Below are 144179 nucleotides of genomic sequence, written 5' to 3'. Positions count from 1 at the left end.
ACACAGTGGAGGCAATTCACTTTTTTCCCCCTTTCAGGCCAGCTGCACTCATGTCACAAATGAGGTGGCAGAGGCCTGAGGTGGTAGATTGAAGGACTGTAGCGCTTTAGACGACAACCAGGAGATCACATTTTTTAGAATATTCTGCTGAAAACTCTCTGCTAGTAGAAAATTAGCACAGCGGCGGGGCACGAGGGGCTACAACTTATGTGCCTTATGCGCTAAAGCAGGGGTAGTCAACGGAGTGCGCTCTGGATGCTCTGGTCATCCCAAGACAGCAGCATGGTCATTACTTGAGCACTGCAGTCCAACAACATCTGAGGGGCACCAAAATGGCTACCCTGTGCTAGAGGCAGGTTGAAGACCCTGTCAGTTTCAGTTACCTCCGCTTCTCATTTTTCCATATCTTAAATTCAGCTCTCTGCCTTTCTAAAAAAATCCTCACAAAAATTCATCTACATTTTTGCAAATTCCTCCTATGTTTTGTGCTCAATTTTGACTAATGGACGTGCATTTGAAAGCAATCACCCCTAAGTTAATGCCCTTTTGTACATTATTTTCACCAATGTATTCACTGTATACACACTTTTCCTGATATATATGTTTTTGCAAACAACGTTTGGTTGAAGATCTACATCTTGAAATATGGGTAAGTACAGATTTTGAAGAGCAGCTGTGTTTTGGAATGCATATTGTTTCAGAAAATGTGAACAAAACTCACTGTCTCCGCCCCCCCCCAATCCCTAGCTAGAGGATTTTAGGGTTCTTTTATAAACAACAACAACAACAACAACTTGCAGTAGGCTGTTCCCCCCCTTTTTTTGTTTCTAGTTTGAGGAGCATTCAGTGACGGATCCCACACCTACAACTTGAAGTTCTACCACCTCAGAATTCTTATTAACTCATTCTGTTCTACAGATGAAGGGCGGAAGAACAACAACTCCAGCAACAGTCCTCAAGCTGAGTGCCATTAAGTGCTGCTGAGAGTCACCTGAATATTATTTTAGCAAATAGGTAAAAAGGTAAAGGTAAAGGACCCCTGGATGGTTAAGTCCAGTCAAAGGCAACTATGGGGTTGCGGCACTCATCTCGCTTTCAAGCCAAGGGAGCTGGTGTTTGTCCATAGACAGCTTTCTGGGTCATGTGGCCAGCATGACTAAACGGCTTCTGGCACAACGGGACACCATGACGGAAACCAGAGCGCACAGAAACACTGTTTACCCTCCCGCCGCAGCGGTACCTATTTATCTACTCGCGCTGGTGTGCTTTCGAATTGCTAGGTTGGCAGGAGCTGGGACACAGCAATGGGAGCTCACCCCATTGCGCGGATTCGAACCACCGACCTTCTGATCGGCAAGCCCAAGAGACTCATGAAGCACAGCAATAAATTAATAACACAGTCTTCTTCAGTAAAAGAATAAAAGCTTTACTGAGTTAAAACTTGTTTGCAAATAAACAGCATAGTGGACAGAAGATTCAGAGCATACACAGAGTTACAGGCTTCACTTCTGAGTCAGGCTCCAAACACATACTAACTCCACCCTAACTCATGGCTCCACAGCTCACAGGCTCCAAACTGTCTGCCTGCAAGCAGATACAATACATTTATACAGAGAATGAGTCATCCCCAAGATGCGTCACAGTGAATGAGCATGCTGAATGATTGTGCAGCTTTTCAGCATTTCACAGCATTTCTAGACTCCTTTACTGCTTTCCTTTACTGCTTCTGCTCTCAAATGCCTTTGTCACATGACAGACCACAGAGCCACCTGCGTCCCAATTGTAGCATATTTTTAAATAAGGCCATGACTGGAATTTGATCTGGGCCACCATTTGTGTGCCTTGATCCTGGCTACAAATAATGGTTTAGACCACAGATACAGCGACCTCTTGGACATTTAGGCAGCAAACGAATATTGAATGCAATTGTGCCATGCCACAAATTAAGAGATAATTAATTAGACACTTTGATGCCAAGATAGGCATTAGAACCCCAAACCTGGGAAGAAATTTAGATGTGGAGACTTTTGTAAGCATCCTTTCTTTTGATTTTTGATTTTTTAAACATTTTTTTATTTGTATAAGCAAGCACATGCCCTTCAATAGCAAACAGGAACAAAAGAAAAAGAAATCTACTTATGAAGAACCTCTTCTCCTCTTAAATAATGAAAAAAACCACAGATGTCAGTGTAATAGCTTGCCATTTATCACTTAGTGTTATAGAAAATAGCAATAAAAAAACTGGCTTTGAAACAGTAAACATCATAAAATTATCAATACATAGGTAAAATCAACAGATTTTGAAAACAAATGTCCATAATAAAATAACACGTCTTGGTAGGCTTATCTCAACATTTGTTTATTCAGTTATTCATTCATTCATTCAGACATCAATATCAGTACAATGAAGGCAGGATTGCCAGATGTCCGGATTTTTCTGGACATGTCCTCTTTTTCAAAGGTAAAATCACCATCCGGGCAGATTTTTAATATTTTACAAAATGTCCAGGTTTTAATTTTAATCTTTGGTACTATTTTTACCAGGGCTGCTCTAGGACTTAAGGCCGTGAGTTGCCATTATTAAATATTTCACTACACCTTTTATCTTTTACTGCACACACTGCTATTTTTCCCCTCCCCTCCCCTCTCTCTCTTTCTCTCTCTCTCTCTCTCTCACACACACATCCAGCCTCTACAAATCTCTCCTCTTTTTTGCTCTTTGGAATATGGCAACCCTCCCTAATATCAATAGACAGGGAGTCCCAGAGAACTGAGAAACTTAAAACATTTTGGGATATACTTTGAAGGGGAGGTGTGAAAATAGATTTCCCCTCCTGATTTTTCTAATAATTATGATTGTACTACGCATGGACCTAATAATAATAATAATAATAATAATAATAATTGTACTACGCATGGGCCAAATGTCATATGTAAGTACCCTAAAGTGCCAATCCCCCAAGGAATGAAAGAGAGATGAACCAAGGTGGTGTGTAACTATGTATCCCAACCCGGTGCCCTCCAGATGTTTAGGGTGGCAATTGCGAATTGCAAAACAGATCACCTGGAAGGCACCCAGATGTGGAAGGCAGACAAACACACAGTGGTGTCACACCGTGGGGGGGGTGCGCCCCGGGTTCCATGCCTGTGGGGGTGACAAGAAGTCACCCCCACGGGGGCTCGCGGCGGTGCAAGCAGCCATCGCATGTGGAGGGTCCTCCGTTCACGGCTGCAGCAGCGAGCAGAGGATCCCGGTGCCGGAGGCAAACCGTTAAGTACAGCGCATGTGCGGCACCACACGCATGCGCTGTACATAGTGACTCCACACATGCGCTGTATAACGGTTTGCTGCCGGTGCTGCTCCAGCACCATACGGACAGTGTCGGGATCCTCTGTCGCTGCTACAGAAGCAGAGGATCCTCTGTTTGCAGCTGCAGCCACAAGCAGAGGATCCCAGCACCATCCGTATGGTGCTGGAGCGGCGCTGGCGGCAAACCGCTATACAGCGCATGTGCGACATCGCTACGTACGGTGCATGCATCGTATGTAGTGATGCCACACATGCGCCCTACATAGTGACGCCTGCCCCGGGTGTCACGACACCTTCCTTCGCCCCTGCAAACACACACACACACACAACTAATATGAAATCTTAAACATAGTGCAGTGCTATTCCTTGTGAGAATGAACATTTTCTTCGCAGCAAAATGAAATGGTGGTGGGCTTAAGAAAGCCATTTTCTCGCATGATTCCAAGTGATTTTCTTTAACTACACAATGGTGGAGGTAGCAGACCTCTACCATGCAGTGATTTTAGACTACAGATCTGTTCTGTACCAGATGCAGCATGCAGCCTGAGTAAACCATTATCACTTTTTCTTACAATGAGACACACTTCCCCTCCCTGCTGTCCCAAAAGTCTGAGCTAAAAAGTTCTGATGAATTGGGACTATTACAATAGTAATCATAAGCCATTGAAAAAGTGAGATTAAATGTAGCAATTCTCTTTTCAACACGGAATGTGGTGAATGGCTTTTAAGTTAACAAATGCAATGCAATCTAGCCCTGGTTTAAGAGTCTAACATCTGGAGAACATTATTGCACAATCGCCATTGTTTGTCCCATGTCCCATGTGTGGTGTTGTTATGTTCTTTCTTGACGTCCTGACAATCACTGTGGTCTTGATTAAGGCTTATATTTACGTTTTTACTCATTTCGTCTCTTCTTCCTAAGCCATTTCAGTGTTACAGAATTCAGATGGAGCAAAACCCCTTGTTTCCATTTACAGACGAAACAAGACTGGATCAAAACAGAAGGTCCTCTATTAAAATATTTAATTTTAGCAAAGGAAACACGGCTCACATAACTCCCCAGAAATGACAGCTGCTCCATCAATTGAAATTATGCAATTTGCACATTTCAAAGTCAGAATATGAGGGGGAGAGTAAGCTTGCAAGGAAATCGAATCGCATACCTCTACCTATTCCTATATAATAATAATAAAATGTGTACTGATAACCTACCAGTGGTTATACTGGCAATTATATATGCACTATAATTTGGTCTTTATTGTATCTGCTGTGCTTGAAAATAACACTTTACTTACGAAGAACCTTTTTCTCCTCTTAAATAATGAAAAAAACACAGTTGTCAGCATAATATCTTGACATTTAGGATGCCAGCCTGTCTCTACTGGAGTCAGATGTGAAAATAAATAGATATTAAACTGTCAGTCAATGAAATTACAAAGTCAAGGAGAGCTCTTGCAGAGATCCTGTGTGTTCTCTTTGATGGACACAGGTGTTTGTTACAAAACCCAACAGGGCCTCCAAGTGAATCACACACCTTCTCCAGCAGTCTCGGATTAGCGACAACAGCTGGGATGAACTTGTCTGCGTCGTCCTGGGGCTTTGCAATAATCCTCGTGACCAAAAGAAAAGTAACCAAAAACACGGAGGGTTGGGGTGGGGGGGAAGCCACTCAAAGTTTTTTGGCGCGTTCTGAATCGGAAAGCTTAAATCAAGCGCCGCACACCCCCGGGGACTGTTGCAGTGCCCCTCTTAAAGAATAAAGGGTATATTCCCGCCGGCCTTCCATATTAATGCCATTCAGACGCCAGCAATCTACATCATTTATTTATTATTCATCAGGCACTTAAAGTCAATCATCTTTCACTAATAAACATTAACACTATTAAAAATTAATGATCATCTCCCAGCCTGCTGAGACAGATCCCTCTTGGCTTGTTTGATGTGTATTGGACCAAAGTATATCACATTCTTTTACAATGTTACCGTTGTCCCTGTCATCGTCGGACTGCGGCACTCCACTGCTGATGACAGCTTCACGCTCCCGCAAGATGTATTCCTATATGAGTTTGCTATAATATTGGCACCATGTTATTTATTCTCCCCCACCTCTCTCATATCTACAAAGCTCTACACCAAGTGGGAAAACTGTTCCAACCCGAGGGCCATATACGTTTCCAGGCAACTTTCCAGAGGCCGCATACAAGTGCTCAGTAGGGCCCGAGGCCCAAAGTAAGTGGAGTAATGCATGCAACTCTTATCCTTACACAGTAGGCTACTATTATGTATTCAGTGGTCCGAGCTTGAGTCTGGACTAAGGATTCTGAGCCCTTGTGCTCTGCTTCGATACATGATATCCAATCAAGTAGCATTGTAAGTGTTTGGGCAACTGGCATTGGCTCTTAAGCTCTGAATTATGATTCGCAGCTTGGGGGTTTAGAAAGCCAATCATGTTGAGAGTGGGAGTGGCCCGGGCTTTCAGAAATACATATAAGCAGTTGCTTTGCCCCTGTTGTTCTGTTCTGTTTGTTCAATAAAGGACGGATCTACACACAGGGCGCAAAAACACTATAAATAAGTCAGAAATTAAATCGTCATTACAAAAGGGAAAAAAACGCTATAGAAAATCGCTTATTTTTTTGCTCTCTGGCGCCATCTGGTGTTGCATGTTTATACCACATTCAAAACACTGTTTCTTGACTAATGTAGCTGAGTCCAAAGTCCAAAGTGATAATAGTTATCACTGTGTCTCACCTTGCAGAAACCCACGTACACTTCAGAGACATTATAGGCATGTTTAAGTCAGAGGTTCCTACACACAGAGACACACATACAGGTGCACATACAGGTGAATCACAGTTCAGGAACACATTCCAAACAGGCAAAGCACAGACCAAACCTTTCAAACACTCCAATTTCTTTTATAAGAACTATCCACTTTGTATTACATTTTCTTCATGTTATGGACATATCAAGCATTAACAACAACAAAAAGCCTGACTGGTTTCAGAATTTGCATCACCACAGCCAAAGGAGATTCTGTGTAAAAGGTGTGAAATGGACCCTTAGAATTTGGTTTAGAGTCCAATGGTATTGTTCTTCAGTTATTGGAATTGTATGTCTTTCTAGTGCCTTACTCTGCTAATGAACAAATAAAGAAGTCAGTTCTTAAATGTATCATCCCATACAATACAGTAAACCACCAACAGGCACAGCCCATTGCTTCTCTTCAGCACCATGTCATGGTATGTGGGGTTCAGTCATATAAAGACTGAAAATAAGCCAACAACCTGTAGCTTACAAACCCCTCGCCACAGCAGCAGCAGCAACAACAACAAATCAGACACCTATGTCTGAATCCCATTTACTTCTCCCCCAATATGACCCGGACCTAGTTTTCTGAAATTTGGCAGGCTTAATCCATCCTGGAAAAATGCCTATGCTTGTAAATTTCACCCACTTTGTCCAAAAGGGGAAAAGTTATAGGCATTTTTAAATTCCAACAATTGTATATAATATATGCATATGTATGCATTGATTCCCCTGCTCACCTGCCTCACACTCATTTGTACAGTAAGGCCACCATTTTCATATATATCACATGCCGCTTTTTATATTCTTCTCAAATAAATGGTCTAAGTGGAATGTGTAATAGCACCATAAATATGTTCTAAATAATTGACCAATGATCATTTCACTGTAGTAACATAATAAACCTTATTTGTAATGTCTTGCTCAGAAGTTAGCTGAACACATTTTTTTTATAAAAAAGCCAAACATAAGGGAAGATTCTAGCCAGAGGAAAGAAGAACTATCAGGATTTTTTATCCCAAATTACCTTAGCTTTCCATAAGATTAATTTGAATCCAATATGTAAAAACCAAAGTAAGATTTAAGGTTTGGTTATTGACTATGTAACAGGAACACTTGGCAGGCAATGAGATGAATAAATCATCTTGCAGCTTACAATAATATTTCTGTGCCAAATCACTTCCCATAGAAATGCAATGACTGCTAGAACTAGGAAAAAATGTGGGAAATTAATTAAAGCACCACAGTTGTCTTCCCCTCTGCTCATTCTTTACTGCTGTATCTCTCATTAAGTTGCTAGCTAGTATTTTGAGAGCACAATGATGTGATCTAAAAACATGTAGGTGCAGTGTTGGAAAAATGTTATTCATTTTGCAGCCTAGATACCATAAATTTCAAAATAATGATTAGGGGGTGAGGACTTCAGAACTGCTGGGATAATCTGGGGACTGCATCCAAAGTTCATTTCAGATCACCAGTGATTACTCTCCAGGAGCAACTCTGCTTATGGTTTTATTCAGTGATTTGTATCCTGAACAATTAAATAGGCCTATTTACTCGATATGCATGCCGAAGATGCAAATCCTCTCATTTTAAAACAGGGGTGGGTACATAGGTGCCAACTCCCTAGGACCCTGGGTGCCCGAGCACCCACAAAATTCCCCATGAAGGGGATGGGCACCCACAAATTTGCTGCATGGCCCTGAGCTGTGACTCCTGGATGGGTATCTTGTTGTTCTCCTTAGCCTACTACTCCCATTATTCCTGAACTTTCAACATGCTGGCTAGGGATGATGGGAGCTGGAGAACAACATCATTCAGAAGAGCAGTTTCCCTATTCCTGCCTGATGGGTGATGGTTTCTGACCTGTGTTGACAACATTGCTAGGATTGCTACGGAGTACAAAAAGGTGGAACCACAGCAAATGATTTAGAACACACAAAAGCAAATTCTTTCTGACACTGTAAACATATTTAGGACCTTCTTAGCAGCTAAAAAGTAACTACAGTGGTACCTCGGGTTAAGAACTTAATTTGTTCCAGAGGTCCGTTCTTAACCTGAAACTGTTCTTAACCTGAAGCACCACTTTAGCTAATGGGGCCTCCCGCTGCCGCCGCGCTGCAAAGTTCTTAACCCGAGGTACTATTTCTGGGTTAGCGGAGTCTGTAACCTGAAGCGTCTGAAACCTGAAGCATATGTAACCCAAGGTACCACTGTATGTACTTCCTGAAAGCCATTGTGGCGTAATGAATAGCGGATCAGGGTCAGACAGGGGAGATCTGGTTTCAATCACAGACAGACAGACAGACAGACAGACATGCATCCTGGATTTTAGTCTTGTGATATCTCTTCCTCTCTGACTTGTAGCACATTGTACTACTGATGTGAACTAGTTGATTAGGGTAATTCTCCCTCAGGGGGCGTCTTATACCTGGAAAAATATGGTAAATGCCTTAAATGATAATAATAACTTAATAAATACAAACACAAAAAAACCCCAAAGCGAGTGAAAATCAATCAGAAACCAACCAAAGCAGGTGTAAAATTAAATTCAAACAAACAAAAAAATCCACAATCCATCTAAACTCCATCAAAGAGGGAGTCTGACAAGTTCCAGAATCTGAGTGCTGCCATGCAGAACATTCCCTACATCCCAGCAAACACACCTTAGTAGGCAGTGGGACATGGAACATGCTTATCTGAGAAAAGACGGTCCTTCAGTTATCCTGCTCTCAAAGTTTAGGGTAGTCTTTCCCAATCTGGTAGCCTAAAGATGTTTCACAGTATTTCCCCTGACTGGCTAGGGCCCATAAGAATCGTAGTGCAAATTAAAGATTTACACGTAGCCACTTAGAAATACTAGAAAATGTTTCCAGATAACACCAATGTTTCCTGGAAAACAATCTGAAGGAAAAACATGTATTGAACTATGCCAAGTAGAGTCTCTTCAGGCATTCAGGGAATTGTGCAAACCAACATGTGACTGATATTGTGTGTGTGTGTGTGTGTGTGTGCGCGCGCGTGTGTGCGTGCGTGTGCCCGCGCACGCGCGCATGCTGACTTTGCTCTGTTTGCCTTCCCCAGATGGAAGGAGAATAGTCTGAATGGGCAGCCTGATCCACAAGTGCGTAGGACTCAAACAAACACCATGAAAGAATCTCATATTCATTTTGAAAAGGTTAGGGCCAGCTTCTTCATGCCTACTTCCCATCTCCCCCTGTACTTTCAAGACCTGTTAACTAACTTGCTTTTCCTTTCATGCATTTGTCTTTTGCATGAAAGACACTCAGGTTATTTTTATAAGGACTCAGGGATTTTTGCCATGCTATATAATGATATATAAGAGCATCATTATTCATGCCTTAAAAGAGAACAGCTAATAAAAATGTTAACAAGGTTTCCCTGATGTGGGGTTGGTTGTGTGTTTTTTTGGTGTTTTTTGTTTTGTTTTGTTTTTTTGTACTACAGTTCCATCTGCTCAAACAAATGTTCCTTTTTAAAATATGGCGTTCGTTTCCTGGATTTACCTTTGAGAAGCTTGAACATGTTGACATCATGGAAATAAGCTTTGATTTTAAAAATGGAAGAGTATGGAGAGAGAGAAAATGAGGATTTGGCATCTCTAGGCAATAAGTATCTTCCTGCAATGAAATATATCAATAATATGGCTAATGCAGAAAGATTAATAGGGTTTTTAATTTTATTCCCACCTCTGGGTGCACAACGCCATACTTATTTTATATTCATTGTATTACCCTAGGCAATTGTCCATTCCCCTCATTCTGACAGGCGATACATCCATCATTATGTCTCAAAGTGTACATGCAAAGTCAAATCTATGCCTGCACAATGTGCCACAGAAAATCAGGCCTGGAGCTCCAGGCCACACCCATTCCCCAGTCACACCTTCTCTCCCCAGGTAACACACCCAACCAGCCTTCCTTCACATCTGCCTTGAGTGTTTTGGTGTCAGGGATAGGCTGGGTGAAAAAGACTGATGGGAGCCTTCCTCCCAAGATCCTCCCAGAGAGGTCTCTGAAGAGGACACAGAAGCGTAGGAAGGTCAGGTGGTACCCGGTGCAGAAAATTTCTCCCCCACCCCCCATTAAAAAAATTTTTGCCTGCAAAAATTGTTTTACGTTATTTCATATTTTCTTACAAAGGAATGTGGATTCTGGGCCTCTGATAACAAGGAGGCGACTATGGACAGATACTTAAATCTACAGGATGGATTGTGTTTTGTGTTGTTTTATTTATATTTATTGTTTGTTTATTTCATAAAATTTATTTTTAAAAACCTGCAAAGTGGTTTACCGAAACAAAAAAACACCACTATGCCCCTGAGAGGACACCTGGAGCCTGGTGGTGGGACACTGAGGAGCAGTCAGCAGAAGGAACAACCTGGGAGCTGATAGAAGCAGGAGACTTGAGCAATCAAGAGGGCTTGGGAGACAGGTCGTCCCAGGATAGGATTAGAAGCTGAGAGTCACAGTGTGCACACAGACAGTCTCAATTCTGCTGACCCTCCTCCTTCTCTGACTTCCTGCTTGAGGAAGGTCCTGCACATTGCTGAGCAAGGTGCCAGATGGGCTCAGAGGAGGCACTCTCCCCCCTCAATGCAGCCTTCATTTGCTTGGGAGGGATCCAGAGTGAGAGGCTAGAGGGGAAGGGCATACCTAGAGCTTAGTTGCAGCTTCGTTGAGTTAAAACGAACCAGCGACATTGCTGTATTGTTGGTTTTTTCTGCTAATAAAAAGCTAATTGCGTTCCATGTCTCCCATGTGTGTGCTGACCCTGTGGCTGACCTGCCTTGTTGACAGCTCCTTGACATTTGGCCTGGCTGGAATGTGCTCAAGAACTCCAACATACCCTCCAACGTTTCTCTGATTAAAACAGGGATGTCCCATTCCATAATGATAATTTTACTATTTATATAAAGGTAAAGGGACTCCTGACCAGTAGATCCAGTCGTGGCCGACTCTGGGGTTGCGGCGCTCATCTCGCTTTATTGGCTGAGGGAGCCGGCATACAGTCTTGTGCCCAGTATGACTAAGCCACTTCTGGCGAACCAGAGCAGCGCACGGAAACGCCATTTACCTTCCCAGCAGAGCGGTACCTCTTTATCTACTTGCACTTTGACGTGCTTTCGAACTGCTAGGTTGGCAGGAGCAGGGACCGAGCAACGGGAGCTCACCCATCGTGGGGATTCGAACCGCCAACCTCCTGATCGGCAAGTCCTAGGCTCTGTGGTTTAACCCACAGTGCCACCCACGTCCCATTTACTATTTATACCCCACACTTATTGGGTTGCCCCAGCACTCTGGGCAGCTTCCTCGCCCCTGCAGCACGCTCTCTCTCTCTCTCTCTCTCTCTCTCTCACTGCTTTGTAAGGTGCTGCAGATGAGCGTTTATTCAGGGACTGATACTGCTCAAGCATGCAAGTTTTTCCAGGGTCGGCATGACACTGTGGGCCTGAAAATGCCACTGTGTATCCTCCCTTTCCCCTTTAATATGGATTTAACCTTTCCTGAAAATCCAAGGAGTTTCTTTTTTTAAAAAAAAGAACCTGTCGCCAGTTACATTTGCAATATCTAAATGACTCATTTGCAATATTCAGCCTGCATCCCAAAGCACCTTGAGACATGGATGCTGCAATCCTATGTACACCCTTACCTGGGACCATAGTGGGGCTTACAGGCATGCGTAGGATTGCACTGCAAGTGTACTTAACGGCTTTAGTATTGCTGCCGTGATCATCATGCCCACCCAGGCCAGCAGTCCTTGGTTATTTTCAGTCGTGGCTGTACCTAAACGGACTCATTTCAAATTTTCGCGATCTTGTCATGTGAAAGCGACTTGCTTAAGTGGGTTTTCCCCTCTCTCCCTCCCTCTCTGTGCAGTTACAGGCTGCTCAGACATACACCACTCAGTAGGGGTCTGTCTCTATGATTCATTGGCTCTGATTTCCTATGGTGTTTATATGATGTCTACTAACCCCATACAGTTTTGTATCCATTATGAGCAGGACAGGCAAAGGAGCTTGTCTAGAAGCCAAGCGTCTCACTAAGGACAGCTCCCCGTCTTGTCGCTTTCTCAGCAACAACAACAACATGAACAATGGTTACTTTTTGCATGCTAGCAGCATTGCACGGAGGAGAGAAATGAAAGAAACTTGTCCAAGTTAAATAAGGGAAGGTACATTGAGAACAAAGCTCCTTTAAACAAGTGGTTCGATAACTAGTTTACGGGGACCAAGGCCCATGGCTAATGAGAGAATAAAGAATTATTCTTGTCAAATGGGGAGAAGCCGGTGCCCTGGTTTGGTGCTAAATAATTGCATTAATTGTGTTTCAAACAGCCCTGCAAGTGGTCTTTTGCACTAGTAAATTCATTAGCAACGCTAATAGGCAAACCTACCATAGGAGCAAATTTAAACAATTCCAGTAGAATGGATGGCAGAAGCAGGTAAAGGCAGCACAGAACCCTGGCAGCCAAAGCCAGTTTGCAGCATAATTGAATTTATTATCTCATCAGCTTTAAGGGCTTCCTCCTTCTGGGCCTGAAACAAGAGGAGGGAAGGCCAAGGAGATTCAGTCAATTAGATTTGTGGTTATTTCCTTCCGTTTATCAAGCTGTCCGTCCTGAACCTGTGGCACAGCGGGGTAAGTTGTCAGAGCAGAAGATGCTGTGGCACAAATTCGTGCACCATGCACAAATCAGGAAAAATCTCGCAGGCATGGTCTACACTTTGAGGCAAAGTTAGCCAGGCCTCAACTCTTGAACATTTCATTGCACTGCAGTCCACCAGACTGAATCCCACCGTTGTGGTCTACTTGTTGTTGTGGTTGTTTAAATTTGTATACTGTCTTTCATCCGAAGACCCCAGGGTGGTTCGCAACAGAAAAATGCAGGATGAGAATACAAAATACATAGTAAAGCAAAACCAAAACAAAACCAATAACCCTTCTCATTTTCAATGTGTATACTGTCATTGGATACATTTTCAATGAGTATAACCAACACTGGAGAGGGTCTGATGAGCTCTCTCTCTCACACACACACACCACAACACACGACATCATCACCATTATCACGAGCAGTTAATAATTAGTAATACAGTCACTAATATTATTAGCAGTGAACCAGAATTGAGGGTTTGGTGGTTCTATGGTAGTGGTGAGGATGATAATTTAAACTCTCACCTCTACATAACACACCATGTCATCTTGATAGTTATTTAGTAAGAATTTAATAATAAATAATATTTGTTGCCAGACCGTATCATTTCAGTCTGCTGATGGGGATCTAAACATGTGGATGTTTCCACTGCGCTATGCCTATCAGACTATCACCGACACACAACTCCAAGGTTTAAAAGTTTGCACTGGCCGCCTGCATGTTACTGGCCCAAGTTCAAAGTTCTGGTTCATGGGTTAATGGGTCTGGTTCTTAAGTCTATGATTGTGTAAGGACCACCTGATAGCTTTTATTTCTGCCTGAGGTGTTTTGGGGGAGCCACTTGGTCCACCATGGCTCAGACTCACAACTTGCATCCACCAGGAGCTGTGCAGTGAGCATTGTGGGTCCAATTCTGTGGAAGCCCCTCCTGGCTGAGATCAGATAGGTCGCCTCCTGTTGAACGTCCATTGCTTGGTATGGTGAAGACTGCTATTTTAATTATTTTAGCAGGCACTTTAGGTGAGTTTTCTACTTTAATAGTTAAATTTAACTCTTTTTTATGCTTGTATCCTTGCTGTATCCTTTATACATTTCCATCATATACCACTTAGTACTGTGGTAATACAGTAAGTGGTATACAAATAAAAAAATAAAAGTCACACACACACACACATCCCTACAAATGGAAGACATCGCTGCTCATCTTCCAGGGGTGGGGAAAATGAACAGCAATGCGATGCACTGAAACACTCTCCCACTTGCCGAACGTGGTGAGTGGGGAGACATTGCAACAGCGGCAGAAGTGGTGGGGCGGACAGGATGCTGCCTATTGCACTTCCACTGCCTGAGGCAGCTGCTTCACCCTTCCACATAGGTCTGCCAGCTCTGTGTACAGGCGCAGAGGGGGGATATTACTTCAATTGCCATGCTCCTCCTGTGTAACGTTGCACTACCTGCGCACAAATGGAGCCGCACGGCAAAAACGGACTGCCTACAGCCTCCCTCCCAGCTGTAGGGCGGGCAGAGTAGGAGGAAGGAAACAGAATAATGTACAGAGGCTCCGTAGGAAAGGCGAAAAGTGCTAAAAGTAATTGGAAAAAAGCTTCACCTCTCTTACCCCCCCCAAAAAAGCTCAACTCTGCCCACCACCCCCCAAAAGCTCAGCGATTGCCGGCGAGGGAGCAGTTGATAGGCAGCCTGTTAGATGCGTGGGGCTGTTAGCTTCTGGGCAATCCTCCCCCTCAAAATTTCAAGAAGTCAGGGCAATTTCCCCCCATTTTCTTAATTTGGGGTCCCCAAAAATAGGGGGCGTCCAATACACAGAAAAATACGGTAGCTCCATTCCCTTTCTACTTTTGTTCTGAGCTCATTCTCAATCTCCTTGCCTTTTCTCTCTGCTCACGCTGAATGGCGAAAGCAATGCACAGTAGATGCTGAAAGGTTGACTCAGCTCTGAATGTCTTAGGGAGTTATGTCAGAGGCCTTTCACGCACATCACAGCTAAGCAGTTTGCTGCTGGGAGAAAGTTGAAAGAAGGCTCACAAGCAGTGCCCCTTGGCTTTTATTTCCCCGTGATCTTCTCCAGGAGAAATTGAGGTGGGGAAATAATTGGTGACAGAGGCCTCGTCGAGGATTGTTCTACCGAATGCAGGATACCCAGACAAGTCAGGTGAGATGCTGGCCTCTGCTGCTTCCTAACCTGATGAAAGGTCTCTCAGCAGCTTTTAAAAGAAAAATCCCCAGACATTGAAATACATTATTGAAACAATATTTTAATGGAGTCAAAGGTTTTCAGGGTCTCAAAGACAGATTCAGAATCCTGCCTCCATAGAAGCTGCTGTTTCCCTGGACTGTTTTTGCCAGTTCCAGCCCCCATTTCGAACTTCAAGCACTTTTGCATACAGTGGTACCTCGGGTTAAGTACTTAATTCATTCCAGAGGTCCGCACTTAACCTGAAACTGTTCTTAACCTGAAGCACCACTTTAGCTAATGGGGCCTCCTGCTGCTGCCACGCCGCTGGAGCCCAATTTCTGTTCTTATCCTGAAGCAAAGTTCTTAACCTGAAGCACTATTTCTGGGTTAGCGGAGTGTGTAACCTGAAGCGTATGTAACCTGAAGTGTATGTAACCCGAGGTACCACTGTACGAATGGAATCCCAAGTGGAGGTTTGCTGAAGAAGTCTTGCTTCTGCCTGCTCCCCTCCACCACCTTGTATCCCTTTCTGAGTTCTCACTATAAGACTACTCTCCACACAATAACACACTTTATGTGCGGCTTTCCTTGTAGCTCGTCCAGCAGCTGCAACTATTGCAGAATACAGCGGACAGAAAGCTCACAGTAACAGCTGCCTGGCTACATGTTACTCTGATGGCTGAGAGAGCTGTGCTGGTTGAACTGCTTCAAATGTATGTTGGAAATGTAAAGAGAAGAAAGGCACCTTCTACCACATGTGGTGGACATGCAAGACAACAAAAGCATTCTGGGAGATGATATATAATGAGTTGGAAAAAAATGTTTAAAATAAAGTTTGTGAGGGGGAAAGAGGCCTTTTTTATTAGGAATTTTAGGTGCAAAGATACCAGAGGAGCAGAAACGATTATGTATGCGACGACAACAGTGTGGATACAATTGGATGAGAGATGGAAAGAATATAAAGTCCCAACCAGAAACGAATGGCTGATGAAGAGGGTGGACTATGCTGAAATGGCGAAAATGACCGGGAAAATCAGAAACCAGGACGAGAAGAACCAGGAAACCAGGAAGAGAAGAACTTTAAGAAGGAATGGGGAAAAAATCACAATGTACTTAAGAGAACACGGTAAACAACTAAAAACTTTGGCAGGATTTGAGTAACGCTTGTAATGTACTAAAAACTATTTTTTCTTAAGAAGCAGTGGGAAAAGATTGAAAATGATGTCCATGGAAGCGTGGAGGGGAGTCTAAGGATTCAGGGAATCCTAAATGATGATGATGATGATGTTTAAAGTTTGAATTTAAATGTGCAATGTAAAACTCAATAAAAAAGATTATACGAGAGAGAGAGAGAGAGACAGAGAGAGAGACAGAGAGAGAGAGAGAGAGAGAGAGAGAGAGAGAGAGAGTGCTATGCTGGTTGCCAATTTGCCACTGGGGCAGATTCTAGGTGTTGATTCACAAAGCCCTAAACAACTCTGGGCCCAAAGTACCCTAAGGGCCTCCTGATCCTATATGCTCTACCTCATTCACTCAGATCCTCTGGTGGGACACTTCTGGTGGTTCCACATGCCACTGAGGTTCAGTTGGCCTTCAGTAAGGACCAACTGTCTACCAATAAAGATTCGCCAGGAACCACCCCACCTTCTTTTGAAAACTGTCTAGTTTAGGCAGGGCTTTCCAAATTGAATGACTCTTTTCAACTCAACTGTGTTTACTGATGTTTTAGTGATGATTTTGCTGATTTTATTACAATTTTAAATATAATTTTTGATATGCTTTTATGAAATTGTGGGTTATAAACAAATAAATAATAAAAAAAAAATAGGGCTTGCACTTCAGAGCATTTGAACTCAGTTTGGATAGCCAAGGCGAGGTCTAATATTAACTTGCAATTCCCATAGTGTTCAACACAGTACTTACTCCCATGGGGAAGTGTGTCTAGGGACTATAGTCAAAATCCTGAATCTGGGGGATTTACATGACCCTCGACAGCTTGCTCCCTGTCAAACATGGCCAGCCACTTTTCAAAAAAGAGAAATTTTTAGAGTTCCACATTAGCACAAGGGTGCAGTGATGAAGGGAGCTGTTGTTGAAAGTTACTTTATAATATTGTTTGTTGAGAAATCTTCCTAGCTAACACAGTATTGTGTGTTGTAAGTTCCTTTGGCCATTGCGCTGCCTTTTCACCACCTCAAGGTGAAATGCTAAGTCTGCTTATCAGGAACTCAATTCTACTTAATTTAATGGGATTTAACTACTAAGCAAATAACAAGGATTGAGGTAATGATCACTCTAAGTGGATGCAAACAGAAGTGATCATCCTTTCACCTCTTAGCTTTATCCTCATCATTAGGTTTAGTAAAAGTGAATGATCTGTGGCAGTTGTTTCACAAGTGATTGTTGCTGCAGCTATCATGTGATCAAACAATGCGTGAACTCATTCTGAATTAATAGTGATTGGCAGCTTCCCTTGCAAGGCTATGTCTGGTCTTTGTTTTTGCCAAGAGGATCCTGTTATAGGATTTTCCTTGATAGATACTCACTGAAAAGTCCAAGCCCACACATTAGATGAAATCTAATGATGCCTGTAAGCTGCATTACTCATAGTCTTCACCACTGCCAGCCTGCCAAACCATCTATTTCATCAGCATTAGGGTCTCTTTTTAGCCCAGGGTCACCAATGCAGACCAGCAAATGTCAGTGTGCCCACCATATCCTCTTATGGCGCCCACAAAAGGTCTTCGTAAATATTCCCACAAAAAAAACATGCCTGCGCCATTGTCTGGTCTCACCTCCTTTTCTGCTCTTTTAGATGCAGCAGTTGTTTTGTGTTAGGCCACCCAACCATGGCAGCCATTTTGTGACTGGCACCCACAGCACTTTCTCATAATTATTTATCAAGATTCCAAAGGTGTCCTACATAATTAGGGTTCCCTGAAGGAGCGTTCCCTGAGGTCCTGCTCTGAGGTCATTCTGGTGGTTCCCTCATTGCAAGAAGTGAGGTTACAGGGAACCAGGCAGAGGGCCTTCTCAGTAGTGGCACCTGCCCTGTGGAACACTCTCTGATCAGATGTCAAGGAAATAAACAGCTATCTGACTTTCAGAAGACATCTGAAGGCAGCCCTGTTTAGGGAAGTTGTTACGGTTTGATGTTTTATTGTATTTTTTATATTCTGTTGGGAGCTGCCCAGAGTGGATGGAGAAGCCCAGCCAGATAGGCGGGGTATAAATAAATTATTATTATTATTATTATTATTATTATTATTATTATTATTATTATTATTTGTTTTTAAAAAAAAAATAGTGTGTGTATGGTGCACAAATGTGTACTTTGTCTGAGAGCCAGTGTCAAAATCCACATGTTTCTGTGTTCCTCAGTATGCAGATGACAGCCAGCTCTACCTCTCTTTTAAATCAGAACCAGTGAAGGCAGTGAATGTCTAGTGTGAGTGCCTGGAGGCAGTTGGAGGATGGATGGCGGCTAACAGATTGAGGTTGAAGCCTGACAAGACAGAAGTACTGTTTTGGGGGGACAGGGGGCGGGCGGGTGTGGAGAACTCCCTGGTCCTGAATGGGGTAACTGTGCCCCTGAAGAACCAGGTGTGCAGCCTGGGAGTCATTTTGGACTCACAGCTGTCCATGGAGGCACAGGTCAATTCTGTGTCCAGGGTGGCTGTCTACCAGCTCCATCTGCTACGCAGGCTGAGACCCTACCTGCCCGCGGACTGTCTCACCAGAATGGTGCATGCTCTAGTTATCTCCCGCTTAGACTACTGCAATGCGCTCTATGTGGGGCTACCTTTGAAGGTGACCAAGAAACTGCAATTAATCCAGAATGCAGTGGCTAGACTGGTGACTGGGAGTGGCCACCGGGACCATATAACACCAGTCCTGAGTGATCTGCATTGCCTCCCAGTACATTTCCGAGCACAATTCAAAGTGTTGGTGCTGACCTTTAAAGCCCTAAACGGCCTTGGCCCAGGATACCTGAAGGAGTGTCTCGTTTAGCCCGGACACTGAGATCCAGCGCCAAGGGCCTTCTGGTGGTTTCCTCATTGCAAGAAGTGAGGTTACAGGGAACCAAACATAGGGCCTTCTCGGTAGTGGCGCCCACCCTGTGGAACTGCCCTCCCATCAGATGTGAAGGAAATAAGCAGCTATCCTATTTTTATTTTTTTTTTTTTTTTATAATATATTTATTAAAGTTTTCAAATAAAACATATATTAGATAAGCACTTATCATTGTCCATTTAACATCTCTCAATTGTTACATGGGACTCCCCCACACCTCCCGCATACACTTACATCATTATTAAATTAGTTTCAAACAAATTATCATTTAATTCATCTTAATTAATAATCTTAATTTGGTTTGACATATAATTCAACCTTAAATCTAATTTAATGGTAGACAATTGTCTGCACTGGCATCCAATTCAGCACTCAGCCAAATTACAATATTTTTGTAAATAAATCTTAAATTTCCTCCAGTCTTCTTCCATCCTTTCTTCTCCCTGGTCTCGAATTCTGCCGGTCATCTCGGCTAATTGCATATAGTCCATCAGTTGCATCTGCCATTCTTCCACAGTGGGTAGCTCCTGAGTTTTCCAATTCTTGGCAATTAATATTCTTGCTGCTGTTGTTGCGTACAAAAAGAATGTTCTGTCCTCTTTTAACACACTCTGGCCGACAATACCCAGGAGAAAGGCCTCTGATTTCTTAGTGAAGGTGTATTTAAACACCTTTTTTAATTCATTATATATCTTCTCCCAAAAGGCCTTCACTCTAGGGCAGGTCCACCAGAGGTGAAAAAATGTTCCTTCATTTTCCTTACATTTCCAACATTTGCTATCAGACGAATGGTATATTTTAGCCAGTTTAACAGGGGTCATGTACCATCTATACATCATTTTCATCACATTTTCCTTCAACGCATTACATGCAGTGAAGTTCAGCCCAGAGGTCCACAACCTTTCCCAATCTTCAAACATAATATTATACCCAATATCCTGCGCCCATTTTATCATTGTTGATTTTACCATTTCGTCATGTGTGTTCCATTTCAGCAGCAAGTTATACATTCTTGAAAGTACCTTAGTCTTAGGTTCTAACAGTTCAGTTTCTAACTTTGACTTTTCCACTTGGAATCCTAGCTTTTTGTCATTTTTAAACACTTCTTTAATCTGAGCATAGTGTAACCAGTCTCGCACTTTGTCTCTCATCTTTTCTAAACTCTGCAATTTCCAGTTGTCACCATCCTTTTCTATTATCTCCCAATATTTTGGCCAGTTGGCCTCCATATTGGCTCTTTTCCGAGCCTTAGCCTCCAGGGGTGACAGCCACCTCGGAGTTTTATTCTCCAGTAAGTCTTTATATTTTGTCCAGACATTAAAGACTGATTTTCTGACAATATGGTTCTTGAAGGCCTTATTTATCTTAGCTTTATCATACCATAAATATGCATGCCATCCAAACGCATTATTAAAACCTTCCAAATCCAAGACATCCGTATCTTCAAGAAGTAACCAATCTTTTAACCAGCAGAAAGCTGCAGCTTCATAATACAACTTTAAATCTGGCAGGGCAAAGCCCCCTCTTTCTTTCGCATCTGTTAATATTTTAAATTTAATTCTGGGCTTTTTGCCCTGCCAGACAAATTTAGAAATATCTTTCTGCCACTTCCGGAAGCACTCTGTCTTGTCTACAATCTGCAGTGTCTGAAACAAAAATAACATTTTTGGCAATACATTCATCTTGATGGCAGCTATTCGGCCTAACAAAGAAAGTTTTAGTCTTGACCAACTATCCAAGTCTCTCTTAATCTCTGACCAACATTTTTCATAATTATCTTTAAATAAACTCAGATTTTTTGCTGTTATGTTTACCCCTAGGTATTTAACTTTTTTAACCACATTTAGTTCTGTCTCTTTCTGAAGCTGTTCCAACTCAATATCTGTCACGTTTTTCCCCAAAACTTTAGTTTTTTGCTTATTTAACTTAAATCCTGCCACTCGACCAAAGTTTTGAATCAGTTGTAGTACTCTTTTCAAACTAGACTCCGGCTCCTGTAATGTCAGAACTAGGTCATCTGCAAAAGCTTTAAGTTTATATTGTTTCGCTCCGACCTGAATCCCTTCCACCAACCGGTCCCCCCTAATCATATTCAGGAGCACTTCCAGAACCGAAATAAACAGTAATGGGGAAATCGGGCAGCCTTGTCGTGTACCTTTTTCAATTTTAAACTCTTCTGTAACCACATTGTTAACTATCAGTTTAGCCTTTTGTTCTGAATATATTGCCTCAATCCCGTTCTCAAACCCCCGTCCCACTCCCATTTCTTTTAAATTCCCCTTCATAAATTTCCAAGAAATGTTGTCAAAGGCTTTCTCCGCGTCTATAAAAATTAAAACTGCTTTAGTGTTTATGTTTGTTTGTAAAAGTTCCAATATGTCTATGATGTTCCTTGTGTTAGTAAACATATGTCTGCCCGGGAGAAAGCCTGCCTGGTCTTTATGGATTATCTCACTTAAAACTTTCTTAAATCTTCGTGCCAAAACATCTGCAAATATTTTGTAATCCACATTTAAAAGGGAGATGGGACGGTAATTCTTGAGTTGTGTCTTTTCAGTTTCTAACTTTGGAATCAATGTGATAAATGCTTCTTTCCACGATTCAGGCGCCTTCTTCCCCTCCATTATTTCATTACTGACCTCCAACAAAGGTTGTATCAAATAATCCTTCAATGTCTTGTAGTAGTTAGAGGTCAGTCCATCTGGCCCTGGTGATTTGCCCTGTTTCAGACTCAGGATGGCCTGTTCAATCTCTTGTCGTGTTATTTTGCCATTTAAAATTGTTCTATTTTCTTCTGACAGCTTTGCTAATCCATTTCTCTCCAAAAATTGTGTAATCTCTATTTCATCTTGTGGCCCTTGAGTATATAACTTTTTAAAATACCTCTGGAAGCACTTTCTAATCTCTCCCGGGTTCTGAATGTTCCTTCCTTCAACCTCTAAGTTTGTTACTGTATTTAATCTTTGTCTCCTTTTCAACTGCCAAGCTAGCAGTTTCCCACATTTATTTGCCGATTCAAAAGTTTTTTGTTTCATTGTTTTAATCTTCCATTCTATTTCCTGATTTATCAGCTTGGAATATTGCGCCTGATAAAGTTTAATTTCTCTCAGAATCGGTTGGGACTTCGGGTTAGATCTTAACTTCTTCTCCAACTCTTTGATACTTTCCAGAATTTTATCTTTCTTTTCATTTTGCAGTCTTTTCTTTAAGGAATTCTGTTGAATCAAGAACCCTCTCATCACAGCTTTACTTGCATCCCAGATAGTTCTTTTTTCCACCGTAGTGTTCAAATTAATCTCAAAATAGTCCTTTAAGGTTTTTTGGGCCTTCTTTACAATTCTTTGATCTCTAAACAGGCCATCATTCATCTTCCATCTAAAGGAGCCGATTGGGATCAATGTCATATCCATTCTCAAGGCGTTATGGTCGGAGCATGTTTTAGGGCAGATTTCCACCTTCCTCACCTTAGGTGCCAGACTTCTAGTTATCCATATTTGGTCGATTCGTGTCCAAGTCAGTTGAGCTTCAGAAAAGAATGTTCCTTCTCTTCCCAGGGGGTTTCTAACTCTCCAGATGTCAACCCAGTCCATATTGTCAGTCATTTCAAAAAAGGTCTTAGGTAGTCTTCCCTCTTTAGTAATGTTCTGGTTCTGTGACTTATCCATATTTGTTGATACGACCCCGTTCATGTCCCCCATCATGATGACGTTGTTATAATCCAGATAATCCAGCATGATCTCGTGCAACTTCTTATAAAAATCCGATTTTCCTTCATTTGGAGCATAAATTCCTAATATCAAAATTTTTTCTCCTTGATACTGTACTTCTATTGCGAGGATTCTTCCACTTTCATCTTTAAAGAGAAATTTTGGTGAAAGGCTCTCTTTTGCATAGATCACTACACCTCTCTTTTTAACTGTATCCGATGATATAAATTCTTGACCAAGCCTTTTATTTATTAACACCTTTCTATGGAGCCTAATCACATGTGTTTCTTGTAAGCATATAATGTCCAATTGTTCCTTTTTTAGAATATGAAAAATTTTAGACCTTTTTTCGGGACTGTTACAGCCATTTATGTTCCAACTCAAAAGCTGCAGAGACATCCTGGATAGATCTGGTTATTCTTTCTGGGGTGGTACCTTGTTCTCCGGTCCTTGAGGATCCGAGGGGGCGGGCTCCCCTGGAAGTTCTGGCGCTGGCAATCCAAGTCCTTTGTGGAGGTCTTCTCCGTGTGCTCCCAAAAACTTGTCTCTATCTTCCACCGTTTTGATTTTGATCTTTCTCCCTCTGTAGGTAAAGGATAATCCTTGTGGAAACTCCCACCTGAAGATAATTGCGTTGCTTCTCAACAGTCTTGCCAATTCCGTGTAGTTAGATCTAAGGTCCAGCAACTGCTTAGGAATGTCCTTGTAGATTTCAATTCTCTTGCCCAAAATGTCTAGTGACTTTTCGTAGTGCAGGCCCAAAATCTTGTCCCTTTCCTCCTTTGATCTCAGTGTTATCAAACAATCTCTGGGCTTCTCTGTCCTTCTGACTCTGCCAAGCCTGAAAGCAGATACAATTTTAAAGTCTTTTTCCTCTAACTTCCAAAACTTGGCAAATTCCTTAGTTAGAAATTCAATAAAATTATCTTCTTCCACCTCTGGTATTGACCGTATCCTCAAGTTGGTCTCCCTGTTTCGCAGTTCTGTCATCAAAAAGTAAATCTGATGTTCTCCAACTTGTTTGCTGAGTGGTCTTACTTCTTTCTCAAGTTCTTCCAATCTTTGACTAGTATCTTCAGCCAGTTTACGATTTTCACCTACAGCCTCCTTTAATTCTCCAATAGACTGGGCATTCTGTGCAACTTGTCCAGTCAGCTTATTCAAGCTTTCTGTGTTCTGTTCAATTTTAGCTGTATGCAAATCAGCCTTCTTGTCCAGAGCCTCCAGTTTCTCCAAAATTTTCTCCAAGACAGAGCTACTTGTCCCTGAAGCCATATCTCCCAGGTGCAGCTCCTCTGTCTCACCCTCCCCTGCCTGTATTAGGGAGGCCGCCTCTATGTCTGGAGGCAAAGTGGAAGGCAAGGCCGGCACAGAAGATCTACGCTGTGAGGCTGCAGATAAAGTTAGAGTTGTTTGTTTAGTCCTTCCTCTTCTCCTTGCGCCACTCATTCCAAAGTTATCTGTAATCCAAGGTCAATCCAAGTTGTTCCCATGAGAAAGCAGAGTCCCAGATGCAATAGTCAAACAGAGGCCGGGAAAGGGAAAGTAAAACAAAGTCACTGCTGTAAGTCCAAAATCCTCTAGAGGGAGCTTAATACGTCTTCAGGGAAAAGATCAAATCCAAGTTAAACTTATAAATTTAAATCCATGTCTATCGCCTCCACAATGTATTATTTTTAGCAGAGTAAAACTTAAAGCAAAACAGTGTTTCTTACAGTGCCTTGACTGCAACAGTTTCAAAGTATCCAGTTCCAACTCAGAATGTTTCAAAATCTGAATTCAATGTATCCAAAGTTGCAAACTGGTGCTCATCCAGGCAGCTCCAGCACCAGAGATTCTTATTTATTTTATAATCCACTGGTGCCACAGAAGAAGGATATCAGTGCACCCCGAATATAACCAGCAAAAGTCAATAGCTCAAAGTCTTTCACTCAGAAAACTGCTTTAACAGGGTGCCAGCATTTAGTTAACGCATAACTTTTTGTCTCCACTCCTCCTGCTCTTTGCTTAAAGTTCAGTATAGCGGGAGATGGGCTTCCTGCTTATCCTCACTCCGTTTTCAGCCAGATTTCAACTTTTTTAAAAAAGTTTTAAAAGTTTCATAAAGTTCTCAAAAAGTTTCAGAAAGTTGACAAAAGTTTCAGAAAGTTTTCAATGTCCAAATTTACTCACGGGTTGTAGTTTCCAAAGTTCAGAAAAGTTGCAGGAAGAAAGGACAGCGCTGACCGGCAACAGCAATGCGGCTTCACTTCGCTGTTTGCGCAACGACCCACAGCGCCGCTACCCCCTCCGCGATCCGGAGCCCCTTACGGGGTCCCTTCAACGTTTTGGGGGCTGCTTCTGGCGCCCGCCGGGTCCCGAGACCACAGGCTTCTGCCACCTGTGGTTTTCCTGAATGGGTCTCCGCTTCGCCGTAGCGGACGACCCGTTTACAGCGGAGCTCCCTTCTCCTTACTCGGAGAAGGCAGCCATTACCGGTCGCGCCGCCTCCGGAAGTCGCAGCTATCCTATTTTTAAAAGACATCTGAAGGCAGCCCTGTTTAGGGAAGTTTTTAATATTTAATGCTGTATTGTTTTTAACACTCGATTGGGAGCCGCCCAGAGTGGCTGGGGAAACTCAGCCAGATGGGCGGGATATAAATAATAAATTATCATCATCATCATCATCATCATCTAAGCATCATAGAAAAGGTTCAGCATTTTTTTAAAAAGCTGCCAGTCTTTTAACTAACTGCTTAAGTGTATAAGGGATGGTAGCTCCCCCAAAACCTTTTCAAGGGTCAATACATACATCATAAGGTGCATTAATGAAACTAGCTGCGTCTGCTAAGGAGTCAAGTACATAATTCCACTGTAATTCTGAATACCAGATGGTGTAGAGAAAGCACGGGAGATCACTCATTTGTCCCTGTCTTGTTTTTGAGCTTCTCATGGGCATCTGAATGACCACTGTTGGTAACAGAATAATTGATTCGATAGATATTTGGCTGACTACACCAGGCCTTCCTACATTCTTATATTAGGTCTGTATCAGCAAGGATTTCCATTTGAACCAGCAAGACCAGTTTGGTTATGGAAAGAAACTAAGAGTGTGCCTGCGTGTGCTAACATTCTTGCTCCTTAGAACATATATCTCCAGGCAGAATCTCTGAGCACAGATAAAAATAGAGCTAACTGCATTTGCACAATGGTGCTTCTAGAAGTGTATGAAGAAGAGGCTGTGAAACCCATTTCTCTCGGTGCTCCTGTCAGGAAGTAGAGAATGTCGGAGTTTTTAACCTGATGACTAGTGGCTTACTGTCTACCTGCAAAGTGCAACTGGGAAATAAATCACCTTCCTAGCAGACAAATGCTTAGGTTAATTGGGTGATCATTGCACAAAGGATGTATAGCATCTATTACAGCCTGTGATTTTGTTTTCATCAAGGAAAGAGGCATGTCTTCTTCCCCTTTTGTCATGGTCTGCAATTAAAAAACAAAACAAAAAATGAGAGTACAATACAGTGGCACAGTTGCCCGGCGTATGATGAAATAATCCTAAAAAAGAAGCCCAATGGTTGTTTACCACATTTATTGACAATCTGCTAAAGAAAACCAGGAATCAATCTAATTACCAGAGTGCCAGTTCTGCTTGTTAACACCAGCTTTGTGACCAAATGTTATGCTACAGTTGCCACATCACACGAGGTTTTCATTACCAACATAATAGTGAACGAGATCACTTGCATGGCTGTTGACTGATCTGCCATACAAAAGAAGAACAAAGTTGCATCTATGGGAACAAGCCACAGTTTTGACGATATCACATGTGTACAAGAACGCGGCAAACAAAACCGTTCCTCTTGTTAGGGAAGAATAGCCATGGTGTTTTCCCAGCTTCTTAGAATTAGCCAATTAAAATCCCTATAATGATTTACACACCTCATCACTGAAAAGGGAAGGAACTCATCACACACCAACCTCCTCTTTACTCTTCAAAGAATAATTATTGATTACTTCCCTTGAACTGGCGCCAACTGAGGCTGAGACGTTTTATTTGGTGTTTGCTTTAGAAAAACCATCATTTCTGGAAAATCAAATAATGCTTTCAGAGAGATCCCTGTAGCAATTAGGCAATGCTGCAAAGAAGAGGGACCCGCCCACATCCCATTACAACTGGAATGGAAATATTCCACTAACAAGCATTCGCTTCCATTCTCTTCCATCACCACAACCACCCCCAAAACAGAAGCGGCAATGAAGTGAACAAGCCCCACAGATATTGTTTTCTGCTTTCTGACTTTTCATAAACACAAGTAACAGCTCTGAGGCTAGCTGCTAATATTAAAAAGAAAGAAAGAAAGAAAGAAAGAGCAGGCTTGTTTATTTTTCAATGAACCCAATGAATATTAGAGTATAAAAGTGGATTTGTTTATCATTGGCAGCATGAAGAAAAACAAGCACGCCTCATCATCTTCTCCGATGATGAATGATTTATCAGGCAGAACATGAATCTGCTCCTAACTGAGTCTATTTTCTTGTTTACGCTTGTAGAACAGATACAATTTAATGAAGAATATAAAGTACTTAAAAATCTGTCTACCATTAATAGTTTAATTAAACTGACATGTACTTCAAAAACCAGACAGATACATTAATTTGGGTTATAAAAGGGCATGGCATTATTAAAGCACAATTAAAGACAACATTCACTTACAATTAAGGCTACAACAATTTAATTATTTCACATGTGATTGGCACTCTGGACTTATTTCAACACCCTAAGGTGAGCAAGTTCTTCACGCCAGCCATAAAACTGCTGTGTATTTCTACGAAGTACAGATTGATGGGTACATGGGCCCATAGATCGAACCATATTCTGCAGCCTGTCAAAAAAATAGCCACCTTCTGAGCTCAGAAAATATGTGAAGGAGACCTGCACAGGGACTGCCAGTAGTCCTCTTCCTCAGGTAGAAGAAGTTTAAAGGAGGGCTCTGTTAAAGAAATAATATGTTACCATGTGCCCCAAACCATTTCCAGACCCTCATATTTTCCACAGACAGTTCCACATTTAAAGAAACTGTCCCAGTTTCTGATTTGATCCCGGAATATCCTGCTTTTCTTTAGGCTGTCCCTATTTTTATTGGAGAAATGTTGGAAGGTATGGTACGACGGCCCTATTTTCGTCAAGGAGATGTATGGAGTTATGCAGCCAATGAGATAAGTACAACCTTTAGAAGACATCTGAAGGCCGCCTTGGATTGGGAGGTTTTTAAATGTTTAATGTTTTCTTATGTTTTTATATATGTATATGTTGGAAGCCACCCACAGTGGCTGGGGCAACCCAGTCAGATGAGTCGGGTATAAATAATAAAATTATTGTTATTATGGAATAGGACGTCATCAGAGAAGGGGGGCTCGAGTGTTGGAGGGTATGCATTTCTCTACTAATGAAGTCATGGTGCTTAGTATGTCAACACATGATAAGGGAAGACTGGCCCCCTTTTCAGCTGTAGGAAAACCCTTCCAGTTCAGAATATCCTTGCCCATTACAAGCTGAGCCCAAGCTCCCTCCAATGTTTGGACCTAGATCAGAACTATATTGCTACCAAGCCCATCTCTCCCTCCATGCCATGCAAATATATCCTAATGAGCTTAATAAATAGGCCCAGTCTTATTCTTTGAAAACAATCTAAGCCCAAAGGGTTGAGAACATTGAAATGGGTGGAAATTTCATGATGACTCATCAGACTGGACGTAAACGGAACTAGAGAAAAACAATCTAAAGTCCTACAAAGGTACAGTGATCTATACACAATTCAAAGTGGGGGGGGGAATGAAATTGAAGGGTTAATCTCAATACTATCTGCACCTAAGCTAACTTCTGCTTTTGTGGTTAAGCAGCTAGCAAAAACCGCAATTGCAAGCTGTGAGCTACTTCCTCTTTGCAATTACTTGCGCTCTGCAAACCAGGAGCTGCGCTCTGCACATGCTCTTTGCTGCAGTAACGCAAGAGAGGAACACACAAACAAGGGAAGGAGGGGGGTTTAGATAGCCATATGCCATATAAGGAAATAAGCTTAACCTTGCCAGCTGATTGGAGAATTTGAAGAGGTGGGAAGAGATGGGCAGACTCTCAGGTATAAAAATGCTTGTTTACTTGTATCGTTGTAGCCAGTCTTTTGGGAACGATCCCCCTGGCCACCTCTGTGCACAGATTTCAATAAAACTTTTTTTCTCCAAAGAAGAATCTTTCCTGGTGCTTTTTGCTCTCTCTTCGGCCCTGGGGATGCAGGCAAACGATTCCCTGGCAAGGATAAGGCTTCAGCCTTCATTTTGGTGCGTTGGGCCGGGAAATTGCCCCACCCCAGGGGGCCGGGGAGGGCCAGGCCCGACCTCGGTGAACAGCTCCGGACCGGCGTTCGCGGCTCCAAGTGCGCACCCCTGCCTGTTCGTGGGGGGAGCCGGCCACACCGCTCCGGAGTGGAGACACCCCTGGTCGAGGGAGAAAAGAGGACGGCCGAAGGAGAGGTCCGCAGCGGAGTGCAGGTAAGCCCTAAGGGAAAGGGCGTGGTAGGAAGCCCGATCAGCTTCCTCTGGCTGTGAGCAGTAGAGTGCCGCCAGAGAAAAGGAACAAAGGAACTGGCCGTGGCAATAAGGTGCCGCCCCGCCAGACGGGAAAAGGGAAAAGGGGAAACAGAGGTGGCAGTAGAGTGCCGCCAGTAAGGTTGGGGAAAGGGGAAACAGAGGGAAAATTATTTTGGTGTGTTTTGTGTGTTGCATGTTGGAATTATATTGGGGTGTGTTTTGTATGTTGTGTGCCAGATACTCCAGTGGTTGAATTGTCAAGTGTGGGCCGGGGCTTAGCGTCCCCTTGGCCGAGCGATTGCAGGGCTGTGCATTTCTTAGCAACGCGAGTTCGCTAAGTCACAGCCTGTAGTGGTTGGTGTGTGAAAGGATCTTAAGCCCGGTTAGGAGCGGAGTATCTGAAAAAAAAAAAAGGGGTCTGGGGCAAGCTAACGTAGTCCTCTGAAATGCTTTTTAACCAACTGGAAAGCAGCTACGAAGCATGATGATTGGGTTCAAATTGAGAAGAGAGAGGATGTTGATTGGCCCACCCAAGGAACTAATTGGCCCTTGGAGGGCAGATTTAATTTGCAACTAATCAACCCACTATATCAAAATATCTTGAACGTCCACCCAGACCAGATCCCTTATATTTCTACCTGGAAAATCAATGTAGAAAATAATCCACCGTGGCTGAAAGCCTGCCGAGGCGACGCCCCACAAAATACAATTTGTGCAGTCCAACCGGCAGGGAAGTCAGAAAAGCCCCCGGTGATATCAGAGCCGGAAGGAGAAGAAGGAGAAGAGGGGGAAGTCATTAAACCGCCGCCACCCTATGCTCCACCAACTGCCCCTCTAGCGAATCCCCCAGGCCCAGGGCCCCAGGACCAGGGAGGAGCCGGCCCTCAGCCTGAACCCTCCAAGGTTGATGAATTAGAGAGCGAAGAGGAAGAGAATGATGAGGAGTTTATGAAGGGACTAATTGAGTTAGCAAAGAAAGGAAAAAAGGTGGACACAGTATCAGACATTGAGATTGCAACAGTATGTACAACCCTATGCGAAAGAAATGGATAGAAGCAGAAACCAGGGCGTCCCTCCATAAGTCCCATAAGGCACAGAAAAAGGGTGGGACTGCAATGATGCCTCTACGCAGAGTGTATGATCCATCAGCCCCCCAGGACAGGGTGGGGAAGCACCACCTTGCACTTATACAGTCCAACATGTGCCTTTTTCAAGTGCTGATGTGTGCAATTGGAGAAATTAGAACCCTACCTTTGAGGAGAACCCAGATGATATTGCCATAAAGGCTGCCTTTGTAGCTCAGGCAGCGTCCGATATTCGCCAAAAGAAAAAAATCCAGAAGCATGAGAGGTGCATCGGCCATGGGCTGGAATAGATGTTGAAAATAGCTCAAACCACTTGCAATCAGAGAGATGAGGAAGCCGAGAGAAAAAAGCAGAAGTATAAAACAAAGAAGCTGATGGCATTACAGGCAGCCACCCCCACCCCTCAGGAAAGAGGAAGTGCCCGGGGAGGAGGGCGAAGCCGTCTGGGGAGGAATCAGTGCGCCATCTGCCGACAGGAAGGGCACTGGAAGAGAGAATGCCCTATTCTATTATTAGGAAGAGATTTGTTGGTAAAGTTGCAAGCCCAAATTACTTTTAAGCCATCGGGAGAAGCCACATTGTCCACTATGTCACTTGGGGAACTGGTTGTGGAGGCACCCCTGAGGGAAGAGGAGGGACCCATCCCCGCCAGTATTCTGGAACAAGTGAACCCCGCGGTAGGGGCTGAAGGCAACCCCCCAGGAATGGCAAAGAATATCCCACCAATAATCGTGAAGCCCAAGCCGTTTGTCAATCCTGATGCAGTAAATAAGTATCCCATCCCACGAAGGGCGACTGAAGGAGTGTGGGTGCATCTAGAGCGACTGCTCCAACATAGGATCTTGAGGCAATGCCAATCACAGTGAAACACCCCTTTGTTACCAGTGAAGAAAGGAAGCAAGCTCCAGAGCCAAAGAACCGCAGGGAACTCCGTGGCTTTCTGGGATCAGCAGGGTTCTGCAGAATATGGATACCAGATTACAGCACAATTGCCAAGCCTCTGCATGAATCAACCAGAGGAACTGAGAAGGACCCCTTTGTGTGGGGAGAAGAACAACAGCAGGCTTTTAAGAACCTAAAAAGGGCATTACAGCAGGCACCAGCGCTAGGCATTCCAAATCCCGAGAAGCCGTTCTCCCTGTTTGTGGATGAGGACCAGGGAACAGCAAAGGGAGTGTTGTGTCAGAAATTGGGAAGCTGGCAGCAGCCTGTGGCATACCTGTCTGAGCGCCTGACGCCTACTGAACAAGGTTTACCGCCCTGCATGAGAGCAGTTGTGGCAGTCGCCACTTTACTAAGCAAAGCAGACAAATTCACTTTTGGCCAAGACACTGTTTGTGTGACCCCGCATGCAGTCCCAGCTCTGCTTGATATGAAGGGTACCTATTTCCTCTCCCAAGCAAAGATGAGAAAGTGCCAGATGTTACTGCTGCATCCGCGTTTGAAGTTTCAGGTTACCACCGCCCTCAACCCAGCTACCCTGTCCCCGGTAGGAGAAGGTGAGGAGCAGATGCACGAATAATATTTCAGCAGGCCTGTTAGTTCCCATTTGTTGAAGCAAACCCCCACTGGCCTTCATGGTTTGTGGATGGAAGCAGCTTTGTTAAGGCTGGACAGCGAAAAGCAGGCTATGCAGTGGTAGCCTTGGAAGACCAAGTGATCGAAGCGCAGCCACTCCCGCCTGGAACGTCGGCCCGGCTGGCATAAATAACAGCGTTCACCAGAGCCCTGACCCTAGCAAAGGGACAGAAGATAAACATTTATACTGATTCCAAGTATGCATTCCTAACCTTACATGCCCACGGGGCCTTGTGGAAAAAGAGAGGTTTGCTTACCTCCAAAGGCAGTCAGGTGGCGCACCCGCAAGCATTATTGCGCCTCCTGGATGCAGTCTGGGAGCCCAAGGCAGTGGCAGTTATCCATTGTTATGGACACAAAATTGGACTAGGAGAAGTGGCCAGAGGAAACCGACTAGCAGACAGAGTGGCCAAGGAAGCAGCCCGGGAACCAGCTCCAGCGTCAGTTATTGGAGCACTGGTCCCTGAAAGGATCTTGAACACCGCTGATAAGCCAATATACACCAAAAAGGAAAGGGACACTGTAGATGCTCAGGAGCTGACATTGTCCGAAGAAGGATGGTACCTTATTCATGATGACAGAATATGGATCCCAGAGTCCCTTTCTCGGCAGATTACTCAGAGATACCATGAGTCCACCCACATGGGACCAGATGCCACAACAAGACAGCTGAAGCAGTGCTTCTACATAGCCCACCTTTATCAACTGGCAGCCCAGATTTCCAGGAAGTGCCCGCTATGTCAAAAGAATAATCCCAGAACCGGACCCTTGGCTCCCCCGGGGATTCAGCATAGTGGAACTGCACCCATGGAAGACCTTGTTGCAGATTTCACTGAATTGCCCCGCTGTGGACTATACCGCTACCTGCTTGTGGTGGTCTGCACGTATACAGGATGGGTTGGAACCTGGCCTACCAGAACTGAAAGGGCATTTGAAGTAACCAGGTGCCTGTTATAGAAGATCATTCCCCGCTATGGACTACCTAGGTCAATAGGATCTGACAATGGACCAGCCTTTGTCCACCAGTTTTGCAATAACCCCCCATGCTAGTCAAAATGTGCAGTTTGATAATTATGTGCAGTAATTCTCCCGAGATTTTCTCTCTGTCTTAACAGGTGGACCCAGGCCCACTGCTGTTAAAGTTGCTGACCTCACCCCTTGGGTCCACCACACTTAAGTGAAGAAGGCTATTTTAGATTGGACAGTTACACCAAATCCTGATGATCCTCTGAAGCTAACCATCTCCAGAAGAGCGCCAGACAACCGCCCTGCTGGACAAGTGGATGGGAGGGACGCCCGCGGGCAGCGTCCCCAACGTAGAGACTTTTTTTTTTCCAGCAAATTCTGAGGCACCGCCAGGACTTTTGATATTGGGGCCAGAACCCTTTGATATAGTCACTCCGTGTGTCAGGCCTCTGCAAGGGTGGATATATATTCCTGTGGGTATATGTTAATATATGTAGAGGGAGAAGCCCCTTTCGGATACAGTGTGTTGGGAAGAAATCATGAGAGTATTAAGCATCCACAAGGACAGGTGGGAAAATTGGTTAAGATAATAGGCTCCTCCTCAGAGAGGTGGGACACAACCTCCCAAGAAGCAAGGCAGCTGATAGAGCACGAGTATCAGTGGGCCCTTCAGCGATAAAATAGATATGTCCCAGATAATAATGTCAGCATTTCAGCCACCATTGATCACATGGAAACAATGATAGCCAGGAACCCGCTGAAAACTACAGGAGGTGATCTATGGGGTTGGTTATATTTCTGGCTGCCTCATGGCAGTTGGCTCAGGCATATTGTGGTATTATTAGCAGGGCCGCTGTTAATCCTTCTGCTTCTTTGCCTCTGTATACCCTGCTTGGTGCAATGCTTACAAGGTGTGATGCAAAAAGAATTATGGCCCTTATTGTTCTCCCCCAGGATTATAAACCCAAGAGACCAGGACGAACCTAGAAGATAGGTTGTCCAAAAGAAGAGGAGGGAATTGAAGGGTTAATCTCAATACTATCTGCACCTAAGCTAACTTCTGCTTTTGTGGTTAAGCAGCTAGCAAAAACCGCAATTGCAAGCTGTGAGCTACTTCCTCTTTGCAATTACTTGCGCTCTGCAAACCAGGAGCTGCGCTCTGCACATGCTCTTTGCTGCAGTAACGCAAGAGAGGAACACACAAACAAGGGAAGGAGGGGGGTTTAGATAGCCATATGCCATATAAGGAAATAAGCTTAACCTTGCCAGCTGATTGGAGAATTTGAAGAGGTGGGAAGAGATGGGCAGACTCTCAGGTATAAAAATGCTTGTTTACTTGTATCGTTGTAGCCAGTCTTTTGGGAACGATCCCCCTGGCCACCTCTGTGCACAGATTTCAATAAAACTTTTTTTCTCCAAAGAAGAATCTTTCCTGGTGCTTTTTGCTCTCTCTTCGGCCCTGGGGATGCAGGCAAACGATTCCCTGGCAAGGATAAGGCTTCAGCCTTCAAAATGACAATTCTCTTTTGCCTCAGATATTTATCCTCTTTGTGTAGCACACGTATCAGTCGTAAATTGCTAGAGACACATCTCTAATCAGATGTTTTCATCTACAGAGCACTGTGATATGAAAATGCAGGTGTTTTATGAAATACCATACACAGTCAGGGGATGTGTGTTGCATCTCCATGTTTAACGATATTTTGTCTGATTAAAAAAATAAATATGAAGAGTTTACAGCAAGCTTCAAAGCGGGGTGGGATGGTGGAAATGTGGAGCTTGAAAACCTGAGGCCCATCACTGATGCAATTAAAACTGTCATTTATGAGACTATGGTTAGATCTCTTTGTTTTTTACAAATGTGACATTACAATAGAAAACTATCAGGTGCTAATTAAAGCTTGTTCACTCTACGGAGAGCCAGTGAAATGCAACTGCGGCCTTTTCCTGACACAGAACAAACCCTTAGGAGAGAATATCAGTAAAGTATATAGTCATATCATCTGCTCTGCTATTGAAATCCAGGCCTTGGCAGTAGATTGCACTGCTATTATATTCATTTGCTGGACTTCAAATACTTGGTTCATTTCTTTGTGTGCTTTTGGGGGTGAGTCAAACAGCCAGTTTGTCTTCTGAGCCCATCATTAGCAGCAGTTTGCTGCCAGAAGAAACCACTGCTTTAAAAACACACACACTCGTGTATTTCCAACATTGTTGCTTTTGTCATGTACCACTTATTACCAGAGAGCTGTTGATTTAAACAAAACAAAAACAAAAAAAACTGGCCACAATTCAGAGATTTGTGCAGGTGAGTTCTGCTCATTTTTCTTACTCTAGAGCAGCTTTTCTCCACTTTGAAGAAGAAGAAGAAGAGTTTGGACTTGATATCCCGCCTTTCACTCCCCTTAAGGAGTTTCAAAGCAGCTAACAATTTCCTTTCCCTTCCTCCCCCACAACAAACACTCTGTGAGGTGAGTGGGGCCGAGAGACTTCAAAGAAGTGTGACTGGCCCAAGGTCACCCAGCAGCTGCATGTGGAGGAGCGGAGACGCGAACCCGGTTCCCCAGATTACGAGACTACCACTCTTAACCACTACACCACACTGGCTCTCAGACGGATTCCCACTGGTCCCTAGCTAGCAGCACCGTAAGTCAAAGCTGATGGGAGTTGTAGTCCAATAACATCTGGGGATCTAAGGTGAAGAAAGGCTGCTCTAGAGGCAGATGAATGTTGCTCAGATACAACCATTGTGATCCCATGAAAATCAGCTAGGGTTTCAGTGGAACAAACCTGTTTGCTGCAAGTGACAGACCCAGAGCTTTAAAAATAGGGTTAGCCCAGGCACTTAAATGTTTGGCCCTGGTAGCTAAGATTTTACACTCTTCCTGCATTCTGTGCAGGTCTGTCTTCTGAACAGCTGACTCCAGCTCTGGCAAATTCATACTATTTTTCTAGCTGTAGCCAGAGACAGCCGACATTTTGCCCTCCAGTTGTTTTTGGACTGTAACTCCCATAATCCCTGACCACTGATCATGTTGTCTGGCACTGATCAGAGTTAGAGCCCTAAAACATTTGAAGGGTACCGCCTTGCCTACCTCCTCACTTGGACAACAAATTCCAGACGTTTCCTTCTGAGTAGAATAATGAAAATTCCCCAAGTATTGAATCGGGCATCCACTAAGGGCCAAATTAGATGTGGCAAGAAATTGATCAAATGAAATTCATGTGCATGTCTGTGTTGTGCAAACAGCAGCCTCAGCAGTGTGGGGAGCAGGGAAAGGGGAGATTAACACTTTGTCTCCCTGCCACGGTCTTGACAAAAATTACCTCTCCAAAGTTCCTGTTTGCATTCACAAGGGAAACTCAGCCATCCATTCCCAAAAGATGTGCATTAATTGCATTCACAGAATTAATATCACATCCGCTTTGGGTGAAACACTTCCAATGTCCCATTCCAAATTCATTCTCACCGATTTCTATACTTGAGAGTCATCCCCAGACTCGCAAGTGAGGGATGCTGAGGCAGTGGGGTGTTCCTGGTCAGTGATGTGCCGTCAGTGGACTAGGGGAACTGGGCTAGTTCCCTACAGGGTCCAAGAGCCCCACCACCACCTTCCAAAAGCCCATCTGGCTTTGGGAAGAGGCAGAAGGGCTCCAGGCCTGGTATCTCCTTCCCTAATACTGGAGAGCTTCTGCCTGGCTTAGGAAGGGAGATGCAATGCTCACGTGACCCACAATTGCCCTCACAAGCTGGTGCCTCTGGCCGTAACTGTTCCCCTATGAAAAATTTCACCACTGCTCCTGGTGGTGGCTGTATCTTACTTGTTGGGATAGGGATGAGATGGGGCAAGGCAGCAGCAGTGAGCTCTGTGGATCTCTGGGTCAGCAGTGGCATTCATGCTGGTGCCTTCACACCGGCAGGGTAACTGCTGTTGTAGAGATCCTCTGACCTCACCACCACCCTTTCCTTTCTCCATCCCAATGAAAACAGCATCACTGCCACCAGGAGGACGTACACAGCACGTACACACAAGCCATCACTGAGTCATTGTGCACAGCATTGCACTGTAACTTTAACATTGGCACTAAGGCTGTGGCATCCCCTGTTATTTCCAGAAACAACAGAGCATCTGCCTGTGTATGTGTATTGAGAGATAAAACGATAACTGGCTTTGTTTAAAAATAAAAACACAGTTCTGTGCAATAAGATTCAACCACTGTAGAAGTGTGTGTGTGTGTGTGTGTGTTTTAAAAATGAGACAGGGAAAGAATCCCACAACAAGTGTTCAGCTTAACCATTTTTGCAATCCATTGTCTCTGGCATGCATGCTCTCGAAAATTAGCTACACAACTACAAGACCCGAGACTAAAATCTTGAAGAGGACATTTGCTACATAAATTTATAGAATTAAGGGGGGAAATGGACTGGTTAAAATATAACATTATATTCATAGCTGCAAAATGATTGGATTCATGCCTCATCAAAATTACATTGTAGAAATTGAATGTAGTATGATTAGGCATTATTTTAGCCACTACATTACAATACAATTTGAAATAAAATGGCTCTTCATACCATACTGATATCAGTGTTTTAAATAACAAAGGGGATCTATTTAAATAAAGGAAAGGATTAGCATTTAGTTTCAGTATGAGCAATGCAACACCAGTTGGTGTCTCAAAGATTCAGGATTTTATTAATATTCCAGAGATGCATTTGTGTTGCCTCTGGGTACACTGAAAAGCCACTTAAACTGCACTTAAAGCAGCACTACAGGATCAAATTGATGTGCATCAACCATTTACAATAAAACTTGATTATTATAAAGGCATACATATTTGCATAATTACATGTTTGATTTCCCCCCTCCTTTTTGGGGATAATGCAGCATATACTACAAAACGTTGCTTCATGTAGAAAGACATCATCAAAAAGCACCATCTGCTGTGGCTCTGAATGCACTGCAATGTTTGAAAAATTCTGGAGGTAGCATTTGGAGGACCAAAGGGAAAACACGAGAGTTTTGTTTGAACAGGAGGCACGGCGTTGGTGGCGGATAGGAGCAGGCTTGGGAGGAGGGGGGCTGTTTAGGGTGGAGCTGCTGTGTTTAAACAACATTTGCAAAGGAGGAAGAAGGAGGAAGCAACATCTTTTCACTATAGTGCAAAAATATTTGGGCTTTGGCATTTGAGGAGTGCATTTCACATAAGCGCCTTTAATTGGCATTATTGAAAAGGGAATGGCGTTTGGCAGCTGAAAACGGTTTTAAAGGAGAACAGCACAAGGAGGAATTTGCCTTTGATGCAGCTGAAGCACAATCTCCTTCCTAGAGAATGTTGCAGAGGCGGCTGACTGCCTGAATACACAGAAATTCACTAAAACTCCCTGTCTCTGGTAAGAACACAGGCTCGGAATTCAGAGATTTGGGAAAGGCCAGTTTCTCCCAATTTTCCCCATCTTGGTGTCTCTCTCTTCCTCCATCACATGGCGTTCTAGACAAACTCTTGTCTAGAAACCCTTATATATGCTGGAAGCCGTTCAGAGTGGCTGGGGCAACCCAGTCAGATGGACGGGGTACAAAACAATGAATAGCTCAAGATCAGCTATTGAGAAGGCACTGGTAGTTCTAGAGGCAGAGGAGCCAAGAAAGCTTATTTGCATGAGCTCATTTCACCTATCTATGGATCGAGCCCATTACACTCACATCCAAAGTCTCTACCTAGTAGGCAGGTCTAAACTAAAAATAACCTGGGTTGCCCAATGTACCACCATCAGGAATCTGACCTAATTTCAAGCTTATTTTAACCATCTACAGTTGATGTTTGATACATTATTATTATTATTATTATTATTATTATTATTATTATACCTCCAGGTCTTAAAACCTACATCCACAACAAGTTTTGAAAGGTAGCTTCAACATTCAGGGTCAAGTAAGAACTAAATCGACTTTTATTCTTTTCTATCCAACTAGTTAACTTCATGTTGCATGTATATTTCTAGGTAAAACATCACTACCATTTAGGAATGGGTTGGTTTTGGTTCTTCCAGTTCCTCAATAATGGCCATCCTTAGCATGGTGCCATTATTCACTGATGAAATACAGCTGAGCCCACAATTTATGTGGGGGTTACATTCCAGGGATAACACCTAAAGCCAAAATTGTGTATAGTCAAAAGACATTGGGTTCAATAGCAGGTGGGATTGCCAAAGTCATTTTTCCTGGGGCAGAAAGAGAGTTATTTAGGACCTGAAGTGATACTGAACTGAACCCATTCTGAAAGCACTGCCAAACTTGAAGCACCAGTTTTCAAATGAAGCTTCCTGTTACTTCACTTCCTGTTTGTGCTTAACGGTGCATCTTTACTCAGAAGCAATGCTACAGTCCTAACCCCACTTCCCTGAGAAAAAGCCCCACTGGGTTAAACAGAACTTTCTTTTGAGTAGGACGGTTTGGACTGTAATTCAGCTTACTCTCAGATAAGTGTGCACCAACATAGGAGCCAACTTCTAGGGGCTGAGGTCCATTCGCCTCCCCCTAAAATATTTAAGGGAGCCAGGGCCCCCAAAGTTGATGAACATTGCCATTCAAATGGTGTTTGTGCACTGCATCATCATGTGACCAGTTATGCAGGGCGGGGCTTACCTGCCCCCCCCCCCATATTTTATTCAAGTTGGCTCCCCTGGTGCACAGAATTGTACCTTAAAACTCTACAGTTCTATGGAGGGCTTGGGATGTGGAAAGATTCCTTTTTTTGTTCGCTGGTTACAAATGTTGACTCTTCTATTACAGGAAGCAAAGCTCAGAACATGCCCCATGGCATAGTTAAGAAAACACAGCTGTATGGTGTGTGTGTGAAGATCTATCTAAAGGATCTCAGTTAAAAGTTACATGCCAAACTCTCTAGATTACAATATTGGCACTTGGATGAAGTGTCACTAAAGACAGCAGGGTGTGCCTTCACAAACTGAACATTTCTCTCTCTCTCCCTCTTTCCTTCCTTCCTTCCTTCCTTCCTTCCTTCCTTCCTTCCTCCAGCCCAAAAGGCATAGAAAGAAAAAAGGAAATGTAGTTGATCAACTTAAATATATATTATGAAGACATTTATATTCCTTTTATAGTGTGTGATTAAACTGTCTCATAGAGGGCAGTTAGGTGGCAGTCCACCTAAATAGGAGGAGCCATGAAATATAATGTACTATGCATGCAACTTGAAATGTAACATATATATACAGCTGTATTAAACTGCATATATAAAATAAGAAATATCATATATATACAGTCTATAACTCAGCCAACAGTGCATATATGACAGAGACCTTTTATTTCTCTCTCATTACTGGTCAGTTGCAGCCAAATCTGTCAAGCCACTACAGTACAGCATGGAAGTGCCTATCTGCAATAGAAGTGGAGATGCTGGAAATATGGAGATATCTTTAGCTTTCTACTCCAGATATAAAAACTGCATATCCACTTAGGAAACCGCAATCCTATACATACTTACCTGGGAGTAAGTCCCATTGAACTCCTGAGTAGAAATGAATGGGATACATCCCCATAGATGTCCCTCTGACCAGCAGAACTGGGACTGTTGCAGTGCCGCATAATAGCTGTCCTACACTCGTAAGAAATCAGTATTTTAGTACGATCGCTGTTACACCTTGGAACCCCCCGCCTCTTGACATCAGGCAGGCATCTCCACTGCACTCTTTGTGGCACCTGCCTAAAACATCTTTGTTTAGGCTAGTCTATCCAGACATGGGAAAGTTACATGTGTTTATCTCTATTGTTGATTTTAATTCATCATTTGAATGCTTTTGGTTTTTTATTTTTATTTTTGGCTGAGAACTTTTATGTTTTGTTGTATATTTTTGCGTTTTACAATCAAATGTTATATAAATTTTGTCAAATCAATAAAAATAGTGCTAAAAATATCCTAACATGGCAGGTGTTTGGGTGTTATTCTAGTAAGGTTTTGAAAGAAAACAGTGCAATTTAGTCTACTTTGCATGCTTCTTGTGGCAATGATTCCAGTTTGCTCTATACTGTTTAGAGAGAAGCTTATCTATTTGGAAGGTGATCATGATGCAAATTAGGGGGAAGTCTTATGCTTACCATTAAGCTGGGTGAGAGGCCTAAGAATGCTGAATAAATGCTACACCACCAGAGAAGATGGAGTTTGCCATTAAAAAAAAAAAGTTAAAAAAGGTAAAGGACGCCTTGATGGTTAAGTACAGTCAAAGGCGACTATGAGGTGTGGTGCTCATCTCGCTTTTCTGGCAGGACACTGTAACAAGTGCCAGAGTGCATGGAAACACCGTCCACCTTCCCACCGGAGCGGTACCTATTTATCTACTGGTGTGCTTTCAAACTGCTAGGTTGGCAGAAGCTAGGACAGAGCAACGGGAGCTGACCCAGTTGTGGGGATTCAAACCGCAGACCTTCCGATCAGCAAGGCTCAGTGGTTTAGACCACAGCGCCACCCGCGTCTCCACCATCAAAACAACACTTACAGTGGTAGAAGTCAACAGGCATGCCATTGGAAAGCTTTAAGTGGTATATATGTTTCCTGGTGATATTACACTATCGAAGCAGGGAGAAATGGGTTGTGTTATGGGCAGGAGCGGATGCATCCCATCTGAAGCCTCTCTGTTTCTCTGACATGCTAAGAGAAATAGCACAACTCCACACAAGTCCTGGCACTGGTTTACAAAGAAAAGGCTGCCCCCCAGTGCCTCCTGCACTGTCCGCAGCAAAACAGCAGATGATCTCCCCCAGCCCATAAATGTACGGTGGGATTACTCCCTTGTGAATTTTCAGGTTTGCATTGCAGAATCAGCACACAGATTTTTGCAGATTAAGTGCCCATAGCATATAACACTGGTGCATGGGAAGATGGAAACATCCACAGAAATCAAAGGGCAAGCTTTTGCACCTCCAACAGGAGACTCAGCAGCAAGCAGGTGTGTATTCACAGCACAGACACCAGGCCACTAAGCACTCAGATGACGCAATCGCGCCCCTTGGATGTCTCAAATACAAACCGCCGTTACTAAACTTGTGGCTCCCAGTGGCTTGTGACTAGCTGGAGATATATGAAGCTTTCATGCTTGCACCCAGGCAAAAGCTGGAAAGGGGCCTTATGAGGAATTAGATGCTTATACATAGCCCAGAAAACCCCTGGAACAAAGCCATCGCCAGATATCTTAGCTGCTGCATTCCCTCTTCAACTTGTGAAGTCACATGGAGGGCCTTCGATTGATCAAGGCTGAGTCTTTCTATTATTTCTCAGGTTTTTGCAGAAAAGGAGACTTCATCCTTGCTGTCACCCAGAAAAATGCTGCAAAGCTGTTATGTAAGGAAGAGGGATGGTTGCCAACAACACACTGGCATATTATGAATATGTACATTTGCTAGATAATATAAATTCTAGTTGGATCCCAACAGCCTTCCCCCCCCAAAAAAACCTGCTTTGTAATTTTGCAGATTATACATGGATATATGTCCAATAAAATATTTATTGTAACACAATGTATTGTTAATGGTGTTGACTATTCCTTGCCCAGGTGCCAGGGAAATAAAAAATTAACCAATGTAGAATATAAAATAGATGTGATAAGTGCAAGGCAGGCCCTAGTTCCTGAGCATACAAAACAGATCTGTCCTTCAGGCTGTAATGCAGAAATAGCAGAGCGAAGAAGACACCACGGCTGAATTCTTGACAGCAGAACAAAACAGAGAGAGGCTTGAAAGCAGTGCAGCTGAGGAGTAGCATGCAAATGCAGGAGGTTTAAATTAGTAATGTTCAAGATCTAGTTAAAATCGACGGTGTACACACTCTGGTGAGCGTTTTAATGACAGCTAACAAAAACAAAAGTAACAGCTTCACATATGTGAAATCCTAGACGCTTCTGTAATTATATGCCATCTTAAAAAAAATGCTTTATTTTCCATATTTCTTATTTATTTATTTTAAAATAAACCCTATGTATGTGTTTCCTGTCAGTGGCCTCATACATCTTCCTACAGAAAACGCTTATGGGTCTGAGATAGAGTATGTTTCTGTTTCCAGCATTCATGAGCGCATGTCGCGAACAAATTAAAACAACTGCAAAATACCACCACAAATAAAGGTTTGCCCACGTGATGTGATTTAGATAACCATAAAATTATTTGCTTACTGAATTATTATTATCATTATTTATTAGATTTATATACCACTAGTCATCAAAAGATCTCAGGGCGGTTCACAAGATAAACACATGAGGTAAAAGCACAAATAAATAGTTACAACAGGAACAACAGAACAAGAATGCCCCCCCAAAAAAATAAATCTATAGAATATTAATCAGCCAAAGGCAAGGTTGAAGAGGAACATTTTTGCCTGGTGCCTAAAGATATATAATGAAGGCACTAGATCAGGCTTCCTCAACCTCGGCCCTCCATATGTTTTTGGCCTACAACTCCCATGATCCCTAGGTAGCAGAACCAGTGGTCAGGGATGATGGGAATTGTAGTCTCAAAAACATCTGGAGGGCCGAGGTTGAGGAAGCCTGAACTAGGTGAACCACCCTGGGGAGTTTATTCCAGAAGTGGGAGCCCCCGCAGAAAAAGGCTTGTTCTCATGTTGCCACTCTAGACCTCACTTGGCGTATATCCCACCCTTTTACTAGAGTCACAGTGTGCAGAGTGGCTTATAACATGATGTATGCTTGCATGGTTTGTTTTCATCCCTAGCCGATGAAGGAACCATGTTTGCCAACAGGAGCTGTGTGAATAGTCTTCCGTTCTAGAATCCAGAGTTGTGGTGTGGTCTAAACCACTGAGCCTCTTGGGCTTGTTGATCGGAAGGTCGGCAGTTCGAGTCCACCTGAGCTCCCATTGCTTTGCTGCAGCTCCAGCCAGCCTAGCAGTTTGAAAGCATACCAGTACAAGTAGATAAATAGGTACCTCTGTGGCGGGAAGGTAAACGGCATTCTCGTGTGCTCTGGCACTCATCAAGGTACTCTGTGCACCAGCAGTGGTTTAGTCATGCTGGCCACATGACCCGGAAAGCTGTCTGTGGACAAACACCAGCTCCCTTGGTGTGAAAAGCTAGATGAGAGCGACAACTCCATAGTTTTCTCTGACTGGACTTAACAGTCCAGGAGTCTTTTACCTTTACCTTTACTCTATGACTAGGTATCAGTGTTCAAAACATGGCATCACTGATCAACCACAAATATCCCAGCATCTCCTCATACCTGAAGAAGCATCTCCACCCCCATCGTTCAGCCCGGACTTGAACTTTGAAGCTTTTTTCCTTAGGGAAAATATAACTTTCCAAACACGACATCTCTGCATTATCCAAGTAAACAGATTCATCGCAGTTTCAGGAGAGACAAAAGGAAATACTTCTACACACACAGTATAATTGACTAATGAAATTAATTGCCACAGGAAGCTGTGGTGTTCTTAGGTACAGTATTGACTTCAGTCAATGAGCCTGGGAGCACAATTTGATGAGAGATATAATCTGAAAAGGCAGGCAGCAGGAAGAAGGGAAGTCGAGTGGAGGGCTGGTTCAGCGCAGACAAAGTTGCCAAGCTAGAGAGCAATTACTATACATGTTTTTGTTTTGTGAATAAATTGTGGCACAGTTACCTGATGCAAGAACAGCTATGATTATTATTTTTTTAAGTAAGGTTAACCAAAAGGTCTACCCATTGCTTGTAGGCATATGAAACTTCTATACTCAGTGGCAGTAGACTGCAACATTCAATCAAAACCGATTCCTTAGACCATAAAGGAGTATTCCACTCTCTACCCCGCCAGCCCCATCAATCCCCATATCTGGTCCACAAGCTTGGGGGGTCCTTCAGAACAGCATGGAAGGTGGAAAAGCTCCTTCCATCAATACAAGAGACATAATTAGATCAGTAGCTATTGGTGGGACACTGATGGTTAGCTGATCTTCTGTTACCAGAGACACTGTGGCTTACTGGGAGAGGGACACACTGATGTTTGAAATGTTTTGAATGTAAAGCATATGCTGAGAAAGGTCTCTTTCATGGCCTGCTCAAGAGTTGTCCAAGAGTTGTCACTGAAATCCCCAAAAAGAGTTATTACATTCTATAGAAATGCAGGCTCCAACATTCAAATATATAAATAATAGCATTTTTGTGCACTTGCAATTTTCCTAGCACTAAGGGACGCTGCTATCATCCCCCATAGACAAGACATATTTATGTAGTCCACTCCCACCCCACCTGCTATATCAGGCCTTGTATTTATGCACCTGCCTGATAGGCATCGGTTACAAGGAATTTTGCACAGGTGAGGCCACAGAATTCCATGCAGAAGAGCAGTAGTGGCCAGTCAAGCAGCACAGGTGAGGCACTGTTGCTCTCCTGGCTTCCCAACACAACAGGTCGCTGGCACTTATTGGGAGAGGAGAGATAATCTGATGATCCTGCCACCATTCACCACACAAGGCCAAGCTCCTCATGCATCACCCCTCTTGGTAAACATCAGTCACCCCCTTTGTTGGAAAGCCAAGAGAGCAACGGTGCTCTACTTGTACCACCTCACCAGCCACTACTGCAGGAAGGTGAGCAAGCTGGTGGGGAGGGATGGAGCAGTCCACAAGAACAAAAGAAGAGCTCTGCTGGGTCAGGCCTAGTCCATTGTGCTCTCATTCTGCCAACCGGATGGGTCTGGGAAGAGCACAGATGTGCAAGAGGACCCTCCTCACTTGTGATTCCCAGAAACTGACCTTACATTCCGGCCTACCTCTGGGCCAGCATAGAAACCATGCCAGATGCTCAGAAGGAAGTCTCGCTTCTCCACACCCAGCATCCACAAACAAAGTGGGTTGCTCCAGAAGGGACTGAGTGTTCTGTCTTTCCACTGTCAACCCCCAGTGAGCCAGGCATTTTTCTTTTACTAACGCACCATGTTTTGTGAGCTTATTCACAAAGCTGTGCTACAGGCTGCATTAATTTACTTCCCAAGGAACCTACTTTGCATTGACTTGAAATCAGTTTGAACATTTGCTACTCCGCAACCTACTAGGAGCATAATTGTCCTATAATATTTTTAGTTATTGTCAGGTGCTGGTGTGGTTGCTCGAGAGTAAACAGGCAAGACTCCGACTTGTCTTTTCCAGGCTTTACAGTGGTACCTCGGGGTACATACGCTTCAGGTTACATACGCTTCAGGTTACAGACTCCGCTAACCCAGAAATATTACCTCAGGTTAAGAACTTTGCTTCAGGATAAGAACAGAAATCGGGCTCTGGCGGTGCGGCGGCAGCAGGAGGCCCCATTAGCTAAAGTGGTGCTTCAGGTTAAGAACAGTTTCAGGTTAAGTACAGACCTCCGGAACGAATTAAGTACTTAACCTGAGGTACTACTGAATTCTTGGTGCAAACTATTACTCCTTCCCAAGAGATTTAACTTCTAGGGACCTGGGAATCTGAGAAGATAAGTCTAGCAACTCTCCTACTAAGAACATTTTGAACAGGAATTGACAAAACCTCCCCCAGAATTAAGAATAGGATCAGAGATTTTCTAGGACATGTACCAGGAAACAGGCACCATATTTGCATGTTAGGAAATCATTTGCACAACCCCTTCAATTTATAATAGTCCTACAACAGCTTGATTTTTTCCCCAATGGAACTGCCAGTCCAGAAGAGGTACTCCCCACACTTTTTTCAAAAAGCAAAATGCAAGTCTATAAATATGAATGGAATATTAGCTGCAGTTGCACAGCCTCAATTATAGCCCTTGTTTACATCCACAAGCTATTTCCAGACGCCTGATTAACAGTATATATTAAGAACACATTTCAGTAACTATTAAGAACCACAAAAGTACTAGCCGAGTGAGAAAAACATAGATTTCTCTGTGCTGAAGATTTACAGTGTGCTCGCCTTTCCTGTTCCTCTCTAATTTACTGATTATACGCATTTACAAAATTTGCCATTAAGAATGCAGGCACCACCAGATTTATAAGCTCCAATGTGCCACTTAATACCAATATCTTCAGGGTCAATAGTGATGGGAGAAAGTACTTCTGCTAATCAGTCAGGAAGATTTCATGTGTCTTTCTCAGAACAGGGAAGGGAGATGAGAAATTATGGCTTTTTTTTCTGTGCTTAAAATATTGTCCTCATATTTTATGCCCAACAGTTTGTTCCTCAGACAGTTCACACCATACAAAAAACAGCAGCCATCTAGAAGAACCTGATTTGACAATTTATAATCCCTTTGTTGTCTTGGGATTGAGTGAGAGCTTTCTTCCCTTCCAAAATGCTATGTTTTATTGAAATTTCAGACTTTTTAATACTCAAGGCTATGAAGACAACATACTTTTTAAAAAAGAAAAGAAGAATGGTTTATAAATAGTCACTCTGAAAAGTGATTATTTCCTTCAATTCTTTTTCCTCAGGTGGGTTTTCTTTTCATAATTTATTCAACAGAAGACTTGCATTATATATAGTGATTTATTTATACATCAAGGAAACTAATAAACACTCTGTAGAAGATGGTATAAAAGCCCTGGGTGATTTTAAAAATATAAAATATAAAAACAAGAATGGGCAAATTTAACAGAGAGCAGGTAACTGCAGTTTCCTGTAGAATACTGTAAAATACTTCACACGTATCTTGGTAAAGACCACCCAATCCCATGACCCTGCCAGTCCTGTGTCACTCAAGTTGTGTCTGTTACAGGGAAATATTCAGCCCTGTGCAACTTGAAAGGTAGCGTGACAGCAAACTGTGCACTGGTGATGTCTAACAGCACCAGTGTGGTGTGTAATAGTGGACATCTGCAGACAATTATGTATGCTCCTGTAGCAGTCAAACAAAAACATGGCTGCTGGAGCCTGGAACTCTGCATAGGTAAAGGTAAAGGGACTCCTGACCATTAGGTCCAGTCGTGGCTGACTCTGGGGTTGCGGAGCTCATCTCGCTTTATTGGCCGAGGGAGCCGGAGTACAGCTTCCAGGTCATGTGGCCAGCAGGACTAAGCCACTTCTGGCGAACCAGAGCAGCGAACGGAAACGCCGTTTACCCTCCCGCAGGAGCGGTGCCTATTTATCTACTTGCACTTTGACGTGCTTTCAAACTGCTAAGTTGGCAGGAGCAGGGACTGAGCAACGGGAGCTCACCCCGTCGCAGGGATTCGAACCGCCGACCTTCTGATCAGCAAGTCCTAGGCTCTGTGGTTTAACCCACAGCGCCACCCACGTCCCATGGAACTCCGCATAGACTGTGTAATTCCATCAGCTACAAGACACAGAAGGAATCAAAGGACTGGTGTGGATAGGCAGTACTGATTTGAAAGGGTATCCCATTTCCATCATGGCCACTTCATGGCTTAGATTCTTCTCTTATCTGCAACAGCTGGCTCTGTGAAGCATCAGTAAGGTCCTGATCAGGAACAAATGTTGGTTCTTGCTTCCTCCTCCTGGGTAGGCCTCAGCAAAGGGCATCATGCTGTCAAATGGGAACTTTGAGCCACCATATGCTTCTGGGGCCCTGGGGATTATTTGAGAATATCTACAACTAGAGAAGTGGGATGATAGATGGTTTATAAGTAAATAAATACACAGTGTGTGCAGCAGCAGATCTAAATCAAGACTGTGCCATTGGGGAAGCGTGGGGAAGCTTAAATCCTTTGCCCCTGCTTCAGCACCTATCTGATTCAGACCCCATGTGTCTGCCATTCACAATAGGAGGGAAGCTTCCATTGGTGCCACGAAGGCAGTGTGTGTCTCATTCTAATCGGGGACTTCTCCCTGCCCCACCCCCCATGTCATGGACCCAAAGTTGCTGCTCCCTCTTCATCTATTTAGGGGTTGTTGTTTTTTAAAGGTCATGTCTAGTTGGGCCCTCAGTGACTTTCCTTGATGCCCACCATGTGCTGAGCTGGGCTGGGCGATGGAGATGGGAAGCCCTTGTTGCTTCTGCTTCTTGGGCCCCATCTGCACTCTATGTTCAAAACTTTATTGTACAGTGGTACCTCGGGTTACATACGCTTCAGGTTACATACGCTTCAGGTTACAGACTCCGCTTACCCAGAAATAATACCTCGGGTTAAGAACTTTGCTTCAGGATGAGAACAGAAATTGTGCTCCGACGGCGCAGTGGCAGCAGGAGGCCCCATTAGCTAAAGTGGTGCTTCAGGTTAAGAACAGTTCCAGGTTAAGTACAGACCTCTGGAATGAATTAAGTACTTAACCCGAGGTACCACTGTACTACTTTAGTGGTTATTGTTTTCACCCAAGAATACTGAGAACTGTAGATTGTTCAGGATGATGAGGGTTCTTTGGAGACTCCTATTCCCCTCACAAAGCTACAATTCCCAGGGTGGTGTAACAACCAGTTTGTCTTCCCAGGGTACTCTGGGAAGCTCTTGCCATATCTCTTTCAGATTTTGCTTATCACCTCTATTTTGGCCCACAAAATCCTCATTGTAATGATTTGGGATCCACAAAACATCAGAATGAGAACTGGCATAAAGCAGAGCTTCTGTCGGCAGTTTTAAGACTTCCCCTGCTTCAACAGCCCCATGTGACCCTAGGCCATGTCCGCAAATCACCAGCTTTTAAGAAAGGGGTGGCTAGTGTCTTAACTAAAGTATTATCAGCTATCACTATACTTATTTGCAATGAAAAATGCGCAGATAGTGGACGTTTTAACATTTCGGCAGTCATAAGAGGTGCCAGTTATTTTACAGGCATTTCTTGACTGCAGCAAAAACCCGAAAGAGGCTAAAAATGTAGGGCAGATACAGGCATGGGCATGTTACAGAGAATATCCACAATTAGGTGACATATTAACATTTATAATATGTCACACAAATGTTACCAATCCCAGACAGATGTCACGAATGTCTGAAAACCTAAAGATAAGACCAGTGAATGATGACAGTTGCAGAAGTGTGGTTCTTAATATTCACTTGTGTGTGTACAGAAACTGAGGAAATATGTGGCATTTGATGAGCCCATGCTTTGTGTGCAGAAGGTTCTATGTTCAATCCTGGGACATCTCCAGTTAAAAGGATTTCATGCAGTAGGAAAGACCTTTGCCTGAAGCGCTGGAGAGCTGCAGCTGAAATTATCTGGCATTGCCAACATTTTTATGTGAATATCAATATTCACCACAAAATATCTTTAATAGGTCTGAACCAAAATGGCTCTTCCCATTCCCCATTTGGAAGAGCTTTGGGCTATTTTTTCAAGAGTGCAGTGAAGTAGCAGGAATGTTTTGAAGACTTGCCTTGTGTTGTTTAGACAAACAATAATCCATCTGAAGGCAGCCCTGATTAGAGAAGTTTTTAATGTTTGATGTTTAGCATGTTTTTAATATTCTGTTGGAATCCACCCAGAATGGCTGGGGCAACCCAGTCAGATAGTTGGCATACGAATAATAAAAATATTATTATTATTATTATTATTATTATTATTATTATTATTATTATTATGCTCCAACTCATTTATAAATGTGCTCTCACACATGCATAACACATTACTGGTAGACTTCCCCATTCACAAGTACATAGCATTGCTGCCTTCGCTTTCAGGGGCAACAAAATGGCAGACCACAATGGAGTATAAGGGCATTTTTTAATAAAAAAATTCCTTCCAGTAGCACCTTAGAGACCAACTAAGTTTGCTATTGGTATGAGCTTTCGTGTACATGCACACTTCTCCATTTTTTAAAATATCTTTGTATGAGCATGCATTCTTGGCAATCCTAACAGAAATGTTGGAGGGTATCGTAGGACGTTCCTATTTTCATTGGATAAATGTTGGAGCATATTGAGATATACGACCTCCGAGCCAAGGAGAGAAGTAACTATGCAACCTTTAGAAGACATCTGAAGGCAGCCCAGTATAGGGAAATTGTTGTTGTTTAGCCATTTAGTCGTGTCTGACTCTTCGTGACCCCATGGACCAGAGCACACCAGGCACTCCTGTCTTCATGGGGAAATAGGGAAGTTGTTTAATGTTTTAATATGATGGAAGCCACCCATAGTGGCTGGGGCAACCCAGTCAGGTGGATGAGGTGTTGTTGTTGTTGTTGTTGTTGTTGTTGTTGTTGTTGTTGTTGTTGTTAAATAGGACATCCCTATTTTCATCGGGAAAATGTTAGAGGGTATGTATCTTTTTAGTTTACAAAGCAATATACTCCTGCATTCTAAGGGAGTTGCTTTAGGCATGCAGAAACCATGAAGGGGAATTATGATGACTGTAATAATGGCAGATAAATAATACAATCTCTGAGGTGAAACTGTGAAGAAAGAATGGCTCATCCTATGCCTTCTATGTGAGAAACTTCAACAGTGCTTTGCCAAAAGAAGGGTGTATTTGAAACATTTTACCTTAATAAGCTTTTGCATATTTTGGGCTCCTGAGAGTCCTTAGGGATTCTATTTGCTATGTGGAATATAAAATGCTGCTTTTTTTTTGTTCCTTTATATTTCTAGGGGGAAAGTCAAACCGCTAGCTTATCAGATCTCCCCTCCGCCCATCCCGCATTCTGGCTGCCTTCCAGGATATAGTTTCTTCTCCTGACAGGAAAATAAATAAACCAGAGGCAACTTCTACTTGTCTGCCCTTACCATCCCCAATTCCCAGGCCTATGAAAAAAATATCTACATTGCAATATAGTTCTGTGCAACATTTTACACTTAATACTCCCCTGCAGAATTTGGATTATTTGGGAAGAAAGCACTGTTAAATCAAGCTACTAGGCCGGTTTATTTATATAGCACTATATTAGCTCTAGGTAACTGATAAAACAAATACGGTTTGGGGCATTTTCTAGACTTTTGTACTAAAAACGCTAAAGAAACAACACAACAGTCATCCCAAACAACCATAATTTAAAGTCTTTTGACATTTTTTTCCAGGTTTAAAGTGTCTGTGTATTACAATGCACAGCTGAACATTTTTAGAAAGATAAATACATATGGTATGACAGAGGAAACTTTTTAAAAAACATTCTTCCTTGGATATGTGCCTGAATTCATTTACAACTGTTGCTGTTTTAAACACTTCAGGCAGAATAAGTGGATGGCACTAAACAGCTTAGCTGCAATTATTATGGAATGTCTGAGGTATAATTTCCCCTGCGGTTTTGTTAGGCGTACAAAATTCATAATTCTGATTTGTGGCAGGTACTTATTACCCATCACAGGTGGGGATATGCAAATATTATTCTAGTAGGGGTGAACAGCCTTTATTTCAGTATTCAGCTATTAACGAGATTTGTGAGTCTGCTACTCTGGGGCCATTTAATTAATTAGATGGTACAGATAAAATATAAATTGTTTTGCATGCTACACAATTCGAGTTTTAGAAGATGTGAAATACTGTTAAATGAACTTAGTGCAGCCCGAATTCTTTGCTAGGGCTCACTATAGATGCAAATGCTGCCTATTACTTTTGCACATAATAACCCTACCCCAGATCCTAATGCTGTCACTGAGTTTATAAATGGGATGCTAATAATGTTCAGTGCATCTATCACTTCATCTTTCTGATATGTGCTCTGAATGAAAATAATGTGTTTGCTTGTACAAATTGCCACGTTTGCATGTTTGCTACTACCCAATCTTGGCACCCTAAGAGAGTGGCCGTGATGGGAACAGGAGCTCTTTGAGAAGTCTCCTAACAGCTCTCAGCAACCTTCACAAACTGCAGTTCCCAGGATTCTTGGGGTGGGGACACCCCATGCATGTTAATAAGAAAGCTCTAAGTGTATTGTGTGGGTGCGAATTGAGTGCCAAAACAGGTGACTGGAGATATCAAAGCTGATAGCTCCAAACCAGTGGAGGTTCCTCTGTTTGGCAAAGTGTGTCATAACCCTCCTAAGATACTGATCCCCATACCCACAAACACCCACAAAGCCATAGCCCAGACTTTCTTCTGTCACTCACAGTCATTATTAACACATTTCCAATGACTGAGCAGCTTACTAGATCATGATTCTGCCCATCTCTTCCACGTAGCCAATCAAAATAATCACAACCAGGAGGTCCCACCCCTGTCTCCAGCAACTCTCTCCCATACAAAAGGTTCGGGTAAGACAGTAGATTATTTTGTCTGAAAGTTTAGTAGGGGACCTTGTTAACAATTCTTTATGGCACTTTTGAGACTACCCAATTCAGACTCCAGTCCTATCTGAGAGCTATCCCTAAGGAATTTGGTGGGGCTTACTTCTGAGTAATGTATGGCTATTGTGACATTAATCCACACACAAAATTGTGACATCAGGGACCCCCACTAACCCCAGGCTAGATACTTTTCGGTTTACTAAGGCACTAAGTTATACAACTTCAGTGCTTTTGTATCCACACCTTTGCAAAGGAGGAGGATGGGAAGAAAACCAGAACAGCTTGGCCCCTCCTTGGCCCCACCCACATAACCTAATTGGTCCTACCTACATGACCTCTTTGGCCACAGGACAGCCCACCAGGTCCAGGAGCTACCAGCTATCACTGCTCTAAACCATTTGTACAGCACTGAGTACATATGCATACAGTGGTACCTTGGTTCCCAAATGCCGACAACCCGGAAGTAAGTGTTCCGGTTGTTGAATGTTTTTCAGAAGCCGAACATTGGCTATTGTTTCTGGGGCGCCTGCACCAATCAGAAGCTGCACCTTGGTTTTTGAACATTGGGGAATGAACATTAGGGAATGGATTAAGTTTGGTGCTTTTGTTTTTGCTATTTATTTTGCGTTTTTGTTTTTGAGGCATTTTCGGTCAATTTGTTTTTGTGACTGTGTGGAACACAGTTCAGCTACTGATTGATTGATTGATTGATTGATTGACTGACTGATGGATTGTGTGACTGCAGAAATGGATAAAAGCCCCCCATCCAAACAACGACTATCATCAGTGCAGGTAAGAAAAAAATAATAATTTTCATTTTTATCATCTACAATACTGTTTGATTTATTTTATAAATTTATTTATTTTATTTAACTTTACCTACCTTTTTACATTGATTATTGCTTTCCTTTTATGGATCAATGGTCTCGTTAGATAGTAAAATTCATGTTAAATAGCTGTTTTAGGGGTTATTTTAAAGGTCTGGAACGGATTAATCTGTTTTGCATTACGTTCTATGGGAAGGCGCACCTTGGTTTTGGAATGCTTTGGTTTTGGAACAGACTTCCAGAATGGATCAAGTTTGAGAACCAAGGTACCACTCTATCTGGTCCAGAAAAGAGACCATAGGCTTCTTCAGTCATTTGAAGTGAATGCACTATCTGTGCTAAAGAGCAAATAGGTACTAGTAAGACCTTCCCTGGATTTGTTGGCTATAGTTCAGACATTCTGACATTGAGAAGGAAGGCGGGAAATGGTATTGTTGGCTATTTGCAGTATGGTAGCGCTGCAGAGAGCTTGCTGGGGAGACCATGCAATAAAAAGGGACTCAAAAATAACTTAAACAAGGTTTTAATAAGAAAAACAAAAACTCCTTATACACTAAATACATCAACAACAAACCAGACCCAACCACCAACCCATCCCCCAGGGAAATGGGAGAGCTAGGTGCTGCTCCTTATATACTACACCCAATTGCTGACACAGCTTAATCAATACAACTCAGCAGCACCTGCTGTGTTTCACAGCTGTAAAGCTGGGTCTCATTATCTTGCTCTGGCCCTTGCTCTGGCCCCTTAAAGAAATACACATCGAGTGGAACAATGATGAACCTTTACATTTAAAGAAACAATTCAACAGGTATTACAAGCATTTTGCGGTGAACGTGCTTAGAATCCTTCTTACCACTGGAAACCATAATAAGGTGGGGTCCCTGATTTAAGCACATTCAGCTCAACAGCCATTCATTGACAGTCGTCCAGCCGGAAGACAGTGTTTAGAAGCCTCTAGAGGATTTCTGAGGCATTCAGCAAGTTGCACACCAATCTGAAGGTAACTACTATTGTTAAGTTGACCCTCCTAATAAGCAACTATTCTGCCCATTGACAACTCACAATGAATTATGTATACTCTCCCCGCCACTGCTATTCCACACTTTTGCCATGGCAGTTCATGGCTCTTAGGTGGCCTCCCATCTTGTCCAGGTAATACTCAGGATCAGACCCCCTTTAACATAATCAGTAGAGCTGTATGGTGTGCCCTGAGACCAATCACCAAGTCTTTCAGTTTATTTATTTATATATATATTTATTTTGCCTTTAGGGTTGTTCACTTTCTCCCTTTCTGTCTGCCTCTCTGTCTGTCACCAGCTCTACACTTGGGAGGGTACATTTCTTCAGGCACAAACTTTCTCCCTCAAACTTGACATTTTGTTCTACCTGGAATCACTCAGGTGAGCACCGAAGCCCATTCAGGAAGCCACTGACATATCACTTTCAGGCCTGACACTATCTCTTGGGATGCTGGGCTGTCTCACTCCCTATAGCAGCTCTGCACGATTCTCATGAGATCACTAATTGGTTAAAAAAAAAAAAGGCAGCTGCCATTTCTAACTCCACATGGGTAAATTTGATACAGTTAGTTCATTATCAGAGTATCAAACATGTCACCAATCCTTCTTCTGAAAGTGACTTCAGGACTCCTCTAACTAGTGCCAAGTGTCAGTCAGGAATCCTGTCATTACTATCTTCCATCCCCGCCTGATATAAGGACAAAGTTTGCGGTATCTTCTTCATATTGTGTCAGTAGGAAGACTGGGCCTCCTACTTTTATGCTCGCAGTATCCTGGCCAGGTTTTTCTACCATTAACCCTCTTCCCTCCCAACCCCCACCAAAGCATTGTTCCGTATTTGCCCAGGTGAGATTTTTCTGCCTAGCTCTTTGAATTCCTGGTATCCTTATTTTTGGCCCACTGCACACAAATGAGTTTTATTCTTTTCAGAACCTCCTGCCGAGTGCCATGAGTCAATCACAGAGTTCATGCCTTGCCGTATTTGTATCTTATTATTAGTGTCTTTATTCTCCTTTTTAGTCCTGATTTTCAGACCAGAGATTCTTTATGTGGCGTGCTTTGCAAATTTCACCCATCTCGCTTGCCTGCCTCACTGCAATGTTTTTCTCCTGTATGTACAAAGTGTATGAAACAAAAATGACTAACTAAGCTAGATCTTTAAATACAAAATTGTCACATCAATGTACACTTTGTTCATTTATTGCTTTACATATATATAAAAAAACTGTATACCGCTAAGTCCACAAAAAATCAAAGCAGTTAACAACAAATATATATATAGTATAATAATAATAATAAATAAAAAATTATAACTGGAGATCATCCACTATTTATAAAAATATATTTTGTTAATTGCCTGCACAATGACATAGAAAAGTTTGAATATGTTTGAAACCAAAAACAGAAGGTGCTTGCTGAATCTCAATGGGAAGAGCATGCCACAGGACTGGGCTGATGACACTACAACCCACAGGTTCAGAAAATGCACCTTATGCTACCAATCTTAGGAATGTACTGTTTCAGAATACAAGTAGGGGGTACTGCTTATTTGAACGCTTCCAGAGAAAGTTTGCATGTCAGGAAGAAGGACCCAAGCCTAGCTTTCTCCATAATATGCTGGCCTTCCATGAACTGGTGTGGAGAAGCAGTCAAACAACGCATTTCTCCCATGTTCATCTGATTTTGATATAGGCCGAGTGTTTTCTTTGTTCCCTTAGCAGCTTTTTCAATACCACCTTTCTGCCACAATAGCCAGCAAGGTGGCTCACAAATAAATAAATAAAATCTTAAATATCACGATGAATAACAGAAAAGCAGATTAAAAGCAGTAAAAATAAATAAATCAGTGTAGTATGTACATAAGAATCATCCTGCATCCTGACAGGACTGTACCTTTTTTCTGAATACTTGCTGTCAATACATTGACAATCATATAAACATATTAAAAAGCATGCATATTTCCTTCTACCATGTTAATTACATATTTTGCTTTTGTTTGCCTGAAAGGCTACTGGTGTTCCAAATGTCTCATAACTGGGAACAATGTCATCCTTCCCTATCACTAAAACCACATTAACCACAGAGAACAATTGGCCAATAACTCTTCCACTTTATCCCTTCCCATTGCTTGGGTTACAATTTCTTTAGCAGAAGGTGTCCTAACAGAAGAAATGTGGAGAAGAAATAAATAAATCTCACTGTGAACCTTAGAACCTAAGGACTGAAGGCATTCACCAATGCAGCCTTCACTAACACGGTTCTCTCCAGATGGTTTGAACTACAACTCTAGGGTTGCCATATTTTGAAGAGCAAAAAAGAACGCCATTCAAAGCAAATAAATTCAATTTGTCTCAAATTTTTACCCCTGAAAAAGAGGACGTGTCCTGGAAAAAGAGGACACACATGGCAACCCCATGACTCCCATAAGCCCCTGCCAGCACATTCAACAAATCTGGAGGGCACCAGTTTGGCAAAGACTGCATTAGTGAATGTTCACAAGGCTGCTTTCCATGTTGAATGTTATCAGGCACCACTGATTTTCCTATGCAGATACACTGGGAACATGACTTGAGCATGATGCAGGCATGAAACCCAATCATAATACACTCTATCCACTTTTGAAATACATAAGACACCTCAAAAGTTGGAATCAATGAAACAAATACCAGTGATACTACAATAAAAGTAAATGCCCGATATGGAATGGAAGACCAACATTTAAGAGACAAAAAAAAAACACACACCAATCTACCGAGTCAAATGAAATGAAATAAATAAACGGACAGGTTTACTACTTAGTTACATGTCGGCCTTTTTATCATCAAGATTTGCCATTAACGCTTCAGTGAAGCACAGGAAAAGTGACAGAACATAAACCTTACTTATGATTTAAGATGTGTCAACAAGATGCAGTTGCTTTCGACTTAAATGAAGTCTATCACAAATCCCCAATCTGTACCTGCTACAAGTTTGTAATTGCTTTTGGGGTATAGTGGTATGATGTACCAGCCCATTAGGACAACTCCATCCCCTGAACACTCATCATGTTTCTATTAAAACATGCTGGCTCTTTTGAAGTGTCTGATGTACTTGAAAGAGCTGCCTTGTTTGTGCTTTGTGGGGGAAGCCAGGGGGCGGGGAGAGAGAGAGAGAAGATGAAAACAAGAGTTTGGCTCCAGTTTCCAATATGCTTCCTTAGTAAGAGACAAATCTTTTCCACGAGATTTCCTGAGAATATGAGGCAAATCAGCCAGAAGGAGACCATTTAAGAGAAACAGGTTTCTTCCCATTTAGGTTCATAAGTCAGGCTTCTCTGGAGAATAGCCCGAATGCAATAGACAAATCTCAATGAAATTCCACCGATAGGTTTAAGAAATCAGGTATGCAGCTGATTGATTCAGGATGATTTCATACAGGTAATACGAAATAGCAGGAATAACTAGGTCTGTTACACTGATGGTGCTGGAAGGAACTTCTGGGCATAACTTCACTCAACCCAGTCTCCAGTAAACATGGGCCACGTGAGGATGGATGTGCAGTCAAGTCATACCTAAGAAAACACATGGCCTAAAGGGCATGGTGATATTTCCAAACATGTACTTTAAAAAGTGGACTGATAATCTTGAGTATCAAAATCAGGTAAAAAGCACTGGGGGGGGGGGGAAACAGCTGCAAATCTTCTGCACCTGCACAATGGACACTACACCTTTCTGTCAAATTCTTCTGCCAATTATTTATTTTTAAAAGAAACTGGGGAGATACCTGGGGTTGGGTTTTTTTGCCTGTGTTTTATTTGCTTGAAGTGCGTAGGTGTTTTGCCTGGGGGGGGGGGAGAGGTCTGTGCATCACCACCTCTTCTGTGAAATGGGCATTTTATAAAACACAATAAAACCAGTATTAGATTCGATATCAAGCCAACAGCAAGTCCCACTACTGATCAACCACCTCCCAATTGTCCTAGTAGGCAATCTGCATCTGGAGCCTGACAAAATAAATAATTTCTGTTGATCTTACAAGTAATTTTAATGAAGTCTGACACTGCAAACCATCAAATTCTGACAGAACGCTCATGCACAAAGCTAAACAGATGTGCTCAAAAGTGGTAATTTGAGAGAGCAAAAGATTTTACACAAATACACACATGTCCGCCTTTTCCCACTGTCCTCTATATCTGCCTGTGTGGTCCTGGAAGGGGCAGCAAGAGTGTTCCTTGGTACTGTTGAGACGCACCATTTCTCTCATAATGTTTACTCACAAGAATGAGGTCAGGGATCATTGCCCTCAGTCTGATCCGGCTTCATAACTCCACATAGCCACTGGGATTTGTCTAATATAGGCAAGTCAGGTGTGCAGAGCTTCTGAAGCCCCCAATGAAGACAAATAAGAATGATAGCAAAGTTTCCTACTCTCCCTTGGATGGGACAGACTTTTACAATGCAGTCATATTTCCCAGTTCTTAAGCAAAGCTTAGAGATCAGAACTTGGGTGTCCTGAAGCTCACGAATTCTTCCCACTGCTGCCTTCTCCTGCATGCCCTTTAGATTAGTAAGTGGTCTGTGTTTGCCTGAGCTTGAGTCTGGACTAAGGAATCTGAGCCCCTGTGTTCTGATTCAATACATGAGATCCAATCACAGAACATTTCAGGATTTGGGCCTCTGCCATTGGCCCTTAAACTCTGAGTCATGATTCGCAGCTTAGACATTTAGACAGCCAGTCATGTTGGGAGTGGGAGTGGCCCAGGCCTTCAGAAATGTATATAAACAGTTGTTTTGCCCCTGTTGTCCAGTTCTGTTAGTTTAATAAAGGTTCTTGCTGTTATCACTGTGTCTTGTCTTGTGGGAACCCATCTACACTTCAGTAAGCTCCTACTTCCCTATGTTGCTTGAATTTTCTTCTTTCATTCCTTTTTGTGGCTAATTATGGGTTGCCCGTCTGCACCGAGCTCAACAATAACCATCGTTAGCTTCAAATCAGAAGTTGAAACTTGCTTCTAACTATGTTTTGAAGAAGATTTCAGTATCAGGGCTAAGATTCGCAGCAAAGGTTAGGCACATTCAAGATTACATTGCTTGGGGAATCAAAGCATGTGATTTGAATATGACACTTCACGTGTGATTAACAGAAGATGATAAAAATAGTGTCTTGGTGGAGAATCACACCTCAATCAAACAAGCTGCAGAGGAATTTTATCATCTTTATTACCAACATTTGTGCACATTTTATAAAATCACATCATTTAATAACAGAACATGATACTCATGCAAGGTGCAATAAAATTCTCTCTTACATTCATTTTAATACCATCATTTAAGAAGAGAAAAGAAAAATAACCGATACTGTGAGATGTCATTGCATATTTGCGTCTTAACATAACTGTTCCATCAAAGCAGAAATGATGTTTTTTTGCCAACAGCAATTGCTGATGTACCTAAAAGATTACAGTAGAAAATGATGGTGGCCGCCATCACATTACACAGGCCATGTAGATGATATTCCCCCCCCCCCAACCTTTCTTTGATCCCAAGTGCCATTATTTAAGTTGCAGTTCCTTGGAAACTTATTGTTTGCTTTGCTTATTTGTTTGAGAATAGCTTGAGTATATCTTATATGGAAGTATTTTGCATTCAGCATCTTTAAAAAACTCTGTAGCAGCAAATGAATGGATAGAGTTTCAGTGTATCACTACTGTATGCTATCACAGGTCATTAGCACTTTATCTTTTTATAGCAACTCCCCCCAATAAATCACCATTCCTCTCCCTGAACTGTCCCCAAGCAACAGCTATTCCATCAGGCTTCAGCAGAGGGTAAAAAGGGAAGCAAGACCACTCCATCGGGTCTGCTTAGAGGCCAGCTCCTTCCTCTCCCTGAACAGTTTTTATCCCACTAATCCAGGCATGTCCAAAGTCCATTTTGGGGGCCTAATCAGTTTAATCCGGCCCCTGTGGTTAACAACTTTGGTCAGCCCTCACGGCCCTTCACTTCATCAAATCTGGCCCTCTTTGAAAAAGTTTGGACACCACTGTTCCTAATCAGGAGACTGTATCTCTAAAAAAAAACACCCCCAAAAACCCTGTTGTTTGGTTTGGCTTTCACTCCTCCCTCCTCCTCTCTCTTTCCTTTTGTGTTGTGTCTTTTAGACTGCAATATGCCTGAAGGCAATGACCGCCTTGTTGTTTATTGCTCTGTAATCAGCTCTGGGAAGCTTTTCAACTCAAGGGTTATGTAAAAATGTTTTACTTAAACAAATGACTCAGATAACAGTAGCTAAAATAGCACTGCTTTTCATAATATGGTCACCAATTGCCAACATTTTAAAAGCGGTTTATCAGTTTTGAAACGCAGGCACATAAAAGAAAATGAATAGAGGATTTCTTCCTTTTCAGTGAAAGGGTGGGTTTTGTTTAAAGGAAGCTCCATGACGCACATAGCAGCACCTTAAGACTTCAGTCATGACCATTAGCTTTTATAAAAATGAAGTCTGTATTCATGAAATGTAGGGTGAAGGTGCTTTTCAATGTTGGTTTTTTATTTTAACTTCACAGGTACCATAAATGGAGTTGTGTGCATTTCCACTCCAGTGAACTGCTATCTGCCCGAAATACTATATAATATTTTCGCAAGCATAATCAGACTCTTTCCCCCTCCTTTCTGAATGTCAACACATGTCCTGTTGGCATGATCTGCAGAGCCAGGCATGGGCAGATGGCTGCATAACAATCGACTCATCCGCATTACTTTCTACAATGTTACATGGAGGCTGGATGGAAAAATAGACTCAAGGCTGTTCCTGTATTTCCCAAAGCAAATGTAGTCACAGGAAGAGGAACCGCTAAAAGGAACACCCTGCTCAGGCAGGGTAACCTAGCATGTGATGGTGACATACTATGACTCACAGTAAAATAAAATAATGCACCCAAGGCCAATACTTTATCCTTACAGATCAAGTGTCCCCAAAAAGTGTAAAACCTCAAGATAACCCTACAATTAATTGGTAGTTGCTCTGCCTGCTTTGATATACCTTAATTGGTTTGCTTCGATGTCACCCTTATCTGTGGGAACTGGGATGTTGGGCTCAGAGACCAGAAGAGGTACTATCTGCAATATTTGGGATGGGCTACCTGCAAACTATGGTCAGGTGGCTGACCAGGTGGCTGCTTGGGTGTGGACAAGCCAACTCCTTGCTGTGGAGTCCATCCCACAGACGGCTTTGAGCCGGGTCATGGAGTACTAGCAGGTTGTTTTGTGGTAAGCCTATACTTTTCTTCTATAAAGCATTAGAAGTGGCCATTTTGGTATCTTTGGGATACTTCCTTTGAACTCCTGCATCTCACTAACTCTAGGGGCTAAGGGGGCTTCAGCCCCCAAATAAAATATTTGAGGGAGCTGGGCCTCTCCAAAGTTGATGGGCATTGCCATTCAAATGGTGTGTGTGTGTGCACCATGTCATGTGATCCATTATGCCGAGTGGGACTTACCTGCCCCCCCCTCATATTTTATTCAAGTTGGCACCCCTGCACAGACCCACTCCAGCTGTGGGGCTGTGGTTTGGTTTACAACAATTGCCCCCATTATGTTCCTTTATAGTTCCACGGATTCAACTCTGCCCTGGTTTCCACGCCCTCCCAAATTCCAATTTAAGTAGACTCCTTTTCACATCTTCTCCCTTCACACAATGACACTCACACGAGAGGGAGAGAATGAGAGTGTGCTTGCTGGCCCAACACCTGCCACCACATTCCCACACAATCTACACAATGGGGCAAGGTCTAAGCATTTGAGTTGTAAATCACATGGGGAGCTGACATACATACAAGAAGCTCCTTGACTACAGGCCCTCCCCAACGAATCGAGGAAAGGCCAGCAAAAACACAGCAGTGGACAAGGGTGCCTGCTCTCTCCCTCAAGAGATTGTTATCATGTGAGGAGAGAACACCTTGAAGGGGCTCAGGAGGATTCCTAAAAATAATTCCAGAACTGGAGCAAAATGCAAGAGAGAATGTGAGCCAGCTGCCCAATTATGCATTTCCTCAGGAAGCAGAAGACACTTTTGATTTGTTAAATAATATCAGTTCCACATCAAGCTCCTCTGGCCCAAACCCGAGCACATCAATTAGTAGTATAAAATGGTCTTCCATTCCCCACATATTAACACTGCTCTTCATTGGGGATCTGAGAACTGAGATGGTTCCACAATTTAATCTCCTAGCAGAAACATCCAGGTATTTTAAGGTTGATACATTTTCCCCCACCCAGTTCGCTCCAGCATCTACCATGTCTGTTCCGTAGGGTGCATGCTCAATATCACGCAATTCACATTGATTGCTTCTTAATGTACAGCCAGAGTTAAAGGGACAGCCAGAGTTAAAGGGATGGATTTCCCTCTCACTCTTTCAGTACAAAAAGATGGACAGAGGGATACTGTGTAGGACACATGATTTCAGAGCAGTTAATTAGAAGTGGGGGGGGGGGGAGGTTTGATTTCATGAGTGTCAGAGTAGGCATCTCACTCCAACTTTACCAGTTCTCTTGCTATTTTAATTCTTGCATCTTCTTCTTGTGTCAAAAGCAATCTAGCCTGAACTTCAAACTTGGTCCAGATCTGGAACCTGTAGGGGGGGCGGGACACTTATTGAATGCATCTTTACTTTTGAAGTAAATACCACTGTTGAATGAGACATATCCCCAAATCAGTGCAAGGCCTTATGGACAATTCATAGTATTCCTTCGTTTTTTGTATGGGATGTGAATGCTCATTTAAAAATCCATCTTCTTATACATAACAACAACAATACATAAATCATCATTGTCTTATTTATAGCTGGCACTTCAATGAATTTTCACAGGGCGGGTAAAAAATATCACACTTGAAAACAAGATATGCTACAACTAAAATAATAAAATCAAAATAACAGAACACATTATTCATTTTATTCATTTCATGTTTATACAACTTTATATTTTTATGAAAAAAAATCTCAAAGCAGTTAACAACACATTAAAACATCAAAGTATAAATTCAAGGCAACATAATTAACAGGAAACTAAAGATTTCAAAATAAAACATTGCAAAGGAGGTCAACTACAGAATGCACATTTAACACAGCAAAGTTAACAAAAAAAATCAAAATAAGACTAAATGAAGTCAAGTATAAAACTTAAAACAGAAAATGAAACTAGTCATACCTCATGTTATGTTTGCTTCATGTTGAGCGTTTTCAGGTTGCGTCCCGCAGCAACCCGGAAGTACTGGAAAGGGTTACTTCCGGGTTTCGCCACTCACACATGCGCAGACGTGCAAAATGACATCACGAGCCTTCACAGAAGCAGCGAATCGCGACGCGCAGACACGGGTTGTGTTCTGCTCATGTTGCGAACGGGCCTCTGGAATGGATCCCATTTGCAACCAGAGGTACCACTGTACTGGCATATATTACAGTGTCAAATGCAAAACATAGATTTCTAGCTCCATTATATGTATCAGGAGTGTGAGACTGTTTGTTATTTTTCCCAGATTCTCACCAAAGCCTCAGGATATTTAAAAATATATATATAAATAAAATTTTGATGGGTGAATAGGGAAAAAAGGACAAATACCATTTTGTTATCCACTATAAGTCACATTTAATAAATAACTAAATGAAATGAGACCCACCTACATTAATTTCCTGTCTATAAATATTTTAGAATACACTTGAAATAAATGATTAAGTATATGAAAAAGAAATCAGTTGTATCCATTGCTACAGTCTACATTTCCAGGACTTTGGGATCAAGTCACAACAGCAATAGTTCAAGGTCACCATGGTGGGGTTTGCTGAACCAGGAACTTTTCTGAGTACCAACCTTCATTATGATTCCTCCATGGCAGCAAACTGGGGTTGTGCATGTAAAGGAATGAAGAATTTGTCATTCTCAAAGTATAGATTCTTATATACCTCTCTGTGGTACAGGCAGACTTTGGTAATCTTTCATAATATGGCACCCAGTGCAGGGCCAAAACTTGCCACCCCCAAATGTATCTTCTCAATTTTGCTCGCCTTGACGCCTGTGCAGGAGAATCATCCACACTACCCTAAACTGCCAGTAGACTTGTTTTCAAACCCACATAAGTTATAGTTTAGGGGTACTCACATTTTGACTCAAGAAAATTACCAGGAAAGGAAAGGAAGCTGCCATTGGAGGTGGTAACAACGAAACTGACCAATCACTGTGCTAGATTCCAGCTCCTCCTTCACACATTAAACGCTTCCATCTGAGACCCAGGAAACACCATAACAGGAAATGAGGCCGCCATCAGGCGTAGCAACAGAACTGACGATTCACAGTGCTAAAGAAGAAACTAAAAAATTTTTTTAGTTTCTTTTCCCGTTAGATTCACAAAAAAATTAGGGGTATGCATACCCCTGTGTCCCCCCAGAAAAAAAGCAATGGATATCCTTATTCTAATTAGACTATGAAAATCCATATTCCATGCCTTAGAGAGTACATTGTCTCCATTGATTCAAGAATAAAATGCCTTGTGTATGCAGCTTTAAAGTTCTAAAGATTGAAAAGAGTACTTTGAATTGTCCCCTAAAAAGAGGAAGCAACACTGGAAACCTAATCAGCCACAAATTCAGTGACTGTGAAATATCATTAGCCGCTAGCATTAGTCTTCCAGTGTGGGCAATATTTTGAACAACCTGCCTGATGCCAGTTCTTAATATACTTTGGGGAGAAACTTTGCTCTACATTTAGTTTTCTCTCAAAATAGCAGCTTCCCCTCATCTGCGCCCATCCTTCCGACAACCTTCCTTGTAATGTACTGCCTCGCGCTAGACTCTTAACACCAACAGTGTCTCTGGCAGACTAATACATGTGAAAGCGTGAGCGGCACGGCTGAGATAGCAACAGGGCCAGGTGACACTATCCTCAACGGGCTTGAAAAGAAACAGAAGTTGATTGCTAAAGTAGGGGACCATGTCTCCGAGCTGCATATTCAATTATCCCTCCTTGCCTAGTGTGGTTTAAAATGCAGAGGCATTATAATCCAATCACAGGCCTGCTCCCCAGTGCTGCACTTTTACAACACAGCAGAAATAACAGCATTAGAAGGACCAGGAATCAAATTCATTATTTTGAAATAACATTAAAGTTTCTTTTTTTTCTTCCAAATGTCAGAAGAGAACATGGACAGTCTGTCTCCTTTCCAACTTCACCACCCACCTTTTCCTCCGCTGGGGCACTCCTCTTTCAGTCAATTGCTTTCATGCAGTATTTCCTATGTTTCACAGCTACCTGAAGTGGTGTCACCAGCTCTGGGCTTCGGGGTCCAGAAGTTCAGCACCCCAGCTCACATATCCTCCAACATTTCTCTGATGGAAATAGAGGTATTAATAATAATAGTTTTATTATTTATATCCCACCCATAGGACTGGGTTGCTCCAGCCACTCTGGGGGCTTCCAACATATATAAAAACATAACAGAACATTAAACAATGAAAAACCTCCCCATACAGGGCTGCCCTCAGATGTCTTCTAACGGTTGCATCATTTAGGGCTGCCATACGTCTGGCATTTCCCAGACGTTGTTGGGATTCAGCCATTGGAAACAGTGTCCAGGCAGAAACTGCTGAAATGTCTGGGAAAATCCAGACATATGGCAACCAATGTTGGAAATGTAGATTTTGGTGAATTTCCTTAAAAATAGCTCAAAAACTTTTCTTTCTTTTTTGTTGAGATCTTCCAAACAAAGCTTTTTTTGAGATCTTCCGAAGCTCAACAACTTTGCCCCCTCCCCCCAAAAAATGCTCAGCAACTTATTTCACTTTTTGAAATATGGGAACCCTAGCATAGTTACTTATCTCCTTGGCTCAAGAGTTGCATAACTCCATACCCTCCAACATGTATCCAATGAAAATAGGGGTGTCCTACCATACCCTCCAATACCTGTCCAATGAAAATGCGGACATTCTAAGGAGAAGAGGGACATTCCAGGATCAAATCAGAGCTGACTTGCTACGTTTCTAAGGGAGTGAAGCAATACACATTGCAATCTAACGAGGAGTGCCCTTGTAAGACCAATAGCCCATAGAAGGGGCATCACAAGACCATTAAGTCTGGAGTCTAAAATTAGTTAAACGCTCTGCTGACTGGAAGTTCAAGGCTATGCAGTTCTGCAAAACCCTGAAGAGGGGAGTGAATTAGATAGTGTCCAGTCCTGATGAGGAGGAAATGCAGCTGTGCATACTGATGGTGCCTTGACCTCTTCTTCCTTCCTCCTCACCAATCTCCCCTTCCGCCACCCCGTTCTCTCAATATCCGACATTCTCAATGGACTCAGCATTATTTTTATTGCTATTTTTAGGCACGATGCCTCTGCTTCTGATCTCTCATCCTTCCTACTGTTCTGCATTGCCACTAAAAGCAAACACACACACAACCCCAGCTGCTTTCATTTGAAATCATCTCCCTGCTGATATTATCTGTAATGATTGATAGCCAATAGCCGGATTGTTTTTAATATGCCGGGTATAAGTCAGGAAGCCGGCAGGCATATTATTGCTTCCGCCATCTCATGACACACAATTCATGCTAATAAGCAAGAGGATATGGTTGTGAGCCAGGGCAGTGGGTAGGATTACTAAGCAAGGTTCCATATTAATAGTAAATATTGGGGATTCCCATGCATATATAGCAGGACTTTGTGTACACTTAAATCTGCATAGCACTTTCTGGTGCTCAAAGCATTTCACATGCATTATCACAAGTTGCAATGATGATCTCATTGCAATTCATGTAACAACAACCCTGTAAGGTATGATGATGATGATGATGATGATGATGATGATGATGATGATATCTGTATTGCTGCCTGCCATGTTTCAGGTGGGGGAATTGAGACCCAAGGAGTGTTTAATGTAGATGCAAGATTCAAATTTGGGACTTCCTGATCATAGCTGTCAACATTTCCCTTTTTTTAAGGAAAATTCCCTTATTCCGAATAGGATTCCTCGCAAGAAAAGGGAAAAGTTGACAGCTATGTTCCTGATTCATAGCACCATCTCTTAACCACTACCTTACTCCAGCTCGGATTGGATAAGTGGAGCAAACACACTGAATATGTGGTATCTAAGTAGCAATATCAAGCACTGTGCTTTGATTCTATCAAAAATCGCCCTGTCAACAGTTGCATTATTGAAGAATTACATTTTAATTCATTTTCACGCTGTGTCCGTAGGGGCCATTTGGATTAAGAGAGTACAGCAGCAATGTTATACGCCTCTGCTTGGCTTCCAGTCATTCAAAATTGGAAATTGCCGGCATAAATAGTCTAGCCTGATGGTGGTCAGAAAGTGTACCAAGCTTGAAGTGCAGAACTACTTAGCAGCGAGCCATCCTGTGGTTCAACACTGAGCCCTCCCTTAGCCCCTGTTCTGATGCTTTTGTCATGTATATGAAAATCATTATGCAGTTTAGAAAACAGGAGATGAAGTGAAAGAGGAAGATCAGGGACCTGAGATGCATTAATATTCCACCAGCATCAAAGATATTTCCCTTGAGGGGCTCCTACAGGCCACACTGTTATTACAGTGCCTATCCATTATCTTGTGCTGTACTTGATATTAAGACAATAATGGAGAAAATAGGATTATGTGCAGATGATAGGAAATGCGAAAGCAATTCAGAAAGATAGGAAATGAACAGAGACATGATTCTTTCATCAAAGGCCGGGGCAGTTTTGCATAGGGTAAGAGAGAAGATAAGTGAGCCAAAATGAAACCTTTACAGGCTATATCGGGGGATGGGGGGAGAGGAATTGAATGTTTACATATAATCCTATGAGTTTAACCTTTTTGATAGAGCCTATCTCTGCATCTTCCTCTAATAGCTAGGTGGCTGGGCCTTGGGAGAAGAGCTGTTTTATTTCTAAAGCTTGCAGATGGGAGAAGACCAATGCTAGCTTGACAGAGGTAGCCTTAAGTGGTGAATAACCTTTAAACTCACTCTGAGACGAGAATAATCCTGAAAGCTATTTAAGGTTTCTGCATATCAGCCATTACACCATCTCCAGCCTTGAGAAAAGAGTGGGCAAATGGTGAAATATTTGTAACAATGTTTTCTGCTGCTGTGTTTGTTTGTTTGTTTGTTTGTTTGTTTGTTTACTCGTTAATTCACACATCACCATCGTAGTACCTAATGTTTTGTACAGCAATACCTAAAGGTCTTTGCCAATATAATATACAACATAAAATTCAGCAGGGGAAGAGGAACACAATGGAGTAGAGAAACAAACGGAGTTACTGTATGAAGAAGCAAAGGAAACAAGTGATTATATATATATGGGGTCAGCAAACTAGGGTCCCTGGGCCAGATTAGGCCCGCTAGGGTTCTAAATCCGGCCCGCCTGGCCATTTAAGAACCCGCCACGAAGCCGAGACTCCCGGCGATGGTGACGGGAGGAAGAGGCCGAGCAGCAGCGCCTCTACCAATCAAATGCCACACCTGGTTTACCTCAGTGTGGCATGGGAACGTCTCTGCCAATCAAACGCCATGCCAAGGTAAACCAGGCATGGCGTTTGATTGGCAGAGCTGCCGCCGCTCGGCCTCTTCCTCCCGCTGCCACCCTGGTGCTCCTGTGGCGGTGGCTGCTCTGCATCCCCATGAGGGGGGCAGCAGCAGCGTTCCTGGAGTAGGACAGCTGGCCCAGGCTAGGGGTTGGAGGGGCCCGTCACCATGGCGCTTCCATTGGTGGCCGATGTGACAGTGGAGGACGATGAGGCCGGCAGCAAAGTGGCCCAGGTGGCGGCCTTCACCTCCGAGGAGCAGGAGGACGAAGGGGCAGAAACACCCGCACAGGGCGGCAGCTGCAGGTGAGGCACCAGCTTGTCCTTGTCTCTGTGCTCCTTGAAGAGGCCACTCTCAGCAAGCTCCTGCAGGCTCCCAGGTTCCAAGACGCCCAGCCCCCACAAGCGCGCCAGCCCACTCTCCAAAACTTCCCGTCCGGCCCCTGACAGTGTCTGAGGGACAGTGAACCGGCCCCCTGTTTAAAAAGTTTGAGGACCCCTGATACACACACACACTATATATTATATTATATTATATTATATTATATTATATTATATTAATCAGTTGATTCATAGAATCATGGTTGGAAGGCTCCCTGGGGATCATCGAGTCCAACTCCCTGCAATGCAGAAATATGCAGCTGCCGCATACGGGGGTCAAACCTGCAACCTTGGCATTATCAGCACCATGCTCTAACCAACTGAGCTATCCAGGGTCAGTTATTATGTTCACATATATTTGCTTTCTGTTGGGAATTAGGACTATGTCAGTGATGTGGAACCTGTGGCCCTCCAGAGCTTGCTTGACTCTCAGCCAACATGGCCAGTAGCAAGGGATTGTGGGAGTTGTAGTCTCAGATGAACATCTTGAAAGGTTTCTCAGAGTTCCTGTCATTTGCCATTCATATATTGGGGGACAGTCACGGACGCTTCTGGTGCTATCCCTTTCTGAAACATTACATTTCATGACTAATAAACTGCTTGAGGCTAATGAGTTCTTTTCAAGAGTGAGGATGGACAGTATTATCATATGATGCGATGAGCAAAGACAGGACCAGATTGTGTCACTTATGAACATCTTTCTGGCTTACATCTTCCTTACTTAATTAGAACAAAAGCACACACATTTTGTGACAAGCAGCGCTATGCCAGCAGACATACTCTTTCACACAACAGTGCTTTGTTTTAATGGCTCATTCCTGACTTTAATTATATTCAAGTGCAACCAAACTGAGATGAACAGTGTGACAGCATTCTAAAAACAAAACAGGTTAGATAGCAAGCAAACACAAAGTCCCCCCTCCCTCCCGCCGCCAAAGCATATAGAATATATGCACATGAGATAATGGATCTAGTTAGGTGCATCCTGTATTCTAAGACAAAGTCTCTTTTACATATAATCCCAAACCACATTTCCCCACCTTCAAACAATACCATGTTCAGCCATCTTAGAGGAAAGGGAAGATATGAAAGCACAGCAGCTTCTATATGCATTTCATACAAGCAAAATTTGAAAATGTGCAGTACATATGGGAACACACATAGGTAGGACAGGAAGTTGGAAAGCCATTAACCAACAGGATTCTTATTCCTTTCCCTTCTTCAAGAGACTTCATATTACTTACCAGGCCTTCTGCTTCAGAGATGGCTCCACACTGCTCTCTACTGTTTTTTAGTACTGCCATCATAGTTGATGCTGAGAAATTGCCTGTGTCCTCAAGCTCCAAGGTTTACCCATCTCGGTTTAAACTCTGGATTTATCCAATTGGTTCTAGTTAAAGCACAGTAATGACTGACCATGACTGTTCATTTCGTTGAGTCGCTGTTTTTCGCTTTCTTTAGATATTCTGCAACTCTTGATTAAAGATGCCAGATGTCTCCTATTTTAAGAAGTGGTGGGGAGGTTAGCAGGATACTTGTGCAATGGCAAAGCCAATCAGGAGCTTTTGGCTGGTGTGTTTGTACTGTGGCTGACCTCCCTGAGAGCCAGCATGGTGTAGTGGTTAAGGGCAGTGGACTCATAATCTGGTGAACCGGGTTCACGTCCCCACTCCTCCACATTCAGCTGCTGGGCGACCTTGGGCTAGTCACACTTCTCTGAAGTCTCTCAGCCTCACTCACCTCACAGAGTGTTTGTTGTGGGGGAGGAAGGGAAAGGAGATTGTTAGCCACTTTGAGACTCCGTAAAGGGAGTGAAAGGCGGAATATCAAGTCCAAACTCTTCTTCTTCTTCCCTGTTACTTTGCTGCCCTCTCCCTTCCAGTAAGCTACCTGCCAGTAACATAGATCAGCAGTTCTGCCCAACCCGGAAGTTGCTTCCACTCACTAGGTGTCTTCTGCATCCCATGAAAAAGCAATACTCCTTATGCTTCTGTCTTTATTTAATTTATTTAGTTCATTATGATCACACACACACTTTACATCCCGCCTTTCCTTAGCTGAAAAGAAGAAGACTGGCTTTAGGAGCCCAGGAAGTCTTCAGATATGCTCTAAGGCATGCCACACCAGGCAACGAGAGGTCAAATACACGCGTGTAGCATGACTTGTAGCAGGAGTAGTCAACGTGTTGCCCTCCAGATGTTTTGGACTACACCTCCCATCAGCTCTGGCCAGCATGGTAAATGATAATGGATAATGGGAGTTGTAGTCCACAACATGTTGAGGGCACCATGTTGGCTACTCCTGTAACATCTAATATATATATATATATATATATATATATATATATATATATATACACACACACAATACAATTATAGACAGACAGATGATGATGATAGATAGATGATAGATAGATAGATAGATGATAGATAGATAGATAGATGATAGATAGATAGTTCAGAAGATAAATCTGCAGTTAAACAATGATAGCAAGCAAGAGAAGAAGCAATATTGTACAGTAAACAATTAAATACTGATTAAAGAAAGTGACTAAAGAAAGTGAAGAAGGAAGGTAGATGTGGGGGAGACCTCTAATATCTCTGAATTTTTTTTGGACCTGGACTAGAAGCCTCTGTGTTTGATTGAATTTTCTGCCTGGTATGCTAAAAGATAACTCCCAAACTCTGGTGGGAGTGGAGGAATGTGCAACTCATGGGGTAGAAATGAGTAAATAGTTGGAATGGTTGGTGATGCAGTACAGTGAGGAGCAGTGGCGATGGATGGGGAAGATGTAGCCGAGAAAGTAATAAGTACCAGATGGACATGCACAATGAAACATTTCAGAAGGGAGCAGAAAAGCTTGTGTAGAGTATAAGGAACTTTCAAGTCCTTAAAAAAATGAGAAACGGTACTCTATAAGATTCTTGAAGAATCATGAAAAGCAGAGGAAACAAAGTCATTGGAACAAATAAAATCCCGGATGCAGGTTTGTGGGTTGTTGTTGTTTTAGTTATTACACACAATGCTTGACCAAAAGCAAAGAAAGGTGCTGCTTGGTTCAGTTGATGTTCACCTCTTGCTGTGTTGGCTCTTCTGAGAACAAAGAACCAGGAAGTTGAAGATCCTTAATTGTTAGGAGTTGCTGGAAGGATTCAAGTTACAAAAGCCTCCAAGGACAAAACAAACCTGAAGGAACGTGAAAAATAAAACAGGATGCTATCTGGACTTAGATATCCAGGTTCAGTTGTTGATCGCCTGGGGTACTTTCAGAACAGAGGTGATAACCTGGACTGCAGGTGTTGATCAGTTACAGTTTGTTTGGTCCTTCCCAGAGGAAATGGCTTACATGTCAGATTTTGAGAAATATCAATGAAACGGCAACACAAAGCACAGTGTTGTCTTCTTTGAGGCATTGCTGTTTTCTGCTGCCAGTGGGGAGAGGGTGGAAGCCGTTAAATAGGCATTCACTAAACAAGGGAGAGTTAGCCAGTAAGTGATCAGCTGGCTGCAGCCAGCGCTCCATAGCAAGATGCTCAATCTTGTGTCCTTCCTTGTGCCACGGAGAGGGTTGGCTATTCCCTGCCCCCGTTATTCCCCTCCCCCATTCTGCCCTTTCTGTGATGTGTTGAGTGACCATTTTCAGGTCACTTTCAGATTCAGAGCCGTTTGTGTGTGTGCAATTGCACGTCTTTCGGATGTGTGTTAATCAGTTGTTGCCTGTAAATGTGTCCTTCTCATTAGATAAGGAGAGACCTGCAAGATCAAACCCAAGACAAATCTAGTCTAGCATCCTGTGCTCACTGTGAGTAACTAGTGGCCTCTGGGAAGCTCACAAGCAGGAAATGAGTGTGACAGCACTCTCCTCGCTTGTGGGGAGGAATTTGCACTAAAATGCTGATGGATCTTCAGGAGGATTAAAAAAAACTCACGTGGAAATGTGGAGAAGTGAACTTGATATTGCAAAACGAGAAATTGAATGTAACCAAAATTGGCATATTTGCCCATCCCTATTTTCCAATAGGAGGTACATCCACTGCCTGAATTAGAAGATCACCAGCTTCTTCCGTTGAAGATTCTAGCTGGCCGAGCTGCTCTGTTACGAGATGATATTATTGATAGTGGCCACAAACCTCAAGCAGCTTAGGCAGGAGAAATGCAGGCTGGAGAGTTGGGTCATTTTTGCCTTAGCACATACATTGATTCCAAATTATTCCCAATTAATTATTCCAGGGCTAACCCAGTCCTCACAGTCACTCAAGTTGGTAAGAATCACCACTTCAAAATTTAGGGAATATTCTCAAACCTTTATGATGTGGACCCCAGTCCTTGATAGCGTACGTCATCATAAATCTATTAGTCTTTAGGTGCCGGAAAACTGTCTGCTGTTTTTGCTGCAAGAGGCTCTATATAGTTACTCCATTCATTTACTCCATGTAAACTTGTTAGCCTTTAATAGGCAAATATACTTCTTCATACCACCAGTATCAGAGTAAAGCACTATTTTTTAAAAACTTCGTTCCTCTCCCTCTCACCCCCAATTCCATGTCATGTATCTTGGACAGATACATTATGCCTGGAGTGTTTCCATGGCATTACCTCCCTTTAATTATCTTCAACCTTTCAGTTCATTTGCCTGTCCTCCCCAGTCTTGCATTATAAGAAAAGGTGTGATTAAACTTCTTAATAAGAGATGAACTATTACAAAGCAGATGAAATAACGCAGATGAATGGGGATTGCCTCAACGGGCCATGTTACAGCACGCATGGTGCTGTCCAGGTAGCTAGGCCACAACTTTTGTCATTCTGAATGCCTCGGTTGGTTTGCAATCTTTTCACTTAGGAAAAGCTTCTATGTCTTCTCCCCATTCCCAGCTTCTCTTGCTCCTTCATTCCCACCTATCTCCTTTGGTGGCAAAGGAACCAAACAGAGCAGCACTCCTGTTGGTCACGTTGTACAAGATTTGTGGTGTTGCCACTCCATTTGAGATCAATTCACTTGAGATAAGATTCAGCAGTGGAATCTTTCATGCAGCATGCTGCCGTGTTTGGGGGAATATTTTTACTTAAGGGAAAGGCTGGCACCATGCATCTTGAGATCCAGATGGTCAGCCCTGCTCACTCACGGCTGTTCCCTATCAACATTTTCCAGACACCAGGAAGGATATTGTGGGAATGCTAATCACTCTTTAATGGGGTGACCTAGGTCAAGAATTTTTCTGTGTCATATGTTTGAAGCCTATAGTGTGGATTTTACCCAGTCCATACCTCATCTTAGTATGGATTGTGAACCTCTTGTTCCTCTTTTAATTCCCTCTTTTCCATGCGGTGTTCTCCTCCAACTACTGCTGCCTCACACTTTCTCCTTGCTAAATCTGAAGGTTCTCTATGCAATCAATGTACATAGATCTATTCTATGCTAAAAACCAGCTGTTGTTGTTGCTGGTATCCACAAATGTGTCAAATTCTGATGAGACTTATTGACTGAGCCAAGATTCCGGATTTGAAACAAGTAATTCCAAAAGAGTTAAGAGGAGGACGTTCCTTGTTAAGCCTCATTCATAACAATGAACAGGACTACAGTTTCAGCTTCTAAAGTTAAGGAAATCAAGCTCACAAATTCAGAGAACTCTTGAACGTTCAGTAACAGTGGCTGACAGTAAATACAATGATCTCAATGTGAAACTCATAAAGGAGGACTGAACGCTGCCAACAATTGCACACCAGGAAAAAATATAAAACTGGCCTTCACTCCATATCTTCAACATGTCAGCTCAGTTTCTGAAATTTTGGTCAATGGCTTACTCAGATAGCTAGTTTATTGAACCTTTTAAGGCAAAGCTATTCACAGATGTTTTCACACATGACATCAGAACCACTTCTCACTTTCCCTATATCTGTAATGGGCTTGTAATTAGGGTTCTAGCAGCATACCTTTACATCTCATTCTGGCCAAGGCCCCAGGACCCGCAGTTCCTTAGTGGATAATAGTCACATGGACATGAGTATTTAGGTTTATGGGTTCAAATAGGCCACAACTATATTGGTTACAGATGTGAGTGGTTTGGCTTAGGCACTGGGTGAAGCCAGACTATATCTTGACTCCTGCCCATTTGTAGGAAGTCCATCTAAGGGTTTTACCAAGAGGGGGGGCCCTATGACTTACATCAAATGGGGGCACCCCGAGGGTCCCCACTGGGGTTGTGGCTTGGCCCTTTCCCAGGTTCAGGCATCAGACAGAACCCACATCCCCGCATCCCTTTAACAGGATACCCTTAATGAGGAGGGGCAGGCGGAGGCTACAACCTCCCCTCCAAACAAAAGCTTGCCCAATGCCTAATCTCACAAGTTGTGACATTTGCTACAAGGTAGGCAAAAACCCAATGGCTAGTGCCAATTTGCCAAGTGGGGAAAAATCCTACCCAGTTCCAAGAATATGGCGGCCAACATTTGTCCATAGCCAGGTTATGACATAGCAAAGCATGAAAACAGGGTGGGTGGGTTGGGAGATCCAGCGAATGGGCATGAGAGGAGGGTTCCCTGGCAGTGCCGCAGTTAGTTTCCCATGGCCACGCCTCCCGCTGGTGCTGATTGGACAGCAGGACCACCCCTGGGTGGGGCCTCGACCAGCACTGACAAGGGGGGCATCAATCTTCACCCCCCGCTGGATCACTGCAGGGGCCACAATGCCTGGCCGCAATGCCGCCCACCCAATAATGTGAGCAGACTTTTCCAACAACAATGTTGAGCTCAAAGCAGCTCACAGGAATGGCAACAGAATTAAAAACTAGCGAATGTTTCTATTGACACAATCATAGCACAAAGACATATAAATAAAGCAAAGGCAATTAGATTTGGTTCAAGGTTCTGAAAATTGAGCAGCGCATTAGATTCGATGGCACACTAAACTCGAGTAAATACGATACATGTCTGAATAGGCTAGCCTGAAGAAAAGTGATTTAAGCAGGGAACTAAAATATCTGAGATGTAGCTGAAATATCCATTTATCTGAGACTCATGGAGGTAGGCAAATTAGGTTTTCCCACTTTTGATGTTCTAGGCAGTCTCCACTATATCAGGCTGTTTTCACTTGTTGCAAAGCTGGTCCCTCACGTTGGCTCTGTGGGCTGATTTCGTGAGATGCAAATGCCTTCGCTTCTTTGAAAGTGTGAAAGCGACCGCATTGTCAGATGTAGGCAATTGCTCCAGATTTCCCTGGCTGCGGTTTCTGTTGCTTTTCCTTTCGTCTTGCAGTCGAAACACTCTCTTGTTTGTCCAACTAATGAGGGCAGAGCTGCCCTTAATGGGTGAACTCTGCATACAGCATCATGTCTCTGAAAGATGTTTGAACAATGAACTCCCTCAAGCATGTAACACATCCAAAGAGGATTAACAGCCATTCACACTGTTTACAAGAAAGTAACATGTTCTGGAGGATGCATGGAATCAAAGCAGAATCCACAATAATTGGCATTACTGAAAATTAACTAGGTTTGCTCATCCCAGTGGTAAATGGGTTCACGGGAAGGAAAAATATAACAATAACCGCACCTCTCCATTTTAGCTACTGCCTTGGAATTTAAGAAAATAGCTACAGAAAGCATCATGACTTGACAGCCTTTTATATTTTTAGCTAATGTTACGTAATGCATTGTGGGGCGGAGGGGGAGAGATTTTTCTTCTTCTTTTGTTAAGCATCATTTATTTCACTGTAGCTACAGCTAATTAAGCCACAATGAAGTTCAGCTAATTAAACCACAATAAAGTTCAGATCATTAATGACCCTTTTAATAGACTTACATCTCAACCCAAAATGCATTATTTGGACACCATATAAGCCCTATAAACAGGATTTACATTCAAGAGACCTGTTCCATAAGCGAGCATTAGACTGTGCTTTGTTCTCAGTCATATATGAATGGCAATAATAATGAAAATGATGATGGTGATATTGAAATAACCCACATCTTTCTCAACATCACATGAAAAGCAGAACCTTTCTAGGAATGCTAGTTTGTCCTTTTCGTTATGTATACCATCCATTTTCTATCCTGCTCTTCCTTCTGAAGGAGACTAACAACACTAACCAACATAAACAAGAGTTTTTAAAAGTCAACAGCATAATCATTTGCAGCTCTGACACAGAACAGCAGCAGAGTCAGCAATAGTACTCCCTTCACCCCAAAGGTTAACTAGGGCCCATGGGGACTGGTAGGTGGGAAGGCAAGGAGAAGAGCAAGAGTTGAAGCCACAGTTAACGACAGGTGGAGCCAACCAATCCTAGGTTTCTCTCCTCCTCCTCCCCTGCTGAGTTCTTCAACTTAGAGACTGAGTAGGAGGAAGCTGATATTTCTGGACCAGCCTCCACTGTCTCAAATATCTGAGCAATTTTTTAATGTCCTATCAAAACAGGGCATATAGAGAGCACAGATGTGTGAGCCCCCTCTAGCTCACCCCCAAAAGCATTTGGGCTTTTATGAGCATTCCTGTTACATGAGTGGGGTGTGGGGAATTGGAACATTCAACAGGAACTCTTTAAAAGCCCAAGTGACTCCCTTCCTTGCCAAGAAGTGAGGGAGCTTTACCTTTCCAGAAGGTGCCTACCAAGGAATTCTAGACCCTACAATGCCTCCTCTTACTTGGAAATGACTCAGAGCACCATTTCCTGGTGTTTCTGGTTCTCCGCAAGCTTTTCTCGCTTAGGGAAGGTAATAGGAAGGACAGGATAGCGGAAGAAGCAAGGTGAGAACCACCTTTCAAGGGAGTCAGACCAATTTTGAAACAGGGGCAGACTTTTCGAGCCATAGGAGTTTCCTCTTCCACAGTCTTACCTTCCATCCTTAGTAGAGAGCTATCCCCATAGCAATGGGGAAAATGGGGTCTGAAGTGGGTCCGGATTCCCTGTGTGGGTAGCAAGGAAAACCTGAAGGTGCCCAAAGTAGCATGGCAGTGATGTAGCCTTACCAACAATGTTATTGGGAACATTAAGGGAAGCATGAAGGCCATAAATTTGGGTAACCAGTGTGTGGTGCACTCCAGATGTTATTAGACTCCAACTCCCATCAGCCCCAGCCAACATGGTCAAAGGTCAGGGATTTGTTTATATACTGCTTGTTTGTAATAAACCTTCTAAGTGGTATGCAATGATGGGAGTTGTAGGCAACACCTACAACACCGGCAACACCAGGAGGGCAGCACATTAACAAGCAAGATTAATTGAATTACTTTTTGGGTGCCAAAATCGCCCTCACTGTCCCTCTATACTACTACTGCTACTCTATAGTAAAGTAAAAAAGGTAAAGGACCCCTGGACAGTTGCAGGTGGTGCTGTTGTCTAAACCACTGAGCCTCTTGGGCTTGCCATTCAGAAGGTTGGTAGTTCGAATTCCCACAGCAGGGTGAGCTCCCATTGCTCTGTCCCAGCCCCTGCCAACCTAGCAGTTCGAAAGCATGCCAGTGCAAGTAGATAAATAGGTACCGCTCCGGCGGGAAGGTAAACGGCATTTCCGTGCGCTCTGATTTCTGTCACGGTGTTCCGTTGTGCCAGAAGCGGTTTAGTCATGCTGGCCACATGACCCAGAAAGCTGTCTGCGGACAAACACCAGCTCCCTCAGCCTGAAAGCAAGGTGAACACCTTTGACTGGACTTAACCATCCAGGGGTCCTTTACCTATTTTACCTACTCCATGGTAATGAAATTTCTCCTGTCTGAGAGTTTTCTGAATAAGGCCAACATCAATTGTGCTTTGATATAATATATGAGGAGTAGCTCCAGTATAGTATTTTGCATAGTAGGTAGAAACATTTCTTGCCAAAAGGAAGAATCATACAGCCTTCTTGTAGGCAAGGCACTGTGTGAAGCATAGTTGGCCCCTGGGTGGCTGAACAATAGTTCCAATATGGAAAGCTTGCAGGATATGCATTTGCACAAAACCTTTTCACAGGTACACTTGGGACCATTTTCACTTCAACGGCCGCTCCTTTCTTACAAAGCACAAAGCCTGACACAGGCCTTAAATTCTTCCTGTCACTGCAGCCATTATCACACGCCCTTTCTGGAGAATAAATGTTCTAACAACTTGAACTGGATTCCATCTCCCCGCGGTCATAATACTGTCAAGGCGTTGTATCATGAAATGCAGATGCTTGTTAAAATAGCTCAGCTGAGCACATTGAGATGTTAGGGTTTCCATCTGACCTCCTCAGGATTGCACCTTCCGCACGCTTATCATTTGTGCGGTGCTTTTAATTTGCAAAGTACTTTACAGGCTTTATTGGCTTCACAACAACCCTTGAGATAGGTCACCATTTCCTATTGTTAAAGGAAATGGCAGTGAAGCGTCACCATGAACTATGTGAGTCTAAGAGATGAGGAGAGGGATGGGAGATGCATCAGGGAGTCATCTCTCTGCCTTCAGCTCTGGTCTTCAAATGAGATTCATAGGAGGTAGGGCAGTGGATCAGGACAGATAATTTGGGGAAGAGCACTTTTAGGAGAAGATGCTAGAAAGGACTACGGTGAGAAACCAGGAAAGGAATTTTGTAGATTTTCTCTAACTGTACGTTATATTGGCAAATGAAGTGGGAAAGTGATTAAAAAATTTTTTTAAAAAAAAAGTGGGCTGGGCTGCTGGTGGTGTTCACTTCTAGTTATTTTGTAAGGAAATGCACTTACCAAATGCTCAGTGACTGTTTTTCTCACACATCCCAGAACTTAGTTCTGGTATTAAAAACAAATTCCAGGATTTCACCCCAGGCAGATCCACTATTGTGTGTGTGTGTGGTTCAGGGAGGGTGGGTGGGTATTATACTGAAGACGTGTGTATCAGGTGGTAAAGATGGAGGAGAAATTTGATCCAGTTTGCATTCAAAGGTGGATTTCGGTACCTAACCTGCAGGTTCCATACAAACTGAAACACAGCCATCTTTCAAAATGTACACTTCTCCATTTTTTAATTTGTACAAAAATTCATGGACCAGGCTAAAGGTGCATACAATGCACATATTAGTGAAAATAACATAGAAAAATGTAATAAATTTGAGGAAATTGCTTTTCTTATACAAAAAGGTGTCTCTTAGGAGAAATTTTGATCGCACTTCCATACCTGATCAGAAGTCAAAAAGCCCATATATACAAAGACATGGATTACTTATGTGAATGTTCCATCAGTTAAGTGCCTTCTACTCTCCAACCAAACCGATTGTACCAGAGTGAGTCATGGGTAGCTGCTGGTGAGGAAGCAACATTGTCCTTTCTGGTATACTGGTGTACCATACAGTTTCAAAACTGTCTTTGGCCTGTTGGGTTCCTGAGTGCCCTAAGATGCTTTGTTATTTTGGGAAGGATATCTTTGATCATGTGGCATAACTGGTACAGACCATGTGTTTTATAACCCATTGAATTCATGAGCATCACTGCCATTCGACTGCCATTGAATTCATCACTCCTTTTCCTTAAAAAGCCTTGGCAATAATAAAGGCTTGCAGTGTGGGGGAGGGGAGCTTTCAAAGTAATGCTCTCATTTAGAAATCACACAGTAGTGATAGATACACAGAGCTTCCATTTGAACCACGGCTGAGCACCATCTTCGCCCACCCCTTTATAATAATCTATTAAATGCTTTCAAGTATGGAAAAGGAACATCAACCTGCAGCAACCTGTAGATTTGAATGGAGCCCAAATGACCTATAAAATACACACCGCCTTGCTGTCTGAATTGCTACAGCTTTCATCTCTAATGGATGGCATTGTTATTTTACCATCCAGAAAACCACACACATCAATTATATTCACTTCTGCATCATGAATTGGGGGTGGGGGGGTTCCTTTTTAGTACTTATTTTTAGTATTTATATATTTTTAAAAAGGAACACACACACACACACACACACAATTAATGCCTCTTTTTCCTTAACTCCTAGAAGGTTTTCTAGCTTCTTTGGTGATCAGCATCTTTCTTGCTACAGGAAGTAGGGTTAAGCTTCTTCCAAAACTTTGCCCAAGGAGAGGTATGTTTGTACCTTCCAGCCTGGAAAAGAAACAGCAACCTCTTAAATGCAGGTTGTAAAAGAAACAAGGGGGCTGGAAGTGTCCACCAAAATGGAAGAATGCCACTTCTTAAGAGTCCCTACCTACCTATCTGCTCTACACGTATGGAAAGGCCAACCCATAAGACAAAATGGCGCTGTGAAATAGCACTTGGGACTGTTCCTAGGCCATGTCCCCCTCCTCAGCCACACACCCTCACCAGCCCTGCTTTGTCCCCTCCTTAAATCTTTTTGCCTGATTAGAATATGTGCTTGCATTCTAATCATTCTTCCGGCTTACACTGCCCACCATAGACACGTGACCCTTGGAAGGTTGCCTAGAAGGTCCCCCATGCTTGCTCCAGTGAGATTATAGATGGGAGCTAAACACAGTACAAAGTGAGGCAGCAGCTCCCTCTTCTGGCCAGGTGCCAATACCTAGTTCCCTGGTTTGAGGCTGCCATCTTTAGAAACCCCGTTAAGTCATGAGGTTTATGGGATGGCCTTGCATAAGTCGCTTTCTCTAAGCATAAATTCACCGGACAGTTGCAAAGCTAAGAAATAAATTGTGCAAAGTTCTCTGCAGAAATGGTAGGATTTTAAAAAAAACAAAAAACGAATGGGGAGCGGGAGATAGATGAATAAAAGGCAATGACTTCCGAAGTGTTAGTTTCAAGCCTGGAAACGCAGCTCACCTGTTTGAAAAGTCAAGCCCTAATGAGCCAATGTAAAGATAAAACTGAGAAGCTGCAGTCTGGGTAGATGTAACTGAATGTGTCACTCTTATTTTAATTCAGGGAATTGTTTGTTTTGGGTTTTTTAAAGATTTAACTTATAAGCAAGTCTATATAAATGCAAATGCCGTTACTGTAGATATAATTTCATAAAGCAAAACTTCTCACTATCTTTAGCAGCGAAATTCAAGTGGGAAGTGTGACAAGCAAAGAAAAATGAATGCAGTTAACTTCAGCCATCCCTGCTCATCTGAAAGCTTATGTCAGTTTCTAAATAAGCTTTTCATTTTTTTTTATTCAGTCTGCTGATCTTTGTTGATTTACAGCATGAATGAGCATGGCACATTGCAACTTGTATAGTATATTTTTACACCCCCCCCCAATAATAAAACATTTATTGCAGACACATCAAGCTTGCGAGTGGCTTTGACTTATTATAGCAATGAAGTGCCATGTTAAACAACTCATTTACATTGTGGCAGAAGACTCTGTAAGCACTCTAAGTAATTTAGTTCTATCTCAGAAAGAAGGCTTCCAAAATATATTCAACATTGATAATAAACCATAATTGGATGCAATTTGCTCTAACCAACCACTTCTCCCAGGTGGGAACATTTTCCATTCAAACTTCACCAACACATAGAAAGAAAGGGAATACGCAAGGCTTTCCCAGGGTAGTTTTTTTCCATTTTACTTCTTCTGAAGTTGTGAGAAGTTCCCAACAAAGTATGTGCAAAGAGAAAGAGACATTTAGAAAAGTCATTAATGGTTGGAAGCAGGAATGGGGGAGAGACTCAATTCAGTTTGCATTTACCAGTGAACTTAGCTAATTCACACTTTCCCAAACAATATGTGAATCAAAACACAGCCATTCTTTGAAATTCACATGTCTCTGAATTTTCAAAGACACTTCTCCAGCCAAGTGATGGGTACCAAAATGCATTTCCAATGATGAAGTTTGCATAACGTGCATATATTAGGGGGAAGTGCTTTGCAAAAATATGTATATTGTGCAAAATTGCATAAACATGTGTATAGCAGGAAAAATTAGCATGCTGCGGGAATTTTCATGAATTTTCATGCATGAAATGCTGGTGAATTTTCATAAGGGCATTTTAAAAACATGATCAAGGATATCCTTACCAAACTAACAAGGTATCATAGAGGACACAGGAACACAAAGACCAAAGACATGGAAATGTGGAGAACTGCACTGAATATTGGATAAATAAGGAAGAGAGAGAAACTAAAACTGACAGATCGGCCCATCCTTAAATCAGTCAACAAGCAAAGACATGAAGAAAGAACAAGTAAGGGAATAGATTATATGTATTTCCAGCCAAGTAACATTTTCTCCTACAGAAATAAAGAGTTACCTCTTAGAAAGAATAACAACAAGTTAGATATCACTTTAATTCTCCACTAAATTACTTATGTATTTTATGTATTTTACATCTTCATGATAATATAGGAAAGTTTACTACAAATGTCATTTTGCATGCTGCTTGATATTTATTCCATCTTTATACTGTACATGTGTACTGTTTCTACCTAGAAGATTATAAATACAGATAAACATTTGTATTATATAATGCACACTAACAATTAAGATCTATTTATTTATTTTAAGCAAACAACAATAAAATCCTCCACAAAAAACTAAATAAGTAAGATGATCAGATCAGACCAGATAAAAACAGCAGCTAGTGAAAGACATAATTAAATTAGAAACAGCATATTAAAACACAGAGCAGAAACCCAAAACGAAAGAGCCCATCTACAAGGGTCTCAATAGGGAATGCCGAAGTCTGAGCACGGCCACTGAGGAGACCCTTTCTAGGGCTCCCACGAAATGCATGGCAGTAGTTGGGGGGACAATACAGTTATGGCTACATGACAGATGTGTTTTTTGAAGATGGGGGTTTTTAAAAGAAAAAACTTAGGCCTACATAATTGTTGTTGTTGTTTCAATTTACACACTGTGCTATACCTGGAGAACAGACAAAGCAATCCTAGGTGTGCGGGGAGGGTGGAATCTGAGGTGGAGCCACAAGCAAATCCACAACTCTGCTCACTCATAACAACCAGGGAGGGACAGCATGGTGGTTGTGTCATCCCTGGATAATCGTTGTCATTTGGAAATTCCCCCCATTTAAACCCATGATGGAATTAAGTATGTCAGCTCAAGGCGGGCTATTTGAAGGACCCAACCCTAGGATCTCTTGATCAAGAAGAGCCAAGGCCATCTTTAACACACTGCTGGCAGTTCTGGGGAACTGAAATCCCCAGAAACCCGCAGTGCACTCAAAGTTTATATATTTAATACTTATTCCAGAAAGGCAAAGTAACTTTGCAATACTTGAGTACTTATGTTAATCTTACATTATTAAGTGCCTCTTTGACAGGAATATGCAGTTATTTCTTTATACACAACAAATAATCCATTTATATATTACGTGAGCTAAAAAGATGAAAACTGAAAGCCTGAATTATTGTTTGCTGGTGACTAGTTAAATGATTTGAAGGTCATATAAGCCCACTCAGCTGCCACACAGCACCTTCTTCTTCGGAAACTTGAGCAATTATCGAGTTCTTCCTTTGATTATATATTTTTTCAGTCTCAAAGTAGAACTCTATAGTCTCAAAAGTAGTCTGTCTATGACCCTATGGTTTTATCAGTTACATCTGACAGTTAATTACTATACATACGGATTGTGCATCAGAAAAGTAAATGTGATTATTATTTCTGTGTTGCAAAGAAACCAAAGTTATGCACTTTTTAAATGTTAGATCAATTTTAGTGGGAGAATGAATTTATTCCAATGAAATTTTGATAATGATTAATGATTAATGTTGGTTTTCCACTAAGGAGGCACCGTCTGCGGGGCAGCGCCATGGTGCTGGTCTCCTGGCAGTGGCTTACTAGGATGGGGTCAGCTGATATGGAGAGCCAATGGGAGACTGGCAGGACTGATATATAAAATCACTGCTTCCAGTCTGGATTCTCAGTCTGAGCAACCTGTTTGGTGAAGCTGGTGCCTCAAAGATTGGAAACCTGGCTGCCAACCTGCCTGAACCAAAAAAATAGTTGCATTCAGATGTAATGCTAAACCATACTATGGAAGTGAGTCTGGATGAGCCTAGGCCTTGAATGTTCCGCCTTCCTTCTCTTCCTCCAGAACGGCTGTGAAAGAGAGAGATTGGAAGCCTTTCCTTTTGTTTTCAGCTGACTAGTTACTAATTATGTCCAGTAGACCCAATTTGAGTCACACGACTCAAAACAATTAATTTTTTGTTGTATATATTTCAACAATCCCAAAGTTTGAGAGTCAGTAGCACAGATGTTGTAAAGGTGGAGGACTGCAGTAACTTGAAAACTATAAGGCATAGGGATTTTTTATTCACACCAGTGACTTTGAAATGTGAGATAATTCAGTACAGCAATTTTAATCAAAATCTGAAATGTAGTAGTTATTTATTTTTTAGAAAAGTGATCTGTTGTTGAAAACCCCAGTTGAAGTAGTAACAGTGGTTACCCAGACCTCAGTTGCTGGTTGCGAAGGGGCCCCCACAACAGTTCAAGCTTCAGGACCCGAAAATATAAGTCCACCACTGTGTTCTGTTATTAAGCTTGTTTACATACACTACAAATAATGCATGTTCTAAAGGCTGGGGAAGGGACGCAGGTGGTGCTGTGAGTTAAACCACAGAGCCTAGGACTTGCCAATCAGAAGGTCAGCGGTTCGAATCCCTAAGGTAAACGGCGTTTCCATGCGCTGCTCTGGTTCGCCAGAAGTGGCTTAGTCATGCTGGCCACATGACACGGAAGCTGTACGCCGGCTCCCTCGGCCAATAAAGTGAGATGAGCGCCGCAACCCCAGAGTCGGTCACGACTGGACCTAATGGTCAGGGGTCCCTTTACCTTTTTAAAGGCTGGGGAAGAGCTGTGTACATGGGAATAGTAGCTATAGTTACTTATGCTAAGACGAGCAAGATCTCCAGCTGTAAATAAACGATCCAAGAAGTTACAGGAATGTGCTTCAATAGCAAAGTTAATGAGTTTTACCTAATAAAAGAAAAAAAGACAGAAACCCGATACTTTTGATAAAAACGAGACATCTTTTATTACACTGCAATAACATTGATTGCCATACTGGTCAAAATTCTTCTTGTTAAATATAAAACATTTTTTTAATTTGTTGTGAAGGGGAGAGAGAGAGAGGAAGGCCTGGATCACACTCTCTTCAAGCTCTTGTGTTATGTTAGGAGAGGAAGAGCCAGCCCTACTGTTTGGCAGAGAGATGCAGTTGACTTAGGCAGCGGATACTGGGCTGTGTGGAGGGGACAATGACAATAATTATGATTAAAACAGGGTAGACCTGTGCTGATATACCCTTAAAGGCTTTTCTTGTTTTGCAATAGATAAATATTGACGTAATGTGGAAGGTTTTATCCTAAGTAGGCATAAAACATAACACAAAACATCTTTACTTTGTAGTGAGTCCCTAGGAGATCAGTCAAATTTTCTAGAACACTGAGATGTCACCAAAGTTTGCGGAACTCAGAAATGAATTTGAGGGGCTCAGTAAAGCTTGCCTCAAAGTAGAGGAAAGCATTAGAAGCCCTGGGATTTTTCCTAGCTTGGATTGAAATATAAAAAAATACATGAATATCCAAGAAAACCGGTATACTTACGTGCAAGTCGGGGATGTTAGGCTTTTGCCCCCACCTCACTTTTCCAGAAGACAGATCTTCAAGGCAGCCCTGCCCCTCCCCCTCCCCCCGGGGCAAAACCTTGCTTTGCTATAGGTCTGCTTTGAAGAATTTCCATTGGGGGAATTTGGATTAGAGCCACAAGGCCACAATTCACAAGGGATTCCCTGGGAATGGACTTTGGTCTTGCACACACACACCTGATGCACACACTTTTTCCATGGGCAGCTCTTCAAAGCAGACCCACAGCAAAGCCGTGGAGAAATGTCTTCCTTGCTTTGGAGAGATGCCCAAATTGGTTTGGTGATGAACCAAGCTGTTCATCTGTGTGGAGGCAAACAACATCCCTCTTTCCCAAAGGAACCAATGGAAACCAAGAGAAGTTCACTCGCCTCAAAACTCCAGCAGCCCTAACCTACATTCCTAGACTAGCACAGACTCCAGTCCTTCTGACTACAGTTGGACTTTCTGAATGCATGTAGGTAAGCTCAGGGAGGTAATCATCATTAATGGAGTGCTGCAGAAACACTATATAAAGTTTCTTTCCCAGGCTATATGATTCCCCAGACAATAAAAGTTTGCTTTGAAGGTAACCTGCAGTGCCCAAAGAACCCAGAATAACCCAAGCACAGGTTCAAAGAGGTGGAAGGGGGAACTCAACCATTGCTTCATCTGCCAGATTTTATTCTCTCACCTGTGGAGCACTTGTTTGTATTCTCTGCTTATTGAAAATGCTCTTCCTGGGACACTTTGACCCAAATAACTCTGAATCTTTCACAACAGGCCTATGCATTTCCCTCCACAGCTGCCAAGTTGCTGAGTTTCATAGCCGTCTCCCAGCAGACAACAACAACAACAACAAAAACCCCAAATATATGATAGGTATAAAGAAGATGGACTACAAAAGAAAGCCTTAGAGGGACCAAATAGTTGACCATATGTGAAATCAAATGGGCAAGCCATCAGCATCAGCTTTGAACATATTGCACCAACTGGGAATGAAAATAAAACATTCAACAACCAACTGTTATAATCTGTAAATAGTCGAGCTAATTCCCACAGGTTTGCAAAACAAACATGAATGGGGCTACTCACCAGGACCCCATTGTACTCTTCTCAGGTAATGTGGCTGGTTTATTTTTATTTTTAATCCTCACTCAAGTTAGCAGCCCCTGTATACTCAAAAGACCACTGGGAATGTTACAACTGCATTCAAACATGACTAGCTGCAAATAATGAACTGACGGCTTCTTTTTGATGCAGCTTTCCGCTCAAAGAATGTGCACCATAAATAAGCTCAGAAGGAAGGGAAGAAGGAAACCATACTGGCAAAGTTCTCTAGAAAATATATAGTTTCCAAACTACAGATAATTTGTTCTACAAATTCGTAACTGTGCTCATACTTCACATTTAATAATTCATGCTAGGAACAGATGGCCAGAATATCAATAGCCGCACTCTGTGTTATCATTGGCAACAAAATGCTAGATGTTGAATGCTTAACACCAGAGGAAATATAAACCTTGTATGAGATTTATCAGCATCATGTACACATACACAAGAAAACAGCATTGTTTTGACCTGTTTTGTTTGGGGATATTTGTTTCTTTCAAAGAATCTGCTGCAGGAGGATGTTGGGGGGCGGATATGTCTCCCAAGCTAAGAATTACTTTGCTAGATCAGACCAAGGAAGCTCCAGCCCTGTGCTTTGTCTCTAATGGTAGGCAGACAGATGTCTCCATGAGTGCACAAAAAGAACATGGACATGAAAGCCATCATCTGTCATATTAGTCCAACATCTAGGATGATTCAGTCAGTCTTTGCCAACTTGGTGCACAGAAAATCCGCTTAGGTATTGTGACTAGATGATACCTATCTTCCATAAATGTGTCTGCTCCAGGTGTGAGCAACCTATGACTCTACAGACATTGTTGGGACTCCAGTTCCCATCATCGCTGTCCATCAGCCATCCTGCAGATTGATAAGAGTTGGGAATCCAACAACATCTACTACCAAGAAGGGGAGAGACAAGGAGGTTGGGCGGTCAACAGAGTGGGGACACAGTGGTGGAACATCATGGGGGAGTTCCAGCTACCCCACCTGTCGCCTTGGGAAGCCTTGTAGGAAACTGCTACAGGAGGGGGACTGTGAGCAACACGTGACAGGTGTTTCTGGGGCGAAGGTGAAGCTGTGAAGTTCCCTTGGTATTGGTAATCTTGTTATATTTATAGTATTGGGATGTGGTTTTATGGAATGCTGTTATATGTTTTGCTATGTTGTGAAACTGTTATTGCTTTGCTAGAATATGAAGTTTTGCTATGTTATTATGAAAGTGTTTTGTAGTGTTTGTTTGCAATGCACCCCTGTTTCCTTGCTGCATGATATTTTTGTGTGTGTGGAAAAGCAGCATACTAATAAAATGAGAGACTGGCTGAATGAATGGGAGCCTTGGTTGGCTCCACCAATCTGCCTACACCATGCAGACGTCCCCACCACCTCGTCCCTCTCCATTTTAGTAACCAGCAACAACCTTGGTATTGGAAGCCAGGTAAGCAGAACATTCCTGCCCCACGCTACCCCACCAACCGTTACTGAGTCACTTACCTTGACAGAACATTTGTTCCCATGCCAAGCATGTGTACTGAGGTCATCTTAGTTGTTGCTGTGGTTTGTTGTTGTTTTATTATTTATACCCCACCCATCTGGCTGGGTTGCGCCAGCCACTCTGGGCGACTTCCAACACATATAAAAACATAATTTAACATTTAAAACTTCCTGATACAGGGCTGCCTTCAGATGTCTTCTAAAATTTGTGTAGTTCTTTATCTCCTTGACATCTGATGGGAGGGCATTCCACAGGGAGAGCACCACTGCTGAGAATGCCCTCTGCCTGGTTCTCTTTAACTTCACTTCTCACAGTGAAGGAACTGCCAGAAGGCCCTCAGAGGTGGACCTCTTCAGAGACTCTCCTTCCGATAACCTCATCATCCGAGATAAGTTGGGTGGTAATTGTGGAGAGTGAGACTTCTCAGTGAAGGTCCTCCATCTGTGGAATGCATTCCCCAGGGAGTGTTGCCTGGTACCAACATTGCTGTACTTTTGGATTCAAGTACATACTTAAGAAAAATAATATCCCAGGCATTTAAATACAGTATCTCTTAACATGCTATAACATGCTACATTTTTATTTTGATTTTTTAAAAACTGTGTTGTAGTTAGATAACCCTTCCATGACTGTTTAAACAATTAAGCACTTAAAAATAAAATACTAGATGTACGCAACTCCATTTTCCTCACTCAACAGATCATGAATTGGTAACCTTCTGCTCAGCATAAAAGTCCTCTGACTACCCAACCATATCACACCTGTTTCCTTCCCATCACCCTGCCATATTCCCAGAACAGTTGAGACATGAACACTCTGGGATACTGGAAATGGAGACCATCAGACAACATGGGCCTCCCCTTTGGCCTAATATTCACCAACAAATTTTGACCTTGCAGTTATGACAAGGAATTAACCTTTCTAAATGTAAGCATACTTCAGAACTACAGTCTTCTAATTAGCTAAGGGAGAGACTGATTAAGGAAGAGTTTGTATGGTGGCACCATTTTAAATGGTCCCATCTCAGCAAAGCTGCCAAATAATCCACCGATGAATGTTAAAGCCACAATCTCTACTATGGATGGAGGAGAAATTTTATTTCATCTGCATTTGTAGATGAACCTACCTAATTCACATTTTCAAATCAATAAGGGAACTAAAGCACAGCCAACCTTCAAAATTTGCACTTCTGAGAATCAGTTCTCCAGTCAGGCAATGTGTAGAAAACTGCACACACTAGGGCGATATGTGCATATAAATGCATATGTTGGTGAAAAGAACATACAAAAATGTATTAAAGCATTTTTTCCTGCAAAAAAAATGTGTAGTTGGATACAAAGAAGTCTATATTAGAAAAAAACGCACTAAAATGCTTGTGGATGTTCATGAGGACCTTTAAAAAATTTACTAATGTGATTACTTAGTGATTACTAAAAAAAACTAATGTGGAAATATGGAGAACTGTACTCAAGATTGGAAAAATTAGAAACAGAGCAACCCAAAAATTTGGGGGGGATCATTCAACTCTAGGTCCCTTCCAATCCTCCTCCTCTTCTGCAAAAAAATGTCTTCACTTTGGACAGCCACTGTGGTTGGAAAAAAAGGATTGTGGGTAGAAATGCACTTCTCTTTGTGATGGAAATGAAAATGTTGCATTTTTCTGAATTTATATTTTGAAAACTTAGAATTGGTAAGATTGAGGAGTGGCCACAAAGCTAGAAACAACTTGAAAATATTTGCTCTCCCTTCACAGAGTGTGTGGAATAAATTACCTAACATTGGATTATGTAATGCCTTCTCCTTGAAGTGAAATAACGCCACTAAAATAATGTCAGCTAAGAATATAGTTTTAAAACTTGTGCTGAGAACAGATCTCTAAGCTAAGCCTTCAGTGGGGACAAAGAGTGAATCCTTGTAGAATTCCTTACATCATTTTTGCAGGTTTATTGACCCATCTGCCTCTTCTGTTAGACACGATGAAGCGAGCCATTAATAATCATTTCATTATTTTCTATAAACTTTCCTACACCAAACTGAAAACATCCTTTAATTAGGCTACGCCTTTACTTTCACAAAGTAACAGATTGCACTGTAAAACAAGCAATAAGAACATGGTTCTTTAAGTACATTAGAAAGGAAAAAGGCAGAAACCATTAACATGGGAAGGTAAGCTAAGAATAGTTGGAAGATGGCTGAAGTCATCCATTCCTCCTTTGCTTCTATCTCTGTGAATAGATAATTGTGGCCAGATGTTTAATACAAGAAATGTTAGCTCTGAGCTGCGATATATATTCAGGAAACTTTACTGGAGTTACATACCCACACACGAGTAATATTTTGGATTCGATAATAAACAGAAAGCAGAAATCATCCAAGTTCCAAAAGTTGTACTCTCTGATTTTGGAGCACAGTCCATGTTTGGCTGTGGTTTCATTTTGACAAAGATGTGCAAAACCCCCACCATTTCCTCCCTCAGATGCATTTAAGCATGTTGTTGTTGTTTAGTCATTTAGTCGTGTCTGATTCTTTATGAGCCCATGGACCAGAGCACGCCAGGCACTCCTGTCTTACACTGCCTCCTGCAGTTTGGTCAAACTCATGCTGGTAGCTTTGAGAACACTGTCCAACCATCCCATCCTCTGTCGTCCCCTTCTCCTTGTGCCCTCCATCGTTCCCAACATCAGGGTCTTTTCCAGGGAGTCTTCTCTTCTCATGAGGTGGCCAAAGTATTGAAGACTCAGCTTCACAATCTGTCCTTCCAGTGAGCACTCAGGGCTGGTTTCCTTAAGAATAGATAGGTTTGATCTTCTTGCAATCCATGGGACTCTCAAGAGTCTCCTCCAGCACCATAATTCAAAAGCATCAATTCTTCGGCGATCAGCCTTCTTTATGGTCCAGCTCTCACTTCCATACATCACTACTGGGGGAAAACCATATCTTTAAATTTAAGCATGTGAAGAGTTGCTATTTCAGATTTCAGTTTGGAGGGGGAAGACATTTCGGCTTATGGAAAAGTTGGAGGGGGCAGGGAGATTCCATGTCTCCATGGCTATCCTGGCACAAAATGCATCCAACATTTTTGTTGGCAATTGGGAATTATGTGTCTATTACAAAGCGTGTTCTCATTAAAGGAGAGCACGGGTTGCGGATGGGGCCAAACAAAACACCCCACGGTTGCCAGGCAGGTTAGATTCAAGGGGCTTCGATCAGATTGGTGGTTGGTGTTACTGGGGTAAATTTAATGTTGCCAATTTGGGGGTGGGATCAGAGGTTATTTAAACAAGGTCCACAGCATGTTCCTTTCTCTTTCGCTGTGGACCCGCCCGCCCTCCCTTGATTGGGCTTGTGCTTTGACCTTGCTATGCCTGTCATGGGGTCGTCCGCATTGGTGCGGGGGCCTGGTAGGAATTTTTCCTTTTGGCTGATTTGTGTGTGCCAATTGGTTTTTGCCTACTGCGTAGCAAATCGTCACAACTTGTAAGGTTGGTGGTTAGGCATTGGTTAAATTGGTTGGTGGAGGGGTATGGATTGGCTGTGCCTGCCCCTCCAATGCTGCTGCTGCACGGGAATTCCATTAAAGGAATTCAGGGGCTTACCATCCTCTCGTCCAAACCCTTGGTGCAGGGTGCGGGCCGCGTAAGCTCCTGGGAGCATGCGGGGAGTAGCTGAGGGTCTGTGTCGCAGCTCCAGTTATCCCTGATCTTGTTCCTCCACACTGGCTCTCGCTGGAATCCGGGAGTCAGTGCTGTCCCCCAAGGCAGGGGGGACAGCTAGTCATAACCAATGCCTAAGCAACCACTCACAATTTGTATGTTAATAAAGTTGTGGCCAAAATTATGCCAAAAACCTTAAACAAAAATTATGTTTGATGTGTGAGTTATTGGGGTAGGGGTGTTTTGGGGACCTCAGCACGCAATCCTATTTCTGCTACCTTGAAACTACACACCCCTGCTTCTCATCTTCCATCTTTTTGTCTGCTTGCCTTTTCTCTCTCCCGCTGCACTCCCTCTGGGTATCCCTCACAAAAGATTTTCCTTTTTTCTTTTTTTTCTTTTTTTGCTAGACCTCTCTCTCTCTAAATTGCCTTAGCTTTACAGCTGCTGCATTGTCTGGTGCTGCAGTAAATCGACACTTCTGAAGGTAGCAGCCTTGGAGTGACTGACTAGGACCGTTGCTTTCAGAAGTGTCAATTTAGTGCAGCCTGGGATGGTGTCGCAGCTGCAGAAGAAGAAGATAGGCTTTATTTTATGCTTAGAAAAACAATTGTAAAATGTCAGAGGGGAGGGGAGGCTGGGTGAAAAAGAGGGGAGCAAAAGAAGACACAGGAAATGAGAGAGAAAGGAAAGCAAGGGAGGTGAAAAGGAATGGCAAGGATACAAAAACAGTGTCAGGAAAAGAGATAAACTAGGTTATGAGTAAGATAAAAGGTCCATTAAAATTCTGGTATATAAAGAAGCTCAGCAGGCATTCTGTTCATGCTTATTACTTCTTCATGCCTGTTTTAAGGACCCCCAATCACAAAACCTAGATTGTGTGTGTACGTGTGAATCACATCTTTAGTTTACGGTAGCTTTTAATTATTTATATTGCATTTTGATTACCATCATAGAATTTTACAGTTGGAAGAGATCCTGAGGGTCATCTAGTCCAACCCCTTGCAGTGCAGAAATCTCAAATAAAGCATCCATGACAGCAGGCCATCCAACCTCTCCTTAAAAACTTCCAAGGAAGGAGAGTCCACCACCTTCCAAGGGAGTCCGTTCCACTGTCAAGTACCTCTTGCCATCAGAAAGTTCTTCCAGATGTTTAGGTAGAGCCTCCTTTCTTTTTACTTGAATCTATTGGTTCGGGTCCTCTGGAACATGAGAAAACAAGCTTGCTCCATCTTCCATGTGACAGCCATTTGAAGATGGCTATCATATCTCCTCTCAGTCTACTCTAACCCGGGCTGAACATACCCAACTCCCTCAACCACTCCTCTTAAGGCTTGGTTTCCAGACCCAAGGCCATCTTGGTCACCTTCCTCTGTAAATGTTCCAGCTTGTCAATATCCTTCTTTAATTATGGCACCCAGAACTGGAAACAGTTGTGGTCTGACCAAGGCAGAATAGAGTGGTCTTGGTTCTGTGAACTGCTCAAACAACCTATCTTATGAGGTGGCTACATAAATTTAGTTAATAAAGAAAGAAATGCCTGCTTCCATCAGGGCTACTTATCTAACAGGATTGTCATCCAGACAATGAGGTGAGGTGGGAAACATAGAACAAACGGGGATCATGCAAATTGCTTTAAAGGTAAAGGGACCCCTGACCATTAGGTCCAGTCGTGACCGACTCTGGGGTTCTGGCGCTCATCTCGCTTTATTGGCCAAAGGAGCCGGCGTACAGCTTCCAGGTCATGTGGCCAGCATGACTAAGCTGATTCTGGCGAACCAGAGCAGCACACGGAAACGCCATTTACCTTCCTGCTGGAGCAGTACCTATTTATCTACTTGCACTTTGACATGCTTTCGAACTACTAGGTTGGCAGGAGCAGGGACTGAGCAACGGGCGCTCACCCCGTCACGGGGATTCGAACCACCGACCTTCTGATCGGCAAGCCCTAAGCTTTGTGGTTTAACCCACAGCGCCACCCGCGTCCCTTGCAAATTGCTTTCTGGTAAGCCAAATTCAGGGCCAAAAGTTTGTGTATATGTGAGCCAAGCCTATGGACTTTGACACTACAGTTGTCCTACATAGATTTTGAACTGGGTGTTTAAATATTTTGTTGGTAAAGGAGGATTAGACAAATTCATGGAAGATAAGGCTATCAGTGCTACTGTTGCAGTCATCATTCTTCTGAATACCAGTTGCTGGGAATCACATGTGGGGAGCGGGGTCTTGTGCTCAGGGCCCCACAGGCATTTTGTTGGCCACTGTGAGAACAAGATGCTGATTGATCAAGCAATGCTCTATGAAATATACTCAGAGTCGCAAAGTGATTTCATGCTCTTTATTCAGCTCATAGTGGTGAGGAGGAATGAAAGAATGTCCCCTCAAGGTATCTGCTTTATATACATTATTTACACAATGGGCTGCACATGATTGGCTAATTCCGGAATTCTACTGTAAGCCAATCAGGTTGTGGATTCACTTCTATCTAGAGCATGATTGGGTGGTTCCTGCCAACCAATCATACTGCTGCATTGTTCTAGGACCAATCAGACTGCTGCATTCTGAATCCTATTGTTCTAGGACCAATCAGACTGCTGCAGTTTGGATCCTATTGTTCTAGGACCAATCAGACTGCTGCAGTTTGGATCCTATTCAACTCAGTACATAACACCCTAAGAGGTTTTTAAGAAAATGTTTCTAGCCTAACAAATGGCTAGTTTCTACCTGAAAATTGATTCTGGAGAAGATTCAGCCCAGTTCAAAAACAAAAACAAAAAAGTGCAATTTTAGGATGCTTACCATGAATACCTAAAACCAAAAAAGGTCTCTGTATTGATCTCAGGATTACACTTTCAGTATTTTGCATTTTAGGGGTCCAATAAAATTTATTTCCCCACTTGCTGCAAGAGATATGCAAGTAAATAATGTTAATTAATGCATACATTTATACCTGTGCTAAAAAGGGTGTAATCTTCAGCTTTGTGGATATTTATTTTAAACACTCTGACATTTGTATTTGATTATAGCACATTCAAATCAGAGCTACTTCCTGTAATTATGTGTAGGACCAGAGTGTAAAAAAGCTTTAACCTTTTTACTCTTAACCCCTGTTCCTATTAACTGTCTGACCTGCTCTGAAAACGAAAAATGAAAATTTCAAAAATTGGAAAAAGGTGCTAAAATATATCTATAATTTTCTGACAAATAGGCAAAATTATGGGGTGTAGCTTCCCAGCCTTTTCTCTCTTTCTCAATAGGCATAATAGGGAGCGATTCAGAGAGCAGTATATAAGGTGGTTATTTTAGGATAAGTGCTTGGTCAAGTTAAGTTCATTCCCTCGATGTGCTGGTCCAGAATAGTAGTCAAGAATAACACCACAACTTGTTATTCATATTCAGGGGAAGGGGGGAGCAAACACTGCTATCATAAAAGTGAACCACAAAAAGCATTCTATAAAATCAGGAACAACTTTCACCTTAGAACTACTGAGGCCCTAGCTTTGGTCCATAAGTGGTAGCACAAAAACAGCACAAAGTTATAAAGGGAAGAGATGGAATTTTGAGTTAGAAGAGAGAGATGTTCTTTCAAGAATTTCTTTTAGCAGCTTTGATTTCTAGATCCACAGAAGACAGAGGAGCAGTGGCATTAAACTACTAGAGCAGTGAAATTGACTTAACTGGACTTCCTGGTCTTGTCAGCTTCCCTACTAATGGATACTTGGAAGAATATGTTTACAAATGTGATGCAATAGAAAACAACACACTGATCAGAAATGAGAGATTTGGGGGGGGGCATAATTTGTTTCTGTGTGTTCCATGTGACTGCTGCATAATTTGATGTTGAGTTTGCTCCACTATGGGTGGAATTCAGTGTCCAGCTATTACAAATGTCTCTTCTGCACAAGCATTTGAGCCTCCTTCTCCCCCTACATGCTGTTCTAGGGGTTCTCCCAACCATCCAAGCCAATTTTGAGGGGCTCAGAGGGCACAGGCGAAAGCCCAGTTGCACAAGTGGATGTCCTTACACAGGGCTTCTGTTGACGGGGTTCCTTAAGTGGATCCCATCCTATACTTCTTTTTTGGTGGGTATGTTTCTCCTGTTCTTGTTTTGTTCGCTTGCATTTTCGTCCATTGGTAAGTTTGCCTTGTGCACAATACATATATGGGGCCAGCGTGAGAGACAGAAGGCAGTAATGGCCCCAGCAAATTACGGAGGCATCTCAGTGTGCATACAGAAGGACCAACGCTGATGGTTAAGAAGGATCAGGTGGCAGATACGGTGGACCTCTGTCTGAGACCTTGGAGATAGCTGTTGCCAATCTGCAAACACAATATGTTTCTCCTGTTCTTGTTTTGTTCTCTTGCATTTTTGACCTGACCTAAAGTAGTCTTCTGTAGTAATCTATGCTTGCTCCTGCTGCTGGGCTACTGTACAGCATGCGGCCATGGTCATACCAGAGGCAGTCTCTGGGATGCAGCAGCCACAGAGGTATGTGAAGGCTTGCATTTGCCATTGATGTCTGTGGTTAAGGATGCAAGGTCCCCCATTGCTTGCATACTTGTTAAAAATTAAATTCCATTTCATTGATCCATGAGAGAATGAGGAAGCTTTCAATAAAGAGGACCAGAAGGTCCAATGAAGAAACAAGTATCATGCTCCTGATCATGTTTTAAGATACGTTTTTCTGTGGCACATTTATGTTCCCATAAAGCACGACTGGAATGAGCACCTTAAGTATTCTGCTTATTCAAGTGGCATAGTAAGCGCTAACAGCTGCATCTTAGTCCGCCATCTTCCACTTTCCCTTTTCCAGATGATGACTAACCTTACATGTGAATAGTCAAAAGACACCAGGAATAATTCACGTCCACTAAGACTGAAATCCAAACTGTCCTTATTTGGAAGAAAGTCTTATTGAAACTGAAGGGAAATGAAATGCACACCATAATGCAAAATCAGCAAAGCAGAGGCATTTCTGCCTTCAAACAATGATAAATACCTCCTATATCTGCTAAGTGACACAGTTATTATCCTAATAAAAACCCTGCCGTAAAACAACTTTTCGGTATGTCCATCACTTGCCAAAGTAAAAAGTATTTATGATATATATTTAAATTAAGGTATTCTAGGCAGTATTCTTACTGATTATGGGATCCTATGTTTTGTAATTCTTATGGCATCGATTTTCAGGGAGTTTAGTATTTGCAAGTAGTATGTAGTGTGTTCAAATGGTGGCATTTGTCGTTACATCAGAAAATGTGTTCATAATCTGAAAGGGAGAGTCCTTTTAATTTTATGTCTGAAGCAATTAAAGAATTTCAATTCTCCGTAGACAAATTATGGGATTAAAGAAATGTACAGCTGAATCCAAAAGCCTTTGTTTCAGTTAATGTCAAAATGTACCTCTTGTTCGGCAGTGTGAAGCAGGTGTTTGGCCCACATTGTGCTGCCGCTTTTATCCCCCCCCCCCCAATCACCCCACTCAAAATGATTGGCCGATAGGCCTGGAGTGGTTGTGGTGCCACCCTGGCGTGAGGATATTACTTTGCCCATGCCAGGGTGGGGGGAACTGGGTTGAGGGCCTGTCCGCAACCGGGACTATCTTTTAAGATGATCCCACTTCTGTGATCTTTAGCACTCACTACAGACACAGTAGCTTCCATATTTATTCCTCCTCCATATTTTCCTTTGCCTATGGAAAACTGAAGCTCTTCGTTCATTTCAGACATAAATTTAATATCATTGATCTCAGCCTCATTTGCCAATACTGCCATTTAATCCTATTGGATATTGTGGCCTACATAATTTTGTCAATAAAGTCACGTCGATGCTCCTGACGTTACAGACACTTGTTGTTAATGTCAAAAGGTGCCTTTCCAGTTTCACTGACTTTTAGCACTCTCTGCCTACAGAGTTAGATATTTTTCACTGTTGTCCCTTATCCTTATTCTCCTTTGCCCTCACTAGTCCCATTTGGCACCACTGCTTTTTAATTTCATTGGGTATTATGGCTCACATGACAACACAGACACTGAAACAAAATCATGTGTTTTACCACAGCCAATCAGATCAAACGTTTGGGTGGCCTCAAGAAGCCAAGAAAGGGGACGAATCAAAATGGTATTGGAAGCAGCAATGAGGAAGTAAAATGGACACTTAAAAACAATGTGACTATTCAGTGAGGTGGGGAGGATGAGGTATTTTACACCAGGCATAGGCAAACTCAACCCTCCAGATGTTTTGGGACTACAACTCCCATGATCCCTATCTAACAGGACCAGTGGTCAGGGATGATGGGAATTGTAGTCCCAAAACATCTGGAGGGCCGAGTTCGCCTATGCCTGTTTTACTGTAATTTGTAAGCAAATGTGTTGCTTTCAAGCAGAGTATCAGATTAGCAGACATTGTGCTCAGCCATATTACAAAAGGACATTTTAAAGAACGGTCCCCTTCCATGGCACACTAGTCAAAGAAATGTATCTGAAAATTAACTTTTAATCTAATAGTGTTGACCTAATGATTACACACACACACACACACACACACACACACACTGCTCGCTCATACTGAAGCCAGCAGCAAATTCTCAAGATTTGTAACTAGAATTATACAAAGGGCAAGCATGTCAAGCCGTTTTACTTCTGAGATGACTTATACTACTATTCTTCCACCGCCTTCAGATTGCAAAATAGGAAACAGGCAATCCAGACACTGGATGAAGGAAAATCAATAGGCATGTAAAGTGAACCAAGATTGTCTGTGCAGGTTGGGGGGGGGACCATCATATTTGAAAGCTTATTCAGGTGTGCCGTTCTCTTCATAGGAAATTTCAGCTTCACTGCCCTGGAATTCCAACTGGAGTAGCCATTTTCTTAGGTACTGTGGGAAACTGGAGCCTGACAACAGAGTTTGAAATGACTGTTCTTTAATGACATCCCATCTTGTCCTCAGACGATCTAACACAGTTCCTACATTATCATCATCATCATCACATCCATATATGGTTTCAGTTATGTTGCCGATGCTCATTATCAGTCCAGTTTACTAAATGGGCTTTGATGGGTGAAGGGTTTTGAAGGGATTAGTAGATGAAGGACATAGCTTAGATGTTTCAGGTGTGCTCTATTGCCATACCATGAAGCTAGAGTGGAGCAGATGTTCCTGTGCATTGGCTTTCTTTATTTTAAAAATTGAAGGTATGTCACACTATATAGCGCTTTTAAGTGCCAGCAGCCTAACTTATACAGAAGTCCAAGCATGTGAAATTCCACATACCATGTTGGATTTTAACCAGATCTGAGGTTCTTTTAAGTGGAAATGGGGGATATTTAAAGCTGGGGACTACAGTAGGCAAATTATGCACTCTGCCGCTTTCCTTGTGGCACACAGCTTCTAAAAACATTTGTCCGTGATTTAGAGATTTTACTACATTGAAGAACATAAGAAGAATCTGGCGCATCTCCCATATGTTCAGATCATACAGGAGATCATCATCATAATTATCATCAAAAAAACTACTCACTATATCAACAACAACAATTTAATGGCTTAGACATTGAAAGGCTATGCACAGAGATAAAGCAATTATATTGTCCATGTAAGTGGACAGCCCCCAAGGCAGCCCTGATGTTAAACTGAAATGGAGCACACAACCACCCGTAGCAATTGTAAACATTCATTTGAAGGTGCTGGAAAACCTCGTCACTGCCTGTGCCAGAAAGGGCTGCATCATGCTGTGAGTCCCTTGAATTACCACTGCCATGAAGGTCAAATAACAGGCCTCTCATCTTTCAATCCTTCAAAGGATTTACACTGAGTAAATATACATAGCAAAATTACATTTTTATCTACTTCAGCCAATGTTGCTTCTCAAATTGTTACTTTCATTTTCTGAACTATATGCCCAAAATCAGATTGTGTTTTTCACCCCTAGTATTCTCTTGGGAATACTTTAAAACAAAAAACAAAAAAAAAAAAACACCACAAACCACATGCTACCATGTTTTATTTTTCTAATGACCTCAGCTCCATTGTTACTTTCTTCTAGATCAGACTTCCGTCAACTAGTGCTCTCCAGATGGTGCTACACTACAATTCCCATCATCCCTGACCATCGGCTATCGTGGCTGAGGCTGATGGGAGGTCAAGTTCAACAACATCTGGAAGTCACCAGCTTTGGGAAGATCGCTTTATACAATTCTCTATGCATACATACCTATAAAAGTCTATAAGCACAAAGGGAAAGGGATTGTGCTAAGCCCCAAATCTCACCTGCATCCACAAGAGTTGAGTCTAGTCTATATAGTCCTTCCGAGCATGATTATTCCCTGAAACAGCAGTAGTGAGAAGTGAACTGCCACTTGCCACCCCAAATCACTTCATGGTGCATCTGGTTTTTAGAAGCTTTCTGGGAGAATTCTCAGACAAAATTCAGATATTCCAAAACAAAACTCAGGGAAGATTCATGAAGATCAAACAGGCGGTAGCCACTGCCCCCCATACCAAGTCAACTGGTCCTTCCAAAGAGGGGGGGATTGGCGGCAGAGCTAGCTCACTGGATATGGAAGACTCAATACGCATCTCCTTAACTATATAGTGGAATTAGTTGAATAAGAAAGATAGTGATAGAAAGGAGCAAGATGCTTATAATTACCTCTCTTGAGGAAGGAAGACAAAAGCTAAGCATGAATTGTTTGGTGGCCAGTACACTTTGGTGCCTGATAATGAGACGCTTGTTTCTTCTTATCAAACACATTCAGAAAAAATAGTTTCCGTGATGAAGGGGTAGCCAAGAGGTCTCCCTTGATCTAAGTCAAGGTACGGGAAAGTAATTCTTTGACAGGAATTAGCTCAAACACAAAAGGTGATGCTGTTGAGGACACGGCTGGGTGGAAAGGACTTTAAATGACAAAGGACAACAGGTATGAGATGTCAGCAAGTGTCACACTGCAATTTCCCCACTGCAGAGTGACAGGACGATCACGAGGGGTCCATGACCAATCAGAACTCATAGTCAGATGCCTGAGATGTCCCTCATGGGAAGAGGTGGAGATATTTCCCAGGAAATGTAAATTTATGCTCAATCCAATTACCAGTGGAAGATGCTGGCTGGAGGATGCTTTATTTTCCTAGAATTAGTAACTGAAGGAGAGCATCTATTTGCATTAAATATGGGAAGGTACCAGAGACTTAATTAGGCCTTTGCACTTATGTTACCCAGAAGCTCATTATGCATATCTGCTGTTGTGGGAAATTGTCTGTGCAGTAACTAACTGCTATGGAGAGAATATTTAGAGGGAACAACTAGGACTTTACTTGATGGGGTGAGAGGATGTTTAGTTTGAACTATTGTAGCTCTCTCTGTTTCCTTTGTGATAGTACCACCCTCACTGCTTATAGCAAAGCCAAACTGAACACATAATTCCAAGCCGTGAGCAGAGATTGAACTAAGCCGAGCTTCTCAGTACAGTAGTACCTCAAGTTACAAACGCCTCAGGTTTACAAACTCCACTAACCTGGAAGAGTTACCTCAAGTTGAGTACTTTGCCCCAGGATGAGAACGGAAATTGTGTGCTGGCGGCACAGCGGCAGCAAGAGGCTCCATTAGCGAAAGCACGCCTCTAGTTAAGAACAGTTTCAGACCGCAGGAACGAATTAAGTTCATAACTAGAGGAACCACTGTAATATTACTCTAACACTTTGTGGTATAACATAGCTGACTAAGCTTTTGCACATGCACATATGAGAGTAATCTAGAAAGCAAGTGAGTAATGGATACTGCAAATGATTCCAGGTCATTGCCTTTTTTCTGGGGAAGATGCCCCCTCCAAAAAATATATACTTCAAAGAACTAGTGTAAACATACTGATTGAAATTCAACAGGGACGTGGGTGGCGCTGTGGTCTCAAACACTGAACCTCTTGGGCTTGTTGATCAGAAGGTGTGGGTGTATTGAATCCCTGCGATGGGGTGAGCTCCTGTTGCTCTGTCCCAGCTTCTGCCAACCTAGCAGTTCGAAAGCATATCAGTGCAAGTAGATAAATAGGTACCGCTGTGGAAGGAAGGTAAATAGCATTTCTGTGCGCTCTGGTTTCCGTTACGGTGTTCCATTGCACCAGAAGTGGTTTAGTCATGCCACATCACCCAGAAAGCTGTCTTTGGACAAACACCGGCTCCCTCAGCCTGAAAGCAAGATGAGCGCTGCAACCCCATACTCACATTTGAATGGACCTAACTGTCCTGGGGTCCTTTACCTTTTTTTTTACCCTGAAATTCAACACTGCAAGCCGCCAATCATTTTGTCTGTACATGCTTACCAGACAGAACAATGCCCTCTCCCCATATGCTGGGATTTTTTTCCGGGGGGGGGGGGTTGAGTCAATTTTGGGAGTGTAGCGTTCACACAGGGGAAGGAGAGGGGGACAAGGAGGATTGTGCAAGCAAAATTCCTCACACAGGGCTTCCCCCGACATGGTTGGTTAACTAAATCCCACTCCATGTAAATTGGCTTGAAATCTTTCAAAATCCACCATGGCCACTGCCTGAATTGAACTTGTTGTCTCCTTATCAAAATACCTGAACTGCAGCCAGTTCTAGAATGGGGTGGTGGTGGACCCTGAGCAAGACATTCTCTGTGGGCCCTCAGTTGGCAGGAAGTAACCCAGATTACTACTGTGCTGGGTCCGGGGGTAACCCGTGAAATGCGGTCCAGGACCGGTCCAGAATCCGAAGGTTCTGCTGGGAGTCAGTCCAACATGGCTGAGGGCAGGACACGAGGCAGGAAACCAGGCAAGGACAGGTGCAGGATCTAGCATACAATAATGTTGCTCCCGCAACCTGGGGCAGGGTCTAACAGCCTTTTATCTTTGTCGGGGTAGCGGCTGATCCTGATCCCCCGGTGACTCACCTCCCTGTTTTGCCCGAAGGCGAGCACTCCTCCTGCGAGTACTCAGGTCTCTCAGACCTTAGTCTCTGCAGCTCAGGAGACGTCGGTGGGTTACTAGACCCAGGGGCCGCCTCAGCCTCCCCTGACCAAACCAGTAGTGGAGCAGCTGTAAGTGATGGCCCAGCTGAAGGCAACAAGGTAATCCCCACATCTGGAGCCAGGGCAGGTTCAGGCCCCTGACTCGGCCCAGCTGGTGTTTGTTGCAGGGGAACCTGTGCAGACTGGGACTCTTCAGAATCAGGCCCCATACTAGGTTGAGATGATGCCTGAGGCAAAGGATCTGGTGCAGACTGAGTCTCCTCTGGTTCCAAGTCCGAGCCCAAGTCCCAGGCCATCACACCTTCTTAGATCCCCTGCACAAAATAAAGATGGTGGCACTTTCATGCTAGGATTCACTTGCCAGCTTTCAGGCAAGTGACACTCTGGCTCTCTTGCAGACAAGGCAACTCCCCATCCCCTGCAGGTAAAATCAATGAAGTAAGCCAAGGTTCAGCCTGGCACAATGTGCAACACCAAGGGCTCCAGAGCAAACCTTTAGTATTTATTGTATCAACCATAAGCAGTGTAGTGCATTTCTTTCATGTGTATTTGCCCTAATATACTCTGAGCGCTTGAACATTTCCTGAAAACAAAAAAAAAGGGGGGGGGAAGGGTCATAAATAATGTAGAGCCAAATTGCAAGCAAATAGTCACTGACAAGTTTGCTACTCTAAAATGTCCTCCAAAGGGCAACTCACAGTTATCAAAATTCCTGGAATGCTGCTGAAGGTTTTGACACAAGAGATTGCACGGATCCAAAACAAGCTGTTATAGCCCCTACTGCCAGCAGGAAGCTCACCAAAAATCCACTCTTGTAAATAAAGACAGAAATTATTATTATTATTATTATTATTATTATTATTATTATTATTTTATATGCCGACCATCTGACTGGGTTGCCCCAACAAATTATAAAACCATAGTAAAACATCAAACATTAAAAACTTCCCTATACTGCTATCTGATCTCCGTACATAAATCCCATCTTCATCAAGCTTTACTAATTGACTCCTCTATAATCCACTACAGATAAAGAGTCAAGGAAAAATGACTATATCTAATAAGGAGTGGAAGTTTATGAAGCAACAAGGATCCCGGCTATAAAAAGGGAAATCTTGTAATGACAAGAGTAGCCTAGCCTTTGGATGCAGTAGTAATTGTGTCTGGGAGGACAAAATAGCAGCTGTTCCTAAATTAGGGGTGTTTTTTTAATTCATTCATTTCAGCAACGATAGAACAATTGGAAGCTGCCTCAGATGGAATCAGACCGCTGCTCTCACTTCCTCAGTATTGCTGCATTGAGAGACAGCAGCTCCCCAGGATTTCAGCCAATAAGGGTCGTGATCCTGGCAATGGCACCACAAAAACAGGAAAGGGACAACTGCCATTCCGTGCATCAATGGTTATCTAGATCCTAGGCACAAGTTGCAAGACTTCTCAGTGTAATATTATCACTGTGTCATCAGCATATACTGTCCTTTAGGCATCAGGTGAAAATGTTTCTGTATAACCAGTCCTTTGGCAGGTTAAAACAATTTATGGCCTTTAAGATGTGTTCATGGGAGAGGGGCTATTGGTTTGTTTCTGTTTTTTGCTTCGTGTTTTGTGTTTTCATTTTGTATTCTTATGTTGTAAGCTGCAATGTGATCTTCAGATGAAGGGCAGCATACAAATTGAATGAATGTAATAATAATAATAATAATAATAATAATAATAATAATAATAATAATATACAGAGTGGCACAGGAAACTGGTATCTCTGTCCTCCCCAGCCCCCTCTGTCTCTTCCAGTTGAAAAGTCGCTGCCACTGCCAGAAATGGCACCACAAACCAAAATGGCTACCCTTTCCGGCCTCCATTGAATGGGGGTGGATTGGGAGTGGCTGTTTCAGAACATTACAAGAACCTGCTGGATCAGACCAATGGCCCATCTAATCCAGCATCCTGTCCTCTCAATGACCAACCAGATGCCTATGAGATGCAAGCAATAAAGACCTGTTCACAACAGCACTCTCCACTCCTTGCAGTTTCCAGCAACTGACATTCAGGAGCATACCTCCCCAATTATGGAGGCATAAAATAGCTATTATGGTTAGTAGTCACTAATGGCCTTCTCCTCCACGAATTTGTCTAAAGGTCTTTTAAAGCCATCCAATATGGCAGCCATCATTGCCTCTTGGGGGAGCAAATTTCATAATTCAATGAAGTACTTTCTTTTTGTCTGCCTTGATTCTGCCAATATTGGATGTCCGCAAATTCTAGTTCCACTTTCTCTACGCCATGCATGATTTTGTACACTTCTCTTGTGTCTCCAACATCTTGTTTTCACCAATCAGATGTCTTGAGGAAGGCTATAAACAGGCACTGTGCACAAGAGCATTGTCCCCGCTTGCATTCCCAGCAACCAATAATCAGAGGCCTGCTATCTCTGACAGTATCAGTAGTAGCTGTTAATAGCCTTCAGCTTGGACCGAACATTGGTCAGGGTTTTTGGAGGCTTCAGCCATTGATCTTCTCCTATGCCTCAATTCCTTCGTGTGTTTTCTATAAGGATAAACAGTGCTTTCCTGTCTCAGTCAGGCATAGTGGGGAGAAAAAATCATTACTTAGCACAAAGCACTCGGGTCTTGTGAAAAAAAGAGGCCATACACAAGCACCAGGGAGGGGGAGGGGGGAGGGAAGATAAATTGGGAGGAAATGGAAACACATTATAAAAGGTAATTTTATTTTCCTGCCTATCATTCCATGTTCTCCCTTGGTAAGGGAGACAGAAATGTTATGCATGGCTTGTGTTTTGTTTCATTCCAAATTTCCCGAGACTAAAGGAAAGGTTCTCTCCTCTAATATGGAATGAGATGCCCTAACAGGCATACATCCAATTATAATAATAAGGCCATTCATTTCAATGGGGCTTTGCATGTAAAAGAGAAACACGAACCCTGGGGAGAATGTTTCCTGCGCATTGCCAGGATATGGCGGCTTTCATTTGCACATCATGGCAGCACTGCATGCTAACAAGCCACAGGTGTACATTCTGGGAGCCAGTGAAAAGGGGAGTTGTGAGACGAATGCAAATGGATCTCCATATACAATGTAAATTAATCTCAAGACTTATTTGTATATTTTTTCTACTGCTCAGCTTCCTTGATACTCCTGACCTGATGCCTTTTATGAATACGTGTCGTACGAAAACCAAACAAAAGTCTGTGCTTTGAAACTTTGTAATATATAGAACCAGTTAGGGCATGGGATAAAGGAATCAGCCCATCAATTCATCTTCCCAAATAGAGCCTATTCTGACTGGCAGATGCTTCCCAAAGCCTCAGGCAAGATCCCCCCCCCCCCTTGCTACCTTGTAAGATAATTTAACTGCATTTTGGATGTCTACGCTGAATTTTAATTGCCTCATGATGTTATTATAAACCACTTGGAGGGCTCTGCAACCAAAAAGCAGTCAATAAATAAGCAAACAAACAAGAGAGGTGCCATGGGATTAATAAAACCGAGGTCATGTGCTTACAAAGCACAGTTGCTCCTTTTATATCAAGAGCATTAAGCAAGAGGAAGCTGATGACTTTGGCAAACTTGCAGAGAAAATGGGAGCAATCCTGATCATCAGGCATTTCTGAACCCATGAACAGGGCCTTTCTGCCCAGTCCTTGTTCCCATGTTGCTAGAACTGTTTACATTCTAAGTACCTGGTCAAAATGGTGCACATTTTAATCTCAAGCCTGACCAACATCAGCACCTAGCAACTTTGGATAGCTAGCACAGACATCAACCCTTCAGCTCCCTGCTCATTACGTTTATTTTTGTTTGCTCTGATGCTCTAAGACATCAGAGCATCTATCCCAAGGGTGGGAGACCTGCGGCCCACCAGATGTTTCTGGACTACATCTCCTTTCAGCCCCTGTTAGCATGGCCAATTGTCAGGGAAGCTGGGAGTTGGATAAAAATAATAATTCTATTATTTATACCTCACCCATCTGGCTGGGTTGCCCCAGCAACTCTGGGCAGCTTCCAACACATATAAAAACATAAAGGTAAAGGGTAAAGGGACCCCTGACCATTAGGTCCAGTCGTGACCGACTCTGGGGTTGCGGCGCTCATCTCGCTTTATTGGCCGAGGGAGCCGGCATACAGCTTCTGGGTCATGTGGCCAGCATGACTAAGCCACTTCTGGTGAACCAGAGCAGGGCACGGAAAACGCCGTTTACCTTCCCGCCGGAGCAGTACCTATTTATCTACTTGTACTTTGACATGCTTTAGAACTGCTAGGTTGGCAGGAGCAGGGACTGAGCAAAGGGAGCTCACCCCATCACGGGGATTCAGACCACCGACCTTCTGATCGGCAAGTCCTAGGCTCTGTGATTTAACCCACAGCACCACCCGTGTCCCTTGTAAAAACATAATATGACATCAAATATTAAAAACTTCCCAATACAGGGCTGCCTTCAGATGTCTTCTAAAAGTTGTGTAGTCCTTTATCTCCTTGACATCTGGTGGGAGGGCGTTCCACAGGGAGGGCACCACTGCCAAGAAGTCCCTCTGCCTAGTTCCCTGTAACTTCACTTCTCACAGTGAGGGAACCACCAGAAGGCCCTCGGAGCTAGACATCAGTGTCCAGGCTGAATGATGGGGTGAAGACGCTCCTTCAGGTATACTTGGCCAAGGCCATTTAGGTCAGCACCAACACTTTAAATTGTGCTCAGAAACGTACTGGGAGCCAGTGTAGATCCTTTAGGACCAGTGTTATGTGGTCCTGGTGCCCACCCACAGTCACTAGTCTAGCTGCTGCATTCTGGATTAGTTGTAGTTTCAGAGTCACCTTCAAAGGTAGCCCCACGTAGAGCTCATTGCAGTAGTCCAAATGGGAGATTTAGGCACCATTTAGTTGTCCCATGATGCCTCTGACATAGTGCCACTCCAGGACATAGTGGGAAGTTAAAATGGCTGGAAGAACCAACAGGCCAGTGCTGCTCAAAGCACTGCCACCTGCCACTGCTGTTGCTCACTTTTTCCAACCACTACCTAACACCAGTAATCTCGCCAGCAAAACAGGAGTTGCAGCAGAAGGGCTTGGTCCAGGGCCACCTCAAACTTGGAAACTGCCCTGATCGCAAGATGAAGTTCATGCTAGGAGTGCTAAAAACAATGCACTGTTTGCCTTTTGATTTATTTCAAGCAGTAATATTTTCCTGTTTATATAAAATCAATGCAACGCTTTTCCTTGCGGTGCAATTTCACCTGTCTGGGAGGGCCAAGCAGCTAACTCGTGGCTGTCCTCTGATCAGTCCTTTAGACTCTGGATATTTTAGGCATCTGAATATTGCTACCAGAACACACCTGGTCAGTAAGGCTAAGAATTCAAAATATAACTTGAGTCAAACTTTGATGTCAATTAATTTGGTTATAAAGCTCTTTGGGATAGAGACTGGGGTGTGCAGATGGTTCTGCTGGATAGTTCCAAACAAGTTAATTCCAAAATGGGCTTGTTTCCATAAAAACAAAAGAGGCAGCAAAGACATTTATTAGGGCAATTGTAGCTGCATAGAATAAAACACCTCAGTCTGAATGTTTTCTGCTTTTCAAATGCAAGAAACAAAGAGGTATGGGGAGAATATGGATAAAGACAAATGAAAAATACATAGTGGAGGTATACTGATGATATAAAAGGAATGTGGATTAATCAAAAACCAGCACAGGGTGTAAAAGTAAACAAGAAAGACGAACTCAGGCAAACAGCAGGAAATAGAATCATTTATTATTGTTTGTGCTCAGAACAAGAATATCACTTTCATTCAGTAGCTGCTATGATCATGTAGATAACACATGTATGCATAAGTTTCTTATTATCATGCAATGGATAAATGTGTGTGTGATTGTGTGTGTGTGTGTGTGAGAGAGAGAGAGAGAGAGAGAGAGAGAGAGAGAGAGAGAGAGAGAAGGAGACTCTGCTTAATGTCGATTCTGCCTTGAAGGTGCACCCTCTAACTTAAAAACTCTTATGCCTAATTCTGTTGTGCTGGGGGAGCATTAATTACTTAGTACAGAAAAGACACTCTGCAAGTTTAGATCTACCTGTGAAAGAAGATTTTGTATCCTTCTTTTCCTCTTCTTTTTTAAAAAGGATTAGCTTGTTTTTTATGGTAATGTATTATGAAAGGTCTTAATAAAATATTGTTGCAAAAAAAGAAAAGGCACTCTGCATATGCTCTATCGTGTTATAACTTCACTTGCGATACAAGGCTGAAAAAAGGTTTTTTTAAAAAATGATTTCAATATCCATAGTCTGTCTCAAGATAAGCTATGCAGCAATGCTTCTTTTAAAACACACACAAACATGCATTATTATTACGTTTTCTGAATAAAGCAAGGAGCCAACAAAGAAGCAAAGCACAAAAATATTTCCAGTTCAATTAAGGAATAAAATATCAACCGACACTCTTCCTTTCCAGTCAGCATCCAGTTCAGTTCCATAAATCTTGGGCAAAAGAGATGTTCAGAGTTACCCAGTATATTTATTCCAATAGAACAGTCTCTCTCTCCTCCACCCCCAGTACCCTCTATATCTTTTTCACTACAATTCCCAATAACCCCCTAGCTAGCAAGACCATGCTGGCTGGGGCCAATGGGAATTGTAATCCAAAACATCTGGAAGTCACAAGGCTGGAAAGACTATACTAAACTATAAACCCAGACCATTATATACAACTATTGTCTACTTTTTGCTATCCTTTTAACAAGATTTGTTTGACCACTTTAACTGAACATCTATTGTTCCGCATTTGGAGAACCATCTCCAGGTAGTTTGGGGAGAGACTCCCTGGCTGAAACCCTGCAGAGTCTCTGGCAGTCAGTGTAGACAATACTGAACAATGTAGACTAAGTGGGGTAACCAGCCTCATTTAACCAGCATGCTTCAGTCTAATTATTCTAGTTAATGCCATAGAATAAGCTGTTCTGTCAGGCTTAGCTAGGTCTCACACATACCCTCACCTTGGGAGGAGGGTCATCAAGCCTATTGTTCCCCTTCAGTCTACTAGTGAAGCTTAACTTGCAAGGGCTGAGCTAGTTGCTCCAAACTCAGGCCACATGGCTCTAGCAAGCCTTTCTTGAGGTGCTATAACAATAATTTAGGAATTTTCACCACTTTAACTAAGCCAGGTTTTACTGCTTGTGTTTTCTGAATGCTGTATAGAAAAGCACATAAACCTGACCTTTGGAGAGTTTGTAAGTAAACCATTTCTTAACTTACCAAACGTATGGTCTTTTTCTGTGCTAAGGGAAGAGGGAAGTTTTGGAAGGAACTCAAAAGGACATGTTTTAAGAGTCTAATAGCCTATATTCCACACTTTGCTGCATATTTTGTGATTGTGAATCTCTGCTAGAGTTCTCTCACCTAAGTGTACTTCCCCAATACCCAATCTCTGTATAAGACAGTTCCCTATGCTCCTGTGTTCCTAATCAGAAGTTTTCCAAAGCCCTGCTATCCAGTTATTAGCCCTATGAGCCTACTTAAGAAAAATCCAGTATCTGCTTTCCTACTGACCATGTGGGTTTCAATTTTTATTACACCATTTGAGATCAGTGCTTCATGGATCCCAAAATGCCAGCAGGAGGTAGAGTCGCTGTATAGAAGTGGACTCATCACAGTCCTTTTCAAAACTACAGTAAGGCACAGTCAATTCAAGCGCTCGAAGGAAGCTGCTTCCTGTTATAACCTCAGGATAGAGGAAAAGTCAAGCCTTTTTTTATATATTATTGTGCTGGCTGATCTCAGAGAGCTATATGCTACTGTCACATGTTGGCTTTCAATAGAGCCGTGGATATGTTACCTTGGATCCCATCTGCATAAATAAGCTCCGAGCTATTATGATGTCCCTTTCTGTTGTTCTGCTCCTCAAGGACATTTGTTCAAATGTGCTTTTCCTCCTACTCCTCCTACCCCGCAAAAGCACAGGCATTGTGTTGAAGGGTTAGGGCTGTGAATTAAACTCTAAGCACACAAATACCAGAGGATTAGCCTTCAGATGTCTGTTGGGAGGGAGAATCAGATGGGAAATAACACAGAAACACCGCTTGCTTTCAGAACATAAACAACTGCTTCTCTCCATTGCCAGAGAGCTTGAATTAACATGTGATTAGCCCAGGGTACCCAACTGCCACAAAAATTCACGTTTCTCAAATTAGATGCTCAGAAAGACACTTTCAAAAACTTTATGCAATAGTTCACTATTGGCATTTTCACATAATCATCTAAATCCTTGTGGTCCCTTCCAAATCTACCAATTCTATGATTCTATGGAAAACCACTCCAAAATATGCCATTTCCACACACACACACCCCTGCCAAATTCAAAAATCACGATTAGAATTTCATTCTTGAATGTTAACATTTAAATATCTACACTGAAAATAAACATTGGCAACCCTTTTCCAACAAATGTTTCGATTAGTCCTGGAATAGGGTCATCTCCCTGTTCAGCCACCCAATCCATGCTGAAAAACAATCCGATTTACACTTATGATCATATCTTTACTAGGGCCAAACTACACATTACACAGGAGTTCTTTATAATTTTCCTTTGACTAGACACACAAGAGGCTCAACAGGTAGGGTGGAACTGCTATGCTAGCTTCCCAGCAGGTGGGTTGCTGGATGGACAGAAGCAAGGTGGTGTGGAGGTTGGTGCAGTGTAAACACATGGTGGAGCCAATTTGCTTTTCCTACCAGTTCATTTGCACTCTACTGACCTGCCCACTGTCTCACCCCATCCCCTTTCCCTCCTAGTAAGCAACAGCAACTCACTTGCCAGGAAACTAGCAAAGTGGCTCTGTCGCACCTGGTGAGCCACTTCTTAGAAGATGACCTTTCAAGTTCCTTTTAACTCTATGCTTCTAGGTGCTAGAGCAGGTATGGAGAACCTTTGGCCTTCCAGATGTTGCTTCAACTACAATTTCCATCAACTCTGGGCATTGGCCATGCTTGCTGGGGCTGATACATGCATACATAATACATACATAAGGGATGTGTGTGGCACTGTGGTCCCGCCCTCCCAGGTTAGGCAGAAAAAAAGGCCTGCAAAGCAGGGCACAGGTTTTTCAGGACTCACAGCCAAGATGCGGCATGACAGTGACAGACTGATAAAAGTATAGTTCAGCCACATCTGGAGGGCCAAAGCTTCCCCACACCTATTCTAGAGGCTATAACCAGAAACAGAGGAAGGACAAATATTGACTGGTGGGTTGAGTTACATTTATATCCTAATCTTCATCACTTTCATTGTCCCAGTTTGGGTAACAGCAATCCAAAAAGCTATAACCAAATCTATATATAAAATTCACTATCAAACAGAATGTAAAACAGCAGGCAACAACAGTAACTATCGAGATCTTCCCTAATTAAATTATAGGGGCAATTACCAGAATCAGGAATGGCTGCAGCTGGCAAGCCAGCAAGAGCTGGTAAAGGGCAACTCATGCTCCTTAAGCCACTTGGGTCTCCAGGTTGAGCATCTCTGTCTTGTCTGCCCTTCCTCCATTGCATTCTCCAGCAGCTGCCCTTCAGAGCATCTTCATACATGAAGGAGCGGGAGGAAGGCAAATTGTCTTCCCTGCTGACACAGATATGTCCTGCCCACTAGTGAGGATGGAGCATAGTAGGTTACACATGCAAACACATATACTAAATATCTAGCAGTGCAGAAAGTTCACTGCAGTTCCACTTAACACCTTATAGCAGAAGAGTGCTGGGAGCTCCCCACCTGGGAACGCCCACTGCAGGAATATAAGAACATACAAAGAGCCCTGTTGGATCGGACCAAAGGCCCATTTAGTCCAAGATCCTGTTTTCACAGTGGCCAACCAAATCTGAGAAGCTCAGAAGCAGGTGGTGAGCACAACAGCACTTCTCCTACTTGGTCTCTCCAACAACTGGTTACCAAAGGCTGGAGATGGTCCACAGCCATCACAGCTGATGTAATTCAGTAAGGCTTTCAAAGCAGGGGTGCCAACTTGAATAAAATATTGGGGGACTCAAGTAAGCCCTGCAACGCATAATCAATCACATGACGTGACAGACACCATTTGAATGGCAGTGGCCATCAACTGTGGATGGGTCCCGCGCGCCCCCCCCAAAAAAAATATTTTATGGAAGGGTGAAGGCCCCACAGCTCCTAGGAGTTGACTTCTCTGCTTCCAACAAAGTGGAGAAGCTGGTAAAATGCAGACTAGACAATGTTACTGTTTCTTCTTTTTTAATAGAGTTACAGGCTTACTGGATCGGGGGACTGATGTGGCTATCAATGGTCTAAACCTTTCAGAATTTGTCCAGTGTGATTTGTTCACTGTGGGAAAACAACTTTAAATACAATTTTAATATATTCCTTTCAAGTATCCTATTAAACAGGAGTGATTCTTCAAAGCAAATACCTCCTGCCCTAGGGCCATGTTTGTTAATTCCCTATTAAAATGCATCTCCCCCTCTCTAAGACACTGTTTTAATGGTCATGCCCACACACTTATAAAATCACTATTAAATATTGATCAAAAACGTAAGTTTAGCTGAAGCCAAAGCACGGGGTTAATTGCCGGTCCAAAGAGTGGGTGCACATTTGTGCGTGTGCATGTGTGCATGTGTTTATTTAGACATATTCTAGAGCAGGGTTATATGCAGAATTTATAGTATTTATTTAGGATATGTGTAAAGATATATCCTGATGCATGAAAATAGATATTAAATATGAAAAGTTATTTTGGCAATAGAGGAAATAAGAGATGCCAGGGATCTCAGTGTTTTTACTATGGCTAACATTTAAGAACAGCCTTCATTTAACACTCTTGCCAAGGCTGGCATGACCATTTCAGGGCACAGAAATCACCAAATGTTCCATTTGCTCTTTATCATGCCCATCTTCATCTGCCCTTTTCTCCCTCACTCTCCTTCTAGAATTTCCCCCATATTGCTTCTTTCTGCTACCCCACCACTCTTTTTTTTCATTGGCGATCACTCATAGCCAAGTAAAACCGTGTTAAAACACGGTTTTAACAATGAGTCTGTAAGTGACTGTGGAGGCCAATTCTGGATCCACACGTCCTTCCACAGTGGGGACATTGGTTTCCGGGAGGGAGTTGATCATGGTGTGGATTTGTTGACCACCAGCATTATGCTTTCCTTTTTTAAGTTCGGAATAGAGGGGCGGAAAGGAAATTTAAATCAATTTCACCAGACAAAAGATAGATTTCTGGTGTTGCGTTCACTAGCAAATTTCACCACTGCGGCCACCATTGTACCTTAAAGAAACCGGTCACAGCAAAAAACTTTGAGCCAAGATGAAGCATGAAATGGGAAGGTCTAGCAAACATTCCAAAATAACCCAAGACACAGTTCATGTGTCTAGACATTACTGTGGATATGAAGGCCTTCTGCCAGAGACACACTCCCCTCCTCAGCCCTGAAGCACAGGCCACACGAGAGCACAGAAGAGCCTCACATTCAAAATAATGGCTGGGTGTGTTCCCACACAACTAGCACAATGCTCACGATGCTCAGCAGTTCAACTATTCAGGGAGGTATGCGGTGCAATTCCCACAGCTCTGTAGCCCTCTGCCCACATGTTGGCCTACAAAACAAGTGCACCAAAGTCAGAAGCAGATGCATGTTTATATTACGAACTTGTTAAGCAACAACAAGTGGCGGGAGAGAGAACCAAATACCTAACCAAATGATTCATAAGGACTGTGTCCAGGAGGACAACTGAAAGCCCCCTTGGCACTCCTCAATTGGGTCCCCTCTTCTTCCATTCATAGACCACTCCTCCTTTTACAACGAGGGCAATGGAAAACTTCAGAAGGGGTAGAAGAAGATGGGGACTATACCAAGTGCAGGGCTTTTATGAAGGCAGTTCCACTTTACTGAGTGGGATAATAAACCATAAGTTACAGTGAGGGCAATGAAGTCAGGCGGGCTCAGATGCACTGACAGAATCTATTTGGCACTCCACCTGCTGCATCCAAACCACCCTGATCTCATCGCCCTGTCCAGGTCACTGCTGAGGAGCCACGTCCGTAGTGACACCCCTCCTCACCAGCCACGCCTAGTGTATGGATTGGGCCAGAAAACAGAGTGGAACTGGATATTTTTATACGTATCATTAATTCAACTTGTATTCTGTCCTTCAACCCAGAGGTTCCCAGGGCAGTACATAACAACGTCTTAAAATCCCAGTTTACACATTGAGAATCATTGCTTTAACGCATGTATTCTCAACAGGGTTTGATCATTTAAGTGTTTGTTGATCATTTAAATGGTCTCAGTTAAGACTTTTGTTGACACACAGTCCTATGTGGCTAAAGCGCAGCTGAAGAATCTCCCTGCCACACAGACAAATACACACACTTTCTCGCTGGGAATTAATGAGAACTTTCTCGCAAACATATGTTGAACTCATGTCTCCATTCCCTCTTAATTAACCTGAAGAGTTCTAAAGTTCAAGATAGATAAATGTTTAATGGCTGGTCTGCAGAATGGATTCCACACACAGAGATGCAACAACAGCTTCCCTTGGGCATGGGCCAGTGTGGAAAAATATAATGTAAAAATTGATGTCCAGAATAATGGCTGGAGGCAAGTCCTGTGATCACACCGGCACTCTTTCCTACCACTCCTTGGAGCTACTGCCAGCTGTGTGCATAATCTTCTGATTCAAAACTTCAAACAATACATTTTCCCAAGCAAAGGCACATCTTGCTGGGACTAGTGACAGTAAACGAACGAATAATTTGCAAGAGCCATTCCCGGTTCAGAAAGGAATTGATGTGCCCTAGAAATCAGAGCTTGGAAAAAATGTTCTCTCCTCCTAATCCTGCACCCCCACCCATTAACAAATCTTGGACCGCCACCTTTGTACCATCTAGATGATAAAGAGAGTAAGCCTGAACATATAAAAACAGCCTCTGTTTTATTTCATCTTATATCTGCTCTAAGAAAAACTCTGACTGATGAAGGACTGGCAGGCACAAAAATTTGAAGAATGTTTTTAAAAACCATAAAAAGTCCAATAAGGGATACAGTTTATTCCCCATATGCCACAGATAGCCAACAGGGCATCTTCCAGAGGTTTGTGTTCATCGACCATCCCTGAGTCCTGACCGTGCAGGCTGGGGCTGATAGGACTTAATGTCCAGCAACATCTGCTAGGCACTTTGGGTACCCCTGCCATACACCACACATATCTGCTGTGATTGGTTGGTTATACCAGAGAAGAATGGGAACTTTGATGTAACAGGGAAGCTGTGCGACTCTTTCCTGCTCCAACTCTGGGATCTGATGTAGAAGATGATGACATCTAAGAAAGATCTGGGTGTGTAGGGGAGCTGGCTCCATTTCCCACATCCCTGTGTGTGCTGGCCTGCAGACGTATATGTGTGTGCACTGTTTCGCCTGACACTTGGAAGTACGGGCAAGGAAACCAGCAAGCTTAGGGCTAGTTAATGCAGGAGGGTGTTGAGACCACAGACTCACATCCCTTCACCTCTGTTAAAGAAGGAAGTGAAGCTTCTTTGTTCACATCCGGCAACTCCTGCAGCCAAGTTGGTGCCAAACGTATTGTGATGCTTTCCTTTGGACCACATCATCAAAACCTAGAGGGGTATCTTGTCATCTGGGCAGCCCAGGTCCTCCATACACACTGCCCAGGCTTGCACACTGGGGAGGTCACTTTAGTGCTGCTAGCACAGCTGTTTGACTTCTCCCCTGGAGCCACACTCCATTTTCTCTCAAGACAGACAGATGCCAACAACAACACATGCACTTCAAAAAGTATTTTACCCTCAGTCGTCGTCTTCTTCTTCTTCTTCTTCTTCTTCTTCTTCTTCTTCTTCTTCTTCTTCTTGTATTGCAAAATTTGGAGACTTGCAAAATCCAAAGGATAAGTATGTCCTGATCTCAATAGTACAGTCGTACCTTGGTTCTCGGACAGAATCTGTTCTGGAAGTCTGTTCGACTTCCAAAAACGTTCGAAAACTAAGGCACGGCTTCTGATTGGCTGCAGGAGCTTACTGCACTCAACTGAAGCTGCAGAAGTCACATCGGACACTCAGCTTCCAAAAGAAGTTCACAAACACTCACTTCCGGGTTTGCGGCGTTCGGGAGCCAAAATGTTCGAGTCACAAGGAGTTCGAAAACCAAGGTAGGACTGCAGTCCTGCAGACGTGAATTAGGTTGATGTCCTTAAAAAATGTATGCTGAACCAAATTCTCCTCCATTCCTATGGTATTGGGGGAGTGGGAAAGAATGGAGCAATTTATCATGCCAGAGACTCCAGTCAATGTGTTTGTGGTAGACTTACTGTACCTTGCTTGCAGAATAACTCTGAGCATCTCCACAGTGGTTTGGCAGGACAGAGAGATTTTTTTCAGTAGCTCCTCTTTTCCAGATAGCGGAAAACAACACGGCGGGGGGGGGGTCCCCACTTCTGTCCTCGGACAACAAACTTAGACTACTGTTCTCTTCAAAGTGTGGGCTATGTTCACATGACCTACAGGATGCTCAAGAAGGGTTAAAGCTAATGTGATACTGTTTTGCATTGTGGGGGTACCTGTGTTGGTTAAAATGTATAAGACCTGCAATGCTGAGAGAAGAAAAAGCATTAATAGCCCACACTGCCAAGTAGAAAACAGTGTAATCATTTACCCAGCTTTGTTTTTTAACCACCCTCTTGTTTTAAATTATTCCTTTTAAAAGGCCATCAGCATGAGAAATTATTTTCTCTCAGGTATTTGATGTTTGTGTGTGTGTGTGTGCGTGGTTTTCCAGACTGTTTTTTTAATTCTGTAATTTGCCTGGAAATAATTCACTGTTTACTTAGGCAAAATATGCTGTTTAATCAGAACCACTTATATCAGCAGCATGTTGAAGCAAAGACGAAACGCATTCTTGTTTTTGAGTATGTTCCCTTTGCTGGCTACCATATCAGTTTGCCTGCACTGTGTCATAGTATGGTCTGATGAATGAATGGTTTCCTGTTCCTGTTCTATTTTGTTGGGGAGAATGAATCAAAGTACAGTGGTACCTTGGTTTTCAAACGTATTCCATTCCAGAAGACCGTTCGAGTTCCGAAACATTTGAAAACCAAAAACTCAATACGGAAGACTCAATATAGAAAATTCAATACGGAAGCTGTGCCGCATGTTTAACATCTGAGGCATGTTCGAAAACCGAAACGTTTGTCAACGGAGATGTTCAAAATCTGAGGTACCACTGTACTTGCCTAGCTTTTTGTCTACCATGTTCTCTAAGCCAGACTTTCCCAACCTTGTGTCCCCAGCCATCATGGCCACCCATCAAGGATGATGGACACTGAACTCCCAACATCATATGGAGAACCACGGTTGGGAAAGGCTGCTCTAAACTTTCCATAGGACTGGGCAACCTGTGTTGTAAGCTTCACTGATCAATTGACAGGAGATGTACATCCCGTTTCACCACCTGAGGCAAAATGGGAGGGGGCTGCCCCATCCTGCTACCATTGTGCCACACCTGTTGATGCCTCTCTTACCTGAGTTGTGTGGCGGTGCCCATTAAGTAGCAACGGCATGTTCTAGTGAGCTCTCATGCACTCTGTGAGAGTGAGTGTGATTTCGGTGAGATCTCATGATATTTTGGTGAGATTTCGCAAGAAGCTGGTGCCACTACCAACACTACCAAGATATCTGAAGGCAACTCTGTTTAGGGAAGCTTTTAATGTTTCATGCTGTATTATGTTTTTAATATTCAGTTGGGAGCTGCCCAGAGTGGCTGGGGAAACCCAGCCAGATGGGTGGGGTATAAATATGTTTATTATTATTATTATTATTATTATTATTATTATTATTATTACTACTACTACTACTACTACTACTTCTCTGCTGGTGGGCAAGAGTCACTACTACTGACTCTTGGGCTTCTGCTGCCTAAAGCAGCTGCCTCAACCTGCCTCATGGGCAGACTGGCCCTGTCACCAAAGATGATGCTTTGAAGCAGGAGAAGGGAACCTGTGGCCTTGCCATCAGGGGCTAATGGAACATGGAGTCCAGCAACATCGGGGGGGGGGGTGCAATTTGCCATTCCTCACCTAAAGGGCTTGAAAAAACTATCTACCTTGTTCTCTCTCTTGGGAGGGTGAAAATAACTGTTGTCAAATGCCTACGGGTTTTATTTTTATTATTATTACAACCTGTAACAAAATCAAGACTGTAACAGTGATTAATTTTTTTCTGTAATAATCACATTGCTTCAAATCGGTTATAATAATAGGGCAATCATGCATCACAGTTGTATTCCAACAGAACTATTAGTCTCTGTATTATGTTGGTGTAATTATAGCCTAATGCTTTACACTATTAGAGCAGTACTAAATATTTTACTAAACTGAATGCAGTACATAAAACTCAATTTAAATGGCCCCAGGCTTTGAAACAATGCATTCAGTGATGCAAATGTACCTATTTTTTGTTCTTTTTCATGAAAGGGGGGGTGGAGTTAAAACAAAGCAGAAAACCTACCCTAAAATATTTTCTGGGAGTTGGAGACTTTTTTCCATTTAATAGATTTGTTTGATCAATGCTAAAAGTGCATCAAGTTGCTTTTATTGCGATAATGATTTCATCTGGAACTGATAGAATTTATTTTATTATAAATATTGCAATCAATTCATACAATCAATATATTAATTGTAACAAATATATTACTACACCCCCTTTCCTCTCCTTCCTAATCTTAATCAAGCAAGCAGTTGTGAATTTTCCAAAATCCAATAATACTTGCCACTCCCAAAGTTCACTTGCAATAAGAACATACACTTTTAAATATTCCTTGTTGGTTTCTCTATGGACACCACAGGCTTGATCCCCTCTTCCCTGGCTAGGGGTGGGGGGCATCATTTCGGGGTCTGCCTCATTTGCCAAAATATTTTGGGCTTCCTACAGGCATCTTGGCCAGGGTGGGAAGCAGGATACAGTGGTACCTTGGGTTACAGACGCTTCAGGTTACAGACTCCAGTAACCCAGAAATAGTACCTTGGGTTAAGAACTTTGCTTCAGGATGAGAACAGAAATTGTGTGGCAGCGGAGCAGCGGCAGCGGGAAGCCCCATTAGCTAAAGTGGTGCCTCAGGTTAAGAACAGTTTCAGGTTAAGAACGGACCCCCAGAACGAATTAAGTTCTTAACCTGAGGTACCACTGTATTGAACTAGACAGGACTCTCCTTATGTTCCTATAATTTGTAGCAATCAACACGATTCTTTCTGTTAAAAAAGGGATTATATCAAATATGCTTCACATCTTAGAAACCTCTTGATCAGGCTAGAGCCACATAGGATGTTGTGGTGATATAGTTCACGGACCATCCTCGAGCTGCTGTCATTTGTGAGAATTTCCTCTGAAATTCTGGCATCCCTGTTGCCTGCAGCTGCGGAATCTAAAAAAAAGCCCACAGAGCATTAAGGCAGATAGCCACCGTGAAGGACTGCCGAGTGCCTCAAGCTGAAATTAAGCTATATCTCAGCGTAAAATCCCCCTTGGCAACAAGTGTAAATTATTTTTATTCACAGTAACCATAATTAAAACGCTCCCTTGCAATAAATAATTCAATTAGAATTAAGAGTTATGAGCTACAAAACAATACGGATGACAGAGTCCCAGAATGATTGTAAATTGGAATATAGTGAGGGGGGTGTTTGTGTGCAGGCGGGAATAGGTTGGGCCCCTCTCTTGAAATTTTCAATAGATTTACTCAACTTTTGACTCCTGACCAAATAGGCTGACGTGGAGCCAGATGCCACATAAGATCTCCAGGATCAGAGACAGTCTGCCTCTGAACACCAATTCCTGGGGGACAATAGTGCAAGAGTACTATTGTCCCAATGTCCTGATTGCAGGCTTCGGAGAGGCATCTGACTGTAAGAACAGAATGCTGGACTAGATAGGTTCTTGGTCTGATCCATCAGGGTTCTTCATTTGCAGTGGCATACCGTAGGTTGCCAGTGCCCAGGGTCAAGCAGAGGGAGGGTAGGAGGGAGGGAAACAGATGGAACATGAATGCGGATTCAACTGCCTAACGGTGTCCACGTCACCCAGGAGATTGCAGCAGCAGAAATAAAAGAAGAGTCATTCCGTTGTCTGGAGAGGTCACTTCTTGGTTCACATAGAGAAGCCATTTTCAACAGAACCCACCAACAGAAGCACACAGCTGTCTTGAGGCAGCACTGGGTGTTGAAATTTGGTACCCCTAACAATTCTGTGCCCGGGGCAACCGTCCCTGTACCCCTCCCCCATGTTACACTGTTGTTCATGTTTTTATGAATTAGCCCAAGCCATGTGGGTTAAAGGAAGATGCCTGCTTTTCATCTGCACAGAAAGATAGGAAGGGCATCCCAACTTCAGTACCTTCTTCTTCTTTGGCGATCACTCATAGTCGAGTAAAATTGTCTTCCATAAACACGGTTTTAACAATGAGTCCGTAAGTGACTGTGGAGGCCAATTCTGGATCCACACATCCTTCCACAGTGGGGACATAGGTTTCTGGGTGGGAGTTGATCACGGTGTGGATTTGCCAAGTGTCCCTTCCTCTTAGCACGTTTCTCCCTTGCGTCCTGCGTTTGAGTGTCTTCAAAGCCCATGACACCTTTGGTAAAAGCTGTTCTCCAACTGGAGAACTCACAGGTCAGTGTTTCCCAGTTGTCAGTGTTTATACTACATTTTTTTAGATTTGCCTTGAGACAGTTTTTAAACCTCTTTTGTTGACCACCAGCATTACACTTTCCATTTTTAAGTTTGGAATAGAGTAGTTGCTTTGGAAGACGATCATCAGGCATCCGCACAACATGACCAGTCCAACAAAGTTGATGTTGAAGAATCATTGTTTCAACACTGATGATCTTTGCTTCTTCCAGTACACTGATATTAGTTCGCCTGTCTTCCCAAGTGATGTGTAAAATTTTTTGGAGACACCGTTGATTGAATCTTTCAAGGAGTTGGAGAGAGATGGCGTTTATAAGTGGTCCATGTTTCACAAGCATATAGTAAGGTTGGTAGTACAATAGCTTTGTAAACAAGCATTTTGGTTTCCCTGCAAATGTCCCTCAAACACTCTGCACTTCAATCGAGAGAAAGCCGCAAGTACCAATGGGGACTACACAGGATGCTGTTTATGCATAGGTTCATAGGAAGCTGCCAATCAGCATTGGCCCATTTAGTTGAGTAGTGCTTGCCTAGACTAGCATCAGGACTCCAGGTTATCAGACAGGTGTCTTCCCTGGTCCTATTGGTGGTGACAAGGATTGAGTGTGGGCCTTTATGTATGAGAGTGGTTGTGTGTGATGTGACCGCCATATTTAATTTTTCAGGCAGTGGGAAATTCCCCTTGCTGTTATCAGACAGCAAGAGTGTGTGATGTTCATAATCAAGACCAGCAGAACAGAGCTGACTTCCCTCAGTAAGCGGGAGTTTGTCTTGTCGGGGGAGTGGGGAAGCAGCAAGGACTGTACTCTCTGTAGTTTTGTGTTACATGATGCCTCCCATGGCAGCCATTTTGTGACTGGCACGCACAGCACTTTCTCAAAATTTGAATGGTGCCCACTGGACCAAAAAGGTTGCCCACTGCTGGTATAAACATATGCAGCAGAAACCATACATGTTAGAAAGCAGGGCTGGCCCACCCATGAGGCAGTCACCTCGGGAAGCAGATCTGGGCCATGAAGCGTGCCAATTGCTGCCACCATCTCTTCCACTCCCACCATACCTGCCACCACCATGACTCCACCCTACCACTGCCTGCTCGTCTCTGGTGTCTACCCCACAGAGGAGGAGGAGACAAGGAGGTGGGGGGGCATTCCCCCCCAAATGGGGGTGGGACATCCAGCCCAGGTAGAAAGCTTCCAAGTGAATACCTGAATAGTATCTGGATGCATACTCCTATCACCATTAATGCTCATTGAGACCCCACCAAACAGGCTGGACTCAACATAAATAAACATCAATTATAGATATGGCTTGATGTCGATAGATATTTACATCTTCATTCAGGGGCACTGTAGTTAGCTGAATGTGACCAGATCTGGAATGGCAACATCTTCTTTGGAAAGCACTGTGTGTTATTTCCAAAAACCTAACAACAACAACAACAACAACAACAGGAGTGCTGCAAAAGAATGTAGTTGGTCAAGGGAGCCATGGACTCAAAAAGGTTGAAAACCTCTGCTGCAGGATGTTTCAGATTTATTACCACATACAGTGTAGTGATATTATGGGAATCTGCTTCTGACACATGGTGATGTGTCCATGGCTGAGCTAATTGGTGCCTTTTCCGCTGGGCAGCATTAAATTGAGTCGGGGAGGAGCTTATCTAATAAATGAAAGGCAGTATTTTTGTGAACCTTAGAATTCTTCGGTTGAAATAAGCATTGTAAAGTAATTACTCTGGGTAAATTTCCAACTTCATTTCCATATACAGTGCACTAAAAGTGCTTAGTACAATATTTAATATTAAAATGTTATTGCTATTTAAAGCTGCTCATTTGCAAATTAAATGGTGGTTAAAAGAGAGAGAGAGTTAATTTTGTCCTGGTTTTGTATACTTATTACATTAGGCTGCTATCTAGAAAAACAACGCAAAGCTCTAAGCCCAGGAAACAAGAGGAGAAAAGACAAGCTATAGTTCAACAGTAAACAGTCCTAACGGTATAAATAAGCTTCCAAACAAATGATCCTAGGAGCCCTGCAAGATCAGAATTCAAGCACCCTGCAGGATCTGACAGCATCCTGTTTTCCACAGTGGTCAGCCAGACAGTTCCCCCAATTTTCCTGCCTATCAATAGGGCAGAAATTTTCAACGGGCCATTTACACACATCTCTAGAAGTCAGGGGCAGCCTCATCTTCCATGAATTTCTGCAATCTCTGAGGACTTAGAAAGAATCTGGTTTCTACACTGGGGTAAGATAGTGCAAAAGTAAGGGCTATTTGTGCACCATCTTCTTTCTTAGAATCAGTGATTCATTCACTGAAGTAACTTGAATTAAGAGGGAGACAAAATAATCCACTTTTTTCTTTTAACGTTGGAAAATACTTTATCAGCAATTTTCCAGCATCATTTTCAGATCACGTTTTCATGTCCCCTAGATCAGGGATGGAGAACCTTGGGCCTCCTCCTCTGTCACTCAGGAGTCCGTCAACCATTCTGCTGTGTAAACCAGCATGTGATCTCCAGATGAAGGGCAGTATAAAAATTAAAAAATAATAATAAATTGATAATTCCCCTCCCTCAGGCCACACCCCTGACCTGCCCAGCTTTGCACCCTCCCCAAGAGTTTTTGCCCAACTGTAAGGCAGAGGTGAAGAACTAGATCTATCTGGCGGGCCAGACCCTTATTTTCCCCACCCACACAGACCAACATTGGCAGATGGGTGACATCACTCACGCATCAGTCACCTGATATCATAAAGGTGTCAGGTGACTGACACCTGTCAACGTTCAAAGGAGGTTGCTAGAACCACCAACCAGCAAATACAGCACCTCTCTTGAGATGTGTTTTGAAGCCTTCAGAGAGGCTTCCTTAGCTGATCATTAGTTACAGCAATGACAGCTGGTGGGTTTGCTAGGTTGTCACAGGGGTACGGCTACTAAGGTCATGGGTTTGTGGTTCTGGATTCCTCCCCACCTGCAGCACAACTCCTTGGAGGCCAGATCTGCCACCTCATTGGCAGCCCTGCCCAATGTCTCTTCCACAGCAACCTCTCAGTGAATAGGAAACACTGATGGTTTTCTCCCATCCCTAGGAAGGAAATGGCAGGGGTTGCCTTCTGGGGTCTCCTTGGCCCTGCACCCACCCAGTGATTCATAATGGGCCCTTTCCCCCTTGCAATGGCCTTTTAACCCAGTTCAACCATCGGGTAAGGTTGATCTGATCAGAGGCGGGGCTAGCTGCTCTGGCACCCAGAGCAACGTGCACCAGGGGGCAGGGCTAGCCACCCACGGGGGTGGGCGAGAGTCCCGGGGGGTGCTCCATCCACCGTGGGCATCCAGGGGGTGCTCTGGCCACCATGCACGTCCCAGGGAGGTGCCACCCGTGGCAAGCGTCGGGTGGGCAGGGCGGCAATGTCACACACACCCCTCAGGGTTGGCACCTGGGGAGGACCGCAACCACTGCAACCACCTTTCTCCACCTCTGGATTTGATTGCCACCTATCCCCATTGTTCCTGGTGTATATCTTCATTCCCCCCTTGTTCCCAGTGTAGCTTTTTTCTCCCCCGGTGGGGAAGGGCAATATTGTGATTTGCCTCAGGTGCCAAAATGTTGTGGGCCGGTCCCTACTGTCACAGCTGCTTCTCTGATGAGAGAAAAGTTGTGTGGCCTCCCTCTGTTCTGGTTCTTTCCCTCTCTTACTCCTTTTCAAAGAAACACTTAGACCTTGAAGTATTAATAGGTAAAGGGACCAGTGACCATTAGGTCCAGTTGTGGATGACTCTGGGGTTGCGGCGCTCATCTCGCTTTATTGGCTGAGGGAGCCGGCGTACAGCTTCCAGGTCATGTGGCCAGCGTGACTAAGCCGCTTCTGGCGAACCAGAGCAGCGCACGGAAACGCTGTTTACCTTCCCACCAGAGCGGTACCTATTTACCTACTTGCACTTTGATGTGCTTTCGAACTGCTAGGTTGGCAGGAGCTGGGACCAAGCAACGGGAGCTCACCCCGTTGCAGGGATTCAAACCACCAACCTTCTGATCAGCAAGCCCTAGGCTCTGTGTTTTAACCCACAGCACCACCCGCGTCCCTTTGAAGTATTAATACTTGGCACTTAACAGAGTTTTAGTCCTCTGCCTGCCCTCACAAGTATACTTCCTCAGTAGTGAACAGAAAACCTAGAGCTCTGCTGTTTCAGTATTGCTCTCTCAGTCCTGTTCTAAAACATCCACACACACAGAGGAAATGAATTTCTGGAAACTCACTACAAAAGGCTCTAGGGATTTACTTCTGAATAAAATAAATAGGATTGCATTAGCAACTAACACCCAGTGGCTGGAAAGTTCCTTTTAAAGAAGGAATAAAATAGTTTGGTTCATGTTCATCCAAATGCACCTTTCAGTTCATAAAATTTCTTGCTTCCACACAGCTGTTAAATAATACTGACTGAAATAAACACATCGGGGCTTACTTCTATGTAAAATGGAAGTAAGGATTGTGTTAGTAACCACAGCTATATCATACCTTTTCCTCAGTATAGTTAATTATTACATAACATTTTGATGCAGAAAACAATGAATATTATGTTCAGTAATATTATATTTTATTTAAGCCAAATTGTTAGAAAAAGGAGTCTTTTCCACCATATGATCAGTTCTAAATACTGAAACAGCAAGTTCCTTCAGTACTCCACTGGTGTGGGCACTTAATACACAACATTATCTTTAAAGTTTATTAAAAGCAGGCATTTGCTTAACTCAAAATTCCTTTCCCTTTTGATCAGCCACATCTACAGAGGTCAAGATACTGTCCCACCTCCTCATTCAAAGTGAATATGGTGCTGGAAGCTCACAACACGTGCCCTACTAATTGGATCACCAAAGTCAGGATGTCTGTATTATCAACTACTCTCCCCAACCCCACCATCATGAAAGACACAGTCCTGGTCTCAGAAAGAAACCAAACATCTGGTCCTCTGCAAAGTACTGCTAAGCCTTTTGTTTTAATTAAAATAACGATAATAAGTTCTTGCACGCAACCCTAATGGGAGTTAATTATCTTGCATAAGCCCATATCAAATATTCAGATATGTTAAATAAACACAAATGAATTTAAAAGGCCAGTCTTGCCCAAGAAGAAAAATATTGGGTGGGACAGTTTGCAATAAAAAATATTTTCTCCCCACCCCCTGACCCCAACAATAAAAAAGATCCTGCTCATGAAGAAGAAATTAGAAGAAATTAGATTTTGTGTGCTCTCTTTGTCAGCCACTATGTTTACCACTACAACTCTCACTGAAAAGTGTGTGCGTATCTGGCAGTGATGAACCCATAAGCTGAACACAGAGATTTTTTTAAAAAATACCAAAAGACTGGTCTTTGCAGAAGACTGTCTGCATGCAATTCATTTCAATGAGAACTTTCCAGCGGATTGTGTCCATTATCCATCCTACTCAAAACCTGCACATTCATCCATTTTCATAAGCCAAGACAATCCATCATTTTAGCAATCTCTGTGCTGTTGCAGGGTTTGTTTGTATGGTTGTTGTTTTTTTTGGGGGGGGGGACAGAGCTGTTGCCAAATAATAAGTCTTGCACATAATGGCAGGTGTGATAAGCACTAGCCACAAATAATAAGTGAGATACACAGTGAACTCTGTGACTTTTGGGTATAGCAGGCCAACTGATTTCAGAGGTGCAACAAAATGTTTATCATTTCATTATTGTCTTTTCCCTCCACATGCCCTTAGGAACGTAGCAACACTGGGAGATTGTATCTCTTTTTAATAAACTGAGAGTGTTGTCCATGCCTCAAAAAAAAACTTATTGGTTAATTATATATGTATCATGAAGAAGAGCTGCAGATCTACTCAAAGGTTCCTATCTCTTCCAAGTGATGGATGCTTGGTTGTTCTGGGAGGGCTTGCTGATGTCTAAAGTTCTTTTTCTTATCAATCCAGGTGTTCTGGTTTTGGTTTATTAAAATGCCCAAACAAGTTGTTCATGGTGGAAGATTTTTCCTCTTTTATTGCCCATAGGAACCACCCGACTTTAGCCTAGCCTTCTCCACCTCTTCCTTTCCCTCCGTAGCCACTCCTCCACTGCCGTGTTCTGTCTTCCATTTCCACTTACCTCCATTGGCAACTGGCAGTTGCAGGGCATCTGTGGGTGAATATCTCACCAACTGAAGCATTTACCAAGGCATACATCTGAGTCTACAGGAGGAAGCAAAGCCAAGCTCAAACATACCAGCCTGAATAAAAAAGGCCTCCTTGTGGGTTACAGAAATGAAGCATATAGCATAGCTGTCCTCCAAAAGCAACATTTGCATAGTTCAGATTGATCTTTCTGGGCAACATATTCCATGCAGTGTATAGTCTGTGTTCTGTCCAACCATAGGTTTCACTACTTCAATAAGGGACACTTGGAGGAAGATCTTCACTGGTGATCTCAGAGGAGCTTAAAACTTATTATGGTATGGAGGCCAAACAACAACCCTAGCCAGTGTGGTGTAGTGGTTAAGAGTGGTGGACTCGTAATCTGGTGAACTGGGTTCACGTCTCCACTCCTCCACATGCAGCTGCTGGGTGACCTTGGGCCAGTCACACTTCTTTGAAGTCTCTCAGCCCCACTCACCCCACGGAGTGTTTGTTGTGGGGGAGGAAGGGAAAGGAGAATGTTAGCCGCTGTCAGGGAACTGTCATCTGAGACGAAGGAGGTGAAAGGGCTCATGGAGGGTGAGAGAGACCACTCAGCGGAGGAGGGGACCAGCAGGGGGAGAAGTGGAGTTACAAGGGAAAGTGAGTCGGAGGGAGAGCTCAGAGATACTTCAAGCGGGAACAGTGGAGAGGTTTCAGGACCTCCCGTAGGCACACCCACTCCTCGGCGGAAACTGTCACGCCGAGAGTCCAGAAGATGCGTTTCCGTCAAGGAGCTTTTATGCTGGAAGAAATTCCGTAAACGCCCACTGTCCGATTCAACGAGCGACTGATGGAGCCATGCTTAAGGAGCTCCATCACAGACAGAGGTTTGGGAACTTAGCCAAGCTCTGAGGGATCAGGATTTTACGCACAAGCAGCTCACCATCCCATCACAGCAATCGGACAGTCCCTGAAAGCAGCTTGTGCAGAGAGGCATCATGAGCAACCCAGCTGGAGCCGGAGGAGCAGCAGGAGCTGGAGAAGGTCCAACTCTGGAAGAAAGGTGCAGAGTTTTGGAACTCCAGCTAGCAATGCAAACGGCGAGGCTAGAAGAAAGGAGGGCGCAGGATGCAGAAAAGGCAAAAGGCGCTACACTAGCAAGAAAGATGCCAGGAATGGTGCAGAAGTTTGGGGGGGACCCCAGGAACTACCAAGCCTTTAGGACAGAGATGCAGTATGCTCTTGAACTGCAGTTTAACGACTTTCCCGATGAGGCATCGCGAGTGGCGTTTGTGATTGCCCATCCTGAAGGAGGGGCGAGAGACTGGGTCCGGCCCCTGATGGCAGGGAATAGTGACATGCTGAAGGACGCGAGGAAGTTTTTTCGCGCCATGGATTTGATGTTTTCCAGCGAGATTGAACAGGGACTGGTGCGCAGACAATTGATGGCTTGCAAACAGGGGAGCCGATCGGTTCGTGAGTACTGGACTGAGTTTACAATGTTGATACATAAATTGGGGTGGGACCTATCGGCGGAACCCATTCAAATGCTCTTTGAAGAGGGGCTTTCTTCGGCGGTGAAAGACGAACTTTCCCGGGCGCCCAGGGCGGAGTCTATGGACCAGCTGACCAAATCAGCGTTGACCATTGGAGCGCGCCAGGAGGCAAGAGCCTTGGAGAAGCGGGAGGGGAAAGGAGAGCGTTGGAGGGAGTTCCGCATTCCAGAGATTCCAGAACCCAGTTTCCCGCCCGGAGAGCCGATGGAAGTTGGAACAGCGCGCGCGCGCGCAGTTTCAAATCCCAGTGAAGGGAGGAAGAAGGAGGGAAAGAGCGCCAAGAAATGTTACCTCTGCCAGCAGCCAGGTCACTTTGCCAGAGTCTGCCCACAAAGAAAGGAATGGCAAGGGATGGCGGGAGCTGTTGGGGGGAAGGAGGAGGAAGTCCAGGAGCCAGTAAAAGCCAGCGCCTGTCTGCCGCTGTCAGGGCACTGCAGACAGGCCAAGGAGCAGTAAAAGTGCCCACTCCGGAACCTCCAAGACCAGCTCTAGTAATAGAGGTGCTGCTAGAGCTGGCAAACGGATACCCACTAAAGACCAAGGCGCTGTTGGACTCAGGCAGCTCCTGTAATTTTATGAGCAAGGAGTTTGCAGCTGAACACCAGATACAGACACTCCCTTTAAGCAACCCCCTGCAGGTCACCACGATCGATGGGAGGGAGCTGTTGGGGGGAGAAGTTAGCCTACAGACCGTCCCAATGGTTATGAGGGTGGCAAGGCACACTGAAAGGATAGCATTCAATGTAGCCACCCTGGGAGGGGCGCCAGTCATTTTGGGAATGAGCTGGCTAGCGTTGCATGACCCGCTAGTGGGCTGGCATCAGAGAGTGGTCTCCTTTGGGTCAGCACATTGCCTGGAACACTGCAAAGAGGGAAAGGTGCCAGAAGGGGCAAAAGCCTCTCTAGCAGGGATGGAAGTGGCGGACAAAGGGAAGGTGCCCAAACAATACGCTGACCTGAGCAAGGTCTTCAGCGAAAGGGAAGCAGATAAACTACCACCGCATAGAGACTTTGACTGCCAAATTAACCTGGTCCCTGGGGCCCAGCTCCCCGTGGGCAAGCTGTACGCCATGTCAGACAGGGAAATGCAGGAGTTGAGGGAGTTTATTGACAAAAACCTGAAGAGAGGTTTCATCAGAGAGTCCAGAGCGGTGGGGGGCAGCCCAGTGTTTTTTGTGGACAAAAAAAACACGGATAAACCGAGATTGATCGTGGACTACCGGCGGCTGAATGCCGTGTCAGAACCAGTGACTTTCCCCATGCCCAGAATTGATGACATTTTGACCAGGGTGAGGAAGGGAAAGATATTCACGAAACTGGACCTGAGAGGAGCGTACAACCTGATACGAATAAAGAAGGGGGATGAATGGAAGACAACGATGTTCACCCCCCTAGGGGCTTTCGAATATCTCGTTATGCCCTTTGGATTACAAGCAGGCTCCGCCTGTTTTCAATCGCTCATGAACCATGTACTGGGACCTTTGCTCTACAAGAATTGCGTGGCCTTTCTCGATGACGTGCTGATATATTCAGAGAATGAGGAGCAGCATGTAAAGGATGTCAGGGAAGTGCTGAGCCAGCTGCAAGCAAACCAGTTGTGGGTGAAATTGGAGAAGTGTCAGTTCCACGCCAAGGAGGTGGAATTCCTGGGGTACCGCCTATCAGACAAGGGATTAGCCATGGATCCAAGCAAGGTACAGGCGGTGCTGGAATGGAAGACACCAAAAACGAAAAAAGATGTGCAAAGGTTCTTAGGGTTTGGGAACTTTTACCGTAAATTCATCAAGAACTTTGCCCACTTAACGGCTCCCATCACGGACTGTCTGAGCAGCAAGAAGAAATTCGTTTGGACGGCGGAGGCGGAGCACGCTTTTGAGGAATTGAAAAAGGCATTCGCTTCGGAAGAACAGCTCCTGCATGTGGATTTACAAAAACCCATGAGAGTGGAAACTGATGCCTCAGACCGCGCGGTGGGGGCGGTGTTGCTTCAGCCAGGGAGCAATAAGTCGGAATGGAGACCGTGTGCCTTTTTTTCGCGTAAGCTGAACAAATCCGAGAGGAACTACACGGTATATGACCGAGAACTACTCGCCATTCACGAAGCGTTCCGGAGATGGAGACACTTACTAATTGGTGCACAGCATAAGGTACAAGTATGTACGGACCACAAGAATTTGGAGTATTGGAGAACGGCACGAGTGCTCAACCAACGACAAGTGAGATGGGCCCAGGAGTTCTCCAAATTCCATTTTGAAATCTGCTATGTGCCAGGTCCAGAAAACATCAGAGCGGACGCTCTCTCTCGCAAACCTGAATATTTGGAGGGGGAGGGAGCGCCAGAAGAGAGACATATTATCCCAGAGGACCACTGGGTGTGTGGTGCGGCCTGGGTGGGGCAAAGAGAACTGGTAGAGGGAACGGTAAATGATGAGTACGCCCAGGATAAGCTCAGAGGTTTAAGGGGAGAGGGAGAAGACCCCGGAGGTTTTGAAGAAAGAAACGGGGCATTGTATTACAAAGGGGCGCTATATATACCTGAAGGGGAATTGAGGGGGAGAGTACTCAAACAGCTGCACGACAATCCCACAGCGGGGCATTTTGGGCAACACAAGACCATGTGGTTGGTGACCAGGGAGTTTTGGTGGCCCAAGGTGAGGGAGGATGTACGGGAGTATGTGAGAAGGTGTGACCAATGCCAGAGAGCCAAAGGAGAAAGGCGGGCGCCAGCGGGGTATTTAGAACCGTTACCCACACCAGAACGACCGTGGGAGGCGGTGTCGATAGATTTTATGACTGATCTGCCCAAATCCCAGGGGAAAACCGCCATACTAGTCGTAGTAGACCAGTTAACTAAGATGGGTCACTTTGTAGCTTGCTCACATGCAGTCACGGCGGAAGAGACAGCAAAATTGTTTGTAGAACATATTTTTAGGCTGCATGGCGCCCCCTTGAGGCTGGTTTCCGACAGAGGGAAACAGTTCACGTCCAGATTCTGGAGGAAGCTTATGAGCTTGTTGCACGTAGAGGTCAACTTTTCGACTGCCAGGCACCCTGAGACCAATGGGCAGGCGGAGAGGGCAAACGGTATCCTTCAACAATACCTGAGGTGTTATGTCAATGACAGAGAAAACGATTGGGTCGAAAAGTTGGCACTAGCGGAATTTGCTTACAATAATGCAGAGAATGTGTCCACCGGGATGAGCCCCTTTATGGCTAATTATGGGTGCCACCCCAGGGCGTTTCCAGGGGAAGGAGGAGAGAGATGGAGTGTTCCGGCCGCTGAACTTTTTGTAGAAGAAATGGAAGCGATCCATCGTCAACTCCAACACAACTTAGAAAGGGCCAAAGAAGAATATAAGAGGCAGGCAGACAAGAGCAGAAGGGAAGGTGAAACAATTAGGGTGGGGAGTCGGGTCTGGCTATCAACCCAAGGGTTGCCGTTCAAGGGTAGTTGCAAGAAATTGAGACCCAAAAGATTGGGACCATTTGAGGTCATCCAACAGGTCAACCCAGTGGCTTTCAGACTCCGGTTACCGAACCACATGAAACTGCACCCAGTATTCCACAGGTCATTACTGTCACCATACAGGGGGGAAGGTGAAGGGGTATCCACACGGGGGCCAGCCATAGAAGAAAGGGAAAGCCGCAACTATGTGGCAGAAATCATCGACTCCAGGTGGAAGGGTAATCAGGTGGAGTATTTGGTCGCGTGTGAAGGGGAACCGGAGTCGGAAAACACCTGGGTGAAGGCAGAGGAGGTCCATGACGAGGTCTTGATCGAAACGTTCCACCAAAGGTTCCCCAGGAAACCTCAACCAGTAGCGAGGTTCCGGAGGGAGTACTTTGGCACCACCGACGATGAGGAGGAACTGGAGGGATTCAGGGAATCGGAGTTGGAAGAGGGTACAGACTCCGAGGAGGAGGAGTACTTGGAAACCGGGAACAGCAAAAGGTGGAGGGAAGTGTTCGAAACTTCGGAAGATGAGGGAGGTTCCTTCAGGGGTTTTGCTCCCTCGCCTCCCGCAGAGGAGGGGAGGGAAGGGGGTGAAGGGGGCCCTAGAGGGGAGGTGGATGTCAGGGAACTGTCATCTGAGACGAAGGAGGTGAAAGGGCTCATGGAGGGTGAGAGAGACCACTCAGCGGAGGAGGGGACCAGCAGGGGGAGAAGTGGAGTTACAAGGGAAAGTGAGTCGGAGGGAGAGCTCAGAGATACTTCAAGCGGGAACAGTGGAGAGGTTTCAGGACCTCCCGTAGGCACACCCACTCCTCGGCGGAAACTGTCACGCCGAGAGTCCAGAAGACGCGTTTCCGTCAAGGAGCTTTTATGCTGGAAGAAATTCCGTAAACGCCCACTGTCCGATTCAACGAGCGACTGATGGAGCCATGCTTAAGGAGCTCCATCACAGACAGAGGTTTGGGAACTTAGCCAAGCTCTGAGGGATCAGGATTTTACGCACAAGCAGCTCACCATCCCATCACAGCCGCTTTGAGATTCCTTCGGGTAGTGATAAAGCGGGATATCAAATCCAAACTCTTCTTCTTCTTCCTACAGTTTAGGGCTGAGGATGGGCATCAGAAGTGTAGAGTGCTTAAAACTTTGAGCCACACCTTGCTCAAATAATGTGGTCCCATTCTTGAGCAGGTCCTTTATTGAACTGAGGTTTGCAACCCATATCTGCCTGCCCTTTTTCATGTCCTCCCTTTCCCAAAATAAAAGGCCTTATCTCCAGGAAGGGGTGAGCAAGCAGTGGATGCCTCTTTAAATTCAGGAGAAGGGCTCAGGACCTGTCTACCTCAGGAAATGATGTGCAAAGGATTTTTTCCCAGTAGACATCATGCAGCCTAACTACAAGACCAAATATTCCCAGCAGGACATGACACTCCGTTGAAAAGCTGCAGCAAAAAAGAGATTCCACAGGGTCAGCCTTCCACTGTCTGCCGTTCTCTTGCTGCCACCACTTCGCCAAGATAAGGGGTTTTCAACTTGAGAAAGGGAACAGAAGGAAGAGGAGGAGGAGCTAAATTGGAAGTTTTGAGCAATCACGTGGAAGACTGAAAAAGCAAGTGTGTTAGATTTCTCACAGCCTTTCCTTCACTATGAGAGTTTTGTTTAGGCTCAACGTACCCTTAGAGCCTCCAAACACTCATTCACTGAGTGGTTCTCATGAGTCCCTTTTTTTTCCTTCAGGAAAACTTCCAGGACTCTTACCACCATAGGACACCCAGCTTCAAGGGCCCTGCCCTCATTCCCTCCTTAGGGTTCTTTATCTTTAAACCAGTCTTGAGCTAGACTTTCCATCAAATAGAGGATTCTTTCATAGAATCATAGAGTTGGAAGAGACCCTGAGGATCAATTTTGAATTGGGCATGCAGCAGATCTAGCGAGCCTGTGGAGAGTCTTCAGGGCCACACAGAAAGGCATGGAGCCTATGTTCAGCCTCTAGGCCAGAAGGAAACGTGTAAGAGTTAAACTATAATTCCACAAATTTTGTGGGTTGTAACATGGAGGGTTGAAGGGGATACCGTGCTGTGGAAGCATTGGTGTTTGTTTTTGCAGCAAAGAGGTGGCGTCTCTTTCAGTCTTACTTTCCCTTGGGTCTGTTTCTCTTCCACCCTTTCATTGCAAAGTTCTTCCCCTTGACCCCCCCCCAAAAAAATACGGAGGCTGTTTCTGGTTTCGGAGACTACCAGCTACCACAGTTTGAGGATGCACAGATCAAGATCTCAACATTTCTCTTACCATTTGAACTTTCCCCCTCTGCTTTGGCCCGCTACGTCTTCGGCAAAGGAAACTACTAGCTGTCAAGCTGGTTGATTTATCCAATTTATTCATATCAATTCATTGGATAATGAGCCACCGGCATGCTTCAGGTATCTCATAACCATTATCCTCATTTCATAATTTACTGCAAGGGAAAATGTAATATAAACATTTCCTAAATATTCACAGAGAATATGCCTATTTTAATAAACTCAAATTGTTATCCTTAATTTGGGCCTTCCATAGTAATATGGTAATCACTCGCTTAATTGCTTTAACTTCCTGTTCAATATGCAAAAGGACTTTTTATTTTTATTTTATGCAATGTGAGCAAAAGTTTTAAGACCTATTACTAAGTCTCCATGGGCCACACCAAGGACTGTTGCTTGGGTTGCCTCCCCTGAAGTCCCCCTCAAAATAAATTGGGATTTTCAAGTGTTCAGCCTGCTTGGACTCATGTCAGTTTCCTGCAGGACGTAAAACATTGAATTTCCAGGGTTCTACTTCATGAAGGGAGCCTACACAAGTAAAAGCAAGTTACCCACTTCAGATTGTTACCATCACAGGATTCTGGGAAATTCACAAGCAGGACTTGAGGGTAATAGCCATCTCCTATTGGGAATACAGTGGTACCTCGGGTTAAGTACTTAATTTGTTCCGGAGGTCCGTTCTTAACCTGAAACTGTTCTCAACCTGAAGCACCACTTTAGCTAATGGGGCCTCCTGCTGCTGCCGCGCCGCCGGAGCCCGATTTTTGTTCTTATCCTGAAGCAAAGTTCTTAACCTGAAGCACTATTTCTGGGTTAGCGGAGTGTGTAACCTGAAGCGTATGTAACCTGAAGGATATGTAACCCGAGGTACCACTGTATATAGACCTGGCTAGGTACTTACTAACACATCTAACATACCATCCAACTGCCCTGAAAATACTGGGGTTGTCACAAAAACCCTTAAGCCATCATGGCTTCTCACTTTTTCATGCAGAGTCTCAAATTCCCATAGGGGGCTTCTCTTCAGTACAGTGTTTCAGCATATTACCGGAAGTTCGGATCTATGTGTCCCTCTAACACGCTTCTTAGATCTATGTCTCAATATGGCGTCATTTCCTGTTTGTATGAAAACAAGATCTGAGTCACTTGAATGCCCCTAAGAAAGTTTCCCTGCTCCTCAGTTGGTTGGTCTCCCACAAAGAAGGCAGTGAGTGGGGCAGCGAAGTGGGTGGGGCCTTTCATGAGGCCGCTACCATGAGAAGCCATTACAGTCACTTGGCTCCAGCTTGCTTTGGTCAGTCACTGCATCTGTGTCCCCTCTCCGGCCTCTGAGGAGCAGGCACAGGGGGTGTAGAATATGTCCCTATTTTCATCTGAGGAACGTTGGAGAGTATGTATCTAAGCATGATCTCACACCTCTTTTCCCTCTTTGAAGCATAGGACTCATGCCCACTGATGGCAGCAGTGTAAGGAGTAAAACTAACATTTGAAAGGGCCCTGGATGCACAAAACTCTGTACAGGCCAGGAGACAGATCCACACAGAAGCTGGATCATCCCTATGGTTCTTTAAGACACTTTTAAAAATTTTATAATGAAATGATTTTAGAATGTTGTATTATTTTATTGTTGTTAGCCGCCCGGAGCCCGGCTTCGGCTGGGGAAGGCGGGATATAAATAAAATATTATTATTATTATTATTATTATTATTATTATTATTATTATTATTATTATTCTGTTATTCCATGTTATATCCCATATTATTTCATACAAGTTACATTGCGATCTCATTTTAATGTTGTGCAATCATTGCTGAAGCAAAAGTTAGCATGCAAAACAAATTCCAGACCAGTATTCCTACAGTATCTTCAACGAATCCTTTTATAATACGGTTGGAAATGATGTTTGCTTCTCAATGGGAGAGATCCGGCTCGTTTAAGGTTTGTTGCTCTTTTCATTGCTTCCTGCTGCCAGTAATGGATGGAAGCCATAGTCTCTGGACAAAGTATTTCAGGACAGGTGGCAAGATGACACCTTGACTTTCCGCTATAAATGCTAAGAAAGCACTCAGCCCCTGAGCAACTATCCAACAAATAAGATTGGAAGCTTTGGGCAATTTAATCAGAGGGTGCTTTAAATTGTGGCTTTGCAATTAAACACAGAGTACTCATGCAGTTGTAATTCATCGCATCACTCTTGTGCCATGCCGTCCTGCAGACAAAAGCTGTCTGGTGCCTCTAAGAGTGAAGAAATGGGAAAGGATAATGTTCTAGGGGCCCGTAGGTCTATGTAATGCTTTACGATGCTGAAAATACCCTTGGGACCTGTTCTGCTATCTTGTAATTATGCACACATCGTCTGATTTATGTTGCATGCCTCCCAGCACTACCAGCATGCACTCTGCTGCCTTGCCCTATTTGTGCATAAAATACTCGGTGCCATAATGTCGTAAAATAGGGTAGAGGCTCATTTCACAAGTTACTATCAAATTTGAGCAAGCAAGGGGGTATAATAATCTAATGATCCTTTTCAGCTAGGATAAATATGCACAATTTAGCCTTAGACACAGAGTCACAGTGAAGTCATTTCGACCCAGCGCCTTTGAGAAATGTCACTTGGCAATGGAAGATCTATAACTACACACACACACACACACACAAACTTTCTTCACATGGTGATTACAGGTCTGTGGCAAAAGGAGGAAAGGAACCAAACAAAAATGCAAAGTTCAAGCTCTATTCATTGCTCCCAGTTTTTGGAAAGCGCATGGGCCGAAGCAGAGTTCACATGTTACAAAAGGGCTCCATGCAATGCGCTCCCAGGACACACTGAAATGAAAAACACTGGCACGTGAACCCCCAAAGATTTGGCTGAACTCCCGCAATAGTGGCAGTCGAAAAAAGTGCCACTTCATTGTAGAATTCCAATTCAGGAAACGATGAAGTGCTTGGGTTCACATCCTATAGTTCTCCCATGTGACTGTATCCTTGGAAGCAGCTGGCGGATGCCACAGAAAGCCCTTTCGAAACATGTGATTTAGATTCTGGCATAGCTGTAGGTTTGCTGAGTGGTCTTCATTCTTCTCATATGTCAGTTTCATATCTGCAAAATGGGAATAACCCTAAAACAGTGTGACTCAGTGGGCTCTAGCCAACTAAGTAGGCCCGTTAACATGAATTGAACTATGTTGGTTATATCCATTCATTTCAATGGTTCTACTTTGAGTAGGACTAGTATTAGATACAACTCAATACTTTTGCTGAAGTACAGAGTGGAGTGGGTGGACTGAATTAGCCATCAGGTTATTTATACAATAATGTAGCACCTCAGCAAAATTGGCACCTTGCTGACTTTTTTTTGCAAGTGCTTCCATATGGAAAATGTGCCTGCACTACTGTCTGTTCTGGTCTCCTTTAACTCCCAATATAGCTCAAAACACGGGGACTTTTTGTTATCGATTGGCAAGGAATAAAACATATTTATGGCCAAATTTAAAATGCAGTTGATGTAGCAGAGCACTTTGTACAGCTAAATAAATTAAAAGTTATATGAAACTTAATTCTTCTCTGACACAGAAAATGCTGGAAGAGTTGCTGGACTAATTTTTCCACTCCCTGATTGGTGATCAGATGAGATACCTAGTTCCTGACTGTTAAGGTGAGGCCCAACCCCCACCCTAGCCAATAAGGGTGTTATTCTCCCTCCAAGAGTGATCCCAGTCAATTAGGAATCACACCATGAACACAAGAGACCATGTGGTGGAGTGATTAGACTGTTGGACTAGGACCTGCAAGATGAGAGATCTTAGCCATGAAATTCCCTGAGTGACATTGGGCCAGTTAGTCTCTCAGAGTTGTTGGGAGGATATAACGGGGAGAAAGAGAACCATATGCATGACCTTAAGCTCCTTGAAGAAAAGGTAGGATATAGATGCAACAATTAATTAATTAAATGTGATGATGTCATACACACAATGAGACGTAGACAATCAGGAGTGACAGAGGTCACCAAGGGGAACCAAAGCTGATTGAGCGTAATGGAAGTGCTTCCTGAATGAGGAGCTGCTAGCGTTAAAAATGTAAACTATAAGTTCTATAGGTGACTGCTAGAATTGCACTTTGGCTATTTCCTGGGCAGTGAAACGTTCTCAGGCTCTGAACTGGCTCTGAACCCACCCAGACTATCATTGAGGCTCTCCTAGATAGGAATGGTTCTACAAAGTTCCTGTCCGTGCTGGGACTTTGCTTGAGCAACAGTGATTTTTCTGGGATTAATATATTCTTGACCTTGCTTGGCTTGAAACAGTAAACACACACACACACACACACACCGCTGCTCCCAAAATACATAGAATTATGGCCCCGTGCTACAATTCCTGTCTCCTGGTTGACCGCTGCTTCCAATTCCATCCAAGAAAGAGATAGAACCCTCTCCTCTGCATTGCTTTTCAATTCTAAATTGAATCCCTTGAAGTAGCCAATCTACCTGCAGGAGAAAACACACAGCATACATATAGCTCAGCTGGTAGAGCATGAGACTTGTAATCTCAGAGCTGTGGGTTCGAGCCCCCCGTTGGGCAAAAGATTCCTGCATTGCAGGGAGTTAAACTAGATGACTCTTGTGGTCCCTTCCAACTCTACAGTATGATTCTCTATGAAATGCCTGTGTGATTCCCCTGGCAGTGGTGTAGCAGATGAGGGATGTGGGAGAATGCAGCTCTGGGACTTTTTTCCAGAGCAGAAGTGATTGAATAACCTATGGAGAGTGCCAGAGCAGACCCTCCTTGCTCCAGCAAGCGAATGAGGTGGTGACAAGGCTTTCAGGTTTGATTTACTGCTTACGATCTATCAACATAGAGGAAGCCAGAGAATGAAAGCACCTAGCTATTCTATTACGGTCAGCTGATCTTTGCTATTTCTGGGTACCAGGTGCAATGGACCAGCATAGCTTGGGCTCTGTTTGGGAGTGGAACAAAAGAAACTCTGTGGTGAGTTCCTGCACTTCAAAAATTGCCACTATGCCACTCATTGTTCCTATGGGATGAATAGCAACTTTGGCAGGTGGTGAGATTGGCATAAAAATGGCATGAGGAAAAGATCTCAGTCCCAAGGCACACACACACACACACACACACGTGTGTGTCACTTGCTGATTTAGGATCTCCCTGGCAGCTTTAAGGTAGAAGATCAGCTGCTAAAGGAAATCTAAATGCAGAGCTCTCCATCTTTCAAGTTTGGCCCCCAAGACATTGCTCTTTCCTAATGAATGCAACTCGGGCTCAGAAGAAGCTGAAACAGAAAATATTGTTGCCGCTGTGTTTTTACAACAGGCATAATGAAAGAATGGCTCATGGATGAAGAAGTGCCAGAATCCTTCTAGTGAAACAACTCGTCTCGTTCAGTAATTTTGTTTTTAAATTATGAATCTATTAACTTTTAAAATGTATGAATGAACAGCTGCTACTTCACACAGCAGGGTTAAAAGAAAGGTTAACGGAGTTCTTCAGCAGTTCATTTTTTTTGTCTCTCATGTAAAGGTCAGATTGATCACAGCCTTGATTATTTTAGTTAATAAACACACGGGGGAGTAAACTTCCTAAAGCAATAAAAGTGGAGGGAACGGGAAACAAATTTCCCAATAAAACCAGTTCTGCAACTGGTAATTTTTCCACCCTCGGCGTGGCTCCCATTATTCCAACACAACAAGTCTGCATGTAGGCAGCTGTAAAAACTGTATTTTAAAAAGCCAAGTACCAAAAGACAGGCAATCTGGTAGGTCTACTCTGAGCAGGAATGGGCAAAATCCATCAGTTTCAGTTTCTCTCCATTTCTTACTTTTCCAATATTTTTCCACATAAGTTTGCTATTTTTAAAAAATAAAAGTGTGTGAAAATTCATCAGCACTTTAGTGCCAATTTTACCTAACATACACATTTTTGCGTGCACTTTTGTCTAATATATGTAGCTGTAGTTTTCCACAATATAATGCATTTTGGATGTTATCTTCACTAAAAATGCATTTAAATGCATACTTCACCCCCAATAGATAGATTTTTGGAGATGCTGCTTGGTGGGAGAACTGCATTGTAAAATTCACATTCTTTCAGAAAGTGTGAACCAGGTGGATTTGCCTTTAAATGCAAACTGGATCAAATTTATCCACCATCCCTAACTCTGAGTATAACTAGTTCAGATCTAAGCCAACTGCTCTGCTCTAAGTCTGAGTAGAGGGCCTGCACTTTGACTTTGCTATATATAGAGCATGGCAAACATGATTCCTTAATATACTCAGGTGTTATATTAGTTTTTCTTAAAGCAGTGTGGCCAGAATACAAAGCAACCTCTTCCACAAACACACAAAGCATTGCTATTATTCCCTTCTCTCATTTGGGTATAGAATACAGAATATAATGACTGGTGCTTAATCAGTACTAGCATGTGCATACCACCAAAGTAAAAAGGCATTAAATAATAATAATCTGGAAATGCCCTTATAATTAAAATATGATAAAAACTCTCACTATTTCAAGTTGTTAACAGTTGGGTTTTGTCCCTTCTTTGTTGGATTTTTACCAGCCAGCCAGTGGGAAATTCCTGTGATTTTAAGGGTTTGCTTTTGCTAACGATGAAATGAGTAGCATTTTCCAAATCTACTGTGCACAATGAAGTATGACATTTTCCTCTCCTGAATGCTCACACTCCTTGAAAACTCTCTTTTGCTTTACTGTCTTTAGCAACTTGATTTCAAAGTCACTTTCTTCGTACTGATGTATCATGGGGAAAGCAGAAGCAAATAAAGGGGTAGAGTGCAAAATTTGAATTCATTAGTACCAAGGACGGAGAGATTTGCCACTAATCAGACTTTACTACAACTTTACTACAGGGAGTTACTGTAGCACTGTTATAACTGAAGGCGACAGTCATCAGACTGCACCCAGGTCCCAAAGGCAGTTTTCCGCCTTTTCTTATCAAATGGCAGATCCGTAGGTGGAAGTACACATGAAGGGGGAATTACATGGAGGCAATGCAGAACTTTGATTAGTCAAGTGCAACCTGTGGGCCCTACATTACCTCCCTTAGCAAGCCTTCTGGCTAAGGTTGTGATATTTCCTCAAGCCCTAGACTCAGTGGTGGATTGATAAGAATGCACAGAATGCGGTCGCCATGTGGCTGAGGTATTAGTATACGCTGTTAACTGGGAGGATGCCTTTGAAACATGGCTACGAACAATGAATGGCCAGGGTTGAATTTTATTGTTTTAGTTCATTGCACTGTTCGAAAGCACCTCAAAGTGCAAGTAGATAAATAGGTACCGCTCCAGCGGGAAGGTAAACGGCATTTCCATGCATTGCTCTGGTTCGCCAGAAACGGCTTAGTCATGCTGGCCACATGACCCGGAAGCTATATGCCGGCTCCCTCGGCCAATAAAGTGAGATGAGCACCGCA

The sequence above is a fragment of the Podarcis filfolensis genome (genome assembly GCF_964270895.1).
Source record: "Podarcis filfolensis genome assembly, chromosome: 6".
Taxonomy (NCBI): Eukaryota; Metazoa; Chordata; class Lepidosauria; order Squamata; family Lacertidae; genus Podarcis; species Podarcis filfolensis.
Note: the sequence above shows the minus strand (reverse complement) of the source record.